Raw genomic sequence first — 144,179 nt, 5'->3', positions numbered from 1 at the left:
TTATGACATCACGTAACTTTCCCAGTGTGATAAAGCTAGCCCGTGGTCTGGCTGGGAGTCAGACCTGGTTGTGTGCATTCACAGTGCCCAGCAACCCCTGGGTTTAGCTTCCACATGCTGTTAGTAGCCAGGTGCACGCCTGGCTCTGTGCTAGGCTCTGGGGTGCCCAGTGATGTGTAAGATGCAGTATACCCTCTCAGGAAGGAGTGAGGTGTCAGTGGCTGTTAATTCAGAGCAGGGTGAAATTGGTGAATACCATAAGAAGTGGGAGATTGACAGAAGGAAGAGATCAGGAGTTTTGTTTTTTGAGGGAGGTCTTGAAAAAGTTAGTGGGTAGCAGACTTTCAAAAATGTCCATTAGAGTGGAGTGGTACTTATCTGGGGGGTGGCATCCCCATAGGCATAGAGTGTTAAGAAGACTGACTCATACCCGGAATTTGGGAAGGCAGGCTTCTATGTTTGGGAGAACTCTTTATTTAAAGTGGGGAGGGAGAGGGAGAATCCTTATCTCCTCAGAGAATCTTTGTCAGGATTTCCCCATTGACCCAGCCTATCTAATGTGTCCTATTTGAGTAACTTAATTTATACTGTCTAGGATTACATCTCTTATCTGTAGGCAGCTGTTGGAATCACTAGTGGCTTCATGTTCCAAAGAAGAAGGTTTTCCAAAGCATGCCCCCACATTGTTCTTTTTTCAGCCTTAACCATTAAAAAAAAAAAAAAAAAAAAATCCTCTACACAATACTCTATCAGAATTTCTTCTAATAAAGATGTTGTTACAGCTATATTGCAATAATCTATGACTCTCTCTACACATTTAATGCCATTCATTTACTCATCCCTTCATTCGTTCCTAAATAGTTACTGAACATACACCATGTAATTCAGTGACTCACTACAGGGACGTCAAAGAGTCCAAGGGCTTCCCCCTAGAGATGCTTACTGTATGTGCGATAGAGACAGATATACACTATCTGTACACCAAGATCGGGTGTGGTGAGTGTTTTGAAAGAGGTACAAGGACAGTGCTGTGGGAAATTAGAGGAGGAAAGATTACTTCTGGCTGTGGAGGTCAGAAAGGGGTTCATGGAAGAGGTGGTCTCTGAGCTGGACCCTAAGAATGGCCTGGGGTTTGGAAGGCCTGGGGTGGGTGGGAAGGTACAGCACCTGCACATGCAGAGTCCGGAAGGAGCACTGGACTGCAGTCTGTCGGTGTGGGTTGGGAGCCCAGCTTTGACGCGGATGTAGCTGAGCGCGCTCGTGCAAGGGACTGACCCTCCTCAGACCTCCCTGTTAGTGAAACAGGGACAAATCCGCTTCACAGGACGATAGAGGAGTCAAGGAGAGAACATCTACTAAGCATGTAGCCCAGTGCCTGGCATGTAGAAGTACGGAATGAACGTGTATGGAATGAATGTTAGAGCTGATTCTGAATCTACTGTGTCCGTTCCCTGGACTTACCTTCCCAAACTGGCACTTCGGTCACTTCTGGTCCCCATCCACCCTCATCCTACTCTTGGCCAGGGCCCTGTGAGAGGCTGCAGGAGGTGAGGACAGTGTTCCTAGAGCAGGTGTTCCTTCAGGGCCCCTTGGCATCTCCTGGGCTAGGAAAGCTGAGAGCCATTGAGAGTTTTGGGGGAGAGGCATGTCAGAGCCTCAGAGCTTTTGAGAGGCTGCAGGAGCCCGTTCCGGCGTGAGAGAGAGCGCGCCTGTGCCGGTTCCACACAGCACTTGAACCAGTCCTGGGCCAGAAGGCCCTCCACGCACAGTGGGGGTCAAATGAAAGACAGGTTAAGGTGACCTAGTCCAGGGAAGATAGCGACTGTCACCCAGTCATCGGAGCTCCATCCCACCCCCTGAGGATGATCTCTCTTGTTACACGGTGTGTGCACGTGCACCCCCAGCTGTCGTCGAGAGCACGGGAGCAAAGAGGACTCCCCCAGACCCAGGGTCCTGAAAAGCCCTACAAGCCAATAGGCCTCAACCCTTTCTCTACACACCTCAACCCAGGGCAAATTTCAAAGGACTCTTCTAGAATTCATATTCTTTTATCTCCCCTCTCCCCACCCGATTAGCTCTTGAAAAGGCTAAAAGGTGAGTGACAAGGGGAGGAAGGGAAACTAGAGCTTCGGGTGCAGGCTTGGCCCTCTCCGTTAGCAGAGGGCCAGAAAGCAGGAGGCTTAAGTGTGTCTGAAGAATCCGTGGGCCCTGTCGCCAGAGGCAGTATATAAACCTAGGTGTGGGGCATACGTGGTGAAGCAGGGTGGAGACACGTTGTTTTCGGTTCCTGGGTTTGCAGCACAATGATTTCAGGCAGGGGTAAGTCCAGCAGTCTTGCAGAACAGCAAAGCAGTTAGGCATCTACCTTTTAAGGTGTAATCCTTAAACCACTTTCTCTCTAGGCTAATGTTCTGATATCTCGTAAACCAAGGGAAGGTTCGGGTTTGCCTTCCCCCTAGCTGTTGCAGTGTGGTAGGTATGTTTCTCTTTGAACTGCTGGGGACCCAGGTGAATCCTTTGTACCTGCTTTTGGGTGGTGAGGCTGACCGACAGAGAAAGTGCTGTTTTGGATTTCCTGAGCACAGGGAAAGCTTTCAGAGAAAAGAGAAGAAGCCCAAGGTAGCAAGGGGGCAGGCAGCCGGCCCCCCTTCTGTGCTGCTCAGGCTCTGACCATTTCCATTTGGCTGTATAAATATGCCTGGTGGGTCATACTCTGCAGTAATGCACTCTGGTGACTGTGCATCCTGCTGTGATCCCGTTCGTGCTGCAAGTTGTGCATGGCAGACAGGATGGGCTTAGAAGGCTTTTAATCCCCCAGGGGGGGCACCGTTACCATTGATTAGAATGATACCTTGTGGAGGCAGGGAGACTGACAGCAAGACAGACCAACAGAAAGTTGACCATCCCTGGTTAACTTTCTTCTCATTTGTCCGTGTTTTCCTTCCTTTCCCTCCCCTGATTCCATTTCCTAGATGAAGAAACATTTAAACAGGAGCATTACTTTTAATAAACCCCTTATTCCTATAAAACAAGAAAGGCTCTGGTTTCCCCAAGTAGCACTTTTAAGCTAGGTTTTAGCTATGGTAGGAAATGCCACATGTGGCAAGAACCAGCTTCCTCTATCTGAACAAGTGATGACAACAGCTAATATTTATTGCCTTTCTACTTTGGGCCCAGGCTTAACATAGGTAATTGTCATGCAGCCTTAAGGCATGAATATGGTTATCAGTCCCATTTCATAGATGAAGAAATTGAGGCCCAGAGCACTTAAATGGTCCAGAGGCACATAGTTAAAAAGGGATGGCATCCAGATTCTAATCAGGTGTGCTTGTGCTTATAGCCCCAGTGCTATAGTTCTCATTCATTCGATAAGCATTTGCTGACCACCTGAAGTATGCTGAGCACTGCCCTATGTGGGTGGGGGGGGGGGGATGTAGCAGTAAACACAGATGCAGATCTCTGCCTTCACATTCTGTGGGTGAGAGGGACAGAAAATAATAAATGGATTGCATGTTAGGTACCTTTAAGTACAATGAAGAAAAACTGGAAGGGAGTAAAATATTGGTAGGGAAGATGTATTGCAATTTTAAGTAGATGGTGAGGGAGCGCTTCTCCTGGAAGGAGGTAAGGGCGCAAGCCTTTTGGATTTTCCAGAGAACAGATTTAAGGCAAAAGTAGCAGCAAGAAAAATGGTAAAAAAAAAAAAAAATCATTATGAAAATCATCATTTTCAAATGATGAAACTCAAAACAGGAAACCTCACTGTGAAAATAGAGTGGGGATGGGTTTGTTTGTATGCAGTTGATGGGAATCACTTCTGCAAAATCCCAGTTAACTCAGCCAACCATACCCCCCACCTGATTTCTGTGGGCTGGAGCTGCTCTGGCCCATCGCACTGCTCACTCTTCATCTATACTCAGACTGGGCTCAAGTGCCGGGAGGAAAGTTTCCATTACCAAGTGGAGCTGGAGGCCGCACTTAAGGCTGTACTTAAGATGGAAAAAGAAAAGCCTGTTTATTCCTAGGGAACTGTACTCTAAGGGAGAACCTCAGCCAAGACAGGGATAGTCTCAAGGTTTTTTTCTTGCGTGTCTCAAAACAGGAAAAATGTCTCTGAGCCCAGAGCTCCTGAAATTGCCAGTGAATGTCCAGTAATCCCCCCACTGAAAGGTACAGTGGATTTCCATGTGAGGCTTACGAATGAGGCTTACGGTTCCCTTGGGTGATTCTCAAGCCATCATCCATTGAGTCGGAGTCAGAAGCTCTCAGTTTATCCTTATAGATGGTTTTCCTAGAGCAAAGGTCTAGGAATGATGAAAACGAAAGTCTTCATTTCAAGTGGCTCAGTGAGACACATTCAGAAGACATAGGTGTTCTGCTCAGGAAGTACTGGAGGAACATGTAGAACGTTGTGGAAGGTGATTAAGAAATAGTAATGTGCCTTTGTGAGTATCTGCATATTTGCATAATTAATTGCATATTTAGTAGGCTTATTTTGTAACATAATTTCCTACATGACGCTCAGGTAAAAGTGTTGCCTATTTTTCTGACTCCAGTACTCCTGTTCTTTTCCAGAAGATACCTACGAGCGAACACTGATTGTTGATGGGGAGAGTGCAACAATTATACTCCTAGACATGTGGGAAAATAAGGTATGCAGAACCCGAAGCTCTCTGTAAATTCCTTCAGGGCTTGCCTTTCCAACAGGCTGTTTGGTGCAAGGGTGACCTTGTCCTTTTCAGTGTTCTAGGTGAGGTGGGCTCATTTTCTTGATTAGCTTTTTTTTTTTTTTCTGAAGTAGGAGACTATTCTCAAGAAGAGGTCATTCACAAATGAGCTCTGAATAATAAGCAAGTTGCAGTGATTTGCCCTTACCTTAGTTCTGTTAAAAAAAGACACAAACGTCTATCTGCTTTAGGGAAAGTGCCAAGAAGGATGGATGATCATTTAAAGCTATATAAAACCAGATTATATGAAGTTGACATTGTTAATACTCGTCTTCAACGTTTGCTTTTTAAAGATTTGGGGCTTCTGAGCCTCTATGCTAGACCTTCTCTTGGTTGGGAACCCTCTTCTCACAGAAGGATTCGAAATTTCATCAGTTGGGAAAAGGCAAAAGGGAGTTGTTGGAAGTCAGAGGGCTCATTTTTGGCAGATGAGCTAGAAATGGGAAATGTGGTTTGGCAAAGTCGTCATATTAATTTATCAACTCAGGCTGTAGGAGGAACTGGATAGTAAAAACCTTGGTTTACACAGATCGCTTCTTTGTGAAGGATGCTTCATTTCCCAGGCGTGCCCGAGCTCAAGGAGTTTCTTCCCGTTTTTTTCAGGGGGAGAATGAATGGCTCCAGGACCACTGCATGCAAGTCGGGGATGCCTACCTGATTGTCTACTCCATCACAGACCGTGCGAGCTTCGAGAAGGCATCTGAGCTGCGAATCCAGCTCCGCAGGGCCCGGCAGACCGAGGACATTCCTATAATTTTGGTGGGCAACAAAAGTGACCTGGTGCGGTGCCGGGAAGTGTCTGTATCAGGTAAGAGGGGTGGTGCCACAACAGGGAGACCCTCTCGGGGTCACCTCCTTTTCCTTCACCTGGGGGCTCTTTTCTTCTTCTTCCATGAAGCTGGCACCAGGGACTCATTATTAAAATGCTCCGTGGAGTTCTGTGTAGAAGACGCCAGCGTTCCCAGCAGATGATCCCTGTGCTGATGGCCGCCCCCTTGTCCATCTGGGCTACTTGCTGGATTCCCGTTTTCCCCAGCCTGGAATTGCTTGAGGGAAAAGGTTATGCTGGGGCGGGGGTTGGATTTACTGGCACTCCCCAACCTTTTCTTCTTGTCCTTTTCTCTTCTCTGGGGAGCTCTTAGGAGTTCAGGGAAATAGAAGTAGTGTCTTCATGTAAGAAGGATGGGAACTCTGGTGTGGGGGGGTTCTGTGGGAGTTTCCATGAGAATGAGAATTCCACTCTGGCTGCCTCTGGTTCCTGGAGACCCTAGGAACACCCTCCCACCCCCTGCCTTTTGCTTCCTAAGTTTCATTGAAGGCATCAATCTGATGGTGTCACCTAGACATCTTCATGCTTAGCTCAGGGATATCGCCTATTTGCCAGGGGGCGGGGGAGCCCTTGAGATTTTATTGTCCACGTACAGATTTGGTTCCTGGTACAATGGTAAAAATTAAAACCCTGCATTGTCAGGCCCCACTCAGGAGGAAAGAAACCTGATGAAGACTTAATGTCTACAACTAGCTTGGGAATGTCTTACTCTTAGGCGATGACTGTCTACACTGCATTTTTTTCTAAGCCAAACTGGGATACACGGTCAGTGAACACAGCGCAACTTTCGACACGGAGGCCGCTCCAGAAAAGCTTGTATATACAGCTTGCTGGAAACTGCCTTGTACATTTGTGAAATCAACATTTTTTCAAAATAACCTCATCAGAGCTTTAACATCGTTTTTTAAGAGAGGAAAGTCAAAGAGCAGGGTTGTTTTTCAATTCGGGGAAACCGAGTCAGCAGAAAGCATTAAGAATCCGAGCGTGAGGATGAAGCAGGCCTGGATTCACTTCTGCCGCTTATAGGCTGTGTGAACTCCCTCATGTTTTTAAAAGATCACCCCCGACCTCAGTTTCTTCATCTGTCTGGGAGGGAGAATGTGTTTTTCCAGTAACATGGTAAGTGCAGTAAGTGAAGGCTGTGGTTTTACTGAGTTGATGTTACCGTGGCTGATGCAGTTGGACCGCCACACAGTGCATCTCTGGTGGACCAGCTCTAGAGCCCCCCTCTCCTGCTTGCGGGAAGCTTCCTGTGACTGCCTCCGTGTGTGCTGGGAGGACACGTGTCACCACCACGTGGCCGCCTGACCTAGAGCTGCCCGGAGACAGCTCCGAGTCCGGAGCCCGCTAGCTTGGCCTGGGCCATGGAGCCCCTCTGACTTTCTTCTCCCCTCTTTTCCTCCCCAGAAGGGAGAGCGTGTGCTGTGGTGTTTGACTGCAAGTTCATCGAGACGTCGGCGGCTGTCCAGCACAACGTGAAGGAGCTGTTTGAGGGCATCGTGCGGCAGGTCCGCCTCCGACGGGACAGCAAGGAAAAGAATGAGCGGCGGCTGGCCTACCAGAAAAGGAGGGAGAGCATCCCCAGGAAAGCCCGGCGCTTCTGGGGCAAGATCGTGGCCAAAAACAACAAGAATATGGCCTTCAAGCTCAAGTCCAAATCCTGCCATGACCTCTCTGTGCTCTAGGCCCCCAGAGTCACCCCAGATGTCCCCCTATGGACATCGTTGAACACCATTGGGACCGATAATCTATATTAGATTGGATCCTTAAGTAGTATTAGATAAGGCTTCCCCCATTGTAGCTGGGAATTAGCTTGTTAGCCTCAAGGGCAACATCATGCATGGGAAACGAAAGATCTTTGTAAAATCAGTATTTATTTACAGGAAAAGCCTGACCTTGTTACTTGAACACCCGAGACTCATCAGAGGATGTGCTTGGGGTTCACATGTGTTTGCTCTCTCCTCTGGATAGTAGAGAATTGAAGCCTACAAAAGAATGCTCAGAACAAGAACTTTTTGTTAGTAAAATGTCACCCAGTGTTCCGCTACACGAATTTGAGGCCAGTGGGCCATAGACAAAATACAGGAAAGCCGTCAAAGGATTTATCCAAAGGAGGGTGAATTTCTTTCTCTGTACCTTATATTCATGGAGCTAGGATTGTAGAACCGGGCTCATCATAATCATGACTATTATTGCTCCATCAAGCTGTGAAAAGAAATGGTGGACCTTCCTGGAAACTAAAGCTTAGCCAACAATTTTTGTTCCATGCCCATGGTTGGGGATCCAGAAATTTGTAGAATTGGGAACTGATAGGGGTACCACTTTTGGGATCAACAATCCTATTTTGGCTTCTGTGTCTTAAATTTTTTGTTGAGGAGAAAATTACTTAAATCAAATTCTACTTAGTCAAGCCACCTTTTGTGTTTTCATTGTTTTTAAAGTCTTGGGGCCATCATGAATATATTTTAAAAATCTGAATTGTTGATAACCTGGATTGCAAAATGCCAAATTATGAAATATAATCAAAGGTCTGAATTTTTATAAAACACAAAACATAAATACTTCAGTATTTTGGGTTGACCCTTGTATGCCACAGCTCTGCTCTATTTATTGTTATTTTGCAAAATAATAACCATTTTAACATTTGATAAAGCATATTTATGAACATATTTCTTAATAGGAAAAATGTCCATTTTATTACCATTTTCTATCTTTTTCATAATATGCAAGTTTTTACCTATATGTCTTATAATAAAAGAAATAAAATCTTTGGGAAAAAAAGGCATTCTTAAATGTTTTTTCCTCCCCAAATAAGACGATTATGATTCTTTCCATTTGCTTTTAGAGCAAGCACACTCTACAGAGACATACCTGTTATTTTATTTCTTCTTTTTATTGGTGGTGGCCCCATTGTTATTAGTTTCAAAGACTATCCCTGACATCTCTCCTTCGGAACCATGATTCACAATAATGCAGAGTTATTTCTGGCTAATACAGTTGGGAAGTATTTGGGGTCCTCTAAATGCTAAGTTACAATAAAAGCCAGATTGATCTTTTACTTTGGCAAATTCCTGACTGAACAGATGGACCTTTGCTCCCCAAAGGCTCATGGCCCTAAGCTTGACTAAAGCATTAGAGGAAATTAGATTAGGGGGCAAAGAAAAAAAAACACAAAACTGGTGGTTTTCAACCTGCAATCTAGCCGGGCATGACCGTAACCAAATTCTCCTTGATGGCATTAATACAATTTGACCTTCCCGTGGCTGTGTGTGACCCCTTGCTGGAGTGGGATGACCCGGTGTCCCCCTTTCACATCAGTGGCCCCTGCGTGTACCTTCTGGCACCTCCTCTCCCTATTGTTTCTGAATATCGCCTAAAGCCACAGCCTTAGAACTCAGTTCTGCTGGCCCGCTCTCCTCTTTCCAAATTGAGCACGAGGTGCCCATCTCTGTGCACTTGGCCTCTTTGCAGTGCTCGAGGAAATGGTACTGGGAGAGGATAAGAGTGAACATCAGGTTTCACAGGCAATGTCACTGCCATTTAACATCAGTGTGTCTTTGGAGCAAAGGCGAAATCTTTGTGACCATCAGGTTTCACAGGCAATGTCACTGCCATTTAACATCAGTGTGTCTTTGGAGCAAAGGCGAAAACCTTTGTGACCATCAGGTTTCACAGGCAATGTCACTGCCATTTAACATCAGTGTGTCTTTGGAGCGAAGGTGAAACCTTTGTGACCATCAGTTTTCTCCTCTGCAAAGTGGGGTTGTTACTAATACCTACCTTGTAAGATTGTGAGATGAGCATCTTTTAATCTGCTAAATGTGAAGAGCTCAAGAGACGTCTGTTTTCATTGTCATACACCTTCCATTCTGCATAAATCAGTTTTATAAGTTTGCCTTCCCCCAAATGGAATGGAAACTCCTTAGAATCAGGGACGGCTATTTCTCCCTTTTATCCCTATACTCTTCAATGCAGTCCCTCGTGTATACTGGGCCTTTATCTGTTTCTTCTTGAATAGACCTTCCAAATGGCCCATGAAGGTGACAGGCCATTTTACAGCAAGCAAGTTCAGGGGGACAGATGGCTTGTTCCAGTTCAGATGTGTCTGGGCTTGGAGTAGAGTCCAGATGTGACTCGGAGTCCTTTGCATCTTTCAGGATCCCAAACTGTTTCCTATAGACACAGCTCTTTTCATCCCCAGGTACCACCAACACACACCACATGATACCACCTGCACACACACTCCACACAATACCACACCCCCACACACGCTATGCACCACACACATGCCGCACCATACACACACCCCCCACACCCCACACATACCACACACACCCCTCCACAGAGCACACACATAAACATGTCCATACAGCAAACAGCACGTATACCCCACACCACTCACCCCACATCCCACATACACAACGCCACACACACACACACCCGAAACATACACATTCTTTAGGCTCTTACCTACTCTCCTAGATCCAACCATCCTAGTCACTTCTAACCTTCCCAGCCAAATGGCCAACAGCTGCCAAGACTCTCAAGCTGAAGGGCCTGTTGAGGATCGTCCCACGGGGGCCTCCCTCAGTTTGAACCAGGGCAGGACAATACAGGGTGCATTCCGGTCTGAGAGGCTTTCTGGGCAAGAGCTACGGCTCTGGAGTCAGACAGACTTGGGTTTCCCTCTGGTTTCATCACTTAGATGTGTGACCAGGAGGAACTTCCTTATCCTCTCAGCCTCAGTTTCCCATCTGTGACGTGGGAATAACAATGACACCCGCTTCACAGGGTTGTGGTGAGGATGGTGGAGACCTGCAAAGGTTGTCATCCCTCGAGAACTCTTGAGGACTTCTAATAAGGTGTTTAGGCCTTCGTTCCCTCGTGCATCCTTCAACGGTATGGGGCACCCGGGCACCGCTGGGTGCTGGGAATATAATGACTAAGACATTATCTGGGTCCTCAGAGGCCCCCCCCAAATTGTATATTTGCCTGTCCCAAGAAGCTAAAGAAGGTGGCATGGCGGTAGGAAGAAACTGAAAAAACCATGGGAGGATTATACCAGGAAGGGCCTGGATTTGCTGCCATTAGATAAGATTCAAATGAAGGAAAACATTATTAATAAAATGATCGGATTTGATGCGGGAAAGTACATTAGGCTATTTAAAAAATTTCCATTTTGGGGAAGGGGGAACGTTGGGGAAGAGCTGGTTTTTAAGCATCCTACATTGTTGCTCGCTAATACATAACTATTCAGTACGGGGAGAGGCAGATGATTATGAGTTCACTTGGCTAAATCTGTGGAGCTCCTGCCATGCAAGGGGCTGTGGAGAATCCACGGTACGAGAGGGAGGTTGTGATACATTAGTGGGAAGTGGGCACAGTGGTGAACGAGGAAAACTGCACGAAAACCCCGAACAGGATGTACAGATAAGCAGGAGCAGCAGAGACACGTGAAGTAAGGCGGTTGGAGCTTGGATGGGAGAAAGAATTCCTTCCTTGGCTGGTGTAATCAGGAATGTCTTCTTGGAGGAAGTGCCGTTGAGCTTGATCTTGAAGGCTATTCAAGATTTCCACAGGTAAAATGCAATTAGTTAAGGATGTCAGATGAAATCTTTCTGGAATTAGGGTAGGCCCTCAATCCAATGAATGCACAAAGGAGAGAGAGAGAGAGAGACTTGGACCCAGAAGAGACACGCAGGGAAGAAGCCCGCGTGAAGATGGGGCAGAGACGGGAGTGATACAGCTGTGAGCCAGTGAGTACCGAGGAATGCCCGGGACCACCGGGAGCTGGAAAGGGAAGGAAGCCTTCTCCCCTAATGTCTTCCAAGTGAGTACGGCCCTGCCCACATCATGATTTTAGATGTTTAGCCTCCAGAACTGCAAGAGAATACATCTCTGTTGTTTTTTAAGCCACCAAGTTTATGGTAAGCTCAGCAGCCCTAGGAAACGAAATACTTTGGGTTATTTAGGGCAACTTACTTAGCAGCTGTAAGCCTCAATTTCTTCATCTGAAAAACAAGGATAATACCCATCTCAAGGGATTATTGTGAGGATTAAATGTAAAGCGCTTAATGTATCATCTGTCCAGGAGGTGGGAAGTGAGCAATCTGTAAGAGAAGATGGGGAGCAGTTGCAGAATATGTCGATTTCCAGACTGAAAGGTTCGACTTGGTTCAGAAGACGATGCTGGCGTTCGAATGTTTCCAAACAAGGATGTGACGGGCCAAGTGGCACTGCTTCAGGACATGGCCCAGGGGAGCTGACTGGCAGGAACCAGAAGGCATGACATGGCCCTGTGAGGAGCTCAGTGAGGAAGCCACCGGAGCACGGAGCCTGGTGCAGGCGGGAATGCGCTGCAGGCAGAGCGAGGGCACTGTTCATCGGAGGCAGCAGCCCCCCAGAAAGTCCAGGATGGGCTTCCGGGGCGCACGCTTCTGGCAGCATTCAGGTTTTGTACGGGGAGGGCTCGCAGAGCACTGAGGCCCGATGCTGGCCACAGCAGACAACGGTGCAGATGCCACGGACAGCGGGGGGGGGGGGGGGGGGGGGGGGCGGCCGCTGATGGGGGCAAACGCAGGAGTAAGATCACCCTGGAGTCAGGGCTCGGCTTCTGACTTTGCGACTGTCTCAAAACAGTCCTGGGGCAAGAGACCCTAAACCATCAGTCCTTGTGCGGCCTAACTTCTTGGGAAACGAGGAAGGAAACACGGCACACCTGCTTTTCTTATAATATGGCTAGGCACAAATGTATGCAAACAAGGACTGGAGGCTTTTAGCGAAGGCCGGCAGGGCGCACAGGTGGCTCTGTGTGGTTGTGCACATGGAGGCTTGCACATGTGCTTGCGAGTGCATGCGTTCAGTGTGTGTGTGTGCGCACGTGCATGTTGCAGGGGTACAAGTGGGAAAGAGAGGTCTCACAGTTAAAGGAGAAGTAGAGTACTGCAATTAGAGGAACTTCAAACATCAACTAGACTCTCATCTTGCTCCACTTTTCAGTATATGCCAAAAATGGGGCTGGGCGGTCTTACGTACTGCAGCGTCCACCAAGGGAATGGAGTATACAAGAGGTTCATGTCCTTTCTGAAACTCAGGACGAGTTGTCATTTAAGTTTGCTGGGATTGTGGTCAAAGAAGTCAGACAAAAATGTGCCGGGGCGCCGGGGTAGCTCAGTCTGTTAAAGCGTCTGCCTTTGACTCAGGTCATGATCTCAGGGTCCTGGGATCGAGCCCCACGTCGGGCTCCCTGCTCAGCGGGGAGCCTGCTTCTCCCTCTGCCTGTCACCCCCTCCAACTTGTGCTCTCTCACTCTCTCTCTCTCTCTGACAAATAAATAAATAAAATCTTTTAAATATAATGTGTCTGTGCCTTCGGCTGTGCTGTTTTTAACTACTTGAAGTAGAGAAGCTAACCCCTTACTGTCAGTATTTAGAAGCATGGAAATGTGGGGGCACTGAGAAGTGCCCTGTGTCTTACTGGTATCATCCAGAGACCCGAGGGCAGCTGTTTGACTTGGAGAAATCGGCTGCCTTGTGGGGAATTTAAAAGTTTTGGAAGGCGCTTTCTGGAAAGGCGTTTGCAATTTTATACCCATACGCACACACGGACATGGATACATATACAACCAGACCTACAGATGCATGTGGACAGGTTCACACACACACATTTACCCCAGCCTCGTTTGAAGGCTGGGAGTGCTCGCAGTACAGAGGGCAGGTGTTTGAAAATAAAAATCTGATGAGGGAATTACAGCCGCTCCGGAGTGTTGGCAGCGGCTACCTTACGAGGTGCACCAAAAGACACAAAGGAAGAGCAAGTGGGCAAATAGCAGAAAATGGGTAAGGCACAGGGTTGTGCGGAGTACGACGTCAACAGTCAGTCGGTTTTTATTTGACTAAAAAAAAAAAAACCCGCCATCAGATGTACTTGAAAGCAGTAATTTCTTTTTTTTGTAAACGCCAGGCTGGACAAGGCCATGAGGTAGGAGTGGAAATCCTATTAAAGAAATCCATAGGAAATGGACTTGTGATTCATCTATTTGATTATAAGAGGGAGCTGGTGGCCTGCCAGGATGTGTTTCACGATTTGGAAACAGCAGCGTGAGGCGCTTGGGTTATCTGCGGGATGATTGGGCAAAAGTAGTACTGAGCCAAGGTCGGAAAAAAATAAGCGAAACCAGGCCATGCAGATGTCTTCTGGACGAGACCTGCAGCGCCATGAATATGCGACGCAAGCAAGTGGGCTAGGTAGTCGGCCCCGGGGGTACCTTCCCTGAGTACCCGGAGAGGGGCCCATTTGAACTGTCACTACAAACTGAATTCTCTGAGTCACAGCCCAGATTAGTGTCGATAAGGAAGCTGGTGCTAATTGTTACCCCTTTCTAAGTTAACATTTGTTAAGTGGAGTACAGGGTGCCTGGTAGGGAGCCACAGATCAAAAAGAGACCACAAGAGAAACTGAAACAGAGTTTCGCACAAGTCCTGGACCAAGTACATAGCCCTCTTGAGGGGCTGCATGGGGAGCTCAAGGCAGGTGCAGACGGAAGGAGAGGGAGGCCCCGGGGCATATGCCTTTATTAGCATTCAAGCTCTGGGGTTCCCAGACTAAGGTTGGATTGGTCGATTCAAACCAGACTTGGCTCTTCTCAGGAAACCTATGAAAACTTACTTGTCTTAGGCTCAGGCTTCTGGCAGGTGAAGGAATTGTGTAAGAGTAATTGTGTTGCTAAGTGTAAATATCTTATGCCTTGGTATTAAAGGCTTAGGTACTAGTCCTGCTTTTGCTAATTACTAGTGAGCTTTAAAATCCTCACATATAAAATAAGAAAAGTGATACCAACCTCACAGGGTTTTTACGATGACAAAATGTGGTAAATAAAAGTGATTTTTAATCCTAAAGAATATTCAAATCTCCACAGGATTCTTAAAGTGTTACACACGAATGAGGTGGTATTAGGACTTGTTTGCCCATCAATTACTTTGACAGTGTTTGAGGGAGAATTACGGAGTGACTGGTACGGGGAAAGGTCTTTTGAAGTAGGCGGGTCCCTCAGTGCCCTTCCCGCTGGCTTCCCTCTTGGATCACAGCATGTGGACACTTGCCTACTTTGCTGATATATTGGACTGGCCCTGATCCTTGCCTCTTGGAATGTATAAAGCCAGTTAAAAAGCATTAGCAGTTGGGAAAATGCCAATGCTACCTCTTCTGGCAGCAAAAGAAGGGAACTCTTAATTTGATTTCCTTAATTGTGTCTTTGAGAGTCTCTGTACAGACAATGGGCAACGAGACCTGCTATTTTAGCTGAAGATGAGGACGTTTGACTCATAAAAAAATCGGGTTGATGGTGACCTTGTCCGTTCCCCTGCTTTTATGCAGACAAGTGCTGCATCCAACAGATGAAGGGGACTTGAGGGTTTCACAGGTGCTTCCGGTTGTACTTGGGCATATGAGAAAGAAGACGGAAGTGGACGCAAAGAATCCACTACCTTTGTGCCTGAGCGGGAAGATGCAGACCGCGCAGCCCTGTGCGTAGGTGGCTGGAAAGACGGGATGAAGTGGCTGAGAAAAGGGTGGGTTCTGGAGTCCAGTTGCCTGGGTTTAAATCCTGGCTTCACCTATTCCCAGCTGGGTAACCTGGACAAGTAACTTAATCATTCGTGGGCTCAGGCTTTTCATCTGAATGAAGAAATCGAATAAATGAATTAAAAGGTTATTTACTTCTTAGTTGTTTTTTTTTTTTTTTTTTTTTTTACAGGAAATGGGAAAATGCACACAAAGCCCAGTCACTGGCCTGTGATGAAAGCTCAAAAGGTTTTAGCTATGTTTTGTTATTTTCTTTATTCAGACGAAAACCAAGAGCCTTCAGATACTCCTTTTAGGAGGAAGCCTGGAGTGAGGGAGGGGCTATTGAACAAGAGACTCTTCTACCCTGGTACCCTAAATTATCATCTTTCCCTTGGGCAGTCTCAGTGCCATTCTGGTGGATAATTCCACCAGAATGCCCTGGCCAAAGGGTGGCCCAAACTCCCTGCCAAAGGAGTTCCACTTAGCGGCTGAGAACAGGCTAAAATTTCCAAAAGCCTTTTTTAAGTCCTGAGGTTGCTAAGCAACCTGTGTTCTGCACATAAACAGTACAGTCTAGAATGGTGGAGATAATTAGCCCCCAGTCCCTGCGAGTGCAGTTTGGGGTGCATTATCTCAAACCTCTTGCCTGGCTCTCTTGTTTCCAGCCTTCCACGCCTGCCTCCAGAAGAGTGTTCCTCTAAGTTCTCCCACTTGGGAACTGCCTCACAGATAACCTGATTTCAGGACCCAGAGAACGGATGCCTCCTCTGCAGTCTGCAGCTGGGTGCTTAATCCTAGTTTACTGACATGGGGGCATCTTCTTTCCCTAGATGACTGGCCCACTGTTTCTTCCTTGCATTAAGGGAGACCCTTGCCCTACTCCACCGTGGGATTTTATCCTTGACGGTCCAGCCACACTGTGACATGCCAGCCTTTCCCCAAGTATGTTCTCTGGGACCCTTGCTTTCTGTGGTGTTCATGTGAAAGGTGAATTTCTGGTGAAAGGGAGAATTCCAGGGTCACATATATCCAGGGAAAATTTGGTTCTAGGAAGTGAAATAGGCTTCTTTTCTATTGGGATAAAATATACACAAGATGAAATTTATCATTCTAACCACTTTTAAGTGTAGTTCAGTGGCATGAAGTACATTCACATGGTTGTGTAACCATCACTACCCCCACCCCCAGAACTTTTTCATCTTCCCCAACTGAGACTCTGTTCACATTGCACAATGACATGCTATGCTCCCTTTCTCCCATTCTGTGGGTTGCCTTCTCATTTTGCTTATAGTGTTGTCTGCTGCACATTTTTCATTTTGATGAAGTCTAATATTTTTTTCTTTGTTGCTTGTGCTTTTGGTTTTATAGCTAAGAAATCATTGCTCAATCCAATACTCTAGAAGTGTCTTCTAGAGTTTCATAGTTTTAACTTTTATGTTTAGGCCTTTGATCTATTTTGAGTTAATTTTTGTATATGGTGTAAGGTAAGGGTTCAATTTCATGTTTTTGCATGTGGAAAACAGGTCTCTTGCATCACCTAGAGTTGATTGGTTGCAAGCAACAGAAACTGAGATAGGCTCATAATTGGAATAATTCCAGATAGTTCATAGGAATTAAAGGAAAATCTGAAGGGTAAAATCTCTGGAAATACAGAGTATGTCTCAGCTCCAACAATTGTGTGTGTGTGTGTGTGTGTGTGTGTGTGTGCGCATGCGCGCGTGTGTGTTGAAGATGGGGCAGCTTTGTCACTGAAAGGTTTCAATAAACAAGACGACATGAAAGTCAGGGTTGTTATGAGAGTGGGAAGGGCTACTGGGCAGGCCAAACAGTTAAGTGCCCACCACTCCTCTTCACTGAAAACTTTCTCAGAGCTGTTGATACTGCATTGTGAATCTCGGGCCGGGAGGACCAGAGTATGTGACGTTTCTCATACCTATTTGCCCAAGACAACTCTGGTGCATCCTACAGAATTAGTGTTCCACAGAACATGTTTTGGGAAATGCTCTCATATGCTAATAAAAAGAACTCTGTACTTGTACAAGAGCAAGTTCAGTCCTGGTTGAGTCTTTTCTTCAGTGTGTAAATTATTATTATTATTTTTGAAGATTTTATTTATTTATTTGACAGAGAGAGAGAGAGCGAGAGAGAGCACAGCAGAGTGAGAGGGAGAAGCAGACTCCCAGCTGAGCCGGGAGCCAGACACGGGACTCGATCCCAGGACTCTGGGATCATGACCTGAGCCGAAGGCAGACCCTTAACTGACGGAGACACGTAGGCGCCCTTCAGTGTGTAAATTAGACCCACGTTATGCAAAAGGCAAGAACACGCATCACATACGTGCCGGCACAGAGCTGTGGTGGGTTTGGACTTCCCAAGTTCATGCTGGGAAGCTAGAGTCAGACTTGAGAATCCTCCCATAAACTCACAGCTTGGGTGATGACCTCACAGAAGCTACGGAGAAATATAGTTTATGAATTTTGGTGGACATATTATCTGTGTGATGGGTATAAATTTCTCTGTAACATTCCTCAGCAGGGCTGGTCTTTTTGGGGAGACCTCCACTCCTTTGGACTATTCATGACACCATGGGATTTATTTGAGGCCAAAAGACCTGGCCTTAAGGGAATGGTTTCCTTTATCACTATTGTTCCTTCTGATACTCAGTACCCCACTGGGTGCTGGTCCCACCATGTATTGGGCACTGGCACTCCGGGTGGGTTCCTGAGATGCCCTCCTCTGTACTCTTCTCCCCTAACTTCAGGCTCGGCACAGGGCCCTTCATGCGACTCCCCAAATCTCTTAGCATCCTGCCTTGGCAGACACCCATGAAGCTAAACCCCCACTGAAGTCTGCCAGCCTGTGGGGTGGCGCGGGGGAAGGCTGGGATCGTCCTGCAGGAGCCCCATCTCCTCCACAAGCTCTGGAACTCCAATTCCATTAGACAGCGAGTCATTTCTGCTTCTTACCTCAAAGCATCAATGCCTCTATCCCCTCCTGTGGAACATAGCGACCCAGCACCAACCCTTGGGGTCAGGGGGCTGCAGACTGCTAGTCAAACTTCAGTTCCCTCAGGGGGTTTTAGACATCCCAGGACCCTGACCCCGGAGGTTCTGCTTCAGTACCAGAATGGGGCTCAGATCCAGCTCCCAGCTGATACAGCACGTCTTCTGACCACACTTTGATGAGCGCTGGCCTAGACCTGGTGACAAAAGGCCTGACAAGTCTCCTGGGTAGAAAGAGCTCGGGTCTTTGAAACTCCACCGCTGGTCTCCCAGCTTCCAAAAATGGAGAGCGGCTTTCTTCTGAAGGGGCAACAGCATACAACCAATACGCTTCCATTTTCATCTTCTGATTGATTTGCCATGCCTCACCCCCAGGGAGCGGTGTTCTGGAAGTCCCTGTAAACACAGAGGGGAGAGTCTGGCTATTGTGGCTGCGCAGGCATGGCCATGACCTTGGACAGGCTCCTGGCTTGCTAACTCTTGGTTTCTGACAAGCTTGTGGCTTGAAGTGATTAGGGGCAGACAGATGTGAGGGCTGCAGGGGCTTGTCTTCCCCAGGGCATAGCTGGAAATCCAGTCACTGATTTGGGAATCCTTTGTGACTTTCAGAACGAGTGCCTGCTATTTTCTGTTGCTTCTCCAGATTCCACGCAGGCATCCATACTTCAATCTGTCACAGATCCTGGTGTTCCAGAAATGAGCGGCTCTTCACCGGGACTGCAGCAACCCCAGCAGCTCCAGGTAAGGTGGGAATGGCTGGTTTTTAATTCCAAAACTGAGGGCCAGTTGGCAGGGTGATTTGGGGCCCTCTGAAGACAGGTTTTAGGAGGGAGCAGTTGGGGCTTTGGTAGGAGCCTCTCAAGGCTCTGACTGGCCTCTCTTTCCAGAGGGTCAGGCTTGGGGTTGAAGGACCTGCATGCTGAGGGCAATAAGCAAGGACCAATGAGAGTGGGCAGTGGGAATGTTCCCGGTGCTGAGAATGGTATTCTCTAGAACGGGACCCCGGCGGCAGGAAACCGGAGACATGGGACCTGCCTCAGTTCTCCCACGGATGTCTGGTCACCTCTGTGCTTCGGGATTTTTTTCTTTGGTCAAGTGAAGAGGGTTGGGCTAAATCTATTAATTCAAAAATAAACATTTACTGAGCTTTGACTAGGCACCAGGCTCTGTGCTAGAGGGATGTGACATTAAATAAAGCACGATACATGCCGTTGTGAAGATGATTTCCAAGGTTTCTCATCCGAGTCTCTAAAATAACGCCTGGCCCACAGCAGTCCTCACACGCTGTGCTTTCACGTGCGTTATCATGACCGCACTGTGCGATGGTTGTCCTTCCCACTGCGGGGGCGTCAAGTGACTGGTCTAAGGTCACATGGCTATGAAGCAGCAGAACTTGACGATGAATCCAGATCTTCTGATTCTCAGTCCTGGGCTCTCTGCTCTGTAACATGGTGTCGATGACTTTCCTTACTGGGTATGATGCTCCCAGCTTTCAGATTTTTCCACCCGGGGGACAAGTAGCTCTCATTTGCCAAGCACTTACTTTAGGCCCTGCTCCCTGTGTTCTCATGGAAATCTCACAGCAACCTCGTTAGGTTCTGTTGTTATTGTCATCTTACAGAGGAGGAAGCCGGGTCAGGGAGGCTGAGGGCCTTGACATCAAGTAGCGTGTCAGTGGTGTTTGATCCTAGGTCTGTTCTGGGGCTGCCGTGCTGCTCTGCCTCCTGGGATGTGGAGAGAGACGACTGGGAGCACAGGGGGCTCTGTTCTCTCTTGCAGAGCTAAAGGCTGGTAGGGTCCTTCCTGGGCTCCCACTGGAGGATGGGGAGAGAGCCAGAAGTCTCCAGGGAGCTGGTTGCGACGAGGCCTTGGGGGGCCTGCTTTTGGAGTCTTTGTGGGGGAAATATGACAGACTTCAAAGCCCTCAGAGACATCCCGGGTCCCATAGATCCAGATGTCCTAGCAGGAGTCAGCTGGAAGGCACGAGCACCCTGTCATTTTCCAGAAGAGATGGTATGCCCTGGCTGGGGAAGCCGCTTCTGGGGGTGCAGACCGCCCCCCACCATGCCTGCCATACTGTTCTCCCTGCTCCCACCCTCAGGCCAACTGCAAGGACGTTCGTCTTCTTAAAGCCTGCCAGTGGTGCTCCCTGTCCCCAGCTCTTGGAAGTCTGAAAACAAATTAACCTGTGGCTAGGCAGTGCCATCACCCTGGGGCTTCTGCCCAGCTTCATGCCATTGTGGGAGGGCCGAAAACTAGTGGGGTGCACCCCTAATACACAGGTGGGGAGTGTAGGTTTAAAGGGGAGGGAGCTTGGTCACCTCATGAACCACTGACAGAGGGAGCTGGGCCTGAAGCCTTGACCTTACAGTTTCCAAGGGCAGGATGCCGAGCGGGCGCAGCAACACATCGCTCCCACCTGTGTTTGCTTTTAGGCGCTTTATCTTATCTACTACAACCCTGGGAGGCAGGGAGTCCCGTTTCCATTTTACAGAGGAGGAGCCTCAAGCTCCGAGTGGTTAAGTAACTTGCCCAAGGCCAGTCAGCCAGAGGGCCACAGGGCAGGATTCAAAGTCAAGACCTTCTCGTTCCCTCCACTGCGCCCCACTGTACCCTTTCCCCCCTTCTCCCACCTGTGATTCCCCAGACATGTAGGGTTCAAATGAAGGCTGAGTTCCCTGGATATGAGTGAAGCCCAGATGGTTCTTTATGGTTGGTGGCTGGTAATGGGGTCCTAATTGCCCATCAATAGCTGACCCTCCAGGCCCTGGATTTTAATTATCTTGCAAGCTGTTCTGATAAGCTTAGGCTCATTTGTTAGCAACAGGAAGTGTGTGGGATGTGCAGAGGCTCCAAGGGACCTTTTAAGGTGGTCTGCAGCTTGGGAACAGTTCTGGGTAGGGTAAACAGAGCAGTCCGGAGATGAATCCACAAATGGTAGGGCCCCCAGGAAAGGGGGCTCTGGGTGAAGTCACCCTCCGGGGACAGATGCTAATGGACAAAAGTCATGGCCTTTGCAGAGACGGGTGTGAGGCATTCTTGTGTGAGTCACCGCAGGAGAGACTCACAGGCCTGCTCTGAAACCCAGGGACCCTTAACAAGCTCCCTCTGCAGTTGCCCTTCCATAAAATACATGATTGATTATGATAAAACTTCTTACAAATGTTAGGCTTGAAACTGGTTTTGCAATTAGCATGAGGAGAAGGTGCTTCACATTCAATTAATTTTTATCTGACCTGTCTGATCTCCTAAGGCAAGGCTCTGCTCCTGCTGTAAGGATGACATTCTCTGCCAGGACCTGAGGGGACTGCAGCTCTGCATCCTTCCAGATGGGAGAGTCTTATTTGTGAGATGGGCAAGCTGAGCCGTTGGGGGTCTAATGAGCTTAACTGTCTTCTTTCCCACCCCCTGGAGACCCAGGGAGGTAAAATCTAGCCTGTCCTTTTGGAATTTGAAAGAGAAGTCAGGTGGCACAATTTTTTTCTCAAGAAAGCATAATTCTTGAAGGGGGAAATTTCAAGTTGACATAGATGATTTTGACCTTGCACTGGCAGAGAGAGGGAGAGAGAGAGAGAGAGAGAGAGAGGGAGGGAGGGAGAGAGAGAAACACAAGCCATGGATGGGGCTCTTTCTGGGTGCCTGATAGTCCCTGCGACCCCCTGGCTTTAGCATGGCCCATGTCTTGATTTCTCCCCGTGGACAATGAGGAGGGTCAGTGAACATGCCGGGTGCTTGAGGCTTGGTCCCAGGGTCACAGTCACACACAGGCTCTGGGGAAGAAGTGCCGCACCTTGGGACAGAATTAGATAACTGGGGTGAGAAGGGAATGCCGATGTGACCTCAGGCTGGTCCCAGCTCCCGATCTGAGCGCCCGGTCCCCCCAGGTGGTCACAGGGACCCCAAAACACTGGCTCTGGCTGTAAACAGGGGGGACAGGGTGGGGAAAGCCAATGGAACCATTCGCTGGAGTGAAAAGTCCCAGGGGGCTGCTTGGGGTGGACTTTGAGTGGGACAGGAGGATTTAAATCTGGGGTTTGGGGGTCACTTTACCCCATCTTCAAATAAGGCCAGTGGGCCATGATCGGCCACACCCCAGGTGGCCTGGAGGCTTGGAGTTTTAGGAATAAGCGTTCAGAGTTCTCACCACCTCATCACCCTACCCAGAGAGCTCTCAAGTCAGGCAGACCCGGTTCCACCTCTTTCCTGTTGAGTCATCTTGGGGAGGTTATTTAAACTTGTAATCCTTACCCTTACAATACGAAGGTCACAACCATCTCTCGGTAGGGTGATGTGATGAAATAATAGCAACGGAGCCCTGGGCCTGCTGCAGGCATGCTCCTGAGCCCGCCAGCCTAACGGACTCACCTTTTCCTCTGATAGCCCCGGAGGCTCACCTGAGGCCCGTTCCGCATTGTCCCATCTTCCTCCTTCATAGCTTTGAGCTCTTGGTGGGGTGGGGAGTGTTTTTCTCCTAATGGACCCCACTCCGATTTCCTGCTTCTGCAGGATTCTCCAGCTCCTTTGCACCTCCCCTGCTGTGACTGTCCTGTTACCACCTCCGCCCCTTTATTCACTGGGAACAGTGTCATTAACCAAGGTGCTTGTGTCTACCACAGATGTGGGCCTCGCGGGGCTGGTGCAAGAGGGTTTACAGCACAGACCAGGCAACAACTTAAAACTGAGGATTAGTGACCCTTCCCTGTTCTGTGGGCCATACCCCTAGTCACCTGTATTAGTTAACTATGGCTACATAACAAATCATCCCGAAATGTCGTGGTCACAATTCTGTGCATTAGCAGGTGAGGATCCATGACGTGGTTCTTCTGGTTTCAGCTGGATTCTCATGTGGATCTTGAGTTAGCTGTGGGTCATTTTGCTGATCTCAGCTGAGCTCTCACATTTCTGGCGGCTGAGCTGGGACACTTGGGCTCTGTTTCATGTGGTCTCTCAACTTGCAGCAGATTACACTAGGCTCGTGCACATGGGGGTGAGTAGAAGCATGCAAGGTCTCTGAGATCTAGGCTCCTAACAGGCATTGTGTCACTCTTGCTGCATTGTGCAGGTCAACACAAGCCATAGGACTAGTCCAGATTCAAGAGCCGGGGAAAAGGACTCTACTTTTGGATGAGGGCAGTTGCAAAATCATATTGCAAAGGGTGTGCATCTGTTGTTTCAGTTTGTTGTAACCCAGCACACCACCTTTTCCCTCAGGGTCTTGCCTGCTGTCTTGTGGGTGGATCTTTAGTCTTTCCTCCTGAACTGTCTAGAGCTCTTTCCAAATATTCTCGTCTCCCTGTTCTAGGGTTCCCGACTCTTCTTCCCACCTGAAGAAGACTCCAAAGTCTCCTGCCTTCATTTTATGCAGAATGTTTTTTTCTTTGTTGACATCTTTTTCCTTCCCAGTCAAATTCACACCAAAAATGGTCCTAAGTATGTTGATTAAAGTAAACCAGTGGTTCTCAACCTGCCTGGGCATCAGATTCACTGGCAAAGCTCTTAAAAATGATTGATGCCTGGATGTGAGGGTGATCTGGCTGTGACATTTGTCAGTCCATTGATCGCCGTGGTTGATTTGGCTGGCCAGGTGGATGTCCCTTTCCTCCCTCATGGCTCCTTGTACATCCCTCCAGAAGCTGCATCCTTGGTCCAAGAGGATGACCTTCCCCAATAGAAGAGGATTGTTTTTCTGTCAAGGGTATATGAGTAGCTGGTGCTCCCCGGCTAGAAACTCCAAACAAGCTCTCAGGGTCCATTTGTAGGAGAATGTAGGGTAGTCAAGCTTCCAAGACTCCAGATGCCTCCAAATAAGGTGTTTCATTTGGCAGCCTACCTTTCTTTTAAAAAAAAAAAGAGTGATGCCTGAGTCCCACCCCCAGGACTGGGGGTAGGTTTTAGATATTGTGAGTCTTTTTCTTTTCAAATTTTAAGCAGGCTCCCTGCCCATTGTGGAACTTGAACTCACAACCCTGAGGTCAAGAGTCACGTGCTTTACCGACTGAGCCAGCCGGGCGCCCCTGGATATTGGTATTTTTAAAAAGCTTCCAGGTGGATCTAATACATAATGAGGGTAGAAAACCACTGGAATAAGCAAAAATACCATGTAACTCTGAGATAAATTTTGCTCCTTCCTTAAAATGTGGACATTTTAGAAGCTGGGTTTTTTTTTTTTTTTTTAAGATTTTATTTTTTATTTGTCAGAGAGAGAGAGAGAGAGCACAAGCAGGCGGAGTGCCAGAGGCAGGGGGAGAAGCAGGCTCCCTGCTGAGCAAGGACCTGCTCCAATGCGGGACTTGATCCCAGGACCCCGGGATCATGACTTGAGCTGAAGGCATATGCTTAACCGACTGAGCCACCCAGGCGTTCCAAAAAGCTGTTTGTTTGTTTGTTTGTTTTTTAATGAGCGAATTCTCCCTTTGTATTACATTTGTAAAGTGTCCAGTGCATTGCACACACTCACTAAATATAAGCTATCATCACTGTGACTGTTGCCATCATGGGCACCATAGTGTAGGGGTAAGGAATGGGGGCTCTAAGTCAGAGCACTTCACCTGTCTGCCTCAGTTTTCCTATCTGTAAAATGAGAATAATTAAAATTCCTGCTTCATAAATGATACCTATCTCGCAGTATGATTGTGGGTATTGCTTAATATGTCTTCATGATTATACTCAGACACAAAGTAAGCGTTCAATAAATGGCAGATAGTATGTAATCATCGTTGGATTTATTCAGCACCCCATAGTTTACTAAACTCACCCTCAGTTTGCTTCCTCTTTGACCCAGTTTCCAAATCAAATGTGATGACAATGGATAGTGGGAGGTGCTAGTGCACTAACTAGAGCATACTCGTGTTGGAAGAAGGCAAAGAGACATTTCCATTGCTTGGAGGAGCGCTCGGCTCTGCCAACTCCAGATTATTAAAAGCATTAAGAAAATTCTCTGGCAAACTTGGGTATCTTTTTTCTTTTCCAAGCTGAGTTTTCTTCAGCCCAAACATTCATTTTAACGGAGGCAGCCTCAAATTTGTGCAATTACTCGAGGAGAGCATAATTGGCACATTTAGCTCAATTCGGGTGTCCTGGAGATAATAGATGTGAGCAGGGATGTGAAAATCTGGGAGCAGTCTGGGCCGGGTCCACGTGCCAGCCTGGGTGCAGTGGGGGGCAGACAGCACAATGAGGGGCATGGGTGGGACAAAGGGCGTCTTGGAATCACAGAGTCAGAGTCAGTGGGACCCTTTGATATCTAGACCCACATACAAGGAAATAGAATTCTAGAAGAACCAAGCATATCCAAAGTCACATGACTGGTGACTGGTAGAGCTTAGACCAGGGACAACCATGGGGATTTTAACCGTCATTGTGTCCCTCCTTGTGCTGGGCTTGTGTTGGGTCTTTATCTTTACTACTTATATCTCATAACTCCAAGAAGTAGGGATTATTGGCTCCTTTTTGCAGTTGAGAGAACAGAGTCTTCGAGAAGTTAGGATGTCACAGCAACTAAGAAGTTAGATCACAGCACAACCTGTGACACCACAAAAACAGTTTAAGGCATTGGAATGACATTTTAAAACCGTCCTATAAAATTTTTATTGACTTTGAAACAGATTGCTCACCTGTCACCAGATGCCAAACGAGATTATCTCCATGGTATGGTTTTAGGAAGACCCTAAGTAAAAAACAAAAACAAAAGCAAAAAACCAAAAACCACAAACTTTCCAAAAAGTGAAACCAGAAAACCCAAATCTCACTTCAGTTTCCTGCCATCTTACTCATGGATGTGCGAAAAAGAAATTAGAGTTCAATTTAAGGTTTTAATTCCTGATAAAATGGAATCATTCTTGAAAGAAGCTAGCATATAATGTGACCTGAATGAAACAATGTAATCTGGTGGAATGATCCTCATATTTTACATAAACAATTTGGCTTAAAACTTGGTCCACCACATATATGGAAAATGCTGGAGGAATGGCATGGACAAGATCTTATTTGGTGGTAAAAAAGTCCAAATTAGGAAATATTTAGAAAAGACACAATTTTATTATGGTCTCTATTAGAAACCAATGTATGTGATAGTATTATGCAAAATAAACTGTAAGAATTAAAAAAAATGATAAATCTCAACAGTCCTGATAGCTGTCTCATCAACACAAAACAATTACAAAGCTAGAATGTGGTGTAGTAGGGTGGTCGGTTGTGGTTTTCAACTTGGGAATCAGACTTCTTGGTTTTGAACCCTGGTGGGACCACTTTACTAGTTGTGTTACTTTGTGTAAGTTTACTTAACTGCTCTGACTCCATTTCCTTACCTAGAAAAATAGTCATAAAGACTATGGATGTACCTCATAGTGTCTTTTGAGATCTGAATGTGTTAATGTATTATTTTCTTCTCTTTACAGAAATCCTCTCTGGGTATTACCTTATTGCTAGTGACATGTTTTTTGAAAGAAGGCAACTACTTTCCTGGTTTCTGGTCATTGTCATTGCATTGGACAGTCTGGCGTTACCTCTCATCTCCTCTAATTTACTACTTGCGCATGGCCTCCCTGGTGTGGACTACCGGCTCTTCCATTGTTTTTCACATTAGCCATGATTTTCAGAGCTTTGGCAAATGTGCACGGACTGGCCCACGGTTTGCTGCAAGAGGCACCGCGGAAGTGAAAGGCAGGCCGGGGCCGGCAAGAGATCAAAGTGCAGCCTTGCCACTGGCTGCCGGCCTCTCAGCGGCTCTTTGGAATATTTCCGCCCAAACTATGAGCCGCCATTAGTCTAAGTTTGGGGTTAGAGGAGATAAGAGACCCAGCAGATGGCCTGGTGAGAGCCTTTCCTGGGCCTCAGTGAGACTCTGCAACAAGGATGATCGCCAAGAGGGTGTGATGGTTTGAGAAATATGGGTGTGTCTTGCTACCAAAAACATCCCCAAATCTCTTTAGAAGAGGAGGTATGGTTTGCAGTCTACTGGCTTGGATGTACATCTACATGAGTATCCCTCCCCACAACCCCTTAATCACAGATGAAACCGTGGAACCACACATAGTACGACCGACCGACTACCCCAGGTTTCTTCTGTGATAGGCATTGTGTCTGCACTTCATGCTTCCCTTACTTCCGGCACAGCATAAAGAGAAGGCACAAGTCATATGAGATTTGAAGATGTGTGTTCAGATTTAGATTCTTCTATTAGCTGACAGATGCTAAGGCAAATCACTTAACTGAAAAGAGGTTCTCCATCCGTAAAGGGGAACATAACAATATTTAGCTCGCAGGTTGGAAAAATAGAATCTTAGATTAAAAAAATGCCTGTTTTCTCAATCAATGGATTATTTTTCTCACTAGAGAAGAAGAGATAAAATCGTACCTTGGAATGGATGCAGTGATGCTCTCGTCAGGCATGTGGCCTCTTTGGATGTTTCTACAAGAACCCTGGTGCTTGGCATCACAGCCTAGATGCTTCCTTCCTCACTTTGGGATGTATCTTGCTCAAGATATATGAGAAATGTATGTGTAAGAGAGAGAGAGATTGTGAGGGTTAATTTTATGTGTCAACTTGGCTGGGCATGATGCCCAGATATATGGTCAAACACTATTCTGGATATTTCTGTGAGGGTGTTTTTGGGTGAAATGAACATTTAGATCAGTGGACTTGAATAAAGCAGATTGTTCTCCATAATGCAGGTGGGCTTCGCTCAATCAGTTGAAGGCCTGAATAGAACAAAAGACTGATTCCCGCCCCCCCCCACCCTCTTCACCCCCAAGCAAGAGTGAATTCTGTCAGCAGGTGGTCTTTGGACTTGGACTGTAATATTGGCTCTTTCTGGTACAAAGCCTTTTGGCTCACCCTGAGGATTTTGGGTATGTTAGCCTCCATCATTGCATGGGCCAATTCTTTAAAAAGAAATCTCTTTCTGTATAGATACACATCATATTGGTTCTGCTTCTCTGGAGAACCCTGACTAATACGGGGGTGGAGAGACAATGAAAGCATCAGTTTCTCTGCTGCTTTATATCAGCTGAGGGACTTCACTTGACAACCCAGCTCACAGCATGTTTCCAGGAAGATTTTGCGTTTTAGGAATAGTCTTTTTGTCTTGTACCTGTTTTATATGTATTTGCTTATTTGGGATTAATTAAAAGCCGTAAATGAGGAATAGCACGTGGTTATTAGATTTCACTGTGTTCAAGTGAATCTGAGCTCAAGCTAAGACCAAAGACACACACTCACTCCTCTTCTGAGGCTACAACCCAGTTTGCATCAGTGTAGTTCTATTTTAAGGACCTACAGGGCATGGAATATGATATTAATAATTCCAATATGACAATAATAACAATATGTGCCACCCAGGAGAACTTGCCAATTATGGGCATACATAGGACTTTATGTATATTATTTCCTTACATGTGATAGCAGATTTGGGAACCTCCCCCAATGTACAGGGCAATCATTTTCTACCATATTCTTTCCAATTCAGTTTTAAGTCTATTTTCTCCAAAACCTTCGTGTGATGGAGTAAATATTTTGGCGGAGGTCATATTTATCTAGATCCAATGGCAGGAGAGCCAGCGTGGTCAGAGAATGTTTTTTCTGGGGAAGCAAAGATTCTGGTTATATAGATTTCACGTAGCCATATGCAGCTGAACACTTATCAGATAAATGTAATTCAATAAGAGATATTTAAAGCTCTGCCTCTCTGGAATATAATTGCATTTTGATGAGTCATAAACCTCTTCAGGACATCTCGCTGCCTCTAGGTCATCTTTACGGCCATCAATACTCATTGTATTGTATCACTACTTTCTAATCAAGAGGATGCTAAACAAATGAGCTCTCACTGAGTTACTTGCCACAAGGGAAAAGGGACTGCATCTGTCTATAAAAATATCACTCATGATCTATTTAAAAGTGATATAAGGCGATAGGAAAAAGGAGCTGTGAGATGCACTTCCTTTTTAGTCATTGCCCACCAGCACCTGCCACGTTTTGGAACGCCTTTGTCCTGGATTTGCTGCCTAGATAAATGGCCGAGGCATGAGCCGTCTTCTGAACTCACTTGCCTTCTGTAACAAGGTATTCATCCTGTCCCCGACGGTGCTGTTACCTTTATTTCAAGGGTTAGGATTTTTACCCAGGAAATGCTCTGTGAATGACCCCTGTAGGGACACCAGCCATCAGTACCCCCCAAGTGCTGCCCAGGGACCTGCCAGACCCAGACAGTGGAAAAAGGGTTTTGCAGGCAGACTTCTCTGTGTTAGAGGACAGACCAGGTCACTTACCAGCTGTGTGACCCTGAGAAAATTATTTGACCTCTCTGAACCTCCCCATCATCAGCTCTGATTTCTCTGACCACTGGAGACACAGAACACCAAATCATGCTGGGAAAGGCTAAAGACATTTCCACAGTGGCTGCAGATTCCTGGGGCTTAGTCTCCAGGGGCCAGTCTACCCCTTGCCCCCGCTACATTCCCCTTACTCCCAGGTCACGGGCTCCTGTGTTTGCACGTGCTCTGTTTCACTCTGCACCCACCAGGCCACGAATCCTAGCTCCCGTGAGAGGCTTTGCATTTAGATGCTAACAAAGGAGAACAGTTTTTATGTTTTGATACTAATATTTTAGGACTTTGACTTCCAAATTTACCTTCTAATTCAGGAGCTTTCATTTAAATTTTCCAAAAGGCCAGATCCAGAATGTGAAGCAAGAGGATTCAGCACATGGTGTTAGGGTTGAATAGTCTCTTCTCAGGCAGCTTTCTAATTAGAATGTGCTCATGACTCTCTTTAAAGAAGGAAATATCTTGATTATTTAAATGAACAAAAACCCCACCACTCACCCATTATTGACTCAGATCCTCTGCTCAAGAACAAGAAGTTAGGGAAGGTCAGGATGTATGTGTGTGTGTGCGTGCGTGTGCGTGTGCGTGTGCGTGTGTGTGACTTGAATTTCCTCATCTTAACATTTTCTTTTTTTTTTAAGATTTTATTTATTTATCACAGAGAGAGTGCGCATGCATGTGAGAGCTGAAGCAAGGACAGAGGGAGAGGGAGAAGCAGGCTCCCTGCTGAGCAGGGAGCCTGATGCGGGACTCGATCCCGGGACCCTGAGATCATGACCTAAGCTGAAGACAGATGCTTAACCGACTGAGCCACCAGGCGCGCTTCATCTTAACGTTTCCTAATAGAAAATTACAAATGCAAACAAAAGCAGAGAGAACAGCATAGGGAACTCCCATGTACCATCATCCAGCTCCGGTTACCGGCTCATGTCTGGTCTTGTTTCACCTCTGTCCCCCCTCACTACCCACCCTCGCAGCCCAAATGGATCCTTTTGATGCAAGCCCCAGACAGTAAACCACTTAATCCATAACTCTTTCTGTATGTATCTTTACATGATAAGGGCTCATTAAGAACTGAAACCACATAACTGTTATCAAACCTAAAAAGGGACATTGGAATTTTCCTAATTGTTTCATTCGCCTACCCCCACTCTTTAGAAAGAACTGGTTGTTTCAACCAAGTCCAAAAATTCTCTTAAATTTGTTTTAATCTATAGGCTTCTTCTCCCTCCTCCCCATCCCCTTTTTAATTTTTATATGGAAGAACCAGAGTCATTTGTCCTGTAGTTTCTCACATTTCGTATGAGGTGTCGTTTCATCCATAACCTGCTCTTCTGACCAGCATTTCCCACAAACGAGTTGTGGTTACATTCTAGAATGAGATTTGATCTGACGCAGGTCCATATTTCATAAAAGAAGTCTTCGTAAGTGGTATTGTAGAACTTCCCTCAGGAGGCACATAGAGACCATTTATCTGTCTGTTCTAGTTCAACATCTTTGTGGAGATCCATTATTTCAGTAGGGCTTGCAAAATGATAATATTCTTTCATTTATTAGCTGAAGACTTCTCTAAAGAGAAACTTTTCCTTAAAAGTTATTTGGTTACCCTGAGATTCATGTGTATAGGAAGGGCAGGTTCAGTCCTTGATTCTTGCCTTGTATTTACATGTTTTCAGAATAATACATTGGTTCTTTACGTCCTCTGAAGGTGATGAATACGTTTTTGTTGTGATCTCACGGATCTTACATATTTTGTGTGTTTCATATTGTGGTCATTATTCTTATTGGTTCTCAAAATTTTCCATCTTTTGCCTGTGAGAGCCTCTTCCTGTTGGCTTCTCAATCTTTGATACAACCACAGTAGTTTTTGATAACTTCCCTGCTGTCCACTATGACAGATGTTCTAGGCACATTTTGTAGATTTCCTGCTGCAGACCTAGAATCAGCAATTTCTCCAAGGAGACGTAATTCCTTATGTGAAAAATGATATTTAAAGATCACAAACTGGATGTAGGGCAGGCCGTTGCTTACAAGTTAGTCATTGTTCCCAGGCTGTTTCAGTGGACAGAATGATTAAAAATATTTAGGATAAAGTACATCATGAGTTCCAGCTAATATTTTGAATTTGGATTTAGTGATGCAAGGTTTTTTATTTAACTTCTTTGATTTTGCATTTGCATAGTTTTTCTCTTCTGCCTAAAATCCTGGTTCCAAACAATATTAACATAATTACTTTCTGCTTTGCTATGTTTCAGAATAGTGATAATAATATCATTACTAACAGTATGATATCTGAAACAGTTTAAGATTCTTTAAAGTTATTTTTGTCCTTAGGATCTACCCCACTAGGGATACACACTCAAATTACTGTTTTAAAGTTACTTGGATTAATTCCTCTCAGTGTTTATGCTGCCAACTCAATACATAGTGAAGTTTATTTGTTTTTTTTTTAAAGATTTTATTTATTTATTCATGAAAGACAGAGAGAGAGAGCAAGAGAGAGAGAGAGAGGGAGAAGCAGGCTCCCAAGGAGCAGGGAGCCCGATGCGGGACCCGATCCCAGGACCCCGGGATCATGACCTGAGCTGAAGGCAGACGCTTAACCATCTGAGCCACCCAGGCGCCCGTGAAGTTTATTTGTTTCATTTGCTTTCAACGTTTAGGAACTGCTTTCTTTTCATTTTGATTTAAGGTTGTTTTTTAACTGTGTAAAGAATTGACATGGTTCTGATGTCAAATCTATACACTAAGTTACATTGAAAGAATATCTAGCTCTTGTTTTTGTCTTCTCCATTTGATCCCCCTCTTCCCCAATGGTAACTATTTTTTTAAGTTTTTAAAAAATATTTTATAAGTAATCTTTACACCTCATGTGGACTCAAACTCATGACCCTGAGATCACGAGTCCCATGCTCGCAATGTCCACAATAGCCAAACTGTGGAAAGAGCCAAGATGTCCATCGACAGATGAATGGATAAAGAAGAGGTGGTATATATACACAATGGAATAGTATGCAGCCATCAAAAGGAATGAGATCTTGCCATTTGCAACGACGTGGATGGAACTGGAGGGCGTTATGCTGAGTGAAATAAGTCAATCAGAGAAAGACATGTATCATATGACCTCACTGATATGAGGAATTCTTAACCTCAGGAGACAAACTGAGGGTTGCTGGAGTGGTGGGGGGTGGGAGGGATGGCGTGGCTGGGTGATAGACATTGGGGAGGGTATGTGCTACGGTGAGCGCTGTGAATTGTGCAAGACTGTTGAATCACAGATCTGTACCTCTGAAACAAATAATGCAATATATGTTAAGAAAAAAAAAAAAAGAAGAAGATAGCAGGAGGGGAAGAATGAAGGGGAGTAAATTGGAGGGGGAGACGAACCATGAGAGACGATGGACTCTGAAAAACAAACTGAGGGTTCTAGAGGGGAGGCGGGTGGGGGGATGGGTTAGCCTGGTGATGGGTATTAAAGAGGGCACGTTCTGCATGGAGCACTGGGTGTTATGCACAAACAATGAATCATGGAACACTACATCAAAAACTAATGATGTAATGTATGGTGATTAACATAACAATAAAAAATTTAAAAAAATGGTCTTCCGACTAAATCATCCAGGTGTACCCCCATGCCATGGTAACTACTAAACAAATGTGGTTTATTCTTCTATTTTCTAAAGTACAGATGGTTCCAGACTTATGATGGTTCCACTTAATGCTTTTTCAACTTTACAATGGTGCAAAAGTGCTACACATTCAGTAGACACTGTACTTCAAATTTTGAATTTGGATTTTTTTCCTGATATGCAGTTTGATCCTCTCATGATGTTGGGCTGGGGAAGTCACAGCTCCTAGTCAGCCAGGAGATCATGAGGGTAAACAACCAATATACTCACAACCATTCTGCAACCATTCAACCCTTCTGTTTTTCATTATCAGTACAATATTCAATAAATTACATGAGCTATTAACACTTTATTACAAAATAGGCTTTGTGTGAGATGATTTTGCCTGACTGTAAGCTAATGTCAGTGTTCTGAGTGTGGTTAGGTTGGCTGGGCTAAGCTATGATGTTCAGTGGGTTACATGTATTAAATGCATTTTCTACTTATAATATTTTCAATTTATGATGGGTTTATCAGGACATAACCACATCATAAATCAAGGAAGATCTGTATAAGCAAATGCCTGCATGTATGTTTTTATATATGTACATAATTTTACACACAGATATATATATTTGTATCTTCTTAGACATTAGATGAGTAGTAGCATACTATATACTTTTTAAAAATGTTGCTTCTTTCACTTAGTATATCCTAGAGCTTGCTCCATATGGTTTCCGTAGAAATCATCCCCATTCCTTTTAATAGCTGCAAACTGTTCATTGAATGGATGTACCACATTTTATTCAACCAGAACCTTATTGGTTGACATTTTGGTTGCTTTCAGTTTTTAGTAATAACTAGTGCTGCAATGAATAACCTTGTACATCTATTTTTGGAAAAAATTTTCAGTGTCTTGATGGAATAATTCCTAGGAGTGAGATTTCTAAGACAAAGGGTAAGTGTAATTTTGCTGACATCACCAAATTCCCACCCATGGGGTTGTATCATTTTGCATCCCCACTAGGAATGTGTGAGAGTAACTGTTTCCCTGTAGCATCTCCAACAAGACTTGTATTTGGGTTTTTGTTAATCAGATAAGTAACAGTCTTTAATTTACATTTTTCTCATTTTTAATGAGGTACAGTGTTTTTTTATTCATATGTTTTAGGGCCACTTGCATTCCTTTTTAATGAACTGTTCATACTGCTTGTCCATATGTCTACTTTTTTGGGGGTCTTTTTTGTTTCTATTTTTAACAGGTCTTATACATTAAATATATCAACCTTCTCTCCATTATTGTTGCATATGTTTTTTCCTAATCTATCATTTCTTTTTAATTTGCTCTTGGTGTTCATGTCCATGCAAAATTTTTTAATAAATTAATATTATTAGGTTTCTAAATGTTTTCAGTGTTTCTTCTGGTTTTGAGTTAGGAAAGTTTTTCCATTTCCTGGTCATACAGGAATTCACCTTCTAGTACTTGTATGGTTCCCTTAAAAATTTTTTTTTTTAAAAGTTCTGATCTACTTGAAATGTATTCTGGTGGGTGGTGTGAGGAATGGATCTTTCTCACATTATGCAGATTTTTTATCAGAAGTGGGTAGCAGCCACCAGGCAAAGACTCAGCTATTTGGTTAGGACCTGGAAGGTGGTTATTCTGAGCTGTTGATACAGGCTTTTCTACTCAGGAACTTCTGTGGTTCAGAGCCCAAACTCACAAACTTCTGTGGTTAAGAGCCAAACTCACCAATGTCTGCAGTTAAGAGAGCGAAATTTCCTCAAAATTGTCTACCACAAACTAGAGATGTTAAAAGTAATTTTTATGATGTTGAGCAAAAACAGAGTTGGAAAAAGCCTCCAAGAATCCAACCTGTCCGTAAGCAAAAGAGCTTCTATACTTCAGATGCCAGTAGTCAGGCAGAGGGCAAAGCTGACATGATTTTATGAATTAACAAGCCTGGCCTGTATTCCAGGTAAGGGAGGACCATTCTACCTTCAGCAGAGTTGACCAGAGGGCTGCTTCCAGACAAGACCTTCATTTTCTTTTTCTAAGAAGCCAGTTTGGATGCTCTGGGGTGGGGGATCATGTAGTTCAAGGGAGGCATAGAAGAAACAAGACTGGACATGTGCTGATCATTGCTGAAGCTGGGTGGTGGTACATGGGGTTCATTACATTATTCTCTCTACTTCTGTTTATGTTTGAAATTTTCTATTACAAAATGTTAAAATGAGAAAATTCATGTCACACACACACACACAGCCAGGATGAAGCGTTTGGTATCTGACTAGAGACTACAGATACTCCTGCGGGCCTTCTGCATCCATCTTTGAATCAAATTAATCACTAGCAGAAAGATGATCCTAGATGGATTTCATTAATTTAAACCTCTGCAGAAAAGCCTTTATTAAGTTACATTTTAATGCCATATCCTTTGCTTTTATCAACGGTGGATGTAAAAAAGGTCTTTATAGAGAATGCTTCTGCATCTTCTCTGCTATCAATGCAAAGAGACCTTACATTGTTGGATCTACACTCTAAAGTTGGAGGTTTGATCTGATTCAAGTACATTTTTTTTTCAACATGAATCCTGTGTAGACAGTATTGCGTACTTCTACCAGGAGGCATATAGTGACCAGTTAATTGTGATTTGCCTATACTTATTATTTCAGTAGGGTTGGCAAAATGGTGATATTTGAATTCTATCATTCTCACTTCATTTATTTATTGAAAGGCGTCTGTAAGAGAAACTTTTCCCTGTGATCCTAGAGTTCTTCTCTGCACAGCATAGCAGACATGACTTAAGCTTGGGAAAACTCTAAAGGAAGTGACCAGCAGTTGCTACCCCTCAGGAGGATCTTAGTGAGCCCAGGAGGCTTCTGAAATGGAGAGCTCTGAATTTGGACAGAGTACTCTGGGTGAACTTATATAAATATGTCCTGGACAGAATATAGCAACATATGAATAAATAGGACTGGTTTAACATTGCCTACTTAAACATCAGAGAGTTTGCCAAAAGCAACAATTCTAGTTTTGGCATAAATTTCCCAGAGCTGCTTTTTAGACTGTTATAAAACAGAGTTGGTTGTATCCTAAGGCCTCTTCTGGTTAATGGCAGTAAAGCTACTTGGAGACCAAGTGATAAGAGAAAGGGAGCGGTCATGGTGTCCAGAGTAGAAGCTGTGACTAGGACGTCCTTATAAATCAGGAGCAGTGTACACAGTGGCAAAGATCTTGAGTCACCACATCCGAGTTCAAATCCTACCTGGGTCATCTACCTAGCTATGTGCCCTGGAACAAGATATTTGACTCCTCTGAGCTTCCATTTCCTCTGTTGTAGATAGGGCTTGGAGACTGTGATCTATTTTTCAGACTTGTGCACATTAGAATAACATAAGCCAAGCACTTTGTCTGATGCCTGGCACAGAATGGATAATTCTCTATATAGAGATAATCAAAGTAACTGTTTATTTGTCAGAGTAAATAGTTAAACAAGAATCGGGGCTCGTCCTTAAATCCAGTAGATGAACATATTTAAATTCAGTAGATGAACAGGTGGCAAATAACTTGTGGACTAATCAGATGGGTTACATGTGAAAATTGTGCAAAGTTCCTCAAGGGGAGAATTGTAGGCTCCACAAAAGATGAAGATGTTGCTCCAGGGCCATCGAGTCAGGGCAACCATCCAATCAGCTACCAGTAGAAATCAAGTTCCTGCCATACTTCTAGAAATCATTTGGTGAGAAATGCTATGTCCAAATCGTGTCCACTCTGATGTCTAATGATTCATCTCAAGCTTTCTCACTGATGTTTGCTATAGTTTAGCTTTTTTTTTTTTTTTTGTAGATTAGCTGTTAAAATAGAAACTTATATGAAGATTTGAACTTAACTTTCTGTGACTTACTTTGTATTTGGTTTGGTGTGGTAAACCTCCTAGATACTTAGGTTTGTGACAGATGGGCTAATTGCTCTTGGTTTCTGGTCTGAGTGTGGTTGGGAGGAGCAGATACTTACGGCAGGTGAAGTAGAGTCGAAAACCTCCTTAGAAAAGTAATTAATGGAAAATGTTGGGAAACTCCTCTTTCCACCTTCAATATACACTTAAATATTGTGGTACCGTTTTTAGACAGAGTTTGGCGCTCTCTACAAAGACCCCTAGTGCACCTTAGCATTTTACTCCCTTGATTGGGCCATTGCAGTGATGAGCACAGAGTGGGGGGTGTGGTATCAAGGGTCTAGTCTAAGATTTCCAAATTCATGCTGGTGATACACATAGAAATCAAAGAATAGCATTAGAATTGGGATTCAGATCCCAAATTGCCAGTTTCCAAAGTCTGTGGTCTTGAACACTCTGCCTTAAGGAAGGGTGCACGAATTTGTCATGGAGCTGGATAAAGATGGGGAGAAGTAAGTTCTGTCTGTGACAGGCTTGGGAAATGTACCACTGGCACTGTGACCCCGGGACGGGGCCCCGGTAATTCTCCCCACATTCCTTTGCTTCATGACCAAAAAAGGAAAAGGACCAAAGAGCTTTGTATTCCAAAGGTAGAAGAAAATTAATTTTCAGAACCCAAAGTCCCTCTAGACTCACGTTAGATTCCAGAACGAAGGTCCACAAGTCAGCATTGTTGAATTGGGAGCCACGTGAATATTCAGTCACTGAAGGGAGGGTACGTTTTAGAAAGCCCACCGAATCAGGGATAATTCAGTTATTACTGGGGGCAAAGGTGGGCCTGGCGTTACGTAAGACTCTGAGCAATATTGGTCACTAGGCCTGGCTTGTCTGAGCTGAGCTGCAGTGAAAGTTAACCACTTCCTGATTAGTTCTGGGAGAGCGGGAACTTCCCGCAGAGCAGTTGACAGAGAGCGACTGAATCCGAGTCAGCCAGGGGATACCAGCGCTCCACGACAAGGGAGGTCAGGAGGAACCCTGAGAGGCCATCAGCGGGGAGAAGATTCAGGTGGAAAACGCTCTTTGGGACAAAGTGGTCGGTGTTACTCTTGATGGGAATGGCCCCTGGGCAGGTTGCTCAGCTGGGACAGGATTCCGGGTGAAGTAACTCTCAGGAAAGGTGGCATGGGATGGACAGCTGGCGGGAACTGTATCGGGGTGCAAGGGCTACTATTTTGGCTGTGGATTTGTGAGCTGATCTGGCTGCTTGGTGAACGTGAACCTGTCTGAGTGCTGTACCTTGTGGGTAAGTAGAGCCGCGCCGAGACGTGGTCTGCGGGCGGGAACTGGCAGCCGAGGGGAGTTGTCAAGCGCTTGGATTTTTTTCTTCGATTCTTACCTGGATTCAAACCGTGGAGAGTCTGCTTTTACCTTCTTTGTTCCTCAGTCTTTTAATTTGTAAAGTAATAATAGTAGCCACCTCAGGGTTGTCGTGAAGGTGAAGTGAGCTGATAGAGGGAGCACTTAGAACAGGACCTGGCATGCGGGCGTGAGGCCGGCGGCGCTTCCCCTCAGCGGGGCCCTGGCACCAAGGACGACTTCCAGAATGATTGCGGGTAGCTTTCGCCGAAGACCCACTGATCAGAATCCCTGCGGTTCTCCCACCCAGCTAGGAGTGAGGAGCCCTGCACTAAAATTTTATGATTATTTTTTCTTTTTAAAAAAATCGTATTTGAGAGAGAGACAGAGAAAGAGAGGTGGGGGGAGGGGCAGAGGGCGAACAAACAGACTCCACGCTGAGTGCAAGGCCTGATGCAGGGCTCCGTCCCAGGACCCTGAGATCATGATCTGAGCCAAAATCAAGAGTCGGATACTTAACTGACTGAGACACCCAGGTGCCCTAAAATTTATTATTTGGATTCAGAAAACTCTTCTGGGAGATTAAAAAAAAGAATGATGGGTTTTGGTTGACTTTACGTCAAGCCCTGTGTTGTTAACTGTTACTGGTTTTCTTTTGCATAAAGTGGCCACTTACAGAAGGTACGGCTACCTCTGTCTCGTAAATCTGCTTGGCTATAGTCCTGGTTCCAGGCAATTCTCCCTGTTTCTCATGCTTCGGGAGCCGCACTGGGGAGATCCAGGAGTAGAAAATCCCGTCCGGAGTGGTCAAGCCATTCAGATTTCAACCAGGGGCAGGTGGGTAAGCAGGCTCCAGCCATTTAGGATGCTCTGCTGGGCCCCTTCCATGCTTTGCTAGAAGGGCGATCTGGCGCCCTGAGCATTTGCTGATGAGATTCCATCCTTCCCTCCTCCCCTCCACGCCCTTCCTCTGCACTGTGGGCAACCCCTGCGCGCCCAGCTCTCCACAGGGGCATTCAGTGATTCACAGATGTGAGATTTCAGTTCCTGTATTTTCTCATATAGCAACTGGAAAATTTCAGGCTTAAGATAATAGGGGTTTTTTTCCAGCAGTTCTCCTGAGGTGTTAGTGAGACGAGGCTTAATGTGATCCTGAGCTGGAAAACCAAAGAGGGGAGAATTTTCTCCTCTTCGTCTCTCGAGTTACCAGCTTTAGCAGAAAGGCAGTGGTGAGGTCGGAGGTTTATCCAGTGTTGAACTGGCTGAGCCGAAACACTAGGAGACCGACCCGAGGGCCCTGTGGGGGAGATAAAAGGGGGGATAAAATAATAAGTAAAACAGATATATTTAAATGAAAATAAAATTTTATTTAAAAAAATCCCAAAGTATCTGCAATAGTAGAACCCAAATGATCTGTTTCGAAGGGACTGGATTGAGGTGACAGAAAATGTTTAGCCCATGTCTTGAATATTCCTATCAGGGTGGAATTGGTTGCAGGGAATACTTCTCTTTTTTGGTAATATATTTATTGAGTTAAAGTTCATATAAAGTTCACATTTAAAGCATAGAATTCAGTAGTTTTTAGTATATCCACAGAGTTGTGAAGGCATTGCTGCAAAGAATTTTAGGACATTTTTATCCCCAGGAAAAGAAACCTCAAATCCTTTAGTTATAACCCTCCAACCTCATGCCCTGACCCCTGGCCCCAGACAACCATTAATGTACTTTCTACCTCTATGAATTTGCCTCTTCTGGACATTTCATATGAATAGATTCTTACGGTATTTGGCCTCATAGGTTTGGCTTCTTTTCCCTAGCATTACGTTTTTGATGGTGATCCATGTTGCAGCCCATATCACTACTTCATTCCTTTTTGTGGATGAATAATATTCTGTTGTCTGGATGAACCACATTTTATTGAACCAGTCATCAGTTGATGGACATCTGGGTTATTTTCACTTTTGGCTATTATGAAAAATGCTGCTGTGAACATTCACGTACCAGATTTTGTGTGGACATACATTTTCATCTCTCTTGGATAGATAGCTAGGGGTGAAATTGCTGGGTCATATGGTAACATTATGTTAAAGTTTTTGAGGAAACATTCATTATTGTTTCCCAAAGTTGCTGTATCATTTTACATTCCCCCCCAGAGGTGTATGAGGATTCTGACTTCTCTGTTTCTTTTCCAATACTTGTGATCATCCGCCTTTGTTATTATAGCTAGCCTAATGGTTGTGAAGTAGTAGCTTACTGCGGTTTTGATTTCCATTTTGCTGATGCAGAGTGATGTAGAGCCTCAATTCATGTGCATGTTGGCTATTTGTATACCTTCTTAAAAAAATATCTGTTCCAATCCTTTGTCCATTTTGATTTTTTTAAAATTTTATTTTATTATGTTATTACGTTAATCACCATACATTACATCATTAATTTTTGATGTAGTGTTCCATGATTCATTGTTTGCGTATAACACCCGTTGCTCCATTCAATACGTGCCCTCTTTAATACCCATCACCAGGCTAACCCATCCCCCCACCCCCCTCCCCTCTAGAACCCTCAGTTTGTTTCTCAGGGTCCATGGTCTCTCATGGTTCATCTCCCCCTCCGATATCACCCCCCTTCATTTTTCCCTTCCTACTATCTTTTTTTTTTTAAACACATAATGTATTATTTGTTTCAGAGGTACAGGTCTGTGATTCATCAGTCTTACACAATTCACAGTGCTCACCATAGCACATACCCTCCCCAATGTCTATCACCCAGCCTCCCCATCCCTCCCACCCCCGACCACTCCAGCAACCCTCAGTTTGTTTCCTGAGATTAAGAATTCCTCATATCAGTGAGGTCATATGATACATGTCTTTCTCTGATTGACTTATTTCGCTTAGCATAATACCCTCTTGCTCCATCCACATCATTGCAAATGGGAAGATTTCATTTTTTGATGGCTGCATGATATTCCATTGTATATATATACCACCTCTTCTTTATCTATTCATCTGTTAATGGTTGATTGGGTTTTTATTGTAAGATTTTTTTTAAGCATATTCTTGGGGCACCTGGGTGGCTCAGTCGTTAAGCATCTGCCTTCAGCTCAGGTCATGATCCCAGGGTCCTGGGGTCGAGCCCCGCACCAGGCTCCTTGCTTGGCAGGTAGCTGGCTTCTCCCTCTCTCTCTGCCTGCAGCTCCCCCTGCTTGTGCTCTCTCTGTCAAATAAATAAATAAAATCTTTTTTTTTAAAGATTTTTTTAGCATGTTCTAGATACAATTCCTTCTTAAATAAGAGATTTGCTAAATTTTCTCCCATCCTGTGAGTTCTTTTCTCTTTCTTAATACTGTTCTTTGGAGCAAAAATTCTTAATTTTCATTAAGTTCAATTTGTTTATTTCTATTGTTATTTGAAGAAACCATTGACAAACCCAAGGTCATGAAGATTTACCACTGTTTCCTTCTAAGACTTTTATAGTTTTAGCTCTTACATTTAGTGTTTTGATCCATTTCGAGTTAGTCTTTCTGACCTGGTGTGAGGTAGGGGTCCAACTTCACTCTTTTGCGTGTGGATATCCAGTTGTTTGATTACCGTAAAAAAGACTACTCCCCCCTCCCCACAGGAAATACTTCCTAAGGACAAAATTTTCAGAGGCAGTCCCAACATTTTGGTGTCTAATGAGAGACCCACCAACAGAGAATGGCGAGTGCAGGTTCAGTGGGACAGAGGAGATGGAAGCCAGGTGCTACAGTCTGAAGGGTGAACTGGATATGTGCAAAGACTCACATTGGTGAAATCTGATAAGGGAGACAGAGCTAGGTCTCAGAAAACCAACAAGATTATTGCAATTTCTTGGAATTTAAAGAAAATCTGAGGTCAAACAAAAAGTTCCATAGACCGAGAAAAAGTGTCTGAGGGAAGATGTGCATATTCGAATCTGCTGGATCCGATCTGCAGGTACAATATCAAACCAACGGCATCGTTGTCTGAGACAGATCCTGCAGAAATGGATCCTAAATAATGGGGGAAAATTAATCTCAAGTATGGGCTTTGCTAAAGAGTATTTACTGACAGATAAAGGACAGGATCCCTAAGCTTGTGTTTCTCACACAAGGGTTCTTGTGATCACTTGCATCAGAATTCCACAGTGCTTTAAAAAATGTTCATTCCTGGGATGCATCCTAGACCTACTGAACTAGGATCTCATGGTGTAGGGCCCAGTTTTAATAAACTCTCCAGGTTTAGAAAGCTCTATAAGACATTTGTCCACTGTACGGCTGATGATGGGGATATTTACTAACCATTCCATTCATAGGATTTGTCAGCAGTTTCACAACACGGTGACTAGAGCCAGATTAAAGACCTCGTCTATTGGGCCGTTGCCTGGAGCAACCAGCTACAGATGGAGTTAAAGTATTCTTGAAAGAAACAACCGCAAACTGGGTCCACGTCTGTCTAAGTAGTGAGGGGAAATACACCAACCTTTCTTAGTCTCAAACTGTCTTTTTTGAATATTTTTATGATGAGCACGGGTGGCTGTCAGCTAAGTTTTTCAACAGCATGATGTATGGTTTAGTGTTTCCTACTTGGAATTAGTGATTTATTTGAGCTGAGTCTTAAATCATTTAATAGTTCCTGAAAATGTTCTGTTTTGAAAAATTGCCCCCCTCCACCGGCACCGTAAACAACAGCAACAACAACACAAAAACCCGACTCAAACAAACCCAGAGACAAGGAACAGAGCTACCTAAAAGAGAACTGTGTTGCTTAAATTTATCAGAAAATGGACACTGTCCTGGCCAGTGAAAGTAACCAGGGAAAATCTTGCTTCTGCCTAAAACATTCACGAACAGAAAATTAATTTCTCCTCGTTTCACTAAATGAATTTGAAACAAAAGGTGTAAAATATTGGTGTGAGGGGGTGGGAAATCCTTTACTTGTTTGGGTTCCTGTGAGCCTTGGTGGAGCCTGCATGTAGTCCTGACTATTTGGAATTATTGAATTAAGCAAATGAAATGAGTTCGAGTCTAAAAAGTATTTACTGAGTGCTCACAGAAGACAAAGTTTGTGCCATCATTAAGTTAACAAGAACAAGACAGATATTAAATAAGTAATTAAAAATATTTTTGTACACTTCTCTTCAGTGAGGCTTGTGTGTTGATAAACTCATGGTAAAATGCTCTCAAAATACATGCTATGTAACACACAAAGTAGATGTTAAAATGCAAGTGCATGAAAGATGGGAAAACTTAGCATTCATAGATTTCACTTACTTTGAGTTGTCACAAGTAAAAATATTAGAAATGTAACATACTTAGAATTTTAAGAATAATTCCAAATTTTCATGGAGTTTTTATCTGGGAGGCAATCCTAACTTTATTCCTCGCTAACTCGCGTTGTTGATAAATTGCAACATTACTGATACATTTTCTAGGGCTAATGTCCAAGGAATGGCTAAAACATTAGACAAAAGTGCTAAAATGTTTTAAACACCATGAATCTGTTAGTTAGAAGTATCTGCCCAAATCTTTTCAATACTTCATTTGTTTCTGTCATATAAATCATTTATATCTCCTTTGCTTTGATAAAGGGAATCAGTAATTTACCAATTAAATTTTCTTTATTCCCATTATTACTGAGCTAGTATTAAACTATTGAACTAGCTATGTTTCATTTTTGCATGAAAATGAATTCCTAAGATGCAGTGGTGTTCATCCTGAAACACAGGGCAGAACATATGGAATGATAAAATCCAGGCAATTTTATAATTTATAAATATATATAATTTATAATGATGAAACACACAGCTCTCAGACCATGCTAACCCATTATCCTGGAGAGCACAGGAAAAGCCTTTATAACTTAGAGATGCGATCACCTGTTGATTTTTCTGATGGGTGGTTTTGGCCTTTTAGAGTTTAATCAACCTGCTTCTCTGACTTGGAAGCTAGAGGCTGGAAGTAGCATAAAATGTATCGGGAAGCCCAATTTAGGATCTTGGCTGTCTTCCATCAGGAAAGGTGTCATAAAGGGGCCTTTCTTCCTATGGATTTCCTTATTACTCACATGGAACTAGAAGGACAATAATTTGGCCGATTCAATGGTTGTGGTGAATAGGTTGGACTTTGAATCAGACCGACCAGGGTTGGAGTCTTAATTCTGTAATCACAGGCTGTGTGACTTGGGCAAAAGGTAAAACTTTTATTTTCTCTCTATAAGATGGAATCTACTTTGTGAACATGTTGAAAAGATTAAATGAGAAAACATATTTTTAAACTAATAAACCAATATGTCATGACCATAGTTGTATATTACTGCTGAGAAAGGATGACTAAAAGTGTTACATATATATATATATACTTTTAAAAAAACACTTTATAGAGGGGCGCCTGGGTGGCTCAGTTGGTTAAGCAACTGCTTTCGACTCAGGTCATGATCCCAGGGTACTGAGATCAAGGCCGCCACCCCCCCCCCATTTGTGCTCCCTGCTCAGCAGGGAGTCTGTTGCTACCCCCACCCCCACCCCTGCTCATGTGTGCCTGTGCGCTCTCTTTCTCTCTCTCAAATAAACAAATCTTTAAAAAAACACTTTATAGATTTAAAAGTTCTTTTTTACATACATTATTTAAAAGTTTCTAAAGGAGCAAACTCCTTTTAGAACAATGCCGGTGAGAGTCTTGTCATTGATTTCAGGAAGTGAAACATACAAGGGAAGCTATTTGATTTTATAGAACAAGGTCCTTTTATTTAACTAATGGGAGGGCAGAGGTGTTGTGAATTTGAGAATTGCTTAGCCTCACTGACCTCATTTCCTTAAACAGTTATATTGGCTGTCAGACAAAGGAGAAGGATTTTTCCTAGCCCTGCTGATCCACTGAGTATGCTAAACCATTGGCATATGATGAGATGGTTTCACTTTCAAGGTTCTCAAGATAAATGAGGCTTAGAGCAATTCTGGGCTTCTTAAGAGATCTGAGAAGGAAGAAGTCCATCTATTTTTTATTTTTATTTATTTTTTTAAAGATTTTATTTATTTATTTGAGAGAGAATGAGAGAGAGAGAGAGAGCACATGAGAGGGGGAAGGTCAGAAGGAGAAGCAGACTCCCTGCTAAGCAGGGAGCCCGATGTGGGACTCGATCCCGGGACTCCAGGATCATGACCTGAGCGGAAGGCAGTCACTTAACCAACTGAGCCACCCAGGCGCCCTAGGAAGAAGTCCATCTAGACAGTGGGTTGTGCTCTTGTTCTTTCACGATGCTAGATGCACACCTAGAGACAAATGGAAAGCATAACACAGCTCAGGAGAAACCCAGAAATGAATACCAGAAAGTCAACAGAAACAGGATCAAGTGTGACACATTTGACAGAAAAGTGACATTGATTCTCCAGTGTGGATTTCCCGAGTGACTGAGAGATGGGAATCAGAAATCAGTCTCAAGGACACCTTGACCTCAGAAATCTGGGGCTATTGGCTTTAATTGTTTAATTGGAAACCTCATTTTGAGTGTAAGAAGTAACTTGCTTTATAGGTAAATCTATTCTCAGAATTGTGAAGAGAATTGTGAAGGACTTGTGTGTGTTTGGGGGGAAGGCGACAACTGGTTGTTTCATGCAGACTTTGAAGAGGACCCTTGAACTTCAGAAACGGGCACTGCCAGTTTGCATCTTTGGCTACACCTTCTGAGTTATTTCTTATGTCTCTCCAGTTATCAGTGAACTGCGTCATTGCTCAGACGTCGTGCCCTGCGCTCTGTGTTTGAGATGGAATTTACAAATATTTGTTATTGTGTCTTCCATGCAGACACTATGCTAAATGTCAGGTGTACAAAATATGGACAAACTGTCTTGATGTCATGGAGCTAAAAACTCTAGAGGCAGTTGAATACATAGAAAGTTTTTCCACTCTAACTTCCTTTTTGTCCTCTAATTTACTTCTCTGCATTCAAAAATTCAGACACCTGCTTGGGGATGTATTGGGTGTGAATTAGCTTCTTTTGGTACAAACCCACTTCTTTTCTGTAGTGATTATAATGATACATTTTACGACATCTGATGGCTCCTGAGAATCAATAAAACCAGTTGATGGTTAATGTTTGACTGAAGGTGAAGGGAGAGGCTGGGGAAGCAGAGCAGTGCAAAGGGAGTGTTCTCCGGGGAGATTCTCAAGCCCCAGCAAGACTCTCAACAGCTGAATGGAAGAAAATAACTTTTAACAACCATTTTGTTATTTACTTACGGAAAGGTAAGGGTTGACATGTCTTAACTATGTTGATAATGTACTTCTTCAAGAATGACAAAATACATGGTGGAGGGGGAGTACTTAAGAAGTTGCTGGACAAATTTATTCCTTGAAGGCTGCTATGTAGCTGGGAAGGGGAGGGAAGTTTATTCTCGGTGTGATAAGATGTACTTATGGAGCATAGTTTCTTTTTTGGTTTCTTTTCACTAGTCTCCCCATTCTATAAATTTATTTAATGAAGTGACTTCGGGGTTGGATCAAGGTTGACAGTGGAAATAAAGGAATGATGGAGTTGGGGTTGTTTAAATGAGTGTTATACCCACTCTTTGTGATTAAAATATAAAAGTGCCTAGTCCTAAAATGCCCTGGGGCTCTGTATTCTAGAAATCAGAGTTGGAATCTCATTCTTACAAAGTGTCATCTCTCAGATGTGGTCTTCAACAAATGAACATTCTGTCTATCTCTCAGAGAATGAGATTCAATTTAGGATTGTTAGGATTGTCTGGGACACAGTGGGGGAGGGGAAATGCATAGGAGAAAAGAAACCCTTTCTTAAAAGTATTGGCTATAAGAATTGAAAACTGAGAGACAGACCTGCTTTCCCAATTGGGAGAGCAAGACTTGCTGTGTGTGTTTGTTGGTCAACTTTTGGTGCTTCTTTCCAGCTTGTTGGTGGATGTACCATTTGCTAACAAGTGATCATTTTGAGATGTCAAGTTGTGTACAGTTTATTGTGTCTTCAAAGGTCCAGTCTCTGCCTTGGTCTTGGTTTTTTCCTTATTATGGGTGACTTTTTGGGGACAGATGCCCTCTGCGATGGAGGATGCTCAGGAGGAGATTGGAAAGGCAATGCATCCTCTGATATTTTCTTGTTTTTATTTTTCTTTAAAAACTTAGATAACAAGTGAAAAATTGTTTAAAAGAAAAAGAAAGCACGTTTAGGTGACAAGGAAAATGAACAATATTCAGCTCTCATCAGGAAACGAAGTGTCTTTTGCTGAGTGAGGGTTTATTGCAAATTGCAGGGTGTAGAGTTTAATGAGTCTTCAGGGTTGGGCAGATGGGTTAGGCCAGTTTCATCATTTACCAGACAGCGGGCACTGAGCAGATTGCTTAAGCTCCCTGAACCTTAATTTTCTCATCTATAAAATGGAGCTACTTGCCTAACCAAGTAGTTGTGAGAGTAAATTATACACGCTTGTAAAAAGTTTGGAATATTGCTTGCCATGTGGTAGATGTTCAATGAATGTTGTTAGCTCTCTCCATTAGAAAGTTCAAGTGTTAGGGGTGCCTGGGTGGCTCAGTTGGTTAAGTGTCAGACTCTTGAGTTCAGCTCGGGTCATGATCTCAGGGTCGAGAGGGAGACGGAGATTTTCTTTTCTCCAGCTTACTTTGTTGTAAGAATACAATATATAATACATATAGAAAATATGTGTTAATTGACTGGGTATGTTATCAGTAGGACTGCCTGTCAACAGTAGGCTGGCTATTAGTTGTTAAGGTTTGGGAGAGTCCGAAGTTGTATGCAGATTTTTGACTGCACAAGGGTTTAGTGCCCCTAACCCTTGAGTTGTTTAAGGTTCAATTGGATAAGTCTTCTGGTGAGGTGTGGGTGTGGCATCCTTTGAAACTTGCCTAGATGACCCCTGGGAAAAGTCACTGTTCCAGGTGAAGTTTGCATTTCCTGTGCCTCCTCCCTCCTCCTCCTCCTCCTCCTCCTCCTCCTCCTTCTTCTTCTTCTTCTTCCTCCTCCTCCTCCTCCTCCTCCTCCTCTTCTTCTTCTTAAAAAATTTATTCATTTACTTTAGAGAGACAGAGAGAGCATGAGAATGGGAGGAGGGGCAGAGGGAGAGTTGGGAATCTTCAAGCAGGCTCCCTGCTGAGCACGGAGTCCGGCCAATTCCAGCACCCTGAAATCATGACCTGAGCCCAAATCAAGAGTGGGACGCTCAACCGACTGAGCCATCCAGGCACTCCCTCCTCCCTTCTTTTATAAAAAGCAAAATATATGGTGGCAGAAACTCAACTTCCTATTCTGTTGTCAAAAGAACTCTCTGGGAAGGAGAATGTGCCCCCACTTTTCTTCCACATTAAGAGAGATGACTCTGAGAAAGAAAGCTGAGCATGAATCATCAGGCCCCTCTCTCCAAAGGCCAACAAACAAGTGCTTTCATAGGTCTTAGTTTACATGGATAGGCATAAAGAGATTTAATTGTTGGCATAAAATTGGATTCATTCAGAAATCCCTGGTCTCGAACCTAGATTGGGGCGCATCCTGTGGTCTACTCATTGATTCAACAAGAGAAAAGTAGCTTAGTTTGTTATAGGAATATCTGTCTATCTGTTACTTGGGAGAACAAACAGAAATGTTTATGGAGGTACATTAAATATAAATATAATAAAAACATATTTACTTAGTGGTGGACATATTTTAAAAAGTTGATTTTTCACTTAAACATATATAACAGCCCAAGCTATACCTGGTTATTGTGTATATGGCACAAAGAAAACTCAATTTTTCCTAAAAGATTCTGGAAGACTAACATACTGAATTCTCTCTTCTCTGATAGTCTGAATCAATAATTTCTTACCATATTTTAATTATCTTCAAACATTAAGACTTGTGTTCTTGCAGAAGAGACAAAGAGAAGTCAAAATGGTAGATTTGTGCTCTTTAAACGAAGGATGAACACCTCTTCCTCGCAGGGAGGGTTCTGTGCATGGTCTCTGCAGTCAGACTGGCACCCCATCCTCAAACTCTCTGAGCTCTGTTTCCTTCCCTGTAGGATGACAACAGGACCTACCTTACACGACTGTTGTGCTATTTAAATGAAATAAATTGTCCAGAGTGCTTAACTTAGTAAATGCTCATAAAATACTAGCTAATTAAAAAAAAATTTTTTTTTTTCAACTAAAGAAAACTAACTCATGAGTGAGATATCATAGTGGCATGGTGTTCTTTATGAAGATGGAATTAAATTAATTTTTCTTTGACTCTCTGGCCCGCCACAATTGTCAATTATGATCTTACTACAGGGATTAGAAGTGAACCTGCCACACTGCATAACTGTACATTTTTGTCATGAGAATCCTTGCCTCCAGGCTACTTTATAAATGAGCTAGTATTACAGCAAGTGTTTGGGGGATTTTTGTTTTGTTTTGTTTAAATCTCTGTGTCTAAACCCGATGGGATGAAATCTAATTCAGATTTACCTCATGCTGAATTTCTAAGGACAGAATATGTGATTTTATTATCTTGACAAAATGCTGATCTGTATGCTTTATAAGACACAGGTAACTGTTGTATAATACATAAGGAAACACTTTGTCAAAAATAATTAAGCCATCTTTTATGAGAAATAGTGACTCTTATCCTCCTCTTTAGGCCAGGGAAGGCCCTTATGATGTTCTGACAGATAGGGACGAAAGCAAACTCTTCCCTCCCTTCCTCCTGGGTTTCTGAGGTATAAACCTGGATACCACAGGGAATTCAGCACTGATGTCCTTGCTGCCTGTCTGCTCGAGACGTCAGGGAAGCACCCTGGCTAGATAGCCACCTGCTTCATGAGGAGGCCTCCCTTCCCTGTCACCTCCCCCCGTCTGCCCCTTTCATTCAGGGCTGGGCACTGTGTGTGGCTCTGAGGGGAGCTCCCCCTTCCTTTACTCACTTCCTACTCACTTCCGTGGAGTGTCCAGCGGAATGAAGGTTAGCCAGGAATAAGCTTAAACACAGGTCTCAAAATACTCCTTAGAGCTCATTTTTTCTTTAATAAGAATAATTATGGTAGTAATTTGTATTTAAATTGATCGTATAGATTTAAAACTTTTTAAGTCCTGTGGGGGGGGGCATGTATCTCTCATGAGCCCATTCATTTGACCATGAACCCAACCGATACAACAAATAATCACCCTCAGTTTTGTATGTGTGTAAATCCAGATTTGCATATACTGAAAGATCGGCATATCTACATTACAAAAGCCTAGTGAGAGACCAAAGTGCTTATATTTGTGTGTTGGGGTGGGGGACATCCATCCCTCCTTGTCTTCCTTCCTTCCTCCTAAATCAGTCTGAAATACGACGCAACAGCCTTGCTTTTATGCCTGCCTGTTTATTTCTAGCTTATTAATGGCCACTTTTATTGGGTGCCTAATTTGTCAAGAGTGCAAATCGGTCAGATCTTCCTGTGATTTTTCTAAACTGAAGAGGTGTAATTGGTGCCAGAGATTTGCAGGCGAGACCAAAAAGATGGGCATGATTGATCTGAACATCACTTGCTGAGCAATGGTGCGAGCAGGCTTTTAATCTGATCTTTATTCATATCTGGCCTTGCTTTATAATTTATGCTGCTCTTAGCAATATACAGTGCAGAGGCACAATAAAGGGCACACAGGGTATGCAGTGCTGTTTGGTCCTGGCGGTATTATGAATTCTAGTCACACATCCTTTCCTGCCCACATCACCTATGATACTTGAAAACAAATTTTCTAGTCCTCTCCTCCTGCACTTTCTTTGTTCTTTGGAAATGCATAGTTCAACCTTTGAGCAGGGTAAATTATTTGAATTCAAAGCCCTTAATGCCTTTTTTTTTTTTTTAAAGGATGAGAGACGACTAACTCTATTTAAGGTTTGCCCATTACTGAGCTTTTTGCAAGGGGGAGAAAATCGATGCTTGTGTGTTGAGTTATTGAAGGTTTGGAGACCTGGGACCTAGAAATTACATGTCCTTACTCAGATAAATGGGGAAATGACAAGAGTGTCTAAAAATGCCTCTTGGAGGAAATGGAACCCAGCAGGAGAATTAATCAAGCTTCGAGTGGACCCCTGAGATGCTGTGGGTACTGCATGTGTAATAACTGAACGTAGCCCTGTTGGAGGCCTCTATTCTGGAACAGCAGTGCCTTTCTCAGCCAAAACCATTGTTCCTTGGGGTATTTAAATTGATGGGCTGGCATAACAAAGCACCACAGATGGGGTAGCTTGAACAACAGAAATGTATTGTCTCATAGTTCTGGAGGCTGGACATCCAAAGTCAAGGTGTCCGCGGGGTTGGTTCCTTCAGAAGGCCATGAGGGTCTGTTTGTGGCCCCTCCATTCTGCTTGTAGATGGCCGTCTTGTCCCATGTGTCCACATTGTCTTCCCTCCCCGGGCGTCTCTGTATTCAAATTTCACCTCCTCAGTGGGGAGTCTGCTTGTCCCTCTCCCTCTGCCCCATTGCTTGTGCTCTCTCTCTCTCTCTCTCAAATCAATCAATCAATCCATCAATAAATAAATAAGTAAAATAAAAAAATGGGGCCCCTGGGTAGCTTGGTTGGTTAAACATCCGGCTCTTAATTTCTGCTTAGGTCATGATCTCAGGGTCGTGAAATTGAGCACCGTGTTGGGCTGTGCCGTGAACGTGGAGTCTGCTTGAGATTCTCTCCCTCTCCCTCTGCCCCTCTTCTACTCCCATTATCTTTCTCTCTGTCTTTCAAAAAAAGGAAAAGAAAAAAGAAAAACTTTTTTGAATTTTTGGGAAGATGCGTAATGGATGAAGTGATACTAGATGTCTTCTTATGTTTATGAATAAGAGCGTAAGTGTAGAATGAGCCAGGCAGTGTGATCTTGGGCAAGTCTCTCGACTTCTTTGACCCTCACCTTTTGAATTTTGCTAAGAGGTAGATTTTAATAGTACCTGCTTCATAGGGTTCTTATGAGAAATCAATAAGGTAATGCATATAGAAGTCTTAGCAGGTGCATGGCAAATTGTTTTCAGTAACTGTTAGCTGCCTTTGCATTGTTGTTCCGGCTGGACACAGATGCAGGGTGCGGGAGGGGATGTGTGTTTTGTGGGCTGTGGTGAATCAGGGCATCAGCCTGAAGCAACAAGGCCAGCAGCCTGATTCTATATTTGTCAGTGCTTCATGGTTAAAAGCAAGTGGTGGTGGCTTTTCAGAAATCCTCCCCCCACCCCGCCCCTCAAAAAACCTTTGACCTGTGTTGCTAAGGATGTGCTTGGCCTCTCAGATAGTTGCCATAGAAACTGTCTGAATTTAGTCCTTGTGCCTGAGGGAAACCCCAACAAATAGCACAGATTCCAAGCACATGGTTGTTTCAACCTTTTCACATAGTTCAGATAGAATGTCACTGAATTATCTAGAAATGTGCTCCAATCCTTTTCCAAGTAGTGTTCATGAGGCAATCTATCAAGTGTGTATGGCTTGGTGGTTTTAGGCAGTTTCAGTTATAAACTATGCTTTCCCTCCAGCAATAGTATGATCCAGGATGTGATACTCATTAGTGGAATTATGTCCATGCAAAGAGGAAGTGGAAGCAAGACTTGTTTGAGAGGCTAAAGGCCCCTTCTGGCATAATGCCTGCAGTAGCACGGTTTGCTTGGACGCACTGATACAAAGGCTTTGCCTCACCGCTTCACTTGGTCGTGAGGATGTTGCTGGGAAGGCTGCTTCTTGAGTAGTCTCGTTATCGGGGCCACCGAAAGCCAGGGACTATGAAAGGAGACGGCCCGTAGGACAATGTTCAAAGTTCAGACGAAGCACATGGGGGTGACAGGATAAATTTTTATTTAACAAACACTCTTCAAAATATGAACTCATTGAACCCCATAAATCTCACAGGTAGGTACTCTGGTCATCCCTGCTTTGCGGATGAGTAGACACAAGTCAGTGGAGGAGCCAGCTGGTCGAACTCCGGGGTCTGTGCTCCCAACAGCTGCACCATGGGGTAGATCTGTCTGCAAATGAATCATGGAACCCTAGGCATGGTGGTGGAAAAAGCAATTACTTCTATTTCCCACTGGAAACCTCTCTGTGAGGGATAAGACTAAGTGTAAATGACAAAATAAAGGATAAGTGCATTGCTACTTTTACTTTTCAGATTCCTTAAAACATCCCAGATGGTGGCCTGTCTGAGCATCTGACTAAAATCAGGCATTTATCTTATTTTTATTAGTTTTTCTGTCATTCAATGTATATGTCTTTGGGAGATTAAAAGCACTAAAAAATCAGTTTAAGAAGAGATGATATGTATCAGCCAGTTCTTAACCTATTTACTGAGCAGAAATCTGTTAGTGTATTTAAAAGAGAAGAGACTGTTTTCATCGACAATAAAAATTTATTACTTTGCATCAAAATAAATCTTTAAATCTCAAATTAGTTTCCTTGAACATATTATGTTTATTCTGAAAGCTCTTATAGATTGGACAAATTCATAGGATATCACTGTTAGATAATTAAAATGTTTTAGAATTTAACAAACATCTGTTGAGGGATTAATATATGCAAGGCGTTGCCTGACAAACTGTGAGAGGTTCAAAAAACTTTTCAAAATAAGGCCTCTGCCTTGAACTGCCTTGAAGGATTTTGTTTTCTAGTACAGGCAATAACACAGATATATAAATAAACGATTTAAAAAAATGCAGTCAGGAGGGGCTTTGAGAGGAAGACACTTCTGGCTGGAAATTAGGAAAGATTTCATGAAGGAAGTAGGATTTGGGCTCTAACTCCATGAAGGCAGACTCTCTACTCCTTATTTGGTTATCCCACTTCTTAACACAGGATCTGTCATATGAGAGAAGTATATTAGTGAGACAAATTCAGTGTAGAAAAAGGTAAAAAAAGAAAAAGAAAGAAAGAAAAAGATGAAACGGCAAACCAGGATCACCCTTAGAGTAATTCAGTGCTTTTCAAATCAATGAACAATTTGGACCTAGAAGGTAAGGTATGACCAGTAGTACACGTAGAGGTGAGGAAGGACAACCTCACTCCAACTTCCTGATGCAAATATTGACTGACCATTTATTCCAGCTGGCCTCGTGCTGGGTGGGGTGGGCAGCAAGGGCCAAAGAGTGGAGGCGGGAAGGCTCAGGGTACAGAGTCCATCCTGGTAGACAGCGTTACCGAGTGTGGGAAGGGAGTGGGAGATAAGGCTGGAAGAGTAAGTTGGGGACCAGTACTTGAAACCTCTTGAATGCTGAAGAGCTTGAGGAAAATGATCCCCAAATGCGCCATTATCATCTGTATTTCTCCTCTTACGAGCTGATCATGTGCATTTTGCTAGATAAAAAAAAAACAAACAAACCAAAAACTGAGTTAGACTTAATAATTTATTTACCTATTTGATATTACAGTATGCTAGAGCCCGCCATTGTTATTTATTTCCATGGGTCTCCACACCACATAAGCAGTTGAAAGCCATAGATAAATGTCTTGTTTGTGTTTAGGATAATGAGCCAATTCTAAAATGATGTTTGAACACAACGGCCAAATTAATTCTGTTGCAAAAGCTAACTTTTAAACATTCACCGAGTTTATGACTCTGACTGTCCTGAAGGGTTTTAATCCTAGCTCTCCCTACAAATAGCTATAGAACCTTGGGAAAGGTTGCTTCATGGATTTAGCATATGTAGGAACAATATATACATTTTACATATCTCTGTTTCTCTGTGCCTACATCCGTATCTCAGCAGCTCCCACACTACCTACGGTACTGTAGAAAGAGTTGAAAGAGGTTTGGGTCTTTGGGATCTGACAGATCTGGCTGGAAGCATGGCGATGTCCCTTCCTACCTATGTACTAGGCGAATTGCTTAACTTTGAATCTCCGTGTCCTCCTACATAAAATTAGTATTACATTCCCTAACTCATCATGTCTGTGAGAAACTCATGTTTATTATTGAGCAATTGCGGTGTCTTTTCTGTTTGAGGAAACTGAGGCACAGGGAAATTAAGTGGTAATACCCGGGGCAGCACAGCCAGTGAAAGGTAGAGCTGGGTTTCTGGTGCAGGCTTTCTGGCTCAGAGTCCGTTGTCTACACCACTGTTACGCTGTTGGTAAAGGCCCCTCCCCAAATCTACCTCATAGCCGATACTTAATAAATGCTTATTTCTATCTTTATCTCCCAGGGCATTTGTAGCATTTGTGAGGCTAAAATGGGATAGTGCTTTTACCTTTTTAAAGTTCAAATATAAGCTATCCAAATGTAAGGAATTAAAAAACTTCAGGGACTACATAATTTAGAGTGGTTAGAATTTCGGTAACCATTTTTTCATGCTGAGTATATTAGCGAGACAAATTCAATGTAGAAAAAGTTAAAAAAAGAAAGAAAGAAAGAAAAAGATGAAACGGCAAACCAGGATCACCCTTAATCCCTAGAGATAATGAAGCGACTGGAATTTTAGTGAAATGAGAGCATTTTTCATTTTGTCGATCTTTTGGTTTTGGCCGTCCAGTATGATGACAGGCAACAACCTTGCCTTGCAGGCCATGTGGAAAACTTATATCAGATCTTAAAATCAGTTAGTCATGATGTGTCTCAGGGTGAAAGTTATAATTTCTAAAAAATGTGAAGCCACAAGAAAGAAAGGAAAAATAATACTGAACAGAAGAGAATAAGGACAGAGTTTGGATTCTTATTTGGTTGCTTTTGGAGTAATAAAAAGTATACCTTTCCTTAGGCATATTGCCTAGTTAAAAACCATGTTTAGAAGACCAAAGTTTGGCTGGTGAGGTCTTTGAGTGAAGGACTGGGAACATTCTTGAGTTCTTTCTGTTTGAGGAATCTCATGTATTTGCAGCTTTGAATCAGAACCATTAAAATGTTAATATCTAGTTATCCTGGCATTTGCCCAAACATATCTTTCCCATGCATATAATAAAAGTGAAAGCTATACTTTTTTTCTATCATTTAATACCTATAAATGGAGAAGATTATAATAAAGTGGAGCAGTTAAAGAAATAGAATTACCATGAGCTTCTTTTGAGATGTTGACTTGTGTGTTCCTCTGGATGAGGTATCACGAAGCTTCTGGAAGACTGGGTTGTTCCCTAAAGAGAAGAAGCTGGCCTTTAGTGATCCCATTCTACTAGGCTTATAACTGGATGTTGTCCAATGATCCTTTCTGGCTGGAAAGACATGATTTTAACAGACTGGTAACTAATCACTTTTATTCTCTGGTTTATTCACAGGAGTTTCAATACAGAAAACGACAATGATGCAAGCCCAGCTGCATTGCTTGTGTCTCCTTATACTGTATTTGGTAAGAGGATGTTCTTTATTTATTTACTAGAATATTTTCTGACATTTTCTACCTCATACCAGGGTAACAATGATTATTATGACTTTAAAAAAGTCTATCAAAATTAAATTATATACAAAGGACCCGTAGTTTGCCCAGTGAAATGGCTACAAGTCATATGTCTATCCTTCAACCAGGGAGCTACTTTTTCTCAGCTCTTAAAAGCCAGTACCACTTAATGGATAAGGTTTAAAACAAATCTGTCTATTCATATTTAGACCTTCATGTATAGCTCAGGAAATCTGGAAAGAAAGGTATACTGAAGCATATATTAGTCTTTGTATACAGTATATATGTATATATAGTCTATGTATATGTGTATATATTAGTTTATGTCCCTTAATCTTGACTTTTTTTTTTTTACTTTGACCGTGAAAAATTACCACTGAAATATTAAGAAAAGCATTTTCTCTATTTTCAACCCTGCTCTGCTCTGTGCTTTTCTTCCCATATATGGTTTGGAGTTTTCTGGCCAGAGTTGTCTTTAGCCATTTGTTAAGCCAACCCTCTCAATTGACAGGCTTCTACAAGTTGGAGTTGGATGGAACCCGGAGAGATCCAGCCCTCGATCTTGGGTAGATAGTGGGGTGCCAATGCTGTTTTATTCATGAGGCTCATAAAAGATCATATACTGACCCAACAATCTGTTGTATTATGAAGCAAGATTATGGGGAAGCGTTTGCTTTCTCCTTAGAAGGAAGTTACTAGATCTTCACACCTCAGATCTTGGTTCCTTTCTTCAGGGACCCCAAAATAACATCAAATTCTGAGTTCCTGAGAGCCCTCTAGGACCCTCACAGTTCAGAGTATTTACAGAATGAAATAGAGCCAAACTTGTAAACCTAACCAGAGCCTTCTTCTTGGGGGAGGAGAGGAAGCTACAGTTCAAATTTTATGGGCAAGGTGCCTCTGCACAGACCCGGGGCTCAAAACTTGTCACTAGGACTATGTAAGGACTAGGTCAAACATCTCCTCTTGACCTCTCTCCTCTTCTCATTCTTCAAATGCCCTTTGCTATCTATATTATCACAGGGTGGTAGTGAAGTCAGACCTGGGTACAAAACTGGCACTGCCACTTCCTAGTGATAGGAGCTTGGGTGGAGTTACTTAAGCTCTGAACCTCAGTTTTCTGCCCTGTGGAATGGATCTCATTAGAGTACTTGCCTTATTGGTAGTTGTGGCAATTAAATGAGATAATGCATTTATAAAGCCCTTGGATCAGTGACAGGCACAGTCTAAGCACTGGATAAATATTGGCTATTCTTATTACTGGCTGTTACTACTACTGCATTTATTGGGCCCAGCATGGAGCCCAATGCGGGACTTGAATTTATGACTCTGAGATTAAGACCTGAGCTGAAATCAAGAGTCAGACACTTAACTGACTGAGTCACCCAGGCACCCCTTACTATACATTTTAAATATTCAGTGTCTATGCTCATATGGACTTTGACTTCCATGAGGATGACTATATTTTAGTCATGTTTGTAGCCTCTGCACATAGCACCATGCTAGGAGTAGGGTAGAAATTAAATATATAATTTTGGACTTACATTAGGAGACAACGAGATCTAAGAGAAGATTCTGTCATGATAATTTGATATTAGTGGGCTTATCTTGTTTGAGAATGGGACATGCATCATTTTTTTTCCTGGATAAAAGGTGGGATATAATGTTTCCTTCTCTCCAATCTCAGCCCAGTGGGACTTCTACCTAGAGTAAGAAATAGTGCCCCAACCCCTGCTGGCAGCAAGAGCCTTGTCCAGGAGATAGCCACGTGCACAGCTGTGTCTGGTTGGGGGGGGGTTGCTACCTGTGTGGTGGGATTTCAGGGGCATTAGGATGGAGGCACTTCTATCTCCTGCCTCCACCCACCCCTGCTTCCAGACCCTCTCCTGTGAAGACTGGAAGTTTGGTTGGAGCTTTCCTTCAGCATAAGGCTTTATTCAGCAGAGATAGCGATGTGAGGTGATTGCCGGTCATTTATCCCATACTGCCAGTGGTTCTCTTGTCCTTTTCTGAGCACTGGTTCCCAAAAGGGGGTGAGAAACATTGCATGAATATACTGCAAGGGCCCTGAAGAGAAAGTAAGTGAGTGATCCGGGTTTGGGAAAGTGTGCTGAATAAGGAGGCAGAGAAATCAAGGAGAAGCCACCTACTCGAGAGTTTTGCCTTGGATTATACTTTTTCTAGAAGGAAAAGAGTTTGGCATAAATACTATCTATCCCTGCAGAGAAGTCTTGCTGGAAAATACGATGAGGACGGCTACCAGGCAGGCACATCTGGCAGCTGCGTGTGTCCTTTGCTGGCCTGGAAGGCAGGGTAGCATTGTGGCTTGGAATTGGGGCTTGGTGGTCCAACAGAGCTGGCTTCATCCCACATTATCTGTCTCCGCTGTGGGACTACTCTGGAGACACTTTCCTGATCTTGTTGAGGATCAGAAGAAATGATATGTGTGTTGCGGCGGGGGAGGGGGGTCTAGTCCCACAGCTGTTGCACAGGAAACATTAAAAAATGTCAGTTCCCTTCCCTTCCCTCCCCTTCCTTTTACCTCTTTGTGCAAGATGGTGGGCATTATCCCCCCAACTCCTGCATGGACCCTCTTTTCCTTTCACCAGTTCCCCCACACTGTCTTTCCCAGTTCTGGCAGTATGGCTTGATGACTCATGACATGCACATGCATTTTGAAATCTTTATAGCCCCAATAACCATGTTAATGACACAAAGGGAGATTTGCTGCCCTGTTATGAGAACCCAACTTTGAACCTTGCCACTGAGATAGACTGACTAATGGGGGTTTCGTCTGGATGCCATCACTGGTGTGAACTGCTGAAAACTGGCCCTTACTGACGTGAGCACAAAGTTGACGAAGGCAGTTTGTTGTTAAGTAGAGGCCTTACAGAAAGCACCATCCTTGTCTTGTACCAACCATGGTGGTGCCTGGACATCTGCCTCCACTTCTTGTGTCCTTTCCTCCAGAGAAGACGTGGAAAAGGAATATGAGGGAGAAAGAGCTCCCAGAGGAAGATAGTCCTTAAAAGGAATTGATGAGCTAGAAGTCTATAAAATTATTGTGTCAGTTAAGAATGCTTTCAGTAAGATCTGTACTTCTGAAACAAATAATGCAACATATATTAAGAAAAAAGAAAAAGAAGAAGATAGCAGGAGGGGAAGAATGAAGGGGAGTAAGTCAGAGGGGGAGACGAACCATGAGAGACGATGGACTCTGAAAAACAAACTGAGGGTTCTAGAGGGGAGGAGGGTAGGGGGATGGGTTAGCCTGGTGATGGGTATTAAAGAGGGCACGTTCTGCGTGGAGCACTGGGTGTTATGCACAAACAATGAATCATGGAACACTACATCAAAAACTAATGATGTAATATATGGTGATTAACATAACAATAAAAAAATAAAAAAAAAAAGAATGCTTTCAGTATAGGCAACAGGAAGTTCAACTTTGGAGCAGCTCTAATAAGGAGAAGTTTCTTTTCCTCAGAAAGCAAGAAGCCTAAAGTGGGCAGCCCAAGGCAGGTTTTGCATTTCTGTGATGTGACCAGAGACTTGAGCTTCTTTCTCTTTGCTCCCCAATTTTTTGAGCTGGTTTGTCCCCTCATGGTTTCATGACAACCACCACAGCCATAGACATGAGGTCTATTGTCTGAGCAAGAACAACAGAGAAGAGGGTGGCAAATCCAGCCACATCTGTCTTTTTTCATTGGGAAAATAAAAGCTTGACCAGGACGCCCCCAGCGGATTTCACTTTTTGTTTCATGAGCCAAAACTGGGCCACTTGGCTGCCCTGATGGCTGCAGGGGAGTCTGGGAAAGAGACCTCTTGGCTTCCCAAGGGAGAGAGGTGGGCGATGGCTGGGGGCAGCTAGTCCATGGGCCTGCTACAACTCTGAGGGTGAGGAGACCAGATTCCAAAAGCCCTCTGTGTTTTCATTTGCCAGATAACTGGTATCAGGTTAATCGAGATTCAGTGAACCAAGGGGCATGGTGGAAGCCTTTTCCCCATACTCTTATCCCGATTATTATTCTCAGTATGTCCATCCCAAGAGTGTACTTGCTTTCCCTAAAGAAGTGGAAAAAACCAAATTCTCTTCCCCCTAGTTCTTCTTACTTTCTTGGTTTTGCCTCTCCAGCTCCCAAACCATCTACTTCTCATATTATACTTTTGATCCTAACCTTATCCCACCCCTGGTTTCTACACAAGTTGTAGACCTGAAGAATCACACAAGAAGGAGGGGACCCCAGCTTTGGGTATGGGTGCTAAGTCCCTCATTCTAGAGGGTGCCCTTTGCGGGTGGGCTGATGGCTGGCTGTCCCCGCGTGTGCCGCATGTTGTGCTCAGCTTCCTTTAGAGGGACAGTCGTGGTGGAAGATGGAGGGATGGCAGGGGCTACAGTAGGCTCCCCATCCTCCTGGGCTGGGGACAAGTGGGAGTCACACCCTCCTGCACATCCTTGATGCTCTTGTTTTCCTGCCAGATTGTGCCGGCCATTTTTGCTCCCTCTGGTGGGTAGTGGGGCACAGTGGCTGAGAGCACCCATCGCAGTCATAGGTTCGACCCATCCCAACCTGGGCAAATTGCTTCACCTCTCAGCATCTTAGTCTCATTTCCTGTAAAACAGAGCTAACTGTAAGAATTTGTCCCCAAGTTGTTGTCAGGATTAACTGCTCAGGACTGAGCTCAGCACATACTGATTTCTCTTCTCCCTGTCACAGCCACCACGTACTGCTATCCCAGCCTGGATTTGGGGGTCTGCAGAGGCTGCTTGCCTCTCAAATTCAGGGGCTTTGGGCTTTAGAAACATCGTAGGGCTACTGCTTAAAGTAAACATTTTGTTCTTTTTTTTTTTTCCCTACATGAGTATAGATTGCTAATCAAATGTTAAAACAGGAAGTGTTTCTTGAAGTCACAGTTCAAATTCAGATTCAGATTTGACTAAAATGTACCATGTAATGGTGTGCCGAGTAAGCACTGGACTCAACACATCTACATATTTCTCTCCCTTATAAATTCAGTTGTCCTTGAGGTGACTAAACTGTAGGGTGCTGGCAATCTGCCAGAAATGTTCTTATAAACTAACTGGAGTAGAGGAGAGGTGTTTTAAGAAGCTGGTATAAAACTGTATGGTGTTTGGAAGGCAGAGTGGCACTGTGGGAAGATAGAAACTTTGGTTCAGTCAGACCCCCCTGTGTGTGCCCTGTCAGCCACTTGTGGAATTTACTCTGGGCAAGTAGCTTCACCTCCGTGAGCCTCACTTGTAACATGGGAGTGTTAATATTCTCCCCATAAGGTGATTGCTGGAATGGTCAAATGAGAAAGACAGTGTAAGGCTCATGGCAAGCCATCTTGACATAGTAGAAGCTCAAGAATATCAAAAATCTCTTTCTACCTGTTTTGACTACATTTTGCATTGTTTTGAGTTAGGTTAGACTCTTGTGTTTCATATATCAGTCCCAGAAGCCTTAATAAAATCAGCAAGAGGCACGTGTATATTCATAATGATGGGTATGCCAATTTTTCTCTTTGTCTTTCCTTTTTTAACAGACAACTGGATATAGCCAACAGGGGAAGTTTAGTGGACCCCTGGAACCCAAGACATTTTCTATTTTTGAAGGCCAAGAAGCAAGTCAAGTCATATTCCAGGTAATGGCTCCTCTTGATCACTGTTATCTTGATTTTACAGGCTCTTGCAGTGGACTTTACTCCTCAATCTACTGTATAGCAGGAAATAAAATAGAGGCATGGCAGATCTCATTATCAAGAATGATTTCAGAAGCTAAGTTAAACAGCGAGATGGGAGGCCTTGGTCTTGTGAGGGGTTGTGCATGACATTCTCATTCAGACTTCTTCAACTGTGTCTGAGGGGAGTGCTTCCTTCCCTGGGGTGGGGAGCTTGGTACCTATAGATTCTGCTTCTCCCCCAGGGTGGGAAGGGAACAAGCTTCTGGAGTGGAATGGCCACCTGTCTGTCCAATGAGCATGCTGCTAGAAGCATTGGAAGATGCAGGTTCTTTGGAGTAGCACTGGAATGGTGTGCTTTTCCTTAGTACCTCCTCTGAAGCCATCCCTGGGCCCTTGCCTATGGGTTGGCCATGCTGGGAGGTGGTCATCTTCTGTAGTTAGATAACTGAGAAAAGCATCAGACTGAGGGGTGGCCTGTAGATGGGAATAAGAGACTCCAGCTATAAAGGACACTAAAAAGATCCTGGAAATATAATGGGGAGGGAGAAAAACATACTCCTGCATTTACCAGAAATCTTCTGGGGGAGCCTACTTGGCCTTGGAGTGGTTGAGGATGGTTTGATGAGCCTTTGGGGTGTGCCCATGACCCCCACCCCATGTACTGTGGGAGCAATGGAGGGTTCCTGAACACCTGCCCTGTGCTGCCAGAGGGAAAAGCATGTACCAAGGACGGGCAGTATCAAATAGGTGTTCTGTGAGCACAGGTCCACATTCCAGTGAACAGAATCAGGACCACATGGGGGCAATCCCAAAGTTGCAAACCTCACAGACCTAGAAACTGGCTGGATAGGATGATTTCAGTCTCGGAGGATCCCATTCCTTGGGTTGCTTTACTTCTTTTTCTGTTCTTTTTCCATTAGCCACCCTACAAAGCCTGTCTCTTTTTGGCCAGTTGTCATGGCTGAACATTTCTTATTTATGGGTGAGTGTGTTGGAGTAGAGGAGTGGGAGATGAAGGGGATTTCCTTCCTAAGATCTCAGAATCTCTGTGGTAGAAAAGACCTAGGAGACTTTTGGTACCAACCACTTGTTTTTTAGATAAGGAAACTGAGGCTTAAATAAGTTAATAGCAGAGCTGAGATTAGAAAACAGGTCTGGTGACTCCTAGTCAAGCATACCATGCCTTCTCCATCTTTGTAAGTGGAGAGGATGCAGCAAACCTAGTAGTAAGATGCACTTTGAACTCTTCATTACAGTGGTGGGGAGGAGTTGTACAGATCCCTTCCTTTAGCACCACTCGAAGTATTCTTGCCTGGAGTTTGGGAGACACAAAGCCAGCTCATTGCCCCATGAGACTGGTCCTTGGGTTGGTAAGAGATCTTAAAAAACAGAACAACAACAAAAAAGAACTAAACAGCCACAGACTTCTTTCATTGAGGATTTACAACTAGCTCAGTACCGTAGGGGTTTCCAGATCATGATACAAATCAGAGCTAGGTCATTTTTTCCCTTTCTAATGAGATTTAGCTTACACACCGTAAAGTCTACCCTTTTAAAATGTACAAATCATGGATTTTTAATATATCACAAAGATGTGCAACTATCACCACTATCGAGTTCCAGAACATTTTCATGAGCCTCAGAGAAACCCTGTATCTATTAACAGTCCCCGTTCTCTCTTCCCAGCCCCTGGTAAACACAGATCTACTTTCGGTATCTGTAGATTTGCCTATCTGGACGTTTAATGTAAATAGAGTCATACATGTGGGCTTTTGTGTGTGGTTTCTTTTACTTAGCATGTTTTCAAAGTTCATCTGTATTGTAGCAGGTATTAATACTTTATTCCCTTTTTGTAGCTGAATAATATTCCATTGTATGGATATATACCACATTTTGAATGGCCATTTATCAATTGATGGACATTTATGGCTATGATGAATAATGCTATTATGGACAATCATGTACAACTTTTTGTGAGGACATATGTTTTCAACTCTTTCGTATATATACCTAGGAGTGGAATTGCTGGATCATAGTTAATTCAATGCTTAACTTGTCGAAGAACCGTAAAACTGTTCTTCAAAGCAACTAAACTAGTTTACATTCTTACCAGCATTGTATACAGGTTCCAGTTTCCCCACATCCTTGCCAATGCTTGTTATTATCTGTGTTTTTTATTACAGCTATCCTCGTGGGGGTGAAATGGTATTATTTTTTTCTTTGTGCTTTGGGTTTCCATTTCCCTAATGACTAATGATGTTGAGTATCTTCTCATGTGCTTATTGGCTATTTGTATATCTTCTTTGGAGAGGTCTTTTGCCTATTTTTTAATTGGGTTGTTTGTCTTTTATTGTTGTAAGAGCTCTTTATAGATTCTGCATACAAGCTCCTTATCAGATATATGATTTGCAAATATTTTCTCACATTCTATGGATTTTCGTCTCATTTTCTTGATAGTGCCATTTGAAGCACAAAGGCTTTTAATTTTGATGGGATGTTTTTCCATTTATTTAGATCTTCTTTAATTTTTTTCAACAATGTTTTATAGTTTTCACTTTACAAGTATTGTATTTCTTTGGTTAAATTTATCCTGAAGTATGTTACTCTTTTCGATCGTGTTAAAAATGAAATTGTTTTCTTAATATCATTTTTAGATTGTTCTTTGCTTGCATGTGGAAATACAATTGATTTTTTTATATTGATATTTTATTCTGCAACCTTATTGGACTTGTTTATTAGCAGTAATAAATTTTTTAGATTCCTTAGGATTTTCCATATATAAAATCATGTCATCTGTGAATAGGGTAGTTTTACTTCTTTCTTTCTAATCTGGATGCTTTTTATTTCTTTTTCTTGCCTAGGACCTTGAGTACAGTGGCAAGATTGGGAATTCTTTTCTTGTTTCTAATCTTTTGGGGGAAAGCTTTTATTCTTTCACCATTAATTATAAGGTTAGCTGTGGGTTTTTCTTAAAAGCCCTTTATCAGGTTGAGGAAATTCCCTTCCCTTTTTTTTTTTTTTATTATGTTCAGTTAGCCAGCATATAGTAGTACATCATAAGTTTTTGTTGTAGTGTTCAATGATTCATTAGTTGCATGTAACACCTAGTGCTCATTCCACACATGACCTCCTTAATACCCATCACCCGGTTACCCCACTCCCCCACCGCCCTCCCTTCTGTAACCCTCAGTTTGTTCCCCAGAGTCCAGAGACTCTCATGGTTTGTCTCCCTCTTTGATTTCTTCCCATTCAGTTTTCCCTCCCTTCCCCTGTGGTCCTCTGCACTATTCTTTATGTTCCACATATGAGTGAAACCATATGATAATTGTCTTTCTCTGATTGACTTATTTCACTTAGCATAATCCCCTCCAGTTCCATGCATGTTGATGCAAATGGTGGGTATTCATTCTTTCTGAAGGCTTAGTAATATTTCAGTATATATATATATATATATGTATCGCATCTTTAGCCATTCTTCTGTTGAAGGGCTTCTCAGTTCCTTCCACAGTTTGGCTATTGTGGACATTGCTGCTTATGAACATTGGGGTGCATGTGCCCCTTCTTTTCACTACATCTGTATCTTTGCACTACTAGGTATTTAACTCAAAGATACAGAGGAAATTACTTTTTATTCCTAATTTGTTGAATATTCTTTTTTAATCAAGAAAGAATGTTGGATTTTGTCAAATGATTTCCTGCCTCTATTGAGATATTCATTTGGTTTTGTCCTTTATTCTATCAACATAGGGTATTAAATTAATTGACTTTAGTATATTGAACCAGCCTCATATTCTGGTATAAATTCTACATGGTCATGGTATATAATTGTTTTTATATGTGGCTAGATTCAGTTTCCTAGTATTTTGTTGAAGATTTTTGCATCTATATTCATAAGAAATAGTGGTCTGCGGTTTTTTTGGGTTGTATCTTCTGATTGCATGTCAGGGTGATACTGTCCTCCCAGAATGAATTGGGAAGTATTCCTTACTCTACTTTTTGGTAGCATCTGTGAAGATTTGGTGTTATTTTTTCTTTATGTGTTAAGTAGAATTCACCAGTAAAGCCAACTGGTACTGAGCTTTCCTTTGTGTAAGTTTTTAATTACTAATTCAATCTCTTTACTTATTATAGTTTTATTCAGATTTCCTATTTGTTTTTTAGTTAGTTTTGACAGTTTCTGCCTGTCTAAGAATTCATCCATTTCACTGATGTCTAATTCATGGGGGAAATAATTACTTATCATATTCTCATTAAACCCTTTTTATCTCTGTAAGGTTGATAGCGATGTTCCCTTTTACATTCCTGATTTCAGTTATTTCAATCTTGTTTTTTTCTTATTTTTAATTATTGTTAAAAATTTATTAATTTATTTTATATAAAGAGAGTGAGCACAAGCAAGGGGATAGGCAGAGGGAGAGGGAGAGTCAAACAGACTCCTGCTGAGTGCAGAGCCTGATGCAGGGTTCAATCTCAGGACTGAGATCATGACCTGAGCTGAAATCAAGAGCTGGATGCTTAACCAACTGAGCCACCCAGGCGGCCCTATATTGGAGATTTTCAATGCCCCCTAGGGTCATCTTACTTCCCAGATGAACTATTTAAGTATTTTGGTCAGCTTCTTGTTTGTATCAGCTGTTATCACTGCCTCAGGTAGCTGCAATGTTAAACAATTGCTGATGATTATTTTTGACAAATTCCCCAAGAGAAAAACCGTTTGCAGTGAGTGAACTCTGAGGTCAGATAAAGACAAGCCATTTGAGTAGGTGTTTCCAGGGAACTCCAGATAGGTCAGATAATAGCAGTTGTCTGGGAATGGGGATTTTGGGAAACTCCAAACCCTTTCCGCCCCCTCCATAGTCCTGAGGCTCTGAGGCTGTTGGATTTCAAGGTTAATGCGTATCTTGAGAAAAGACAACAGAATTAGGGCAAGTCAAACTAATAACAAAACTTGGTTCTTATTGAAAGTAATTTTCTTAATTAAACACTTCTTGGATCTTGCAAGCATTTGGTTAATTTCCGAGGTTCTGAAAAAGCTGATATTTATTTATAATTTTTCTTTCCAGTTTCTCATTGCTTTTATGGAGGAAAAGTTCTTTTTTCGATCCTTATTCCATCTTTCCCATTGATATCCTTAAAACACAAAATAGTAACACTTTTCTTTATTACATAAACAACATAATATCAACAACAAACACAAAAAAGTATTCACTCACAGTTCTACCCACTTAGCACATTAACTAGTTTTTTTCCCATATCTTGCCCTCTGACATGAATGCTTTTGGTACTGTTACAATCATAGTTTAGATTTACTCTTATAGTCTCCTTTTGTTACTTTCTGTAATTTTTTTCTTATGCTGCTTCATAATTTATAGAATGAACATTTTAATGATTAATGTTCTGTCAACTTTATGTGCTGTAATAATATTATCACCTTTAGTTTTTGTTCATTAGGAGTTTTCAACTTTCCAGCATTGTAAATAAGGCTACTTATACTACAAGCATGTAGTTTATTGTTGGAGAAATATTTCCTTAGGATAAATTCTGTTAAGTGATGTTTGCTATCAAAGACTACATTCTATGCCTCAGGTGATTTCCAAAGGGAAATTTGTGCTAATTTACACTTCCATCAATAATACATGTGTTTCTTTATGTCCCGTACAACATTGGCTGTTATTGATTTTTACTGTTAATAAAAATTATAAATGTGTATTAAGATTATTAATGAGGTTGAACAAACTTTTATGTCTGCTTTATTTTATGTGAATTTTCTATTCTTGTGGTCTTAAAAGTGCTATAACTCTTACATGAATAATTATTGATATTTTCTTCACTTCTGAAAATGTAATTAAGAGATTGTCATATAGAACTTTATCAAGTTAAAGCCACTTTGAAATTGTTTTCCTTAATATTAAAATGTCTTTTGACCTTTGTCACAATGTTTAGAAGTACCAGATGACATCTTTTTTAATCCTAGCAATAAAGTTATTTCTTTTAATGTTTCTTAGAAGCCAGCGATGTCAAAGCTCTCAGATATTCTCAGAAAAAAATCTCATCTAACTCCAGCTACAATTTAAAGCATCAGTTGGCTTTTGTCAATGTATTAAATTATATCATACATTGTTTCTTGAAGGAAATGTATTTTAAAGGTTAAATAGTTAATGTTCAAGCAAATTTTTAGAATGTATCACTTTATTTTTTTAAAGATTTTATTTATTTATTTGAGAGACACAGAGAGAGAGAGAAAGAGGATGGGGGGGCACAGGGGCAGAGGGAGAGGGAGGAGCAGACTCCCTCCTGGGCAGGGATCCCGATGCAGGACTCGATCCCAGGACCCTGAGATCATGACCCGAGCAGAAGGCAGACGCTTACCGACTGAGCCACCCAGGAACCCCTAGAATGTATCACTTACTTTTATTTATTTATTTATTTTTAAAAGATTTTATTTATTTATTTGACAGAGAGAGGCAGCGAGAGCAGGAACACAAGCAAGGGGAGTGGGAGAGGGAGAAGTAGGCTTCCCGCCGAGCAGGGAGCCCAATGTGGGGCTCAATCCCAGGACGCTGGGATCGTGACCCGAGCAGAAGGCAGACGCTTAACGACCGAACCACCCAGGCGCCCCGAGAACGTATCACTTTAAAAGCTCAGATCTTATTTAGTAATTATAAAAATGAAAATGTTACCTGAAATTGGTGACTTTCTACAAATTCTACAACATTCTGTTTCCTTACAACCTAATCTGATTTTTGCCTTTTCCCAGTTTAAGGCCAGTCCTCCTGCTGTGACTTTCAAACTAACTGGAGAGACAGATGGCATATTTCAGATACAACCAGATGGACTTCTATATCATAACAGAGCCTTGGATAGAGAAACAAGAGCTGTTCACAAACTCCAGGTGACTTGAGAAGAGTCAAAGCAACCTAACTGCAACCTCTCTGACTATCCTTTAGCTTTGTCCTGGAAGTATCACTGGCACCTTCACTTCTTTCATAGAATCCTGTTACAGCTCTCTTGACATTAATGGCATGCTTTGCAAATCTCATTTGTCCATTTTTTACCAACTACAAAGGGATACCCCTTTGGGTATGGCAAAGATACCCTCTTCCTCAGGCTTTTTTTTTTTTTTTTTAAGATTTTATTTATTTATTCATGAAAGACAGAGAGAGAGAGAGAGAGGCAGAGGGAGAAGCAGGCTCCCAAGGAGCAGGGAGCCTGACGCGGGACTCAATCCCAGGACCCTGGGACCATGACCTGAGCCGAAGGCAGACGCTCAACCATCTGAGCCACCCAGGCATTCTTCCTCAGGCTTTTTAACCAGAGTAACTCAATTTGAATTGCCAAAGCCCTCAGATGGCATTACTTGTTCAAGTATGGCCATGCTCAAGCACCTGGATCAAACCAAGCCAATGCTTCTCTGATATTTCAGTGTTATCTGCCTGTGGCTATTGTGTGGGCTTTGGACCCACAGGGAAGGCAGCATCAGTGCGGGGATAGAATGCCTATGGGCCTTGCAAGAAAGCAGAAGTAACCAATGTTCAGACGCTCTCACTAAAGAGACCTTCTCCCTCTTTGTCCTCCTTAGTTTTTTTATGGTTGGCATCTGAATACATAGGAATGGTAGAGAACTAATTGTAGAAAAAAGGGCAAGCAAAACTTCCCATCTGGTAACTTCTATTGGCTTTGCAGGTTGACTACTAAAATTATCTGTCAGAGGACATGGCACCTCCATAGCCTTAAGGGTCAAAATGTTCTTATTTCACTGACTTATATTTAGAAAAGAAGCATGTCCAGTGTCCAGCATACCTTACTGCTGGGAGAACACAGGCATGATTAGCAGAGTTTAACTGATTGGGTACCTATTTTAGTAGCTCCCAGTATGGGGCTTTTATGGGTGTCTTTCTCCCCTCTAGTCACCAGGTTATTGGATCTTTGAGCTCTAATTTCCTTCAACTGACTTTTGAGTGTGTGATATGAAGATCAGAATCATCAAGGTGGTTTCCTTTTCCTTTCTTCATCAGGTCTCAGCCCTGGATGCTCAAGGAACTATAGTGGAGGGCCCAGTTCCCATCACCATAGAAGTGAAGGACATCAATGACAATCGACCCACATTTCTCCAGAAAAAGTATGAAGGCTCAGTAAGACAGAATTCTCGCCCAGGTAAAAGGCAGGAGTCTGGAGATATTTATGGAAAGGTGAAGAATATCAGGCTGAAGGGGCAGATTTGTGTGGCTAACAGCTGCAGCATGACTCATTAAGCACTTCCTGTCATACTTTAATTTCACAGCAGTCCTCTAGGAGTTATTTTATTATCCTCATTGCTCAAAGACATGGCTTCTCAGCTTTGGCACTATTGACATCTTGGGACCAATAATTCTCTTTTTGTCAGGGGCTCTTCTGTGCATTGTAGGGTGTTTTGCAGGATCCCTGACATCTATCTACTCACCAGATGCCATTAGCAACCCCTCCTCCCAAGCTGTGACAACAAAGATGCCTTCAGGCATTGCCAAATGTCACGTGGGGGGCGAAATCACCTCAGTTGAGAACTATGATTCTAGAACAAGCTTTAGAACACCTTACAGCTCTAGGACACTCAAGAATACTCTGCAGAGGTGAGCTCATTCTCCTAAATTCTCCCAGAAATCTTCATGCTCATGGTCACTGTTGGCTCCCAGTTCCTTTTCTTCTTTTACTTGCAACTCCTACTTACAGCTCATCCCTTCACTTTGCTTCTACCCTTTATTTCTGTAAAAGCCCCTCATCAAGGCATAGGTGTGTGGCTCTATTGAAGATCTGGGGAGATGAAAGAGCATTATGTCATAATATGAATATGAAGAAAATAAATGTGAATATTAGACTTCTAAGTTCTCAGAAAAACTCTTGGCCATTTCTGCCAACTCACTGTCAAATTTCCCTCTAGGTTACTTAATCTTCTCTATCTCTCTCTTCAATGCCCACTTCCAATAACTTGGGGAGAATATTCCTTCCACTTTATTACATGGAATATCTCTATCCCTGAGCTTACAACCAAAGACTCACTTATGAAATCCGCTAAATAAGAATCTTCCAAGTCTGGGCACCTGGGTGGCTCAGATGGTTAAGTGTCTGCCTTCGGCTCAGGTCATGATCCCAGGGTCCTGCGATCGAGTCCCGCATCGGGCTCCCGGCTAAGCAGGGAGCCTGCTTCTCCCTCTGCCTCTGCCTCTCTCTCTCTCTCTCTCTCTGACTCTCATGAATAAATAAATAAATAAAACATTAAAAAAAAAATCTTCCAAGTCTTACGCTTTCTTTCTTTACATCTAGATCAGTGGTTCCCAAACTTTGTGGTATACTGTGTTTTTTTAAAAATTATTAATAACTCCAAAGGACTTTTTTTTTTTTTAAATATATGGGTTCTATCCAGTGATGTGTTGGTAAATGTTTAGTAGCTGTCTCTCTGAGGGGAAAAGCCCTGATGTGTAGCATTTTCCAATTTCTGTGGTATAAATACTGCCACCATGGCTCATTTTAAGCTACCAAAGGTGTTAATAATTGGCTCACAAAGTTTCTGGAAATTCAACTATTGGCTCTCATGAGCTGGCTCCAGTACTTCACTAATTATATCTACCAATATTTACCTTATTAGAATTTTATAAATTTAATTCATGGTAAGTAATAATCAACATATTTTAGTGAAAAATAACAATTTTCAAAGACAAAAGGAATTATTAAGGATGGCTTTGTTTTAATCTTTGCACATCTCTTAGTGACTGGAGTAATTCCCTGAAAACAATTGGATTCTTGTCTTTTTCTGCATCCATTCTGTTGCCATATGCTGTTTTGGTTGAAGCATATGAAGCAGAACTGGCCTCACACAGATATGCGGTTGGAAAAAGGAGGAGTATTGTAATAGCATTTTCAGATAACTGCGGATATTCTTTGATACTACACCAGAACTCAACAAGTGGTGGTTTCTTAAAGGCTGGTGGTGATGTGAAATCTAAAATTGTATCAATGTCTTTTTTTTGATACTCCTTTATGCTAAAATCCATTGAATTATCTTGTGCTTCAGTGGATCTTTTACACATGCATGACTGTTTTACTCCATCAAACCTAAAAATAATCTCAAAGACCCCTTACAAATCCCTGGACCATACTTTGAGAAACCCCATCTTAGTGGAAGGAAGTAAGATAAAGATTTATTTCCCTGCTAGTATAAACTCCCCCATTCCCTTAAGAATTTTATCTTAGAAGATAAAAGTGGCTATGGTTGGTTTGGATTTCAATAAACATCTTTTTTTCCCCCTCTGGGGATATTTTGTTAAATAGGAAAGCCCTTCATGTATGTCAATGCTACAGACCTGGATGATCCAGCCACTCCCAATGGTCAGCTTATTTATGAAATTGTCATTCAGCTTCCCAAGATCAACAACATCATGTACTTCCAGATCAACAACAAAACCGGGGCGATTTCACTTACCCTAGAAGGTAAGTCAAGTGATGCCCTTGTGAGACTGAGTCAGAAAAATGGACCTAGATCTGTGTTACCTTTGGAGATGTTTCTTTTTCTCTCCTACTTCCCATAGGATCTCGGGCACTGGATCCAAGTAAGAATGTTAACTACAATCTGGTGGTCTCAGTGAAGGACATGGGAGGCCAGAATGAGAATTCTTTCAGTGACACCACATCTGTGGATATTATGGTGAAGGAGAATATTTGGAAAGCACCAGAACTTGTGGAGATCGTAGAAAACTCAACTGAACCTCACCCCATCAAAATCACTCAGGTAGTGCCCAAGGAGTGTCTTGAGACTAGTAGATAAATGGCCTCACTTTGTGGAGGCCCACTCTCATGATCTTCACTGATATATTTATTTGGTACATTTGTACATAGCATAATTATAAAACAAACTAAGTAGATAAAGACTCTGGCCCCAAGTCTCTGGAGTTTATTAGTTTATTATCATGGGTAAACTCTGGACTTTACCAGCTTGGATTCAGATACACACACACAAACACACAAGCTTTAAAAGAGAACTTCGCTCACCTTCACCTTCAGAGTAGATACCACTAATGTCTGTGTACTGTCCGTAGTATGGGATATGGCTGCACTGGAGTGGGTTGTATATGGTGCACAAATCATGTGTATATACATGATTTGAATAGGAACTGTAAATATTTTTGAAAAGCTTCTTCTTATTCTTGTGAGAAAGTCTTTATCCGGTAGACTCATCCCATCATAGACTGAGGGACAGAGCAGGACTGGCTAAGAGTAGGAGTCAAGTAGGCAACCTGTACCCTTGGAGACCACCTTCCTGCAACTTCGTCTCCTATATGTGCCTCTCCTCTTCATTCACATGTCCCCCTCTTCCCCTCCCCATGGCTGGAGCTCTTACCCTGGGTCCCCTCCTACCTTAGATCCTGGAAATCTGCTCTTGGGCCCACCCAGATCTTATCTTTTCTGGAATATCAGGAGCTCCTTGACATGAAAGCTGTGGATTAGTGAAAGAGCACTGGATTTAGAAGCAGATAACCAAAACCTTGTGCCCGCTCCATTATTTTAATGATCGATCATGAATAAGCTGTTTAACTCTTCTGAGCCCCAACTTCTCATCAATAAAATGGGGATAACCACACCTCTCTGGTTGTTGTGGAGATTAACTCAGAGGTAGTATCTGTGAAAGTGGATAAAAGGTATTAATGTTATGAGTCTCAGCTTGGAGTTCCCCTAAGGTTTTTCTGCATGGGTGGTGTTGTTGTTGTTTTAAAGATTTTATTTATTTATTTGAGAGAATGAGAAAGAGAGAGAGAGAGAGCACGAGAGGGAAGAGGGTCAGAAAGAGAAGCAGACTCCCTGCTGAGCAGGGAGCCCGATGTGGGACTCAATCCAGGGACTCCAGGATCATGACCTGAGCCGAAGGCAGTCGCTTAATCAACTGAGCCACCCAGGCGCCCCACGGGTGTTGTTGTTAAGGGGCACTGGAATGGCCCATCCCATCATATCTATTGTCTATCTTAAAAGGATATTTAATTGTTGAAATGTTGAATTAATGAACCTCACCTTCAGGGTGAGAAAAGGAATGAAAGCAAGAGGTAGTCTGCTTTACCAGCTAAGAAACTGTGTCAGGACTCACAGCCATGAGAATTTCAGACTTAGGTCTTTACTAAAGTCTTATTTATTATTTAGGTTGTCTCCATAAAGACTTACAAATGCCAAAAAGAACAAACATACTTATTTGCTCTCAAGTTTGTTGAAGTAGAGAAATTCCAGAGTGCTACACATGATTCCCAGGCCCGGGGGAAAGTGATTTAGGTGTCTTGAAACCCAAGAAGAAGAATCGAGGGGGACAGCTCAAGAGAAAAGAAGTCAGACTGAATTTTTAGGACACAGGGGTGGTCCCTGAGAACCAAGAACACCAGTCTTTGGCTTGGACAAGAGGATGGTGCTTAAATAACTAACAAGGGATGATGGAGGCTCCTTAATACCCTTCCCGAGCTGGTCTAAGAGAATAGTTCGGTCTGGAAATTTCAGATAGCCATAGGAGCTTGGGCAAGTCATTTAAACATTGTGCCCTAGTTTCCTCATTCATAAAATGGGTATAACAATTGTCTCCACCACTCTACCTCATCAGGCTCTTTGAGAATTTAATGAGATAATACTTAAAAGTGTTTAGAATTGCATCTGGCATATGGCAAACCCCTAATAGGTGTTATTATTAGTATTAGAATATCAGAGTGGCCGGGCTCTGTCTCTAGCAAGTGCTTACTATTGAGTTTATTTATTTTTTGCCAAGTTGTTTACAAACAATACTAGGAGTTGGCAATTATTCTTATCTCTGAAGTCTTTAAGACTAAATATTCAGGGGAGGAATGTGCTTTACTTATGAACTATCTGTCTTAAACCATGGCATGGAGATGAGGTTAGAGTGTCTCCTACTGCTCTTATCATCCTCACTGGGGAGTTACAGAAACTTGTCATACCTCTTGGCTTTGTTCTCAGATAGTACCAGCTGTAAAGTACATTTTGTTTCTTAAATTGATGTTTCATGGATAGGAAGACTCCATGGTCAGACTTCCAAAAGAACAACCCACAGTCTCTTTAGAGGGTTCACAAAAATTGCTTTAGAGAAGAAAAATACCCCTGTGTGCTTTTTTTGAGCACTATAACTTGGTTAAAAAAAAGAAGGAAAAAAGGCTTATTTTTGGTTGAATATGAAGTAGTTATAGAAAACCACAGCCGTACAAACAAGATTGTCAGAAATTTCAAATTGAGAACCAGAAAAGTGTTTATTCCTTTCCAGTTCTCTTGGTCTTGATATATCTCTCCTGACAACTCACTGTGGCCCTTATAGGTGCAGTGGAATGAGCCAGGTGCACAATACTTCTTAGTTGACAAGGAGAAGCTGCCAAGATTCCCATTTTCAATTGACCAGGAAGGAGGTATTTATGTGACTCAGCCCTTGGACCGAGAAGAAAAGGATTCGGTGAGTAAATCTGGGAAGAGTTTCACGGGCAACAAAGACAGAGTCCTGTGCCTATGGACAACTCAGGGCAGAATCGATTTTACTTAAAAACAACAACAAAAACCCCAAACTGTGTTCTGAACCCCAGTACATGATTGCTTTCAAAGACAAGAGAGCACCCCACAGATCTGACCCATTTCATTTTTTCTTGTTTCCCAGTTCAAAGTAAATTGAAAATAAAGGGGTAAATTAAATAGCTGTTTTCTTTGCCTTTTAATGGGGAGGATGGAGGAGTCCTGTCTTAACACTGATCTTCCTGTTGTAGTATGTTTTTTATGCTGTGGCAAAGGATGAAGTTGGACAAGTGCTTTCATTCCCACTGGAAATCCGTGTGAAAGTTAAAGACATTAATGATAACCCACCTACATGTCCATCTGCACTGACCGTATTTGAGGTCCAGGAGAATGAAAAAATAGGTAAGAAATGGGAGCTGTTCAAAGCCATGTGACTGTCCTCCATATGTTACCTCCGCAATCCCTTTCTCCTTTCCACCAGGGAAAAGATGGGCAGGTAAGTGTGATTGGGGATCATCTGTGCATGTCTGGCACAGGAGAGAGATTTGAGTGCACTTTGGGAATCACACAGGTACAGTATTTCAGCTCAAATAATATCTGGGTCGCATTCTTAAATTGGAGCTTTTATAGCCACTACCACCATTACTCCCACTACTATAACTGTTACTACTATTACCACTACTATTACTTCTACACCCTTACCACTGCCCCTGGCACCGTAACCACTTATGCCCGTATCCTGAATACATATATAAGGTTATCTCACTTGCAAAGTTTTCCCATAGATTCTTATTTGCCTTCTAACAATCTCAGTAACAGATAAAATCTCATGAAATTTGCTAAATAATTTAGATAAATAATTACATCCAATGTCAGATACCTTGCAGTAAGTAAGCGCCAAAAACGGAAGTTGACTTTTGACCCTTGATCCTCCTTCTCTAGGAGTCAAATAATAGTTTAGGAAGCTGGTAGATGAAGTTCGAGTCCTACCTCTTTTTGTCCTTGCAAGTCTTCTTGACCTGCTGTGATGCGTTTTACTGTGTCGAATGGTGGCTTTAGTTTTGTACAGGGGACCTCTACTACAAGGACATTAGGATTTCTGGGAGTTTTATGACTTCCCTGGATTTGGGACAACTCTTGTCTATTACCCTGTGGTGATGAGCCCGTTGGTTGAACAGGCTGGTATTTCTTGGAATGTGTTTGTCTGTTGTTTTGTGCAAGTTCCAGAGACTTACAAGGTTAGCAGTCTCTTATGACTGCCACTCTTAGGGCTCTGCTGTCCTTGTGAGCAGATCCTCTCTCCCATGCCTTGTGGACACTCTCATCATTTTCTTTGATCTCTCTACTCTTCTTGCTACACATTTTTGACACAGTGGGTGCTGTTCTGGCAGCATGATGGGCCCTGCTCCTGTGGCTTGTTTGCTCAATGTGCATGTTTTATTTGTTTTGTTTTGTTTTGTTTTCTTGCTGTCAGGAGTCCTATATAGGCGGCCTGTTGTCAGTATGTTCTGCTTAGGGCCTGTCTTTTTCATTTGTTCTAATGTTTGCTGCAGCAGGAAGGGTTACATGACAGCTTGAAGGATTTTAGCTAATTACAAAGAAGAATCTTCTAACAGTGATGTTGTGTAACAATGGAGAGAGTGACAATAGCCAAGAAATACTTGTGGCATCACCCTTTTTGAAAACCTTCCAGATTTCTGGTTTGTGATACTGAAGGAAGGCAGAGGACCTTTGAAGAACTTTCCAGATGATCCCTCAAGTCTCTTTTATAGGGCCTAACATTTGGTGTATTCATTATCTATTGCTGCATAACAAATAGCCCCCAGACTTTGCGGCTTCAAACAAACATTTATTATATCACAGTTTCTGTGAGTCAGGAATCAGAGTGCAGCTCAGATGCATACCTTTGATTCAGAGGGAAAGTTTGGTGGGGGGGGGGCAGGAAGAGCTTGAAAAATGGTGAGCAAGATGAAAGGCAGTATTTTTATAATGTAATCTCTGAAGTGGCATCTGTCACTTTCACCATATTCCATTGATTAGAAGTGAGTCACTAGGCTCAGGCCACACTCAGAAGGAGGGGGTTACACCAAGGAATCATTTTGGGGGATCACTGGGAACCATTTTAGAAGCTGCCTACCTTTGTGAAGAGGATAGTACTGGTTTTCTGAGACTGGTGAGGAAGTCATTGTTGGTAGAATAAATTGTTCAGGGGCCCAGGGAGCTATTCACCTCTCTGAAGGTGAGAATTTATTTTGTAACAATGTCTCACAAAGTGTTGAATAGTAGACTTAGTGGACCAGGAATTCTTATAAATCAACAGAGATTGAGTCTGTTCTTTATATTTAGCCTAAAAGAGGTACAAAACCATGTCCTAGCTCCCTACCTTACTGTCTAGCTCAATAAAGTACTAAATTATTCTTTAGTGTGTTGATATTCTCCTCTTTGGTGTCTTTGATTAGCCAGAATCTTGTGGGACTCATGTCCCCAAGTTTTAGCAGTGCCAATATTAATTCTGAAATCCCACTTGTTACCAAATCCTATGTGTTCATACAGGAAGTTTAGCTTCTCGTAAAAGCCCCACCTCCTTAAAGTATTTCTGAGTACCCCAAGAGCTGCTGTAAATACCTCTGAATCAATTTGGGCTGCCACTCGTTCCTGGCCTTTGTTCTTCAGAGACCTGGCCCTCCTTTTACTTCTGGCGCATCCAAAAAGATTCTCTGCTCCCACCGAAGAGGCATCCTCTGCTGGAATTTCCCTGGTCACTGATGTCAACAGTCCTTATGGTGCCTCTGACAGCTGGAATTTTCCTGTGGGGTGGGAGAAGAACAGTGTCCTCTGCGTTACACTTAACTTGCTGAGAGGAGAGGTGCAAAGCAGGGCTGCTCCGACCCCAGAGGATCACAGGATTCAGTAAGATACTCTTTCATCCCAACACACAGACACTTAAGGGCAGATGCATGCCACAAAGGTGACTTGGTTGTAGTGGACTCAGCAAGAGCAGCTGCTACTCTCTTGGATAAATATTTGCCTGTGCCCTGTTGGTCATGATGCCCCCTCCCCAGCCCACGGGACATGTCTACATGCGTCTAGCTCCATGACAGACATAACATAGAAACTTCCCTACCTCCCCCCTCAAAAAAAAAAAAAAAAAAAAAAGAAAAGACAACGCCTCCAAATTTCCATGTAAGTCAGTGAATGCAGATTGATTGGGGAAGGGGTGAAACCTAACTCCACAACTGGGATGTGTTCAAGTTTTAGCCCCACGGTGGGATTCTTGCTGCCTCTTGGAAACCCACAATTCTCATTTCACAGAGCAAGATGATCCAGAACCTATTATAACTCACCCAGAACTGGAGGGAGCAGTGAGTCATAGCCTCTGCCTGCTGGAACTCCCCGGACCGAAATACTCACAGGAATAAAATACAAAGGGCCATAACCCGCAGCAAGGCGGGGGATGTGTGCCTGTTCTTTGCCCGGTGTTATCTGCGGCGTGGGGTCAGTCTCTGCAGTTGTTGCACGAAGTTGCTTAGAAGCAAGCCACAGTTGGCTTTTCCTTGTCGAGTTACACCATTTGTCTTGTCTATCAGTGTCCAAGGATGGCTGGAACACATTACCACAAACTTGGCTTCAAACAACAGAAATGTATTCTCTCACAGTTCCGGAGGCCAGAAGTCTAAAATCAAGATGCCAGCTAGGAGAGAATTCTTCCCAGCCTCTTCTAGCTTCTGGTGGTTCCTGGCATTCCTCACTGCTTATGGCATAACTCCAGGCTCTGCCTCCTCCTTCACATAGCCACCCCCTCTGTGTGTGTCTTGTGTCATCTCATCTTCTAATAAGAACACCAATCACTAGATTTAGGCCTACCCTAAGTCCAGGATGATTTCATCTCAAGATCCTTAACTAATCACATCTGCAGAGGCTTTATTTCCAAATAAGGTCTATTTGTTATGGGCTGAATTCTGTCCCCCCTAAAATGCATATGGTGAAATCCTAACCCTCAGTACTTCAAAGGGGGACTACTACTTAGAGCTAGGGTCTATAAAGAGGTAGTTAAGGTAAAATACTGTCATTATGACTAATGTCCTTTCAAGAAGAGAAAATCTGGACTCAGACGTGTCTGGAGGAATGACCATGTGAAGACACATGAAGATAGTCATCTAGAAGCCAAGGAGAGAAGTCTCAGAAGAAACCAACTCTGCCGACCCCTTAATCTTAGACCTTGAGCCTTCAAAAACTGTGAGAAAATAAATTTCTGTTGTTAAATCTGCCCAGTCTGTAGTGCTTTGTTATGCTGGCCCTATCAGACTAATAATATACTGCTCAACACACTACATTATGGAAAGAGTTAGAAGAACCAAATGAATGTAAGAACTTTAGTCTGCTACTCAGAGGGATTTACAGCACTTTCTAGGAACGTGCTTATCCAGTGAAACCATTTTGAATACAGTAGATTAAATAGAATCTGTAATGGATGGATTCCTTTTATTCTTTCTCCACAGGGAGCAATATAGGGACTTTTATTGCCCATGACGATGATGAAGAAAACACTGCCAACAGTGTTTTAGTATACAGAATTGTGGATCAAATCCCCACATTTCCCAAGGAAGGACTTTTCCTGGTCCAAACCTACTCAGGAGTGTTCCAGTTAGCTGAGCAGTCCTTGAAGAAGCGAGACACTCCTCAGTACAACCTGACAGTAGAGGTGGCTGACAAAGGTTAGTATCACATTCACTGTCAAAAGCGAAAATCCCTGTTTTCCTTCTAGTTGTGCTTTGTTAGACTGCTCTGATGCCCGGGTGTATTACAGGATGCCATCTGAGAGCTCTTGCTTCCTTCGTAAGACACACATGGAGCACAGAGGCAGTTGGTCCAACGTGGTATAGGCCAGAGTTACAGCTCAGGCAACATTATTGTATTGGTTCCAGTCCTCTGAGAAGCAGATGCCAAAAGGGGATTAAATGTATAAGGCTTTTATTAGGGGAAAGGCCCATGAGAAAAAAAATGGGGGGGATGTCCTGAGAAGGTTGGGGGAGCCATCAGGCCACAGTACAAGCCTAACCCTGAGTGAAGGAAAGCTGGTGGGAGTACCATAGACCACAGAGAGTCAAAAAAAGATTGGCCAAGGTCCCTGGGAAGTCCACAGTTGTCCATTGAATGAATCTGTGATCTCCTAGAATATGGCTGTCTTGGCCTGCCTGCCTTGCCTAGTCACTGGCTGGGGGCAGCCCATGGGGAGCAAGTCCTCCGTGCAAACATGCTGCTGCATTTCAGAGCACAGCAGGGAGCCATCATCAATTAAGTTCCCTGTTGTTGGAGGTCGGCAAGGCCTATTCTCAGGGCCACTGAGATCATGACCCAGAATATTAATTGTATTTTCCAGTTCTCCCTTTTGGACTCTAAAGTCTCTATTGTATGAAAGTGGAGGAGGAATGCATCATTGGGGAAGGTCTGTCTTCTATCACCCCTCACTTGGCCATGAGACGTCAGGAGACATTGTTCCTGACTCCTATATAATTTCAAAGCAAGTCGTTCTTAATCTTTGTTGGCTCACAAGACCCTTTGAAGATCTGATGAAAACTGTGCGTTCTCTAACAAATGCACACATTTTTGGATGATTGTGCACAGACACACAAAAACACATGTATTCAGAGCCAGATTGATTTTGGGGGCACACACACACACACTCCTAGGTTAAGAATCTTTCTCTGAGTTAATGAGCACCCAATCTCAGATGACCAAACAGTTCAGTAATCATCGTGCTAGGAGTCACAAACTATATAGGTATGGAGAAGAAAAGAGCATCATTTCACACCACTCCTCTAATTTCCCCCTTTGTACAGATGTTGACATACTGAAGAGAATTAGGGTTTAACAGGCCCCCAATAAAGACTTTTTGGAAGTTAGTAATTTGGCAAATAGTGAGGGCCTAGTATATGTCTAGAATTATGTTAAGAGGTACAACAGAAGTGAGGATAATAAATCATCCCTGCCTATGGTGAATTAACGATTTCACACCATTAACCGTCCATTCTTTCAGCAAACAGTGATTGAGCACTTACCTTGCATGAGACACCATTCAAGGTATTGAAGATACACAGGTGAATAAGACCCAGGGTCTGTCCTCAAGGGGCATTCATGATAAAGGAGATGGACATGTGAATGAATAAATTACAAGAAACATGTACAAGGTAGCCCATGAAGGAAATGAGTGACTTAGTGGAGGGAGAGAGCAGGTCAGGCTTTCTGGAAGAGGTGTCATTGAGCTGAGTTTTGAAGGATGAATATGACAAGTTACAAAATAGTGCAGAGCTTATGGAGGAGAAGAAATTCCATCTACAAATGCATGGAGACCTGAAGTAATGTGAGGCTGTAAGAGCATAAGGTGGAAATCAGATTACAAATTGTCTATGTTCGTGAGTACATCTATAGAAAATAGGGACCAGATCACAAAATAGATTTATACATAAATATATATGCATGCAGATGGAATTAAACATAAATTGTGCACTAATATAGCCTAGAGACTAGGCTTAATTAACATAGCTTTCCATAAGATTGGAGAGGGCTCGCTACCCAGGAGGCCACACTACTGGCCCAAGTGAGGTTTGTGCAGAGCTGGGAGCCAGCGAGTTCAGGTCCTGGGAAACCACCCCCCTTCTATCCCCGAACCATTGTTAACCATTCTTGTTGTCCTCAAATGTTCTGGGGACTGACCCCAGCTTTTATCAGCATCCATTATTATAATTCAATTGTTATTAGATCATAAGCCTGGCCTCATGTCCAGTGCATTGGATACCATCTCTGGAGTTAGACTGCCTGAGTGTATCTGTTGGGATCCCAGCAGGAAACGAGGAATAACCAAGAAGAGTTTAAAGAAGAGATTATTTGTAAAGGTTGTGGGCAGGGTGAAGGGAAACCAACTGGCGGCGCGAAGCGCAATGGACAGCCTCCCTCCACGGAGATGTGAAGGGGCGATTGAAGGCAGCATTCCACGAAGGAACAATACTTTTGCCTACAGAAGAGGCTACTGGGAGAAACTACCTCCCGACCTCTCTCCTCCTACCCCTCCTCCCATCCCCTGGCAGGAGCCAGGGTGCCCGGATGCAGTCTCTGAGGTCAGCCTCCCGGGACACAGAGCGGGGTGGAAGGGTGGAGAGCGGACAGAGAAGGCAAAGTGAGCACAAGGATTTGAATTCTGGCTTGACCACTAGTTAGTTGTGTGACCTCATTCTGGTTACCTAACTTCTCTATCCTGTGGCTTCCTCATTCATGAACTAAATGAGGACGATCATAGTATCTACGTCATGAAACTTGTATGACAATGAAATGAGTAATGCTGGTAAAGCACTTCATACAGGGCCTGGTACACAGAGAGTACTGACAGTTTGTATTATGACAAGAACCCCAGTTCTGTTGTTATCTACATTTTATAGATTAACTAACTGAGACGCAGAGACCTCGAGAGACACACATCTGATAAGTTCTCCCACATCTGATAAGGGGCAGAGTCAGAATTCAACAGTGGGACTCCTGAGCCCTGAGTCTTAGCTATTATACAACACAGTACATCATAGTTTAGAGCCATGGCAACCCCAACAGAGAACCTGTCACGTTGTTTCTCATTCTGGATATTTCCCTCTCACCCCATCCCCACCTGCATTCCATGCTCATCTTGGACCTTGCTTGAACCTGCAATCTCGGACTAGATCTTTGAATTGTCAAACCCACCCCATAAAGCCTGTGTCATTTTCCCAGGGTTCCATGAGCTACTTCTGACCCCCTGTTGCCTCCCACAATCTGGGTAGCCAGCCCTCTTGAAGGGGGCTAACTGTACTGCTTCCTCCCTCATTTGGAGGAATAGGCACCTGACTTTCCCACCATGGAGGACAGAGGAGATGCAAGATGGTAAGTGCCGGAAGTGTTCAGAGAAGGAAAGACAGCTGGCTGGGTGACTCAGGGAAGTCTTTCTGGAAAGATAGTTTTGCTCTAGGTTTTGAAGGCTACATGGTTTCACTAGTTAGAAAAGAGAGGTTGCTTCACAGGAAAAAAAACCCCAAAAAACAAACAACCAGTCTTGATGAGGAACGAGTCTTACCCGGGAAGGAGCGGTTGGAGGACAGTGGGCCACCCAGGGAAGCTTCTCTCAGAGCTTTCTCCAGCCTCCTTTTGCTGACCGTCTTGTGGGTGTGGGTGGGAAGCAGAGGATCCTGTCCCCACAAACACTGCAGGTCAGTAGCAGAGTTGTGGCTGTGACTGTCACTTCCGTTGCCAATGTGTTTCTTGCAGATTTCTAGTTTTAACACATGATGTTTAATGAATATTTTTGTGATTTGACTTTGATTTTCAGATTTCAAAACCCTCTGTCATGTGCAGATCCATGTTATTGATATCAATGACCAGATCCCCATCTTTGAAAAATCAGATGTGAGTAGTTTTCACCTGTTGTTTTGTCTTTGCTTTGTTCATATTACTTGACCCTTACTTCTGGGATAAAGACACAGCAAGTGGTTAGGAAAAATTCCAGACTTTAAAGGTAGCTTTCTAGTCAGTACACTGGTAACAAACCCGGACACCATCTTCATTGGAAATCTTCAGAGAACAACGGCATTCACTGTTAGAGTATCTGGGAACATCTGTTTATAAACTCTCAATGGCTCATTTCTTCCAAGGGCTTGCTTAAAAGCTGCAATGACAAGCTTTGTCAAATTGAAAGGAGTTGAATGGCTACTTGCATTTTGTCCTTATATATTTTGTGACAGTGAATGGATTACCGCTAGGTCTCAAACAAGCATTTTTTTTAGTCAAAAACTTAATATTTGGAATACTGGTGATTTAAACTCTGTTTGCAATAACTGGGTAAGAGAAAGAGAAAGGAAAAACTGACCTCTCGGTTAAGCCAAAGAAGAACATGCTTAAGACATTTGCAAGAATTAGGAAAATTGGGCAGAAAGAGCAGGGGAAAAAAGACCAGTTGAGAGAACATCAAGAAAAACGTTCACTTATTTGATATTTTGGGCTTTAAACTTGGGCGTGGCTTTACCACTGCTTCCCTTAAGAGGGAGGTCTCTATTCTGGAGCAGAGAGAAGTCCATTTGACTAGACTGTTTTGTCATGTTTGAAGTCACTTATGGGACAGCCCAGAGCCCTGTGATGATGATCATAAATCAAAATAGGGACAAGGCTGTGACAAACAAAGGGAATTGAGTTATGAGAGGGTTTGGGGCGGCAAGAGGTGTGACTGAACTTAAGGGGTAGCAGGTGCTGGGGCCCCACAGGCATGAGATAAAGAGCCCATTCCTTTTCAGTCTCCACGAGCCTTTCCTTGGGTTGTGGTTTTCTTGTGTTGCATCTAGACAGTGGTTTTACATTGAGGATAAGAAGATCCTGCTTTGGGAGTTGGAAATGCAAACTGCACCCTAGAGAGAGCAAGTGGGTGTCTGTCATCGCCCCAGACTTTCCCTGGGCCCTGCCTGTTACCATCTTTAAGATCATGATGCCAACAGAGATGACCTGGGGGATTTTCAGCAGAGAGGTGGGGGTTGGTCCAGGCCAGTGAGCAAGAACACAGGCTTTGGAGTTGGACAAGCATGGGCCTGAGTCCCAATTCTGTGACTCACTAGCTGTGAGCTCCTGGGTGGGGTTTACCTCTCCAATCCTTTGCTTTTCTGCCAAGTGGAAATGACAGTATAGCTACTTGATAGGGTGCTTTGTTGCTTATCTTTTCTGAGTCCTTATCATGTGCCAGGCATTAAGGGGGTTTACATTCTTTATCTCTCTCAATCCCCACAGCAAACAAGACATAGGTTGTATTGCTATTATTTCCATAAGACAGATGATGAAACCGAGACTTGAGGAAATGAGGTGACTTACTTCAGGTCCCCCGGCTACTAAGTGGCAAGCTGAGGATTCATCCCCAGGCTGTTTGACTCCAAAGTTCAGCCTCTTAACCTCTCTTCCTTGGTGGATTACCGATTAACTAAAATAATATATGTAAAATGCCTGCCACAATTTAGGTACTCAACACATAGTAGCTCTTTATTTATATCATCACCAGTATAATAATTGCAGTTAATAAACATATTGGATGTGAGAAGGGGATTCTGTTTTAGAATCCTACCAGTAGCTCCCCGAGACATGTTTCTTGGTGCAATGGATATCAGTCTACGAGGATGACTGATGTCAAAATCAATGGCCACACATTTATTGGTAGGAAGACATGCTTGGTAAGTATTGATGCAAACTATGATTTGTGTTCATTGTGAATCCAAAGAGATAGATTTGCCCTTTGGCGATTATGCTTGATGACAATGGACATTCTCATTTCCTTCCCCTGTTTTTTTCTTAGTATGGAAACCTAACCCTTGCTGAAGACACAGTCGTTGGGTCCACCATCTTAACCATCCAGGCCACAGATGCTGATGAGCCATTCACTGGGAGTTCTAAAATCCTGTATCGTATTATACAGGGAGACAGTGACAGGCGACTGGGGGTTGACACAGATCCCCAAACCAATGCTGGATATGTTATAATTAAAAAGGTAAAGACCTCTTTAATGGATTTTTTTTCTTTTTTATAAATCAAGTTTCTTATGACAGTGCAAGGATCGATAAGCAGAGGTAGTGGATTAGCTGTTACCTTTCAGGTGTGGTGAGGGACTCCTAGAGCACTCATTCATTCTCATCCCTCCTGAAAGACAGAAGGCCAAGATTCTAGTTCTGGGTCTGTTGCTAACTGAGCAAGTAACCTTTGTGGAGGGAGGTAGGGTTGCCATATAAAATACGTAAAATATAGGATGAACGATTTTTTAGAAAAAGTATGTCCCATGCAATATTTGGGACATACTTCTACTAAAAGAACTGTTTGTTGTTTACCTCAAGTTCAAATTTAACTAGGTGTTCTGTATTTTTATTTGTTAAATCTTGGGAGTGTGGAGGTTTTGCTGAGGGCTTTACCTCTCCTTTTGCAAATGTGGAGCATTAGACTGGATGAGCCCTCTGAGCCCTTAAGGCTGTAGACCCTCTAATGTGTCAGCCATAGACTCTTCTTTAATAATGACTCCTTTCAAGGTTTAATAGACTTATCCTTTCCTCCTATCCTTCCTGCCAACCCCCTACTTTCATCTTTTATGATATTGCTAAGCTCACTGGCTCTCACGTTATCTTATCTTCTGTAAGCACTAGGAAGTCTAGAGCCAAAGTCTTGATTACTATAGTCCCTGCTTCTTTGTGCAGGATCTTTCTATCTTCCCTCAATCTTCTCCCACCCCCTACTGTATACACCTAAATCTTGACCTTTTTCTCCATGGCTGCCTCATGTATGCTTTCGAGCATGTAAATGGTTTACCAGATGACTCAATAGGAAGCATCACTCAATGTCATCTGATATATCCGGAATTATAAGGGGTCAGAGTTACAGCAATAGTGGGTCAGTAGGCATGGTTGGGTGTTGATGGTTTATGGTGCAGTGCGCTAGAGGCTGCAAAAAAGGCTCAGGAGGAAAGTTTTAGATCAGAATCAAGGAAAGCTGAAGAGGGAGACAAAGTAGAATAATTTCACAGAGGATGGATAGAAGCATGGGGATAAAAGCGCTAGTGCCAAAATGAGCCTGGGGGCAGAGTGTCGCGATTCTGATCCTATTATTACCGTATGCTTCACCTCCAACAAAGGGCCTCATGGGGCTCCAGCAGTGAGGTTTGTGTGAGGACCAACTGAAACCATCCTGTGTTCCAACCAGGATCCTGTGTCAGTCCGACATTTGGAAAAGGACTGGGGACGACTCCCCCCCACCCTGTTCATGGCTGTCTATATGGAGAAGAAGAATTGCAGAAGGCTCAGATAAAGGAAAGGGCAGTTTTCAGAGTTGGCAGTGGGTGGTCCAAGCAGCAGGCTGGATCCTTTCCCAGTAGGAGGGGACAGACAGCTCCCAGTTTCTCCCAGGACCAGAGCTCACTAGCCATCTAAGACAAGATAGAGACCTGCCCATCTCGGTACGAACTATTCCCACATGTCAACGTTTTCTCGTGGTGGCTTGTTGTGAGCCAACTTGTTAATTTGACCATTTGTGGCTAATGGGCACCTTTAGGGAAATGTTGGTGACCCCGAATGATTAGTGGTGGGTGTGAGCTGTGAGTAGCCTTCCACACAACCTTGACATGAGGAGGTATGTTACAATCCAGCAGGCTTCTGACCAAAATCCTTGTCACATCCTTATTGTTTTGTGGTTGTATTCCTAGTGTCTGGAATGCTGCCTGGCATATAGGAGAGTTTGATAAGTATTGGTTGGCTGAATAAATAATTGAATTCTGTCCTATACACAGTTATTAACAGACAGGCACAAAAACAGTCATCCAACTTGTGCTTTAGGCCTGTGAAGTCCTAGCTCTCTGTCCTTCGGGCACAAAGGATTTGTCTGACTGTCCAAAGAAAAGGGATCCGAGACAGAGACAGAACAGAACTGGAGTTCTAGAACTCTGAAGGGTATAGGCTGCTGGACTAGCCAGATGCTCACACTCTCGTTCATGTGACGACTGAGAGATTATAGTATATTTTAAACCAAACCGCATGTCTTGGATACCACTAATAGCACCACCTTCCTCTCTTTGTAAGATCACTCTGCTAATTAACAAACCTTCTAGTGCTGCTTGAGCTAGTTGTAGCTCAAGGCCTGCAGTAGCGGTCTCTGGAGTGTGCATCTCTGATTAAGATCTCTTCAACGCTCAGCAACAACTGACCCTAAGGTGTGGATTCTCGATTAGGATACACCAAATGTTAACCAGCCGCCCTTAGGATGTCTGTATTCACTATGACAGATGCATGTATTTATACTGTTTTTAGTGTTTTAAATAAATTAGACTCTATAATGTGGTTACTTGTGTATGACTTAGGCTTCTAATTCCTTACGCAATTAAGCTGCTAGGGGACTACCACTACTTTTGAACCATTGTGTTAATCATTTTTTAATGTTTAAAACTAGTGTAAAAAAAAAACCACATGGGGCACCTGGGTGGCTCAGTCGGTAAGCGTCTGCCTTCGGCTCAGGTCATGATCCCAGGGTCCTGGGATTGAGTCCCGCATCGGGCTCCCTGCTCCGCGGGGAGCCTGCTTCTCCCTCTCCCACTCCCCCTGCTTGTGTTCCCTCTCTCGCTGTGTCTCTCTCTGTCAAATAAGTAAATAAAATCTTTAAAAAAAAACACATAACATGGAATCTATCCTCTTACATTTTATAGTGTACCTTCTCTATATGCCCACTGTTGTAGAGCATCTCTAGATCTCTTTTGCTTGCAAGAATGAAACTCTATGTTCCTTGAACAGCAGCTCCCCCTTTCCCCCACCATCCAGCTCCTGGTGACCACCATTCTGCTTTTTCATTTCTGTAAGTTTGACTCTTCCAGGTAGCTCAAAGAAGTGAAGGCAAACATAATTTGTCCTTCTGTGACTGGCTTTGCTTAATGTCCTCAAGTTTCTTCCATGCTGTAGCATATGGCAGGATTTTCTTCTCTTTTAAAAGGCTGTATAATTTTCCATTGTGTGTATATACCACATTTTCCTTATCCATTCATTTGTCAGTTGACATTTTGGTTGTGTTCACCTCTTGGCTACCGGGATTAATGCTGCATGATCATGGGAGAGCAAATACTATGTTTTCAGTTCTTTGGGGTAAATAGTCAGGAGTGGATTGCTGGATGATATAGTTGTTCTAGTTTTCAGTTTTTTGAGGAACCTCCAGGCTGTTTTCCACAGCAGCCGTAGCATTTTACATTCCCACAAACAGGGCGTTAGGTTTCCAGTTTCTCCACATCCTCGTCAGCACTTGTTTCTTAAGTTTGATAATGGCCATCCTAACAGGTGTGGTTTTGATTTGCATTTCATTGATGAGTAGTGATGTTGAGCATCTTTTAATATATCTGTTGGCTAGTTGTATGTCTTCTTTGGAGAAATGTCTATTCAGGTCCTTTGCCTAGTCATTTCTAGGTAAAAATCAGGTCATTTTGGTTTTTTATGCCAGTGAATGCAGGAGTTTCTTTTTAATACGATGCATATCGCCTCTCATCAGATACATGGTTGGTAAAATAATCTCTCCCATTCTGTAGGTTGCCTTTTCATGCTGCTGCTGATTTCCCTTGCTCTGCCGAAGCTTTTCAGTTTGATGTAACCCCACTGGTGTAGTTTTGCTTTACAGCCTGTGCTTTTGGTGTCCTACCCAGAAACTAAGTTTCTTAGTCACCTTTCTATCAGCAACTGTTCACCTGAATTACAAATGTGCTAATTGCGGGCAGATTTGGCCTAGGAAGCCCTATTGCCCGACTGTAGTCTGCTTCACTTTACAGAGCATGTCTGCATCCCTTCTTCTTAGTGCCCCACCCTGACCCCAGCCAAGGCACAGCTAAGCTCCACTGTAAAGGTGAGGTTCGGGTCTCCCAGCCATGGCAGAGCTGGGAACTTGACCCCAGGCTTCTGGCTCCTCTAACCAGAAACCAGAAACCATGGGGGAAATGGTTTCTGTTGAGGCCTGGTGTTGCCACCTACTAGCCCTGTGACCTTGACCATACGGGGTCAGATCTCAAAGCTTCAGTTCTCTCATCTGTAAAAATAGGCAAAATGGTGGCACCTTCTTGGATGCCGGAGGATTAAATGCGAAAATACATATATAGCTCTTAGCCCAGCACCCGGCACACAGTAAACTTAATAAATGTCCAGGGTTATTTTAATTCTGATTAATTTGAGCTAATTTAGCATCTTTCATTTCTGACACTACATGTGTGCGTTTTCCACACCAAGCAGTTCTTTGACACCGGCCTGAAGGCCTACGATTTAACTCAATTCTGGGACTACCTACCTGGAGATAGCACAGACTCCACAGGCTAAGGGCTCAGTCCCAAGAGACTGCCCCTTCTTCGGAAGCCAATTGCAAATCGCAGGTTGTCACCTGTACTTTGGAGTGACTGGCTGTAAGTTGGCTCTGTGACTCCCTCCTTGGGTCCCACCACTTGCTAAAATAGCTCACAGAACTCAGAGAAACATGGACATTGACTAGTTTATTGTATCATGGATATGATAAAGGACACAGGGGGACAGCCACATGAAAAGAACCAGAGGGCAAGGTCTGGAAAGTTTCCCCAGTGCAGGAGCTTCTGCCTACTCTTGAGTTGGGGTGCCCCATTCTCCCAGAACATGGGATATGTTCACCAACCTGGAAGCTCTCTGAACTTGTGGGATTTTTATCGAGGCTTCATCATAAAGACAGGGTTGATCATTAACTCAATCTCTAGCTTTCTCTTCCTTTCCTGGGAGGTGGAGGTGGGGCCAGAAGTGTTTGATCTTTCCGGTGAGCAGCCTCCATCCCGAAGCAACCCAGGAGCCCATCAAGAATGGCTTCATTAGAACAAAAGGTATTCCTCTCACCCAGGAAATTCCAAGGAATTTAGGAGCTCAGTGTCAGGAACCAGGGGCAGAGAACAACATATATTTTTTCTATTCTTTCACGTGCCAATGTGATGCTGAGGATTAAACAAGTTTTGGAAATGCTGTCCTCCTCAATATTTATTGCCGCCCAAAACTCTGGCCAGTTGTGCAATAGAACATGACAGTCTTGGGGCCAAGTGGGTATCAGGAGCCGCAAGTCTATTCCTTTGAGTCCTGCCTGGCTTATTGATAATTCCCCTTGGGATCCCCTTTTTGAAATTTGGGGTTTTGTTTCAGCTTTAATTTCTTTAAATGCAAACATTGTCACTTCTCTATCATGGCTGGTCTTTTTGAATTCTCAGTCCTTGACCTGTTTTTAACTAGCTTAAGTGTCATTTGGAAAAGTAATGCACACACCTTTTTCCTCGTCACTGATCACTGGTGACAATGTTACATATCCCCAGTCTGCACTCCTCTCCCTCAGCTTTTCTATCTTTGCCTCCAGGTTGAATCTAAATCACTGGGTTTGATTTAACTCAAGCAGTTGTGTGAAGAGGAGAGGTGGCCTGAGCATGTTTTGTGAGCTCATTTGATGACTGTATCTCATCAGATGGGACCCACGACCATCCCAGGAGGCCACGATAGGTCTCTTGACTTGGCCTTGCAGGCACATCCCCGTGTTATGAATGACGATACACAGGGTTTGACAAGGCTTCTCCTTGATTAAGTTCTGCTGATGATCATTTGCTAATTTAGCATCTTTCACTTCTGATTTTTTCCCTGGAAGATCTGGCTCAGTGTTTTTCCTGGTGTGAAAGTTAAGCACTCTGATCAATGGCAGGCTGCTTCTTTCTCCTTTGTTCTTCCATTCAGTATATGTTTAAGGAGCACTGACACCCTCTCCTAACTGGTCTCCCAGTCGGGGATGGGTACCCCTCATGTGGCTGCTCCCAGAGTTATTTTCCTAAAACACAAATCTGACCACATCAGTTCTTGTGCCTTGTGCCTCCCTTTGCTCCTCAAGGATGACATTCCAGCTCCTTAGCTGGATGCACAGTCTTCTCTGTCATCTATTTCTACTCTCAGCCTCACACATTCTATCTTGATGACACAGGCTGCTTCCCATTTGCAGACATAGTGTCTCATTTCTTTATCACCCACCTCTGGGGGCCACGGTGATGGGAAGGGAAAACCAGGGAGGTTCCTGAAGATCTGTTTGGTGTGAGGATGGGATGCACCTCTTCTGTCTGAGCACCCAGAGAGTGGAGCTGACTGCCTGAGCCTGGGCTTGGCTGGACCAGCAAGGAGCAGAGAGTGCATCCTTTGCCCACAGTGTAGGCTTGCTCTGGGGGCTGCTGTCTTTCTGTTCCAACTACCAGGCTTTCTCGGTTTGATGTCCCTGCCTTCATTCCCTGAGTTGAAGAGTGGGTCTCTGGGAATCAAAAGCTCCTTGCATCCCACCCCCAGGTAAGGAGACCTATCAGACCACTTGGTGGTGATCAAAATGTCATCATGGGGCCATGGCCTGTAGGCAGTGGGTGCTTAACTCTGTGATCAACCTCTTTTTTACATCTCATCTGGCTTACAAAATTTTATATCCTTTATATTATATCCTGTCCATTGCTTCTTATTTCCTATCTCCAATGGCCTTGAATCTTCATACATAATTCTTTCTCTTCCATATGAACAACCTTTCTATTGTACTTTCTATTGAACTAGAAATTGGGTTGTGATGTTGTGTGTGTTTATGTGTGCATGGAGGAGAGGGGTTTCTGTAGAGTGGGAATTTTCTCCAGAATCTCTTTTCCATTGGACCTCTCAAGGGCCCACGAAGACGGAGTCTTTCTCATCTTTCTATTTCTTGACTGATACACAATGGATACTGTGTGCCAAGGAAGAGAGAAGCAAAGATGAGTATAACACAGAGAGCTTATGCTTAGTAAGGATCTAAAATAGATAACCAAACAATTAGAGTCTTGAGTCAGAAACTGAGAGATTATAGAGGACATGGAGCTTGTCCATTTGGATAGCCGATGGGGTCAGATGTAGAGAGGAGAGTATTGAGCCAACTCCTGCCTGAGGGGAGAACTTTTTCAGATGTTAGGGAAGGGCAGGCCAAGCTAATGCAATCATGTGTCAAATCCTCCATGAGTTTTTCTGTTCATGAATGGATATTATCATTTTTGTTCAACTGATGGGAAACTGATATAAAGTTAAAAGACTGACAGCTCACCAAGAGATCCTGGGTCTTACAGGCCTGGGAGAGTGAATCAAATAATGTAGTGTCCATAATCCAAAATCCATAATGTACCTTTTCTTTCATTTGTTCCTTTGTTTTTGAGGCCCTGGGTACCATTGAAACCGTGACTGTATACTCTCCCTGGGAAAAAACTCACATGTGCGCATAATATAAATATTTAGATTTTGGTTTCTAGGGCTTCACGGATTCCCAGAAGCCTTTTAATCCCAGATAAGAAGCCCAACTTTAGGGGCTATTCCTCTTCGGCAGGCCTTTCGGACTAGGATTTTTTTCCCCTCATAGAATCATGGACTCAGTGTCTTGAGAGAGACCTTAAAAGTCACATAAAACCAGTTGCTGAAATGCTACGGAAGTCCTTTCTATGCTAGCCTGTCACACGTTATTTAAGCCTGTTCTTGAAAGGTACCAGAGTTGGGAATTTACTGTTTTTTGAAGCTACTCCTTCTGTCTTGGGTAGCCCTGTTAGATTCTTCCTCATACTACACTCAAGTTGGTTTCTTGATTCTTGATTCCTGGCTCTGTCCAGCATGGTCTATCACAAGAGCAGATCCTCTATCTTTCAATTTTCTTTGCTAACCTCTCCTACCCTTTATGCAGGTAAGTTCTTTATTTTGGGGTTTGGATTCTGAGGTCCCTGGGAAATCATTCTCTATACAATGTGGATGTTTGTATATAAGCCTTTCCCTAGCTGTCTTCTGAGAATTTTCTTGAGAGAACTAGTAAGTTTCTGCTCGATGAATGAAGTATCCCAGGGTTACATAAATTTAAGGGATGCTGCATTAATTTCCTCTTCTAGGAGAGTCATAATGCAAATAGCATATTGAAAACTCTGATAAGTCCTGCAACAAAGACTCTGGCTCTGTTATCATTCTGACAAGTAGATTTTTGTTGACACCAAATTGGGAACTGCTGCTCTGTAAGAAAGTATTTATTTATTTATAGAGAAAGAGAGAGAGTGTATGGGGGAAGGGGCAAAGAGAGAGGGAGAGAATCTTAAGCAGGCTCATGCCCAACGTGGGGCTCGATCTCACGACCCTGAGATCATGACCTGAGCTGAAATCAAGAGTTGGACACTTAACTGACTGAGCCACCCAAGTGCCCCTGTAAGAACGTTTTTAAAGGACCATTGGGAATGAATCTTTTAAGGGAGCCAATTATCCCCCAAATTAATTTTTTCTCTTTTTTTCTCTCCCTACACAGCCTCTTGATTTTGAAACAACAGCCATTCACGATATTGTGTTCCAAGCGGAAAATCCTGAGCCTCTGGTGTTTGGTGTAAATTACAACGCCAACTCTTCTGCCAAGTTCAGACTTATTGTGACAGATGTGAATGAAGTACCCAAATTTTCCGAGCATGTATACCAAGCAAAAGTCAGTGAAGATGTGGCTATAGGCACTAAAGTGGGCAATGTTACTGCCAGGGATCCGGAAAATCTGGATATAAGGTAGAGGAGAGCAGTACTGGGTAGGCCTAGCTGTGCTGGGACCATGGCCAATGAGGAGGAGGAAGGGCTGGGAGGGACAGAGAAGCTGGTCTGACTCCAGGGCTCTCTTCTAAGAAAGCAGCCAGTGATCTGAAGCTGTATCCCAGGGCACAGGGTGGACATGACCTTGGTTCCAACAGTCGTCAGTACCCTGGGGGCATCAGTGAGAAATCAGGCTTAGGCAGGTGGGAAGCATGTCAGCTTCCATCCCAACCCACTCACCACAAATCCCAGCTGAGGGCTGGTGAGTTCAGGAGATGGGGTCCAGAGACTGGGCTACCTAAAGCCAGGCTCTGTGTCTGTACCAGCCATGGGAGCCAGGGTTTGGGGGAGAGTTGCTGTCCAACCCCTAAGGTGGACTGAAGTTCTTTCTAGACAGAGAGAATGAAGCAAAAGCCCAACTGGACAGACTTACCCACTTGATAGGGTTAAGGGAATCTTCTGGATGTAGAGTGCCTACCTTCTTTGGCTCTCCAGACAACAGGTCTGGGGTGACAAGACTCATTCCAGAGCCCACCCCTGGAGAGGCTAGTGCTCAGGCTGGGGTGGTTAAACAAAATGTGCAAATCTTTCCATCTTAGCAATTCTCAATCATTTTTTTCCCCAGTGCAATAGGACCTACACAGATTTGTCTTAAACATGTGCAATGATAATTTGCCCAAGATATATATATGTTGTGTATACATCAATATCTATAACCTCTTTAAGACTGTATAGTTAATAAGCACATAGATAGGATTTGAGCCCAGATATTTTGCTTCTGTTTTATCACATTGGCATTACTGTCTGTGGCATAATGAATACTTCAGCTTAAACCATTGGCTTAACCCATTGCATATATGGTTATGAATGACAATTCCTTAAATTTCTCAGAACACTTCAGGGGAGTCTTGCCTCCCAGTGAGCTGTCATTTAGGCATTTGAAATCACCTCTAAGACCTTTTTCTTTGTCAGGGAGTAAAGTTCCCACCTATTGTTTCATGTCCCATAAAGGCAAAGGGAAGAGAGAAACAACAGTGGGGGCTACGCTGTGTGATTTAGGGTAGATACTACTGTATACATCAGAGTCACAAAGTATGTTGGGGCACAAAATGTTTATAAGTTACAACCATTTATTGTTTAACAAATGCTTCTGCCTTCTCCATGAGAATGCTATAAAAATCATCAATGACAAGTAAATAAAAATTTGAGTTTATGAGTGGGCAAAACAAAAACATTCAAGAAAAGTTCTTGGATGGAGGAAAAGGTATACCGAAAATACTATTAAATTGAAATCAGGAAGATGAGGAAGAAGACAGAGAAAGGGAGTGTCCTGTAAAAAGACAAATGAAAAGAGTGTTTCAAGAATGAGGAATAATCAATCAATAGTTCTGATGCTAGTAATAAGTCAGTTAAGAATTAAGGATGACTCCCAAGTTTTTGGCCTGAGTTCATTGTTTTTCTCTCAGTTCGGCAAACTCATAATCCATCAGCACCCAGTGGTCCTTTAAAAAAGTAGATCAGATCATAGGACTCCTCCAAAAACCCTCCAAAGAGTTCCCATCTTACTCAGAATGAAATCCCAAGTACATAGGATTTCTTCTTTATCACCCGTACACACAGCCTAGCAGTGCTTGACATATAGAGCATACTAATATTATGAAAAAACTTAATTTGATGAAAGAATACATCCTGACTTTTTAATCATTCTCTTGCTTCTGGACATGTAGGTTGTTTCCAGTATTTTTTTTAATTGTATAAAATATTTTGAATCTATGTATGAATGTAATTCTTTTCTAACTTCAATTAAATTGTTTTTTATTTGGGGACAATTTCCGGAGGTGGTATTCTTGGTCTGGAGACATGGACATCCTTATGGCTATGTTGTATTCTTTCCCAAGGGCTGCACTAATTGGTTTTCTGGTGGTTCTAGTCTTATCCCAGATTCATCTCTCGTACACCTGCCAGTGAGTTCCACTGAAAACACAAATATGACTAGAACACCTTCCTGCTTAACAGCATTCTGTTGCTGCCCATTGCTTCCAATGATCTGGCTCTTTCCACCTCCCTGGCTTCATCTTTTGCCATCGACTGCTTCCCATTTTTATCCCAACACGGCTGGAATGCCCTACTCCCCCACACCACCGGGCTAGTCCTTGGCCTCTTCTGCACTAGCTCACACAATTGCTCCTTCTTGAAGCATTCTTTTTCTTGCCTTAGTTAACATCGTCTGCTTCAGAAAGACTTCTCTGGGATGCCAGGGCCCTTTTCATTGTATTTGCCACATTTTATTGGAACTATCTATTTCTGTGTCTGTCTCTTCCACTGGCCTAAGAGCCCCTCCGCCTTTTTTGGTAATCTGTGCTCTTGTTCTAATGTGCGCTATTTGCTAAGCACTCAGCAGATGTTTGTAGAATGAACAATTAATTCACTGTGCCACGAGCAGCCTCTGAGTATCCACCCATTCCCCTAACATCTCCACCCCTGGGTGTCCAAGTTTTCTTGGAGGGAGTGGTTGGCTAATCAGTTTTCAAAGATGCTTCCAGGTTGTTTTAATTGGAATCCTTTGATTTCCAGGAAAGTTTAACTTTTTTCCTCCGGAGTTTGTGACTATACCTTTTTTAATAAAACAAACATAACTACGACTCTGTAAGGATGCGCAAATCCTCCTTTTTAGGGGGACGGTATGCAAGTAAAGCATTAATAATATAAAATAATGATCCTTTAAATATGCTGTAAGGGATATGCAAGGGATGAGGCTGATAGAACAGCATAATGATCTTAAACTATCTTCGCATCTTCGCACAGAGTAATGTGGGTTTTCTTTTGCTCCTTTCACCTCATGAAGTTATTCCCTGAGAGACAATGGCAGAGGCTGGCTTAAAATTGACCCCGTCATGGGTGAAATCTCTACTGTGGCTCGGCTCGACAGGGAAGCTGAGAGTGTGTATCGGGTGCAAGTGGTGGCCACTGAAATAGGTGAGGAAAAAAAATAACAAATGACTAGGGGCTACACCGATAGACATAAGAGGGAAGGTGGGAGGCGGGTGGGAAGGCTCACTGGATCCGATTGTCAGAATATCTTCTAGTGGAAGGATGATAAAGGCACCGAAGGGGAGGGAAGTGCTCACAGCTTTCTGGTTTGGTGCAAGGTGGGATCCACCGGCATCTCTCAGGCAAGGGTGCACCTGCAGGCTGGCCAGGCTGCAGGGGCGCTACTTCTGCTTGCTCTTGTTTCTTGTGGGGGCTACAGCTTCGGGGAAGGTTCCTGCATCTCTGCTGAACTACATCCCCTTCCTCCAAAGCGGTTGTGGGTTTCTCCTGAGAGCAGGGCCAAACCACTGCCCTGCTGACCTAGGCCATGACTTGCTCCTTCAGCCTTAAATTGCAGTGGCTCAGGGCTGATCCATTCTGAAACAGAAAATGTTTTATGCCATGTTCTCAACTTCCATATGTGCCAGAATCACCTGGGAGCTTGTTCAATCAGATACAAAGGGTTCATCTCTGGAGACTCTGATTCACTAGGTTTGGGTGGCCCTGGGTATCTCTGTTTTGCTGAAATCGGGTGAGCTTTTGAAAGGAAAGACTTATTATATAGATAAGCCAAGGATGTTTGAATCATCCTGTATAATCCTTGCATCCCACTTAATCTGGTCATGGTGATATATATTCCTCTCTGACTTTGAATGTGGAGTTCCAGGGAACTTGAAAAATTAAAATAAACATACACCCTTAGGAATAGTATGCTTACCAGTGATAAGGCTGGTGATTAAAACATTAGGTTTCTTTGCATTTAAATGGAATTTTCCAACTTAGTGTAGAAATTCTGTTGATCTTACGTGGGTTGAAGCCTCTAATTAAGTAGCAAATACATCTGCCCGGTTTACCGGAAAATGAGGATGGAACAAATTAGGACTAAATAAATACAGTTTTAGACCAAAAAAATAAACTTCTAAATGTGAGGCCCAGGAATTGGGAGGCGGAATGGGGAACATTCCAGTGGATGGGAATCATAAAAATGGTCCCTGCATGTGAAAGGATTAAGAAAAACAAAAGTGCCACAGTCAAGTTAAGCCAATGAGGGTAGAAATGCTGGAGTCTGTGCCAAATTTGGAACAGTTGTGTGCAAGCAGACACGCCTTGCTGAGGCGGGTCAGGGACTCGCTCTCTCCCTTGCTTGTTTCCAGAGGAGCACATTCCAATATCACGTTGTATACATTGAACTCTTGATTTAAAAGCTCCCGATTCATCAGTAGGAAGTTTCTGGCTGAGCCTTTATGCCTCACATTCCACTACAACATACTGTGGAGATCAACACTTCACTTTGGATGTGTCCTAGAGACCTCTCACATTTTAGAAGTTCCATGAATCAAAACCAGGATCCCAAGCCCTGTTCCCTTTGTTGGCTCTGGAACGATGCAGATAGATGAAATGACTTCAAGAGCACCGTGGCTTTTCCTCCTTTGGTTATGTGTTGTCAGGGCCATGGAAGACAGTTGAAAAGCAAAGCAAGAGGACAAGGTTCACTGGAATTAAAGCAAGATGGGGTCAGAAACTGTGGAACTGGTATCTGATTGACGTCAGGGAGAATGAGAAGAGTCAGTGTTTACATTGCACTGGCAGCCCTGGTTTTCAGCACTTAGTGTAATAACTTAATCTTCATACAACACTCTAGGTAGGTGCTATTCTTGACCATATTTTATGGATGAGGAAGTCAAGGCACTGAGAAGTTAAGTAAGTTGCTCACAATCACACAGCTACCATCTGTTAAGGCTACAGAGTTTAAATCTTTCACCGTTACATCATAGTAAATAATGTTTGTGCAGCCCTTTACTATTTTCAACAAACACTACGTGTGGGATCCTCACAAAGTCACATATCTTATAGCTGAAAAAATGATGTGTAGAAAACTTAACAAATGTGCCTAGGTCAGTGTTGAAGAGAAATTGTGGGCTCTAGAGTCAGACTTCCTGGGGTGGAAGCCTTTCTACTGCTGTGTGACCGTGGGATGTCACACAACTTCTCTGAACCTCAGTCTTGTCATCAGTAAATGCACATCGGAGTTGTTTTGAAGTAATATATACCCAAAGCAATCTATGCATTCAGTGCAATCCCCTGATCAAAATAACACCAGCATTTTTCACAGAGCTAGAACAAACAATCCTAAAATTTGTATGGAACCACAAAAGACCCTAAATAGCCAAAGCAATCCTGAAAAAGAACAACAAAACTGAAGGCATCTTGATTCTGGACTTCAAGCTCTATTACAAAGCTGTAATCATCAAGACAGTATGGTACTGGCCCAAAAACAGACACGTAGATCAATGGAACAGAATAGAGAGCCCAGAAATGGACCTTCAACTGTATGGTCAACTAATCTTCAACAAAGCAGGAAAGAATATCCAGTGTGAAAAAGACAGTGTCTTCAACAAATGGTGCCGGGAAAACTGGACAGCCACATGCAGAAGAATGAAACTGGACCACTTTCTTACATCATACACAAAAACAAATTCAAAAGGGATGGAAGACCTAAATGTGAGACAGGAAACCATCAAAATCCTAGAGGAGAACATAGGCAGCAACCTCTTTGACATCGGCCGCAGCAACTTCTTACTAGACACGTCTTTGGAGGCAAGGGAAAGAAAAGCAAAAGAGAACTATTGGGACTTCATCAAGATAAAAAGCTTCTGCACTATAGCAGCAATGTCCACAATAGCCAAACTGTGGGAAGAGCCAAGATGTCCATCGACAGATGAATGGATAAAGAAGAGGTGGTATATATACACAATGGAATAGTATGCAGCCATCAAAAGGAAAGAGATCTTGCCATTTGCAACAACGTGGATGGAACTGGAGGGTGTTATGCTGAGTGAAATAAGTCAATCAGAGAAAGACATGTATCCTATGACCTCACTGATATGAGGAATTCTTAATCTCAGGAAACAAACTGAGGGTTGCTGGAGTGGTGGGGGGTGGGAGGGATGGGGTGGCTGGGTGATAGACATTGGGGAGGGTATGTGCTATGGTGAGCGCTGTGAATTGTGCAAGACTGTTGAATCACAGATCTGTACCTCTGAAACAATGCAATATATGTTAAGAAAAAAAAAAGAAGAAGAAGATAGCAGGAGGGGAAGAATGAAGGGGAGTAAGTCGGAGGGGGAGACGAACCATGAGAGACGATGGACTCTGAAAAACAAACTGAGGGTTCTAGAGGGGAGGGGGTTGGGGGGATGGGTTAGCCTGGTGATGGGTATTAAAGAGGGCACGTTCTGCGTGGAGCACTGGGTGTTATGCACAAACAATGAATCATGGAACACTACATCAAAAACTAATGATGTAATGTATGGTGATTGACATAACAATAAAAAACTTAAAAAAAAGCTTCTGCGCATTGAAGGAAACAACAAAACTAAAAGGCAACCTACAGAGTGGGTGGAGATATTCGTAAATGACATATTGGATAAAGGGCCAGTATCCAGAATCTATAAAGAACTCATCAAAATCAATTGCAATTGCACTACTAGGTATTTATCCAAAGGATACACAAGTGCTGATTCAAAGGGACACATGGACCCAAATAATAAATAATCCGGTCATGAAATAGGCAGAAGACATGAACAGACATTCTTCCCAAGAAGACACACAAATGACTAACAGACACCTGAAAAGACGCTCCACATCACTCGGCATCAGGGAAATACAAATCAAAACCACAACGCGATACCACCTCACACCTATCAGAATGGCTAAAATGAACAACTCAGAAAACAACAGGTATTGGTGAGGATGCGGAGAAAGGGGAGCCTTTTTGCACTGTTGGTGGGGATGCAAACTCGCGAAGCCACTCTGGAAAACAGTATGGAGGGTCCTCAAAAAGTTAGAAATAGAACTTCCCTATGACCCAGCAATTGCACTACTAGGTGTTTATCCAAAGGATATACAAGTACTGATTCAAAGGGGCACCTGCACCCTGATGTTTATAGCAGCAGTGTCCACAATAGCCAAATTATGGAAAGAACCAAGATGTCCATCAACAGATGAATGGATAAAGAAGATGTGGTATACATATATACAACGGAATATCACTCAGCCATCAAAAAGAATGAATTCGTGCCATTTGCAACGACATGGATGAAACTAGAGGGTATTATGCTAAGTGAAATACGTTAGTCAAAGACATGTATCATATGACTTTCCTCATATGTGGAATTTAAGAAACAAAGCAGATGAACGTAGGGGAAGGGAAGGAGAAGCAAAATAAGTTAAAACAGAGAGGGAAGCAAACCATAAAAGACTCTTAACTATAGGAAACAAACTGGGGGTTGCTGGAAGGGAGGTGGGGGGGATGGGCTAAATGGGTGACAGGCGTTAAAGAGAGCACTAGTTGGGATGAGCACTGGGTGTTGAATGTAACTGATGAACCACTAAATTCTACTCCTGAAATCAATACTACACTATCTGTTAACTAACTTGAATTTAAATAAAAAAAATTAGCACATAAATCTTAGTTATTATTATTATCACTGAGACTTTTTAACCAGGAAATGAAACCAGGTCTGATTCTAAAATCTTGTTATCTTTCTACTACCTCAGTATACCCAACTGCTTGAACTGTGTGTGTGTGTGTATTTTTTTTTTTTTTTAAGAAAAAGAAGTATCTTTTTCCCATTAAGAGGAAAATGAGAGAGCTGATACCATGTTTCAATCCCTCACTGCCTTAGGTGGCTCCTCCCTGAGCTCCATAGCCAGTTTCCACCTGACCCTCTTGGATGTGAATGACAACCCCCCTCGGCTAGCCAAGGACAACTCAGGCTTGTTTCTGTGCCATCCCCTCCAAACAACCGGAAGTGTCATTTTCGAGGCCACTGATGATGACCAGCAGTCATTTCGGGGTCCACAGTTTGAATTTTCTCTTGGCAGTGAAATCTTACAAAAGAACTGGCAAGTTTCCAAAATCAATGGTAAGTTGTCAAAAGTACATCGAACAAGCACTGATCAATGATTAAAATTAGTTTTTATTTGCCTTTCTTCCATGCTGCAGGTACATACTGTGAAAGAAAACTTGTAGAGAGGAGCTCTTCAGAGGGAAGAAAGCCCTGGGCTTTGGAAGGAGGAAAGATTAACACACAGCATCCCCCTTAGTGTACATTGGACAATTGGATAATTGAACAATCTGAACAGCATTTACAAAATTTCCAATGGCAGCTGAGAAACAGATTTCGTAACGGTTCTTAAAAACAGCTTCATTGAAATAACAACTGTCATCCAATAAACAGCACATATTTAAAGTGTATAATTTCATAAAAATTGATAAATGTAGATATCATTGAAGCCATCAGCACAATAAGAACAAGAACACTTTCACCACCCCCCAAGATTTTTCATGCTTCAGTTGCAAATCTCATTTTCCACCCCACCCTTCCCATCCTCCACCCCCCATCCTCAGGTAACCACTGATCTGCTTTCTGTCACTATAGATTAGTTTGCATTTTCAAGAATTTTATCTAGATACCGTAATACAGTATGTATTCTTTTTTGTCTGGCTATTTTCACCTAGCATCAAGTAAAGCTGCTATAAGCATTTGTGAACAAGAATTTTGTAGGAGCATACGTTTTCATTTTTCTTGGTTGAATCTCTAGCAGTAGAATGGTTGGGCCATATGGTAGTTGCATGGTTAAATTTTTAAGAAAATGGCAAATTGTTTTCCAGTTTCTAACATTTTCCATTCCCATGGGCGCATGAGGAGTCTAGTTGCTCAACATTCTCCCCAACACTTGCTATGTATAGTCTTTTTGATTTTGGGCATTCTAGTGAGAGTGCAGTAACATTTCATTTTGGTTTTAATTTATGTTTCCCTAAAGACTAATGGTGTTGAGTATCTTTCTGTGTGCTTATTTGCCACCCATGTATCTTCACTGGCGAAGCGTCTGGTCAAATTTTGTGCCCATTTGAAAAATTTGGCTGTTTGGTTTCCATTGTTGACTCCTAGCATTCTTTCTATAGCCAAGGTACAAATTTTTTGTCAGATAATATGTTTTTGGTTTTTTTTTAAGATTTTATTTATTTTATTTCAGAGCGAGAGAGTGAGGGGGAGGGGGAGGGGGAGAGTGGGAGAGGGAGAAGCAGGCTCCCAGCTGAACAGGAAGCCTGATGCGGGACTCGATCCCAGGACCCAAGGATCATGACCTGAGCCAAAGGCAGACACTTAAGGACTGAGCCACCCAGGGACAGCTGTCCCTGTCAGATTAGTTAATAGATACTTCCTCAAGGACATGGCTTGCATTTTCATTTTGTAACAGCACCTTTTGAAGAACAAATTTAAAATTTTTTATGGTATCTGATTTATTGATTTTTAAATTTTATGTAAATTGTGACTTTTTTGGTGTAATATTTAAGAAATTTTTGCCAAATCCAAGGTTACTAAAATTTTCTAATTTTTTCCCCCTAAAGGTTTTATAGTGTCGGCTTTTACATTTAGCTCCATGGTCTGTTTCAAGTTAATTTTTTTAAAAAAAAATTTATTTATTTATTGTTTTTAGAGAGAGAGAGAGAGAAAACTCGGGGCGGGGGAGAGGGGCAGAGGGAGAGAGAGAGAGAATCTCAAGCAGACTCCTCACTGAGCATGGAGCCCGCCATGGGGCTGGATCTCATGACCCTGAGATCATGACCTAAGCCGAAATCAATAGTCAGATGTTTAACTGACTGAGCCACCCCAGCGCCCTTCAAGTGAATTTTTGTATGTGGCATGTAGTTAAGGTCAAGTTTCATTGTATTTAATAGGACTATTTAATTGTTCTGATATTATTTATTGAAAATATCCTTTTCACATTGAATTATCTTGGCAGCTTTGTCAAAGATCAAGTGACCACATGTGTATGGATCCATTTCTGGACTTTTCTGTTTCACTGATCTCTTTGCCTACCTTTATACCAATATTACACTATTTTGATGACTGTTACACTATAATAAAACTTGAAATCAGATAGTGTAATTTTTCCAACTGTGTTCTTTACAAGATTTTTTCATCTATTCTAGGTCTTTTGCATTCCATATAAATTTTAGAATTTTGCTTGTCCATTTCTATCAAAAAAGCCTATGGAAATTGTGATTTGGGATCATGTGAATCTGTAGCTGAATTTGGGGGAGAATTGACATCTTAACAAAACTGAATCTTCTAACCCATGGACATGATATACATCTCCATTTACTTAGGTCTTCCTTAATTTCTCTGAGCAAAGTGTTTTAATTTTCAGTGTATAGTTCTTGCAAAATTTCCCCTAAGCATCTCATATTTTTGATGCTATCTTAAATGGCATTTAAAATTTTAATTTTTAAGTAATTCCAGGATATGGGAATATAATAATGATTTTTGTGTTTTGATCTTATATCCTATGACGCTGCTGACCTCACTTTGCTGTGCTCTCTCTCTTCCTTTTTTTATGACTCCGTAGATTTTCTACGTGGGCAATCCTGTTGTCTGCGAATAGTAACATTTTAATTTCATTTCCAAACTGGATGCCTTTTATTTCTTTATCTTGTTTTATTACTGGCTAAAACTATCAGTAGAATGTTGAATGAAAGTAGTGAGAGTAGAAATAACCTGGCTTGTACCCAATATGGGGAGAAAGCATTCAGTCTTTGACCATTAAGTATGAAGTTTGCTGTAGTTTTTTGTCCATGCTCTTTATCAGATTGAAGAATTTATCTCCTATTGCTAACTTGCAGAGAGGGTTTTCTTTCTTTCTTTTTTTAAACTGGGAATGGATGCTAAAATTTTCATATACCTCTTTTGCATCTATTGAGTTGATTGTATTGTTGATTTTTTTTTTTTTTTTTGGTCTGTTGATTGGTGAATTATATCAATCAACTTTTGGATCTTAAACCAGTCCCTTCTTGGTATAATACCTAGTCAGTGGTGAAATATTAGCATTTTTATATATTGTTAGATTTGATTTGCTAAAATTTTAAGGATTTCTCTATCTGTATTCTTGAGGAATATTGGTCTATATTTTTCTTTCCTTGTAATGTCTTTGTCTGGTTTTGGTATCAGAGTAATGCTGGTCTCATAGAATGAGTTAAGAAGTATTCTACTTCTTCAATTATCTGAAAGAGTTTATGTAAAATTGTTTTTTATTTCTCTCTTAAAGTTTTGTAGAATTCACCAGTAAAGCCATCTGGACCCAGAGCTGTCTTTATAGGAAGTTTTAATTAAACATTCAATTCCAGGGCGCTTCAGTGGCTCAGTCGTTAAGTGTCTGCCTTCGGCTCAGGTCATGATCCCAGGGTCCTGGGATCAAGCCCCGCATCGGGCTCCCTGCTCGGCCAGGAGCCTGATTCTCCCTCTCCCACTCCCCCTGCTTATATTCCCTCTCTCGCTGTCTCTGTCAAATAAATAAAATCTTTAAAAAAATAAAAATTCAATTTCTTTAATAGATACGGGGCTATTTAAATTATAGATCTTTTGTTGGTTGAACTTGTTAGTTTGTATCTTTTAAATAATTTATCTATTTCATTTGATTTGTCTAATTTATTGGCACAAGGTTATTTGCCATATTATTTTATTATTCTTTTAATATCTACAGAATATGTAGTGATATCATCACCTCATTCTGATATTGGAAAATTGTCTCTTTTTTCCAAATCATTCTGGCTAGAGGTTATTAATTTTATTGATATTCTCAAAGAACCAGCTTTTGATTTCATAGGTTTTTCTCTATTTTTTGTTTTGTATTTCAGTGCTCAGATCTTTATTATTTCCTTCATTCTTCTTATGTTGTATTTAATTTGTTGTTCTTGTTCCATTTTTATTAAGTGGAAGCTGCGGCAATTAATTTAGAAATTTTTGCTTTGTTAACATGGACATTTGGTGCAATAAATTTATCTCTTAGTGTCATGTTAGCTGTGTTCCACAAAGTTTGATATATTGTGTTTTCATCTTCATTCAGTTCAAAAATACTTTCTAATTTCCTTTTACATTTCTTCTGTGACTCATGGGTTATTTAGAAGTGTGTTATGTAGTTTTCAAATATATGGGGATTTCCCACGTCTTTCTGATTATTGATTTCTAACTTAATTTCATAGTGACCAGAGAACATTTGACTGGAATACTTTTAAATTTATTGGGATTTTGTCTCTCAGTACTTTAAAGATATTTTTTTACTGTGTTTTGGATTGCATTGCTCTTCTTTGTTCCCTTAAATGTATCTTTTTTTCTTCAGATGCTTTAAAGATTTTCTTTTCCACTAGTTTTAAGCAATTTGATTATTACATTACATGTAGTTTTGTTTGTTTTTCTTTTTCCTGGGATTTATTAATCTTCTTGGATCTGAGGATTTAGACTTGTCATCAAATTTGGAAAAACAATTGGCAATTATTTCTTCAAATATTTTTTCTCTTTCTAAGTCAGTGTTTAATTCAGTTTAACTTTATAAAAAAACATGGCGATAAGGAATAATGATAACCAGCTATATTCAGTAGTATTCATTCTACAGAGAAATCATGATCGAGAAATCACAGGATGCTTTGGCATCCTGTTTGACATTCTGAAAAGTACACGTAGAGTAGTAATACTTTGAGTAGTTTAACTCATACTTACATTGAATCTTTTCCCAGTCAACCTTAGTGTGTACTGCAAAGATGAGCTTTATTCCCGTTGATACATAGTTCTGAGGTTGTGTTTTCATGTCATTCATTTTTTTCCCTGTTCTGACAGGAACTCATGCCAAACTTTCCACCAGGCACACGAACTTTGAGGAGAGAGTTTACAACGTCCCAATCCACATCAGTGATGGTGGTCGGCCACCTTTGATAGGAATAGTCTCTTTACCGGGTAGGTGTTATCCCACAGGCAACTTGGGATAATGTCTATCACCATGGGTAGTTTGAGAGAATTTTTGTCATTGATAAGGAATTCTGCAACTGTTTACTTGAAAATGTATTTTACTGAATACTGCTCTGCTTTTCAGTTACTTTCTGCAAGTGTGTGGAAGGAAGCTGTTTCCGGCCAGCAGGTCACCAGCCTGGAATGCCCACCGTGGGCATGGCAGTTGGTATACTCCTGACCACCCTTTTGGTTATTGGTGAGTATAATTTCTCAGATTCAAGGGTTCCTGCTCCGGGCCTTTGAAACCCTTACCTCAGGGTCTGTCTTCAGGGCTGGTCTGATAGCTGCTCACTGGCAATCTATGCAATAGCCAGGAACACAAATCAGTAGCAAACTATGAGACTTTCCCAGTTGAGGGCTGCAGCCTTTGTACAACCCTTTACTTATCATTGCCTTGTTGGTTAGTTTGGGAAATATAACACAAGAGGCTTTAAAGCATAAATTGTTATATTTTGGGCCTCGTTACCAAGGTTTTGTGATGAAGGAGAAAGAAATGCAGTAGATGTGCCCCTGCTCTGTGCCAGGCACTGGGCTCGATATGGGGGATACAGTGATGGGCAAGACATACCAGATCCTACATTTACAGAGCTCACAGTCTAGTCTATCGTTGTTGGAACAGGTAGAATCTGCCTTCCAGTGGAGATGCTCACATACCTGAAATGTTGCATATATTCATGACTGTAGACTCCGATTCTTTATTACCCCAGAACAATTCTAGCTTATCACAGGCCTCACTCTGCCTCGGCCCCTGGCCAAGTTAGACAGCAGAGTCCCCATTTCTAGCCATCTTCTTCCTTGTGAAAAGCTCAGTGCTTACTGTGGTAATCGTCCTCTTTCAACTGTTTTCCTCACCATAAGTTAAATATTAGAGATAGATCCTTCATCAAGTCATATCCACTTGACTGAAGGGGTTTACACCATTTCACATCCTTTCTCTTTTAAAAGGAGGGCTGGGATTCTTCTAAGCATTCTTCATTGTTCTCTTGGCATCTGGTCTTCTCAGCCATGACCCAACCGTCACTTTGGACTCTGATTCACAGGTCTAAAAGGGATCTCATTTCCTTATACCATTCCATTCAAATTTCTCATTGTCATGACAGGAAAGGACCTTTGTGATGTAGCCACAATCCATCCTGACATGTACGTGGGGGTCATCTTTTATCCCCGACCACAGGCTGGTACACACCTTTCATACTAATTGAGCTGGCCTTTTGAGTTTTCACTCACTCACTAAGCTCCCTTCTGCCTTCTAGGCCTTTTCTTACTCCGTCTGCCCTCCCATCTTAAAAGGATTTTTGAGCTTATGCACCAAATAGTTTTCTCCCATGACAATTTAATCCCATAATTTTTGCCACACATTAAAGATTGGATGAGTTTGGGGATATCTAAAGATAGAAGTAATAGTATCTTACAGTTTCATATCCTTACTTTTTTCAAAATAGGGTTGGGATACGTGCAAGATTCTTTTTTTTTTATTTTTTAAAAGATTTTATTTGTTCATTTGAGAGAGAAAGCAAGAGAGAGACAGAGAGAGAGAGCACAAACATGGGGAGGGGCAGAAGGAGATTCCCTGCTGAGTGGGGCTTGATCCCAAGACCTGGAGATCATGACCTGAGCCAAAGACAGATGCTTAACCGACTGAGCCACCCAGGAGCCCCTTAGTGCAAGATTCTTAATCAGTCTCTGAGCATCCAGTCTGTTCTGCCATGATTCCTCCTGTAAATTTACTGCCAGGTTAATTTCCTTCAAACAACTCGCCTTTTCCATATTGGTGTCTGGTTTATAGTACACGGTTAGTGCTAAAATGCACAATGTAATTTTGTAGGAGTTCAGAGATAAGAGAAACCAGAAAGGTTAGGGAGCCTACTAGAGCTGGAGCCATGAGGAAAGCACCAAAGAAAATGTGGTATCTGGTGTGGTGTGGACACTCCTAAGCTTTAGGTAGGTGAACAGGTCAGAGAACAGCTTTCTGGTTGTTCTGATTAGACTATTTCCTCTAAAGAAGAGGAAGGACTGGAATAGACATTTATTGAATATGTCCAAAGATCAGGGACTCTATCAGATGCTTATACACTTCATCTTCAGCATGCGTTAGACCCTATATTCCTTGGTAAAGACCCAGTGATAGCCACCAGCTTAGATATGATTTGGGAGTTGATACATACTTACTGACAACAAGATAAATGATAAGCTTACGAATCCAAGTAAGCCAATGCCTAGAATCCCTTATTCACCAGGACAACAAAACTTTGTTGAACCACAAAAAGAAATGAAGTCACATGAGTCATTTTTTCCTATCAGAGTACTACTTTATAAACGAATGTGATAGTACATTTTAAGATTCCATCCCTTTGACCCTGCGTTTTCTCTTTTAGGTATAATTTTAGCAGTTGTGTTTATCCGAATAAAGAAGAATGAAGGCAAAGATAATGTCGGAAGTGCTCAGGCATCTGAAGCCCAACCTCTGAAAAACTGAATTTGAAAAGGAATGCTTGAGTTTATGTACTGAGTGCTATTTCAGTAACACAGCCACTTAATCCCATAATTTTACTTTTTTATCCAGCATGTGCACTATAATTTTTTACAGATATACCCTCTTGCCCTTTAATATTTTATTACTCTGTGATATTTTGTGTGCTATAGACATTAGAGACATTTCCCATTCTCCCATGACACTTTCCCCTCTGCAAAAGCTTTAGCTATTTATCCAAAACAAAAAATGTATGTGTTTTTTCCCTTTAGGGAAAGATGGACTGATGAAATATTCTGTTCATTTTCTCCTTATCAAGATTTATCAGTCATCCACCACAGAACTTCCTGGATTCCATTTATACTTTCTCTAATTCCATCCTGTGTCTCCTTCCTCATGTCTCAGTTGGTATTGCACTAATTTTTAAAACATTCGTTGGAGAAAAGAACAAAGTTAAGTCTCAGGAAAAAAATAAAATGGAAGCCTTGTCCCCTGGTGTGAATAGAAACTATTTTGTGTTATTAGCCTTCTTTAACTCACTGTGGCTCATATTGCTCTTCGTTTAAGATTCTTCCACTTGGATATGGCACAAGTCTACCACAGGCCACACAGGCTCACTTCCATAAATTTTGGTGCAGAAACCAACCACTGACCAGATTTACTTACTACCTACCGTCCTTATGTTCTGCACACGTTTTCCTTATGTGTATGTTAATAAAGTTTTGGTTGCTGTATATTTAACTGTGAAAGAAAATAAGAATACATGGAAGAAGTAGTGACAAAAATCAAGAATAAATGTTGACTGTGGTTTTGTTTCTTGGGCTCTTTGGCTCTGCTTCCTGGTTCTTTGCATTTGTTGAGGGAATATCTGGTAAACAATGATTACTTAACCTTGATCAGAATTGTCTCCCATGTAGAGTTAGTCTGTAAGGAGGAGTCTACAATAAAATAAAAGTTCACTGCTTTCAGGACCATAGGTTGGGTTCAAGACAGATATTTTGAATAAGAAAACCTTAGATATTTGAAGAATTTTTAGGTCTGGAACTATTATTGTCTGGCTCATGCTTTGAACCTTGAAAACATTCAACATTACAAAGCCTCTCAGAGTTTTCAAGAGTTTTCTGGAAAAGAACTTGTATCCAAAAAGGTGCTCTTACAATGGTAGCTGAAGCAGGCCATGAAGTTCTATTTTTCATAAATAATCCTTTTTGTGGACTTATATTTTTTAATAGGCAAAAAATTAAAGCAAAAGAAAATATCCAAACTCTAAGACCTCAGTATTGCTTTCTTGTGTAATATCTTGTGCTTCAGACTCTTTTACCTGTTTTTTCACATGAGGCTCATTGACAATCTCATAATGGGTAAGGTTCCCCCTTGTTTCACTGTACATTAAAAGACAAAATAAAAAAAACCCCCCCAAAAAAACCCAGAAATCCAAGAGCACCAAAAACAAATTTACTTCACAAGTTATACCCCAACCCAAAGAATAGTCTAAATTTCTCAGTAAATTCAATAGGTATTTTACTTGTGTGTTCTTGTTTTTAAAGATTTATTTTATTTTATTTATTTATTTAAAAGATTTTATTTATTTATTTATTTATTTATTTATTTATTTATTTGAGAGAGAGAGAGAGAGAGAGAACACAAACAGAGGGGAGGAACAGAAGGAGGGGGAGAAGCAGACACCCTGCTGAGCAGGGAGCCCGATGTGGGGCTTGATCCCAGGACCCCAAGATCATGACCTGAGCCGAAGGCAGACACCCAACTGACTGAGCCACCCAGGTGCCCCAAGATTTTTTTATTTGAGAGAGAGAGAAAGAGAGTGAACATACGGGCAAGCAGGAGAGGGGTATGGGGAGAGGGAGAGAGAGAAAATCCCAAGCAGACTCCCTGCTGAGCATGGAACTTGACACGGGGCTCGATCTTAGGACCCTGAGATCATAACCTGAGCCAAAACCAAGAGTTGGACACCCAACTGACTGAGCCACTCCAGTGCCCCTACTTGTGTGTTTTTGACCAAGAGTGGCTATGATGTGACATTTATGTCACGGAAAAATGCAGCATTGCATTATTTTCAAGAAATACTATTATCATTATTGAAAAGACCAAAGTAGTCCAAGGCAAGTCTGCTGAGGTAGGTTCCGGGGTCTACCCTTCTTCAATTCAGTGTTATTCTCTCTGGACCAATTTGTACCACCTAATAAAAGGTTGATCACACAGAACCTTCTCATCTAAAATCTTTGATTAGTATTCATATTTTTCTTGCTCTTTTTTTTTTTTTTACCCGGGCTGGGCCCTTTCTCTCAATCTTCTCTTCCTTCCACAACCAGATCCTACCCATTCTTAAGGTCTTAAAGACCAGTTTAAATGCTGGTCCCTTTGGGAAACCTTCTCTGATTTCCTACAGGAGACCAGGTCATTACCTCATCTAAACTTCCATGCTGTGGTGAGAAAAATTGTTTGGCCAGGATCCATTTCCTCTACCAGTTCTAGTACTATTTCCACAGGGAAACATTTCTTCCACCCCTCACCTACCTATATACTTTGGGTAGAGCCAACCCCCTGTGTTTCCTCGTTCTTCCAGCTTTAGAGATAGGCACTTTATCTCACTAAAACTTCTAGAATTCTAGTTGAAACTCTTAAAAATAGCTCTCTTTAAGTGGAATTTGCTAAACTAGTAGGAAGTAAACTTAGAGCATTCTGATCACCACAAAAGGTGAGCCTGCCCCTGAACGAGGACCATGTAGAGTCAAGAGATAAGAAGAGAAAATTAAAAAGATGTTGAATATCAAGATCCAGCTGTGTTTGAAGGCAACCTTGCCCTGGGCTTTTCTATCTTGTGAGCCAGTACATTCCTTTTTTGCTTAAAGCTCAATGGATTTCTGGTCCTTGCAAGAAAAAGAATGGTATTTGAACCTTGCATATGGTCCCTCTCATGTTCTACAATTAGAGCTCTTTTGATCTCTGCAACTAGTCTGGGACTTCTCAGAATCTTTTCAATGCCACTATGACAAGTCTTGGCTCATAGTGTTTCCTCCATAGTTTTTTGAAGAATGTGTAAGTGAAATAGTTGACTCATTTTGGCCACTTATGCTATTGTCACTTAAGTGCCACCCATTTGACAAAATTGGAATGAATTCATTCTTTGGGCTCACCTACTGTATCCTCAAAGACACCTTAAACTCCCACTTCACCACCCTTCTTCCTCCTACATACAAACCCTGATGCTCCATGCAAATGCCCTCAGAGCTGACTGGTCTGTGAATTAAAAAGCCCCTGAGGGGCGCCTGGGTGTCTCAGTCATTAAGCGTCTGCCTTCGGCTCAGGTCATGATTCCAGGGTCCTGGGATCGAGCCCCTCATCCTGCTCCCTGCTCCGCGGGAAGCCTGCTTCTCCCTCTCCCACTCCCCCTGCTTGTGTTCCCTCTCTCGCTGTGTCTCTCTCTGTCAAATAAATAAATAAAACCTTAAAAAAAATCCCCTGAGGACTTCTGCATGGTTAAGAAATAGCTGTGAGACTGAGGGTCTCAATGGTGGAGGGGGGAGAAATAGGCAGCAACTTTTGTGAGCAGCTCTATAGAATGTCTCAGAGGTTTCTGGGGAGCAGTAAATTAAGAGTGGAGATCTCCAGGTGTTGCTCCACGGTCTAAACAACCCACAGTCAGGAAGCTGAGATGACCTCTGACGTATCTAATGTAAGAAGGAACCGATTAACTTCCAGGATTCTGTGCCATGCTATATGCATCATGGAAGCTTGTTAAACTTGGAACCTTAAAAGTTATCCAAAAAGATACAATATCTTACAATTCAACTTTTAAAAAATCAGTTGAACCTTTCTTAAGTATACAGTTCATTTGCATTAAATAAATCCACATGGTTGTGTAACCATCACCAACATCCATCTCCAGAACATTTTCATCTTCCCAAATGAAACTCTACCCATGAAACAATCACTCCCCAATCCCCTCCTCCCCTGAGCCTCTGGTAACCACTATTCTAACTTTCTGTCTCTGAGTTTGATTATTCTAGGGATCTCATATAAATGGAATCCTACCATGTTTGTCCATAATATTAATGTTTTAAAATAGTAACAGGAAAAAAAAAAGAAAATAGAATTCAAACCTCAAAGTTATCTCAGGAGGAGACTATCTCAAGACTAATGTTATTTTTGATTTTGCCTGTATCCATATGTGTCACACATGTATACATTTAAATATACATTTTAGACACATGTGAAGATATCCATACAGTGGATATGTTTGTTCCCTAAACACCACATGCACTGGCATTGCTCCTAAATTTCTCCTCACAAAAGCCCGTCTCATTCTGGCTGAGTCCCAAGAAGTGTGGTCAGCTGTTGGATCACCAGCTGTCTACTACAGGGGTTCTCAGTGGATGCATGTTAAAATTACCTGGGGCAGTTTTTCAAAAGTACTCATTCTGTGGTTAAAATTAACAAGTCAGGAAATGACAGATGTTGGCGAGGATGCAGAGAAAGGGGAACCCTCCTACACTGTTGGTGGGAATGCAAGCTGGTGCAGCCACTCTGGAGAACAGTATGGAGGTTCCTCAAGAAGTTAAAAATAGAACTAACCTTTGATCCAACAGTTGCACTACTAGGTATTTATCCAAAAGATACAAACATAGTGATTCGAAGAGGTACCTGCACCCTGATGTTTATAGCAGTAAAGTCCACAATAGTCAAACTATGGAAGGAGCCTAGATGTCCATCGACAGATGAATGGATAAAGAAGATGTGGTATATATATACAATGGAATATTATGCAGCCATCAAAAAATGAAATCTTGCCATTTGCAATGACGTGGAAGGAACTAGAGGGTATTATGCTAAGCGAAAAAGTCAATCAGAGAAAGACAATTACCATATGATTTCACTCACATGTGGAATTTAAGAAAAAAACAGAGGATCATAGAGGAAAGGAGGGAAAAATAAGATGAAATCAGAGAGGGACACAAACCATAAGAAACCTTTAACTATAGGAAACAAACTGAGGGTTGCTGTAGGGGAGGTGGATGGAGAGATGGGGTAACTGGGTGATGGGCATTAAGGAGGGCACGTGATGTAATAAGCACTGGGTCTTATATGCAACTGATGAATCACTGAACTACCTCTAAAACTAGTAATACACTATATGTTGATTAACTCAATTTCAATAAAAAAAATTCTCATTCTGGGGTCCCATCCCCAAATTAATTAGTATCTCCGGGCAGAGGGCCGTAACTTCAGCATTTAAAAAAAACTCTCTCTGAGTGAATCTTAATGTGTGACCCCAGCTGAGGACCCTTATTCTGGACAATCCCCAGAGGGCATAGTCAGTACCAGGGTGGTGTGGAATGTGATCATTTTTAGGGTCTCAATCAATGTTCTTCTTCAGAACCTTGTCTCCCCAGTCCTTTCAACTCTCTGGGCACCTTCGATCCTAACCAGCCCTGCCGAGACCCGTTCCCAGGTGCAAACACGGACCCTGACCAAGAGCTCAGGGGGGTGGGAGGTTAGCACTGGCAGGAGAGTCATTCCTTGGCCCACAGAGCCTTCAACTAAAAGCAGCCTGGTGGGTCCAGACCCAGATCACTCGGCTGTCACCTGGGAGCCTGAGAACCCCAACCGAGAAGCAGCGAAGAGAGAAGCCGGTTCAGCTGCAGGAAAGCAGCCCTGTCCGCACTTTTCACCATAGATTCAGCTCTCAAACATTACTCTGAAAAGGCGTGTCTGCCTAAAGTAACCCTCTTGTGTCTGTGCTTGGAGAGTTGGCTAAGTAAAGAAATATTACTGACCATGTAAAAAACAAATGTTTTTTATAATACAAACAATTCCTTTCCATTTTACTGGTTTTCCATTTTTACACACTGGCATGTTACAGGCTCCATTTGACATTTCAAAATGATTTCCTTGAGTCCGTGCTATGTGTTAGTCGTTTGTAAGCCATCTGGGCCCTTCAGGCACCGAGGCCTCTTGAGATGGTAGATATTTCTAGGGTTCGGGGTTGATCCTGGATTGCAGGCCTGGTAATGTCCCCGGTGAAGGCAGAAGCCATCCTTGAGCCTCGTGAGTTATCTGTCTACAATAGCCATTGGTTTCTTTGGACAGAAACCAAAGCCTCCTTTTCCCCTGTGGTCCTGGTCCTGAGAGAAGCGGCTGAGTGAGTAATGAGACAGGAAGGACAAGCGAACAAGGGGCAGGCCACAGAAGCAAGTGTTCATCTGATTGAGAGAAAGCATTTTCAGTGTTTCCATCACAACAACTGGGCTGATATGTAAGTCCAGGATTTGAAAGGCTACATTTGGAAGTGGAGGAGGGTGTGCACATGGGAGGTGCGGATAAAAATAGCATGCGTGTTTACCTAGCATTTTTAGTTACTCTTGAATTAAGCACAGGAAAGGGAGGAAACAGAATCTATTCTTGGCAACAGAATATAAAACTGGGCCTCTTTGGCTCCTGGCTAAGAAAAGATCCCCACGACAGAATTTCTGGTGGCTCTGCGCAGACACAACCCAAGGGAGGCATGGCCTGGTTGATGGAGGACAAGAAGAACCAGGGAAATATTCTCGAGGTTTCCAGGTCCACCGCAGGGCAGGAGGAGAGAGGCTGTGGCTGAGGGTCCCCGCTTAGTTTTGCCTTTTACAGTGGGGTTTCAGTCAGCCTTCCTGGGGCTTCCGAGCGGGGAGGGATTTTTCTTAGGAAGCAAACGTGGCCTTGCTCATGCTCGCTGAAATCCTGGCGTAGCCTGTGCCGACAGGCACGGAGGTAAGGCTTCGCCTTCACCCTGGGCTATTCCACATCCTCTCAGCTCAGCTTCTTGTCCTCTGGCGGCCCAAACCATGCTTGTCTAGGCAGGAAAGGCAGAAGTGTCGCGTGGGTCCAGGGAGTGTTCTCTAGGAGACCCTCCGCAAAGCAGAGGCCAAGGTGGAAATAGACAAGGAAGATGGGGCGCCTGGGTGGCTCAGTTGGTTAAGCGACTGCCTTCGGCTCAGGTCATACTCTCAGGGTCCTGGGATCGAGCCCCGCCTCGGGCTCCCTGCTCGGCGGGAAGCCTGCTTCTCCCTCTCCCACTCCCCCCGCTTGTGTTTGCTCTCTCTCTCTCTGTCAATTAAATAAATAAAATCTTAAAAAAAAAAAAAGAAATAGACAAGGAAGAGATTGATGGGAGGACAGGCCTGTGAGCGGTAAGAGGAGAAGGCAGGGGAGCCTCGGAGCAGGATGGAAGTTTGAGAGCTGTTGAAGAAGAGAGGAAGGAAGCAAGATGGATAGGAAGAATGTCAGGCCTCTGCGTGGTGAGGCTTTCAGAGTCTGGCGGGGGCGGGGCAGGGCGGGGAGGGGGCAGATGTTGAGCCCCAAAGCAAAGACTGTCTGTCAGAGCCCGTGTTGGATCGGAACCAGCCAGCTTTGGAGCCCCTTGTTGTCTCGGTCGCTGACTGGGGGTGGGGGTGGGGGTGGGGTGGGGGTGGGGTGGGGGTGGGGTGGGGGCGGGTGATCGCAAAGGTGGGGGCAGAGGCAGCCAGTGGGGACGCAGAGCTGAGCCTGTGCTCCCAACGCTGTCAAGGTTAGTTTGCCCTTTTACTTATTCATCCCATACAGTAGCTAATGATTCTACAACATTAACAGGTGCCAGGCACTATTCTAAACACCTTACAATATATTAGGCCATTGAATCCTTACAACTAGAGGATGAGGGAGATACAGTTGTTATGTCCGTGGCACGGATCAAAAGGTGCTGTAACTCGTCCAAGGTTGCATACCAAGTACGAGACCCCAGCAGTCTTTCTCGAAAGCCCAAAGCTAGCGTATTTATCCAGTGTGAGGTGCTATCTATTGTAAGACACAGTTATTTTATGCATATTTTATGTGCTAAGTGAGAAAGGAGCCCGGTCAGTTAACTGCGCCATGCCATTATTAGTAAGAAGCGTCCTTATGCTCAGAGATGTTCAAACGTGAAAACAAGTTGAACTTTGAATCGACAGTTATTACACAAAGGCACTGCCTCCGTTCTCACGGACTCCACAGTCCCGCAGGGGAGACAGACGACTGCCAGGCACCGCGGGAAGCATCGAGTGTCACCCACGCAGAGCACACACATCCCCGCGGTGGCAGAGGGCGGAGCGAGTCACTGCTTCTGCCCAAGGTTTCTGAGAAGCCATCACAGGGGCAGCGGCACCCAGCTGGGTCCCACGGTGTCTCCAAATAGAAAAGGGAAGGGTGGAACTGGGAAACTTGGGGTATTTTAAGGACCATGGTTGATAACGCTAAGGCTAATAATAAAATAACAACAGCTAATCATTTAGTAAGTGCCCATGATGTGCCAGGCTCTGTGCAAAGGGCTTTTCATGTATCATACCATTTAATCCTCACAGAAGCCCTCGGAGAAAGCACTCTTATTAGGCCCATTTTACAGGAAAGGAATCTGAGGTTCAGGAGGTGAGCTGATTTACCCCACAGTGACCAGCTGGTGGATAATGAGCCAGGATAAGAATCTCCAGCAGCCTGGCTCCCAAGTCTCAGACTTGAACCGCACTGCTGGACCACCTCTGAGAAGCAAATTCGTTTGATAATGCTGTATTGTACAATTGGAATTCGTTAAGAGAGTAGAACTTAAACGCTCCTGGAGAACACACTAGCACCCCCCTGGACCCAATGTTCAACTCTTGAGTACTTGCTGAGAGTTTACCCTGAGCAAAGGTCTGTGCTGGGCATTAAGGGGATCACTGAAGGAAGTCCTGGACTGAGCACCCACTGTTGAAGGAATGACGTATAATGTCAGGTCCATCTGCAGGCCTGCCCGGTCTGGCACCTGCCCACCTCCAGCCTCATCTCCTGCTTCCTTCCCCTTGCTCACAACGCTTTAGTCACACTGACCATCTGCACTTCCTTGAGGAGGTCAAACTCCTTCCACTTCGGTTCCTTTACATGTGCCTCTGCCTGGAATGTTCTCTCACCCCTGCCCCTTTTATGTGGCTGGTCTCAGTGTAAAGATTGCCTCCTCTGAGATGTCCTGCCTGTTACTTTCTATCATAACACCTGTTAATTTCCTTCCTAATGCTCTTCATAGTGTAATAACTGTGTCCTTCAGTAGCCTGCTTTTTTAGGGGCAGAGACCTTGTTCCCTGCTGTGTCCCAGCACTGAGCATGATGCCTGGCATGTAGTAGATGCTCCAGTTTTTAAATGCATGAGTGGCTTAGCTTAGAATCTGATTGTGGAGCCAAGATCTATGTCTAGGACACAGAGAAGAGTTAGCTGCTCAGCTGCTCAAAGAATGGAGAGATTGATGTGTGCGTTTAACAGGACGGGCAGAATTCAGAGACAGGGACAGCCAAGGAGGAAAAACCGCTGGGGGGAGAAAATCCAGTCTGGGGGAGGACAAAAAATAGTTTTCTCTTCCCTGCAGGTTTGAAGCACCTTCATTTTCAGTATCTGGAATTGTCCTAGATTTCCTAATACCCTTCCATCCTTCTACTTGTTGGAACACGGGCTAAGGTCCTGATGGCCAGTTGTCCAGGCTTCTGTCCCTGGGGTGTTTTGTGGGACCCCTTGGGAGACTGAACACAATATTGGGACTGAACTTTCATATGGCTTCTCAGCCTGGGAATGGGGATGTTTTGGGGAAAATATCATGGATTCTGTCCTCATTTTTACTGCGTATCATGAACTAAATGACTCCCAGCGTCCAGAAAGGACCTCAGACGCCCATATTTTAGAAATCCTTTGAGGATTTTAGAAGTAGAGATGGATCTCACCAGTTATAGTGTCTTCAGTCAACTACTCCTGGTTATTTTTTTCCCACACAGAGTTAGAATAGAGTATATAATTTGATTCGCTCACTGAATTATGTACTTGCAGAACTTTGAATTTCATTGATTTCTACACCATACATTTTGAAGATTTTTTTTAGGTCTTTATCGATTAAAGATCTAAATGTGAGACTTGAAACCATAAAAAATCTAGAGGAGAGCAAATGCAGTAACTTCTTTGACATCAGTTGTAGCAACTTCTTTCTAGATATGTGTCCTGAGGAAAGGGAAACAAAAGCAAAAACGAACTATTGGGACTACATCAGAATAAAAAGCTTCTGCACAGTGAAGGGAATAATCAACAAAACTAAAAGGCAGCCTACGGAATGGAAGAAGATATTTGCGAATGACATATCTGCTAAAGGGTTAGTATCCAAAATATATAAAGAACTTCTAAAGCTCAACACCCCCAAAAAACCCCAAATAATCCAATTAAAAAGTGGGCAGAAGACATGAACAGACATTTTTCCAAAGAAGACATCCGGATGGCCAATAGACACATGAAAAGATGCTCAGTCACTCATCATCAGGGAAATACAAATCAAAACTACAATAAGATATCACCTCACACCTGTCAGAATGGCTAAAATCAAGAACATAGGAAACAACACGTGTTGGCGAGGATGTGGAGAGAAAGGACCCCTCTTGCACTGTTGGTGGGAATGCAAACTGGTGCAGCCACTCTGGAGAACACTATGGAGGTTCCTCAAAAGGTTAAAAATACAACTACCCTACAATCCAGTAATTGTACTACCAGGTATTTGCCCAAAGAATACAAATACAAATACTAATTCAAAAGGATATGTGCACCCTGATATTTATAGCAGCATTATCTATGATAGCCAAACTATGGAAACTACGGAAACAGCCCAAGTGTCCATTGACTGATGAATGGATAAAGAAAATGTGGTGTATATATACATACAAGGGAATATTAACCAGCCATAAAAAAGAACGAAATCTTGCCATTTGCAACGATGTGGATGGAGCTAGAGAATATTATGCTAAGCAAAATAAGTCAGTCAGAGAAAGACAAATACCATACGATTTCACTAATCTGTGGAATTTAAGAAACAAAGCAAATGAACAAAGGGACAAAAAAAAAAAGGATAAAGAAAGGGAAACCAAGAAACAGATTCTTTTTTTTTTAAATTTTTTATTGTTATGTTAATCACCATACATCATTAGTTTTTGATGTAGTGTTCCATGATTCACTGTTTGTGCATAATACCCAGTGCTCCATGCAGAACGTGCCCTCCTTAATACCCATCACCAGGCTAACCCATCCCCCCAACCCCCTCCCCTCTAGAAACCTCAGTTTGTTTTTCAGAGTCCATCATCTCTCGTGGTTTGTCTCCCCCTCCGACTTACTCCCCTTCATTCTTCCCCTCCTGCTATCTTCTTCTTCTTTTTTTTTCTTAACATATAATGCATTCTTTGTTTCAGAAGTACAGATCTGTGATTCAACAGTCTTGCACAATTCACAGCGCTCGCCATAGCACATACCCTCCCCAATGTCTGTCACCCAGCCACCCCATCCCTCCCACCCCCCACCACTCCAGCAACACTCAGTTTGTTTCCAGAGGTTAAAAATTCCTCATATCAGTGAGGTCATATGATACATGTCTTTCTCTGATTGACTTATTTCACTCAGCATAACGCCCTCCAGTTCCATCCATGTCGTTGCAAATGGCAAGATCTCATTCCTTTTTATGGCTGCATAATATTCCATTCTGTATATATACCACTTCTTCTTTATCCATTCATCTGTTGATGGACGTCTTGGCTCTTTCCACAGTTTGGCTACTGTGGACATTGCTGCTATAAACATTGGGGTGCACGTACCCCTTCGGATCCCTACATTTGCATCTTTGGGGTAAATACCCAGTAGTGCAATTGCTGGATCGTATGGTAGCTCTATTTTCAACTGTTTGAGGAACCTCCATACTGTTTTCCAGAGTAGTTGCACAAGCTTGCATTCCCACCAACAGTGTAGGAGGGTTCCCCTTTCTCCACATCCCCGCCAACATCTGTCGTTTCCTGACTTGTTAATTCTAGCCATTCTGACTGGTGTGAGGTGGTATCTCATTGAGGTTTTGATTTGGATTTCCCTGATGCCGAGCGATGTTGAGCACTTTTCCATGTGTTTGTTGGCCATTTGGATGTCTTCTTTGGAAAAATGTCTGTTCATGTCTTCTGCCCATTTCTTGATTGGATTATTTGTTCTTTGGGTGTTGAGTTTGATAAGTTCTTTATAGATTTTGGATAGTAGCCCTTTATCTGATAGGTCATTTGCAAATATTTTCTCCCATTCTGTCGGTTGTCTTTTGGTTTTGTGGACTGTTTCTTTTGCTGTGCAAAAGCTTTTTATCTTGATGAAATCCCAATAGTTCATTTTTGCCCTTGCTTCCCTTGCCTTTGGCAATGTTTCTAGGAAGAAGTTGCTGCGGCTGAGGTCGAAGAGGTTGCTACCTGTGTTCTCCTTTAGGATTTTGATGGACTCCTGTCTCACGTTTAGGTCTTTCAACCATTTGGAGTCTATTTTTGTGTGTGGTGTAAGGAAATGGTCCAGTTTCATTCTTCTGCATGTGGCTGTCCAATCTTCCCAACACCATTTGTTAAAGAGACTGTCTTTATTCCATTGGACATTCTTCCCTGCTTTGTCAAAGATTAGTTGACCATAGAGTTGAGGGTCCATTTCTGGGCTCTCTATTCTGTTCCATTGATCTATGTGTCTGTTTTTGTGCCAGTACCATATTGTCTTGATGATGACAGCTTTGTAATATAGCTGGAAGTCTGGAATTGTGATGCCTCCAGCTTTGCTTTTCTTTTTCAATATTCCTCTGGCTATTCAGGGTCTCTTCTGGTTCCATAGAAATTTTAGGATTATTTGTTCCATTTCTTTGAAAAAAGTGGATGGTATTTTGATGGGGATTGCATTGAATGTGTAGATTGCTCTAGGTAGCATTGACATCTTCACAATGTTTGTTCTTCCAATCCATGAGCATGGAACGTTTTTCCATTTCTTTGGGTCTTCTTCAATTTCTTTCCTGAGTATTTTATAGTGTTCTGAGTACAGATCCTTTGCCTCTTTGGTTAAATTTATTCCTAAGTATCTTATGGTTTTGGGTGCAATTGTAAATGGGATCGACTCCTTGATTTGTCTCTCTTCTGTCTTATTGGTTTATAGGAATGCCACTGATTTCTGTGCACTGATTTTATATCCTGCTACTTTACTGAATTTCTGTATGAGTTCTAGCAGTTTTGGGGTGGAGTCTTTTGGGTTTTCTACATACAGTATATCATCTGCAAAGAGTGAGAGTTTGACTTCTTCTTTGCCGATTTGGATGCCTTTGATTTCTTTTTGTTGTCTGATTGCTGTGGCTAGGACTTCTAATACTATGTTGAATAGCAGTGATGATTGTGGACATCCCTGCCGTGTTCCTGACCTTAGGGGAAAAGCTCTCAGCTTTTCCCCATTGAGAATGATATTCGCTGTAGGTTTTTCATAGATGGCTTTTATGATATTGAGGTATGTACCCTCTATCCCTATACTCTGAAGAGTTTTGATCAAGAAAGGATGCTGTACTTTGTCAAATGCTTTTTCTGCATCTATTGAGAGGATCATATGACTCTTGTTCTTTCTTTTGTTAATGTATTGTATCACGTTGATTGATTTGCAGATGTTGAACCAACCTTGCAGCCCAGGGATAAATCCCACTTGGTCGTGGTGAATAATCCTTTTAATGTACTGTTGGATCCTATTGGCTAGTATTTTGGTGAGAATTTTTGCATCCATGTTCATCAAGGATATTGGTCTGTAATTCTCCTTTTTGATGGGGTCTTTGTCTGGTTTTGGGATCAAGGTAATGGTGGCCTCATAAAATGAGTTTGGAAGTTTTCCTTCCATTTCCATTTTTTGGAACAGTTTCAGGAGAATAGGTATTAATTCTTCTTTAAATGTTTGATAGCATTCCCCTGGGAAGACATCTGGCCCTGGGCTTTTGTTTGTTGGGAGATTTTTGATGACTGCTTCAATTTCCTTAGTGGTTATAGGTCTGTTCAGCTTTTCTATTTCTTCCTGGTTCAGTTTTGGTAGTTGATACATCTCTAGGAATGCACCCATTTCTTCCAGGTTATCTAATTTGCTGGCATAGAGTTGCTCATAATATGTTCTTATAATTGTTTGTATTTCTTTGGTGTTGGTTGTAATCTCTCCTCTTTCATTCATGATTTTGTTGATTTGGGTCATTTCTCTTTTCTTTTTGATAAGCCTGGCCAGGGGTTTATCAATCTTGTTAATTCTTTCAAAGAACCAGCTCCTAGTTTCGTTGATCTGTTCTACTGTTCTTTTGGTTTCTATTTCATTGATGTCTGCTCTGATCTTTATTATTTCTCTTCTCCTGCTGGGTTTAGGCTTTATTTGCTGTTCTTTGTCTAGCTCCTTTAGGTGTAGGGTTAGGTTGTGTATTTGAGACCTTTCTTGTTTCTTGAGAAAGGCTTGTATTGCTATATACTTTCCTCTCAGGACTGCCTTTGCTGTATCCCAGAGATTTTGAACAGTTGTGTGTTCATTTTCATTGGTTTCCATGAATTTTTTTAATTCTTCTTTAATTTCCTGGTTGACCCATTCATTCTTCAGTAGGATGCTCTTTAGCCTCCATGTGTTTGAGTTCTTTCCGACTTTCCTCTTGTGATTGAGTTCTAGTTTCAAAGCACTGTGGTCTGAAAATATGCAAGGAATAATCCCAATCTTTTGGTATCGGTTGAGACCTGATTTGTGACCTAGGATGTGATCAATTCTGGAGAATGTTCCATGGGCACTAGAGAAGAATGTGTATTCCGTTGCTTTGGGATGGAATGTTCTGAATATGTCTGTGAAGTCCATTTGGTCCAGTGTTTCATTTAAAGTCTTTATTTCCTTGTTGATCTTTTGCTTAGATGATCTGTCCATTTCAGTCAGGGGGGTGTTAAAGTCCCCCACTATTATTGTATTGTTGTCAATGTGTTTCTTTGCTTTTGTTATTAATTGCCTTATAAAAGTGGCTGCTCCCATGTTAGGGGCATAGATATTTACAATTGTTAGATCTTCTTGTTGGATAGACCCTTTAAGTAAGATATAGTGTCCTTCTTCATCTCTTATTACAGTCTTTGTTTTAAAATCAAATTTGTCTGATATAAGAATTGCCACCCCAGCTTTCTTTTGGTGTCCATTAGCATGGTAAATGGTTTTCCACCCCCTCACTTTCAATCTGGGGGTGTCTTTGGGTCTAAAATGAGTCTCTTGCAGACAGCATATCAATGGGTCTTGTTTTTTAATCCAATCTGATAGCCTGTGTCTTTTGATTGGGGCATTTAGCCCATTTACATGCAGGGTAACTATTGAAAGATATGAATTTAGTGCCATTGTATTGCCTGTAAGGTGACTGTGACTGTATATTGTCTGTGTTCCTTTCTGATCTATGCTGCTTTTAGGCTCTCTCTTTGCTTAGAGGACCCCTTTCAATATTTCTTTTATGGCTGGTTTTGTGTTTGCAAATTCCTTTAGTTTTTGTTTGTCCTGGAAACTTTCTACCTCTCCTTCTATTTTCAATGACAGCCTTGCTGGTTATAGTATTCTTGGCTGCATATTTTTCTCATTTAGTGCTCTAAAGATATCATGCCAGTCCTTTCTGGCCTGCCAGGTCTCTGTGGATAGGTCTGTTGCCAATCTAATGTTTCTACCATTGTAGGTTACATATCTCTTCTCCCGAGCTGCTTTCAGGATTTTCTCTTTGTCTCTGAGACTCGTAAGTTTTACTATTAGATGTCGGGGTGTTGACCTATTTTTATTGATTTTGAGAGGGGTTCTCTGTGCCTCCTGGATTTTGATGCCTGTTTCCTTCCCCATATTAGGGAAGTTCTCTGCTATAATTTGCTCCAATATTCCTTCCACCCCGCTCTCTCTTTCTTCTTCTTCTGGGATCCCAATTATTCTAATGTTGTTTCGTCTTATCGTATCGCTTATCTCTCGAATTCTGCCCTCGTGATCCTATAGTTGTTTCTCTCTCTTTTTCTCAGCCTCTTTATTTTCCATCATTTGGTCTTCTATATCGCTGATTCTCTCTTCTGCCTCATTTATCCTAGCAGTTAGTGCCCCCATTTTTGATTGCACCTCATTAATAGCCTTTTTGATTTCGACTTGGTTAGATTTTAGTTCTTTTATTTCTCCAGAAAGGGTTTCTCTAATAACTTCCACGCTTTTTTCAAGCCCAGCTCGTATCTTTAAAGTCATGATTCTGAACTCTAGGTCCGACATCGTACTAATGTCTGTATTGAGTAGGTCCCTGGCAGACGGTACTACCTCTTGTTCTTTTTGCTTAGGTGATTTTTTTCATCTTGTCATTTTGTCCAGAGGAGAACAGATAAATGAGAGAACAAAATGCTAACAGGTTAACAACGTCCCCAGCAAATATACTCTATACAAATCAGAAAAGACCTGAAACCAGGGGAAAAGAAAGGGAAAGAAAGAAAAAAGAAAGAGAAAAAAAGAAAAAGAAAAAGAAAAAGATAAAAACAAGCAAAAACAGAACAAAACAAAAAAAACAGAATATGATCAAATATGATCAGGCTAGTGCATAGATCAGTGCCACACACTAGATTTTGGGTGTATTTTGGTCTGTTAGAAGAACGTGCCTCCTAAAATTTTAAAGGAAGAAAGACTTATACATGTACAAAATAAGGGTTGATACAATGAAGGGATGGAAGATGACTGTAAAGATGAAACTTATAAAAGGTTTTATAAACGGAATTGATAAGAAGTTGTTTGAAAGAAGAAAGAAGATTTAAAAAAAAGAAAAAAGAAAAGAAAAAAAATGGGAGAGACTGTGATCAGGCAGGAGACTAGAACAAAGCCATACACTAGTGATTTAGGGTATATTTTGATCTGTTAGAAGAAATGTATATCAAAATTTTAAAGAGAGAAGAACTTATATATATATATGCCAAAAATAAGGGTAACTACTATGAAGGAATCAAATATGACTCTAAAAATGAAAAATAAAAAATGTTTTTTTAAAAAAGGGATTGATAAGATGTTGGTTGAAAAGGGGGAAAAGAAAAATTAAAAAAAAACCCACAAAAAACAGTTAAAAAATTAACTTTGAAAAACTAATGAATCATGGTAAAAAAAGCCATGAATTCTATGTGCAGTATTCCCCTAGCGCTGGAGTTCTCCCGTTCTCCTTGATCAGTAAACTTGGTCTTGGCTTGCTGGCTGTTCGTGCTGATCTTCTGGGGGAGGGGCCTGTTGCCCTGGCTCCCAAATGTCTTTGCTGGAGGCAGAATTGCCCTGCCCTTGTCCATCCGGGCTAAGCAAGCTGCTTGGGTTTGCTCTCAGGAGCTTTTGTTCCCTGCAAGCTCTCGGCACAGCTTTGGAGAACCAGGGTGAAAATGGTGGCCTCCCACTCTCTGCCTGGAGGAGCTGAGAACTCCGGGCCCTGCTCCTCAGTGCGCCCCCAGAGAAAAGCAATCAGTCACTCCTGTCTCCCCGGTCTCCGGCCGCACTCCGCGCTCACCCGGCCTGTGACCGAGCGTTTCTATCTCTGGCACCTGACCCCGTGTGGAATCTCCAAACCCAGCAGATCCCTGCGGTGCGCTCCCGCGCCGCTCCTCCTGGGGGAGGGAGGGGAGTCTCCCCGGCTCTGCTGCTTGTTGGGTCCCTGCTGGAGGAGCAGTGGCCCGAGTGGGCCGCGGATCACAGTTTATGGCAACCCCGAGCTGCAAGCCCGTGCCTTGGCTCCGTCTCTGCAGCCGGCTTCCCCGCTCCGATACCTGGGAGCTCTGCTGCACTCAGGCACCCCCGGTCTTTCTGTGACCCCGAGGGTCCTGAGACCACACTGTCCTGCGAGGGTTCCACCCCCCGCTTAGCCACTGGAGCGACGTCCCTCAGCGGAACCGACTTCTAAAAGTTCCAATTTTGTGCTCCGTGGCTCTATCACTTGCCAGAAGCGGCCGATGGAGGCCCCCTCCCCCGCCGTCTATCCTCCCGAATATCGCCTCGGATTCCCTTCTCCGCACGTCCTACCTTCCAGAAAGTGGTCGCTTTTCTGTTCAGAGTGTTGTTACTATTCTTATCTTCGATCTCCTGTTGATTTCGTAGCTGTTCAGAATGGTTTGATCCCTATTCAGCTGAATTCCTGAGACCAGACGAAATCCAGGTCTCCTACTCCTCCGCCATCTTGCTCCAAGAAACAGATTCTTAACTATAGAGAACCAACTGATGGTTCCCAGAGGGGAGGTGGTGGGGGGATGGGTGAAATAGGTGATGGGGATTAAGGAGGACCCTTGTGATGAGCACAGGGTGATGTATGGAAGTGTAGAATCACTACATTGTACATCTGAAACTAATAAAACACTGTATGTTAACTAACTGAAATTAAAATAAAAACTTTTAAAAAAGACTATATATAGAATTAATAGAAGGAACAATAGAAAAAGTAGGGTGGAAATAAGATTATGATATTATGTGTGAAAATAAAGGGAAAAATAAAAACAAAGTATAATTTTAAAAAAGACTCATTACCATTTTATACATGTTCTGCCTGATGTTCAACAGACATCTATTTATCTTACTTGTCTAGAAGGATATCTCTCTATAGAGTATCAAGTCTTGTTTTTATGATTTATTCATGTGTTTGCCCCCTGCCCCACCCAGCACACACTCTCAGATCTTTTAGGGCAAGAGACCATGTCTTATTATCATTGCAATTCTGCTGACAGCAAGGGATCTTCAATGAACAACTTCTTGGTAGATGTTGAATTGAACTGAGGAGTTCTAAGACCTTCTGGAAGTTTGGTTCTCTGCTCTTTTTAGCAGAGCAAGTTGCCTCAATTCACCTGAGCCCAAGGTTGTCGCCTGTTAACCATATAAACCAAAATCCATGTCCTCCTTGTTAAAGACTATTAAGGAGCCTAGAGATCTCATTTTAACCTTAACTGATCTGTGACTTAATCTGGGGAGCCTCTCCTTGCTCAAGATTAGACATTATTGAACAAGAATACAAAAGAATGAACTAAAAATAACTTTCTGCTATAATGGAACAACGATCTAAAAATCTAAGCAACACTCTTTGCCACAAACCTCAACCCTTTAAGAAGCTTCTAGCTATTTCAGAATTTGAAGGGAATATTAATCGCCTCATTTCAGCCAAGGACAACACCATGTGATGGAGCTAGGAATGAAATCATTTGGGTATGTATTTTCTGGAACCCTGCCCTGAATAGTTTTCTTCTTGACATATGTCCAGCTCTTTAAAACAGCTTCACATTAGTAATGCTCATGGCTTTTTAAATAAAATCCTGTCTAGAATATAAAAGAAGCATGGCGAATGCTCAGAGTGAGGGAGAAAAAAGGAAGGAAGGAAACATTTTTTGAGGGTGAGGGAGCATTCACCCTGACAGCGCCTGGTGAAGCTGCTTTGTCAATGAGAGCTTTATCGAAAGAGTCCTCTTGGTGGCTGACATGATGTGGACTCCCAGAATTCAGATGCTCTGAATTTAGCTAAGAATCCTCTTCTTCAGATTCATGTATTATTCACAAATGACTATTTATTATTTCTTTATCCCTAAGAAGCCTGTGGTAAGTTGTGGTAACATCCACTACAGCCTTTGTTCCTGCAGCTTCCTCTTCGTTAATTGTCTCGCTCAACAGAATCCTGTCAGGTCTTCCGAAGGAATCTTGAATGTTTCCAGACTCCAGGCTCAAGGACTCTTCGATCCGATGACGACTAAGTAAATGTTTACAGTGATTTTTACCTACCTAGGATCATTTCTGTCTCTGGTATTTTACCATGGTCAGAACCTGATCCTAAGATCAAGTGGAAAACATTTTAAGAAAATAAAGGGTATGAAAACCCCTTCGTGAGGCCAGATCTGTGGCGTTACAGAGAGACAGCTGGGAACAGTCAGCCAGAGAGGGCTGCAGAATTCATAAACCATGTTAAGAGTTTTGGTGCCCTGGAAAAAGCTCTGAAATGTTCCAATCATTAAATTTCTCAACTGAAATCATTTTCAGATGAACAAATTCAGGACAAACATTACCAACTTTTTAAAGTACATCATAGGCTCCAAAAGCAAAATGGAAAACAAGAAAGCAGAATGGCCTGTTTTTACCCCACCTGCTTATACAGGTGATTTCAGATTTAATACAGAAGTGGAGTCAAAGGAAATCTCCAGTATGTTTGTCCTCAGAGCCAGTAATGTGAATCTAGAAGTCCTGGGCCACTGATTCAGAGGAATTTAATCTGTAAATGATTCTGCCAGTTAGAGTGGTTAATGTCAGGGCATCTAACACATGGTAGATGCTCAGGAAATGGTCATTTCAGTGATGCATCCATCCTTGGGCAAATGACACTTGATGAAGAGAATAGTTGAAAACTTGAAGTTTGGCAGAGTAACATGGACTTGTGAAAGAAAATAAAAACAGTAGCTAAGTAAAGGTAAGACAAAACCTTGCAAACTGAGGTGTTGACAAAAATTAGAGGAGAAAATTGTAAGAAGGAGTGAGCAGTTGACAAGGTCAAATGTAGTCAGATGCCTTGGAAACCTGACCGGTAAGGGTCAAGTGCGTTTAACAACACAGGGGAATCTGGATGGTAATAGTTATAGTTTGCATCCGAGACTCATTCAGTAGGCAGTCTCTGAAATTGCCCTGGCCCCGCCCCTCCCCCCCCCCCCCCGCATTCACATGCTTGTGTGCCCCCGCGACCATGAGTGTGGGCTGGAGTTAGTGACCGGATCCTAGTCAATCAAATCTGGCAGAGAGGATGGACATCACTGCTGATACTGGGTAACAGAAATTCGGTGGCTCTTTTCTCAGGCTGTCCTCTCAATTTCTTTCTGTCATTTGCTTGTTCTGGAGGAAGCCGCATTGTGAGCTGCCCTGAAGGAAGTGTCACATGACAAAAAAACCTGATGTTTCTGGCTGACAGCCGGCGTGGACCTGAGGCCCTCCAGCAACCAAGCACACTCCTGCCGTCATGTACTATGTTAGGAGTTTGTATTAATAGACCTGGGTTTCTTTCTTTTATCTCAAGAAATATCACTACGTCATTGCTAAAGATCAATTTGCAGCCAGTCTCCAACTTAAAAGCAAAGAGTGGTGGCCCTATGGACTTAAGGATGGACACAGAAGACACCCTCCCTAAATGACTGGCCGGCTTAGCTTTCCTTCTTCACGCAGGGAGCTCTGTTAGCTCACTATTCTAACTGGCTTCTTGTATAAAAAGAAGGACCCTGGCATCATTCCCAGCTGGCTCTGTGGACATTGGGGAAATAAGTTAAACAAGCTGTGCCTCAGTTTCCTCACAAGTAATATAAAGATAACAATGGCCCCTTCTTAAAAATCATAATAATGAGCATTTGTGGAGAGCTTACTGCATACCAAACACTATTTTTTAAAAAAGATTTGTCTATCCATTTTAGAGAGAGAGGAAGAGAGTGAGCAGGGGGAGGAGCAAAGGGGGAGGGAGAGAGAAACTTTAGCAGACTCCTCGCTCAGTGCAGAGCCCCACGACCCTGAGATCATGACCTGAGCCAAAACCAAGAGTCAGACGTTCAACCAACTTCGCCACTCTGGCGCCCATATACCAAACACTATTTTAAGCACACTAAATATGTCAAACTCATTTAATCTTCACAACTCGATGACATAGACTTTATTATTATTATTATTATTATTGCATTTTATGAGAAAGAAATTGAAGGGTAAGAACCTTCCCTTTGATCACACAGCGGGCAAAGGGCAGAGATTGGATAGAGGGTTACCGTCAGGAATGAAGGCCATAATGGCTGTATGGGAAGCCCTGGTGTGCACATAGTAGGTGTGTGCCCTAACATGTGCTAGGTGTTATTTCTAGGTCACCTTCTGCCCACGATATCACCTTAGAAACAATTACAGAAATCTGTTGGGGTTCTTGAGCAAGGAAAGTAGCACAAATAAAGGCACTAAATATTTTTATGGAAACCAAGTTAGTGGGGGTAGTGACATGCCAGGGGAAGCAGTAATGGGTTTTTGAGGAAGCCGCTGAGGAGAAGCAGCAAGTGCAAGTCAGGCTTGGAGCCAGTGTGGATGGACAACTAAAGGCAAGCTCGGGAGAGGAAGGAACGCCGAGTTCTCACAATGGCTGGAAAGGTCTAAGAGAATGTGAAGGGGATGACTGTGCAACAGACTTCCCCACTTCTTTCTAAAATAATCTTCAGTGGTCTAATCCTTTTGTTTTTCTGTTTCGTGACTGGAGAATCACTGGCTTTCTTTCTGCCTCCCAGATAACCCCACTCTATTAATATGGACTCTTAGAACATTTTTTCCATTCCCCAAGATATACTTAATGCTAACCCTGCTCTTGATTTCATCTGTAGCCAAACTGAATTTTTTTGCATCTTTACTTGTGTTGCCTCCAACCCTGTTTAAAACTTGTCACTGAATTCCTATTTTCTCAAAGATGTTTCCTGCAATCAAAAAGATTTATTCTTTAATAGAACTTCCATGGAAATAATTTTAAGGGTCTTTTCCCCCTTTCTTCTTTACAACTCTTCAGCATGGATTTCTGTTCTGATGTTTTTCAGAAATGGGACCTTTGGGGACTGTCTTGTGATTTGCGATGTCCTCAGAGCAATGACTCTTTCCTTTCACAAAGGCTTTCCTTCTCTGACCTAGGTTAACCCCTTACCCAGGCCCTTGGCTCCCTCCTCTCCAACAGTCTACCCTTGGTCTTCTGTCCCACCATCACCCATGGCTCCCTCTCCTATGACCTCCTCCCATAATCTCACTGACTCCCTGTCTCTTCTAGTCTTGCTGGTCCCTGAGCTGTTGTGCTCTTCCCTTCCTGCGGTGATCAAGTCTCTCCAACAAATGGTATCACAGGTAGTTTAACCACCTCGGTCCTATTACCCTCTAAAAATACCTACTCCTTGTAACCTATGGCCTCCTGATTGTCAAAGTCAATATGTTTCCCTGATTTTGTCCTCCTTAATCTCTGGGTAGCATTTGGTATTGTTGACTCATGTCACCCTTCCCGAATTTCTTCTCCTTCTTCTGGCTTCCCTTCCAGGAAGTAGTGCTTCCTCCAGTCAGCTGTCTCGGATTTCCCCAAATAAGATGGGACTTCTTCCTCCCCGCAATTGCATGTGTCTGTGTCACATCTTCATATCTGTCCTTATAGATTATAAATTCCCTGAGAACAGTGACCTTGTTTTTAAACCTCTCCCCACACACATGTATACACATACAACCTGGAGCTAATACAGTGCCCTGCTCAAGACAAGTATTGAGCAAACATTAAGTACAGATATAAACATGGTCTCCCAATTCAGAATGCAGGCTGAATGCGGGCCAAAGATGTATATAATTTGGCCCACTTGGTGATTTAAGAAGATTTGAGTTAAGGATCAGTATTTAAAAATTGGGATATTTAAAAAACATTTTTTTTTAAATTGGAATATTTCATATAAAAAACTAGGATGTCTTGGTCATTTTCTTTGACAAGTCTGGTTTAATCTGGTCTGGGTCCCCATTCCTACATGGTAACAGCAGGATCCGAGCATCCATGGTCCCCTTGGGTGGGATATATATGTCCCAGTTTTTCACTTTACTCATTGACATTTTCTTTATGGTCCCTCTAGGCACTTTTGTTTTATGAACTTTTGAGAATGAACCAAAACAACTGGATTAAGGAAAAACAGACTCTTCAGTTTATCCATCAACTTACCTATTGGCTCTTTTATCTGGCTACCTGTTAAGAATTTGGAGGGAATGAGAAATTGGAAGTCTCTCTGAGGTCCCTATAACTGGCCTGGATCTGGAGATAATGCTTCCTCCATAGTTACTCCTGCTGATACAGAATCTTCAATCCCAACACACACACACAGACACACACACACACACACACACACACACACACACCCCTTTGATATATGGTTTAACTTCAGTTGCCTCTTGTCAGTGTTCCCCTACACACACCCTCAATGCATCTTGGGGTCTATTTGCCTTTATTCATATGGTTGTGAACTTTGGGTTGGTGAGCAATGGAGGAGGCATTGGTGGGGGCAGGGAGAAGAGGAGGAGGAGCTTGGAAGGGATAATGTGGTATCTGTTCCTCTAGGGATGCCCTTTGGGCTGAGTGTGCACTATGGTGAAGAGGGAGAATCCAAAGCTAATGTGAGTGTTGGGAGGGGCTCTAGGTAGAGCTGCCCAGATGCCCCAGCAGACACAGAGTGGCCAGAATTGTAAAAGAGTCCCTCTGGCCTTTGCCAGAACTTCTGGACCTCTCTTCACCCAGAAGCCTGAGGGGTTTGGAAGTGGACAAGATACTACTCTTGGCCTGGGTGGTGGCCTTCTTGTGATGGGCTGTGATTGTGGCCAGGCTTGCCACATGGAAGGCAATGTCAATGATAGGGAGTAGAAAGGGAAGAACAGAGCAAGTGTGCATATCCACACACTTGTTGTAGGTCACTTGTGAAGTTTTCTGAGGGCTCCCTGGAGTAAATGGAGAACATCTTGGTGAGGTTCTACCATTACACAGATGGGGCTACTGAGTTATTAGATATTGGTTTACAGGTATTGGTGTTCACATCTATATTCATTGGAATATAAAGTTGGCCTCTTCAACAAAGAGACCTAAAGAACAGTAGTTTAAATGAAAAGTTGACTTCTCTTATGGGTAAAAGTTCAGGGAGGTGGTCCAGGGCTAGAATGGCAGCTCCAACATCAGGGCCTTAACTACTCCTATGTTGCTGCTCTGCCATACTTTTATTTTTCCCCAAAGATTTCATTTTTAAGTGATCTCTACACCCATCTTGGGGCTTGAACCCACAACCCCGAGATCCAGAGTCATATGCTCCACCAACTGAGCCAGCCAGGCGCCCTGGCTCTGCCATCCTTAATATGTGGCTTTCACTGCATGGTTCTAGATGGCCCCTCCCACTCCTGCCACCATGTCTGCATTCTAAGCAGTGGGAGGGAAGAGAAGGGGAAAGGGTGAGGACGTTGCTTCTTTTTAAAGGCACAACAGGGAAGTTGCACAGATCATTTCTTATATCCCATTGGCCAGAACTTTGTTACAGGGCCATCCTTAGCTTGAGGGGAGGCTGAGAAATACAGCATTTAGCTTGGTAGTCATGTACCAACTTAAGAAATACAGCATTTAGCTTGGTAGTCATGTACCAACTTAAAAATTCTATCTCTCTAGAAGGGAAGAGTGAGTATTGGATTTCAACTAGAAGTCTCTGCCATAACAGCTGTCTCTACTGGACTGGAAACTCATTGATGACCAGATCTTTGGCAACCCTGATTCTACCAAGTGCTAGCATAATATGGATGCATAGTTGATGGTTCATAAACAAGATTTGCCACAAAATCTGCTCTTGCTACCCTTGTCATATAGGCAAGTCATGGAGTTAGTGCCGTCCCATGGCAATGTCAGGGAGGGGCTCTACACAGAATCCCCCAATGCACATAGCTGCTAGTGAAGACAACAGAATAGTTCTGGGTGGGTGGGTGCTGGCTTGAGGAAACCCAATTTATAATCATCTTTATAAACAACCAAAGAGAACCCTCAGCCAGTAATATCAGGAGACCAACAGCTTGAATTTCTTCTCTGGTTTATGATACAGGTTGTCTCAGCATGGCTCCTTTGCCAGTTGCCCAGAGAGGTAGATACTGGTAATGTCTTCTTCCATGGCCTAAGGGTACTAGTGGAGAGCAAAGAGCTTTGCTTTTTTTTTTTTTTTAAAGGAGGTTCCACACCCAGCATGGAGCCCAGCGTGGGGCTTGAACTAATGACCCTGAGATCAAGACCTGAGCTGAGCTCAAGAGTCCGACATTCAATGGACTGAGCCACCCAGGCACCCTCAAAGAGCTTTTCAATTAAAGATCAATGCACTGCAGAATTCTAATCCTGCAGGAGGCTTGGCTAAAAGGCTCATTGCTTGAGGTTTTCTAGCCTTCCTTAAAGGGCTTGTTTCTAGACAAAAAGATTCCTGGCTCCAGGGCTGAAGTATGCTTGGGAACTCTAAACGGGTGGGTGTGCAGACCTCCCTCTCACTCTGTCCTTGCATGAACTGTGCATGAACTGTGCAGGTGACCATTCCCCAAGGTGTTGCCAAGAATTTTTTTGAAGTACATGGTTTCAAGCATGTCATCTGTAAGAACAAGAGTCATATTGACAAACACAGTGACATGGAAAGAGCATGGATTTAGAATCAGATTTTGTATCAAGCTGCAACTCTACCGTGTAGGGGAGAGACTTTGGGCAAATCCTGTAACTTCACAGAGCCTCAGTTCCCTCATCTCTAAAGTGGGATGCATGCCTCAACAGGATCCTTAAAAGAATGAGATCAGCTAAAATTGTGTATAAGAAAAGGACCTTGTACACAGAAAAACATGATAATGCTATGTGTGTGTGTGTGAGAGAGAGAGAGAGAGAGAGAATGTTGTTTTTAAGTCTAGTATGTTACACTGCTCTGGCTGATTAGGAGACTCTGCCTCAGATCCCTCCCCCTGTGTGGGGAGGAACATTTGAAGAAGAATCACATTAGCTCCCTTCTGCTATTGCAGTCCCCACTGTCTGGCTCATTGTTCCTGTGGCTCTCCTCCACGGCCATGAATGGCCCATTCTCAGGTTAATCAGCAGATTAGAGTTTGGCATCAGAGTCAGAGAGACCTCAGTCTGCTCTCCAGTTCTTGCTTGAGTTACTTAGCTGTCTGAGTCAAGATTTCCAAGTGGGAAAATATAGCAGTGTATCAGTTAGGATGCTTTTGGCCACAAGTAGCAAAACAATCCAACTGATACTGGCTTAAGCAGTAAGGACATTGATTACCTCACATAACAGGACGTCCTGAATTCCTCTGATTCAGCAATTCAATTGTACTATCAAGGAAGCTGCTCTTGACTTCTCTCGGCTCTGCCATCCTCATGTTGGCTCTGCCCAAGCTGTTAGCTATATGGTTGCAGCTGATCTAAGCATCAAAGATTAAGGAAACTTTTCTAAGAAGTTCCCCAGAAGCATTCTCCTCTCAACTCACTTTCAAGATGAGGGGTCTCTTATCGGATGGGGGCCCCCAAATGTGGGGGAAGCCAGTGGCACGGGTGGTGAAAGGATTCATGTGAGGCAGAACAAAGGAGTAGAAGTTTATTGAACCCACCACAAGGGCGCCGTGGGCAGGACAGCAGAGGCAAGGCTGTCTGCCATGAAGTGGTGGATGGGCGTTGCTTTTAAAGGAGGAACGTGAGGGGGTATGGGGACCTGTGGAATTTTCCCCTTTTTGATAACTGTGCTTTGTTGTAAGTAGCCCATTGGTCAGTTAAGGCTTATGGCTATTTCGAGGTGGGTTGCCTGCTGGGCCTGTCTGTCTTCAGCGGGGGGTTGGGGTCACTGTGGGCCCTTTTACCTTACTCAGGTTTCCATTGTTCAAGCCTGTTGCCTACAAATGCCCTCTACAGTAGCTATTCCTGAACCAACCACCAGGAAGGGGATGGGCTTACCCCGAGATAAATCAAGCCCCTCAATGGAGCAGGAATACATTTGGTTTTCCTAAGGCTGCGCTAGGGAAAAACAAAGCATGACACCGATAAAGGAAAGGGAAAAATGGATGCTGAGTGGTCAACCAAGAGTTTCCTCTGCCAGGTTTCCATGAGCTCATCAGGGTTATGTGAGGGTTAAAAGAAATATGGTAATGAAAAGGAAAACACTTGTTCCCTATATTCACTACTCACTGAATACTTCTGTACTCCAAGTGTGGGGGGTGTGGTCCCCCCCCATACCAAGCAATTCTCTAATTCTTAGTGGACACCAACTGGGTGTCCTACAAATTTAACTCAATTCCATTCTCTTGGCACTGTCTCCCTGGAGATGGCATCAGATCTCACAGGTTAAAGGTTTAGTCTCACAAGACTGTCCCCAACCCCCACTTTGGATGCCAATCACCAGCGCAGGTTATCATTGGTGCCTCTGAGCTATAAATCTGAGGTTCTTATGCTGGCTTTCTTGGGCTTGATAATTTGCTAGAGTGGCTCAGTGAACACAGAAAAACAGTTTCCTTACTAAATTATTGGCTTATTATAAAAGGATACAACTCAGGAACAGCCAGATGGAAGGGAGGCAGAGGGTAAGGTACGAGGGAAGGAGTGTGGAGCTTCCACGCACTCTCAGGGCTTACTACCCTCCCAGCACTTCCATGTTCAGCAAGCTGGAAGCTCTCTGAACCCTGTACTTGAGGGATTTTAACAGAAGCTTCATTACATAGGCATGGTTGAAGAAATCATTGGCCATTGGTGATTAAACTCAATCTCCAGCTCCTCTCCCCTTCTGGGAAGTGGGGTTGTGTGGGGCTCAAAGTTCCAACACTCTAATCACAAGGTTGGTTTCCTCAGCAACCAACCCCCATCCTCTTGGGCTTTCCAAAAATCACTTCATTAACATAAACTCAGATGTGGTTGAGAGGGACTTGTTACGTATAACAAAAGATTGCCCTCTAGCCTTTATAGCACTTATCACTTATGGTAATTAAGGGACCGGGACAGGGAGAAGCAGACTCCCTGATGAACAGGAAGCCCAACATGGGGGTTTTAGGAAATTACAAGGGTTTTAGGAGCTTTTTGCCAGGAAAGGAACAAAGACCAAATACATATTTCTTATTGTATCACAATAGCACAGGTAGTGAGTGCTAAATTAATGGTACCCATTAGCATTACTGCTCTCTTTTTTTCCTTCTCCCATCAGACTCTCTTTATTCTGGATCTAGCTGCTTCAAGATCCAGATGTGTGATCCTATGGACATTCCAAAAAGGTGGCAATTTCTGGTATCAAGCAGCACTGTGGGACAAGACTTCTACAGAGGGGACAAAAACCCTACATCATTACCATCCCGAAATCTCCTTAGGACCTTCATTAGGCACAGGTGTCCGTGAAGCTGCCCTGGGAGGCCTCCCGCTGTGCTTGCTGTGTTTGGGGAGCAGAGGACCTGGCAGCAGCCCTCAGAGGTGGTTCTATAGCTGCAAGAGCTTGGCCCAGCAGCTGGCAAGCTCGCTGCCTTCATCAGCCACCCTCAGGGCCCTCACTCCTCTTTCTTTGCTAAATCCAGCAAATGAAACCGTGTGCTCATGATTCACAAAATCCTTTTTGGCAGAGTTATCCTGAGCAGAACTGCGAATGCAATAGGAACAATATTTTGAAAATATTAATCTGATATAGTTTTCATTTGCCTGTAGTTCTTGAGTCATAAGTCTGAGCATTAGGCTTATTACTCAGGGAAAGAGGGCGGTTGCTTCTAAAAATAGCAAAATACTGTTTTTCATAATCCATTCTTGGGTAGGGGTTTCCAATTTAGAACATTCCAAAGCATAGAATGGGTTGTTTTACAAGGCCATCTGGCTCAAATGCCTGCTCCTAAGACACATTCCTCATGTTTCCCAGTTGGGGGTAAAGGAAAACAGCATCCCATAATACCTCCCTGATGGGAGTCTTCTATTCTCCCACAGTGGATTCCTTCACTCCTCTCTGGTTTCATTGTCTCCTCATACTATTCTCGCCACCTGTCTTTGCTTTCTCTTTGCCTACCATTTTTTTCCCACCCTTCCTTCAAGACGCAGCTCAAAATTCATCTTAAGGAAATCTTTCTTGAATAGCCTTGGATTATACAGAGTCATTTTGTTGCCAGGTGAACTGGGAAGACCCTGGGCTCTGAGACCTCCACCAGCCCATCCCAGTGATGTCACGGAGGCTCCTGGTCTCGTTGCAAGAGAGAATGCGAGGACAGACCAGAAACAGCGGATGAACAGTGCAAGCAGGGAAGTTTATTAAAATGAAAATGCACTCGGAGCTCCTGGGTGGCTCAGTCAGTTAAGTGTCTGCCTTCTAATTTGGTCATGATCTCGGGGTCCTGGGATTGAACACTGTGTTGGGCTTCCTGTTCAGCAGGGAGTCTGCTTCTCCCTCTCCCTCTGCTGCTCCCCCTGCTTGTGCTCACTCTCTTTCTCTCAAATAAATAAAATCTTAAAAAAAGAGAGAGAAAGTATACTCTCGAGATGTAAGAGCTGGTGAGCTCAAGGAAAGTCTGAAGGAAGATGTTAATTGTGCAGTCATTTAGTTCTGCCATAGGTATCTATTCCCAAGACAACAATATAGTAATTTTACATGTGATAAATAGAAAAAAATGTAGATGCAACCAACCTTATTAATTGGACACTTCATTCTAACTTCATAGATGGTATTCTAGTGAGTACAGAAGTATCAGGTGACAGAGAAGAGGTGTTCAGAAATTTGTTGCTTCCTTCTGAAATGTAACAAAACCTACCAACCAACCAACAGAAATTCCAGGGGTTCTCTTGTGGGCAGGTCTCTGTGGCCTTTGAAGTTGATTACTGTGGTGACACACATCCTCATCAGTGTTCTGACCTCATATAACACTAACCAGGAGTATTGGTTGTAGAGGCAAGGATCCTCTTGCTTACCTAACTCTATGGTTAAGAACAAGCCTCACACTTGTAGGGGAAAAAAGCAATATCTTAGGGCAAGGCAGCACCCAGAACACATCTTTCTTGGCCCCAGAAGTCCTCATGACAGATTCATTAGCTTCCCCCTGGGGTGTCCACTTAGATGTAGCTAATGAACATTTTTAACTCAATAAATATAATTAGACATATATGTACATATGTATGTGTATTCCAATTATCCAATCTTTTCAATATTCTCAAAAATTCCACAAAATTACAGAGATTCCACAAAATTAAAACAAGACACCACCCATTTCTAAAGCAGGCACTGAAGACATATTATACTGAATTGATTGATTCACAGGATTTACTCACCAAATCCAAGACGCAGAGGGGCGCCTTAGAATAGCTGAGATTATGAGATGCCAATAGACTTTTGATTGAGGTTCAATACTGCTTCCACCCCAGACATTAGTAATCAGACTAGCATTTTTGGATTGGGTCCTTTCTTTTAGACAGACTTCATCTGTCCTGCCTACAAGATTTTCCAAGCCTCCCATCTGCTGGGACTTTTTATCTGATATTTTAAGTTTCCTTTTCTTTAAACCCTTTACAAGGATACGACCTTCTCAAGTTTTAGTCTTTTAGTTTCTTTTTTCTTATACCTTTTATGAGGAGGTATTTTTTAAAAGATATATTTATTTATTTGAGAGAGAGAGAGAGAGAGCAAGCATGGGGAAGGGCAAAGGGAGAGAGAAAGGGAGAGAAGCAGACTCCCTGCTGAGTGGGAGCCTGACATGAGCTGATCCCAAGACCACAAGATCACAACCTGAGCTGAAATCAGGAGTTAGAGGCTCAACCCACTGAGCCAGCCAGGTGCCCTGAGGAGGTACTTTTACATTTTTAAAATTTTTAAAAAAGAGTTTATTTATTTGTCAGAGAGAGAGAGAGCACAAGCAGGGGTAGTAGCAGGCAGAGGGAGAAGCAGGCTCCCCACTGAGCAAGAAGCCCAGTGTGGGACTCAGTCCCAGGACCCTGGGATCATGACATGAGCCAAAGGCAGACACTTAACCAACTGAGCAACCCAGGCAACCCAAGGACGTATTTTTTTTTTTTAATTTCAATTCTGTAATGCTTTTCATTTCTTTAAGCATTTAATGTAATTAATAATCAATAACTTCCTATTAGGTAAGTCAGTGACCACTTCATCCCCTTCACTATTAACACTCTTGTAAGTGGTTATGTCTTGAGATATTGCTCCATAAATAATTTGGTGAAAATTAATACTTTTGTTGAGTGTAGATGAGCATGTTTAATAAGAGAATAATGTACATTATTTCATCCAGTTCTCTCCAAAGGTCCACATACTAGCCCTCAGTCAAGTGACCTTTCCCTCTTGTCTCACCTTGGCTCAAGGAAAGGAGATGTGCCAGTGACAATTGGTGTAAGATTCTCATTTGCAAGTATCTTAAACTTTCTGGAATGAAATGCTGACTCACTGTTGGAAATGATTATGTGTTTGGATCCAGGGTTCCTGGGGTCCAATAAACAGGCCAGGGTCAGTTGGATTTCAACCACTACTTAGTATGCCTACAAATAATGGACACTATCTGAGATTTCAAGAGAGATCTGAGGCAGAAATAGTGACATATGGAGTTATTTGGAAAATAATTCCCCAATCCAAATTGTATTCTGTTACTCTTTCTCAAAGTACACTGTCTTTTTCAACATAGCATTTATAATAATTTTAATGATGTGTTTGAGTCTTTAATTTGTTAATGTTCATCTCCTGTACCCATCACAGAGCTCCAAGAAGGCAAGAACCATATCCTTCACTATTGGTGTTATTATTTTTGAGGTATTACTTACCTATATAAACATATGCAAATCTTAAGTACATAGGTTGATGGAAATTTTTATGTGCATATACACCCACATATCTACTACCCAGGTTAATATATAGACCATTTCCACCACTCCAGGAAGTTCTTTTATGTCCCTTCCTAGTCAATATTTCTATTTTGTGTCATTACAGATTAATTTTGCCTGTTCTTGAACTTCATATAGATGGAAACATACAGTATGCATACTCTCTTATGTCTGGATTTTTGTTTTTACTCAATATAAGTGTTTTTGAGGTTCATTCATATCTTTCTATGTCTTTAGCTTTTTTCCTTACTAGTATATAATATCCCATTACACTATATATCACAATTTATGTACCATTCTCCTGTTGATAAACTTTGGAGTCATTTCTAGTTTTAGCCACAATGAATAAAGCTGCTATGAAAAGTCTAGGAGAAGTCCTTTTGTGATATACACATTCATTCCTCAGAAGTATATGCCTAGGGTAGACATGCTGGGTCATAGGGTAAGCGTATGTTTAACTTTGTATATACTGCTAAGCAGTTTTCCCAGATCGCTGTACCATTACGCACTTCCCACAGTAGCAACTGGGAGTTCTAGTTGCTCCACATCCTTGCCAGCACTTGGTGTTGTCATTCTTTTTGGTTTTAGCCATTCTGCTTGGTGTACAGTTGTATCTCATTGGAGTTCCAATTTGTATTTCCATGATGAGTAATTACGTTGAATGAAAATCTCTCTCAGGATTATCCTTTCTCTCCCACAATCTGCAAACAGAACTATTTGTTGATTGAGCAGAAACTAGTTTGACTAACTATAAATGCAGGTATAATAGAGTTTATATTTCTTAGGTTCTGTTGGCCCAGTTTGTGAGAGTTCTTTGTTCACTCTTAAAGCACAGAATTTCTATTAGAAACTTTACCTTTAATTTCTGTGACATGTAGAGAAATAATCTCACCAGAAGGGATTTTCCTTGTGCCATTATATCTGAAAGTTTGGTTCCACCAAGAGCTTTTGTAGAATGGTATCCTGGGTTGAATAGCTTCCCCTTAAAGTTCATGTCCACCTGAAACCTCAGAATGTGCCTTTATTTGGAAATAGGGTCTTTGAGGATATAATTAGTTAAGGTGAGGTCATACCAATTTAAGGTGAGCCCTAAATCCAATGATGGGTATGTGAAAAGAAGGCCATGTGAAGACCCAGAAGCACACGGAGGGAAAGAAGACCATGTGAAGATGGAGGCTGGAGAGATGCAGCTGCAGGCCAAGGAACACCAAGGATTCCCGGGAGCCACGGGAAGCTAGGAAGAGGGAAGGAAGAATACTTCCCTAGAGCCTTCAGAGGGAACATGGCCCTGCAGACACCTTGATTTCAGACTTCTAGGCTTCAGAACTGTGAGAGATTAAATTTCCATTGTCTCAAGTCACCCAGTTTGTGCTGTTTTGTTATGGCAGCCCTAGGAAGTTAATACAGATGGCTTCCTGGAGAACTCTATATCCTTTCATAGGAAGTCCATTTCCAAGGTGATGGAGCAGGTTCAGCTGAGAATTCTTAAAAGTGCCACACTATGGTGCACTGCAGTAGAAGCCCTGCAGTGGAAACAGCAATGCTTCAGATGTGATTTTCTTTTTTTTGTTAAACCAAATAACATGATAGTGTGTCATGGGAAGTACGTCTTTGACATTTCAGGATTCACTGAATATCCAGGGATTAGGTCAAGCAGTATTTCTGTGTTCCATGGGCTCT

At 42.7% G+C, this 144,179-nt stretch overlaps 2 protein-coding genes across 2 annotated transcripts in view; both read left to right on the top strand.

Moving 5' to 3' along the window:
• GEM (GTP binding protein overexpressed in skeletal muscle) overlaps nt 1-8,350 on the top strand; it is an 11,922-nt gene extending 3,572 nt beyond the window's left edge. The window contains 3 exon segments of the mRNA XM_027570796.2: nt 4,576-4,652; nt 5,331-5,535; nt 6,964-8,350. Coding sequence (XP_027426597.1) covers nt 4,576-4,652; nt 5,331-5,535; nt 6,964-7,241 — 560 coding nt within the window. The 3' untranslated portion in view covers nt 7,242-8,350.
• A 38,063-nt stretch (nt 8,351-46,413) lies between these two features.
• CDH17 (cadherin 17) lies at nt 46,414-111,117 on the top strand. The gene is made up of 18 exons (XM_027606389.2): nt 46,414-46,543; nt 56,505-56,575; nt 62,171-62,269; nt 69,066-69,200; nt 70,324-70,462; nt 72,611-72,769; nt 72,868-73,067; nt 75,633-75,764; nt 76,069-76,219; nt 80,317-80,532; nt 84,165-84,241; nt 86,163-86,354; nt 94,679-94,923; nt 97,790-97,920; nt 102,663-102,902; nt 107,655-107,771; nt 107,908-108,021; nt 110,201-111,117. Exons 2-18 carry the CDS (start codon nt 56,528-56,530, stop codon nt 110,299-110,301), a joined length of 2,496 nt encoding a protein of 831 aa, XP_027462190.1. The 5' UTR covers nt 46,414-46,543; nt 56,505-56,527; the 3' UTR covers nt 110,302-111,117.
• The last annotated feature ends 33,062 nt before the right edge of the window (nt 111,118-144,179 follow it).

Source organism: Zalophus californianus, chromosome 4, assembly GCF_009762305.2.
Source record: "Zalophus californianus isolate mZalCal1 chromosome 4, mZalCal1.pri.v2, whole genome shotgun sequence".
Classification (NCBI taxonomy): Eukaryota; Metazoa; Chordata; class Mammalia; order Carnivora; family Otariidae; genus Zalophus; species Zalophus californianus.
Note: the sequence above shows the minus strand (reverse complement) of the source record. Positions and strands in the feature narration are given on the sequence as shown.

Coding starts and splice junctions, on each gene's coding strand:
- CDH17 (XM_027606389.2), top strand. CDS start 56,528: ATGATGCAAGCCCAGCTGCATTGCTTGTGTCTCCTTATACTGTATTTG. Junction 56,576..62,170: donor GTCTCCTTATACTGTATTTG/GTAAGAGGATGT, acceptor CTTTTTTAACAG/ACAACTGGATATAGCCAACA. Junction 73,068..75,632: donor ACCCCATCAAAATCACTCAG/GTAGTGCCCAAG, acceptor TGGCCCTTATAG/GTGCAGTGGAATGAGCCAGG.